General features: G+C 35.1%; 11 protein-coding genes and 3 non-coding genes across 20 annotated transcripts; 7 read left to right on the top strand and 7 right to left on the bottom strand.

The window, feature by feature from the left end:
- Positions 1 to 8,698: 8,698 nt before the first annotated feature.
- On the bottom strand, positions 8,699 to 12,182 carry LOC115955293. The gene is made up of 4 exons (XM_031073383.1): positions 12,165 to 12,182; positions 10,084 to 10,260; positions 9,608 to 10,005; positions 8,699 to 9,539 (listed from the first exon to the last, which is right to left on the bottom strand). Exons 3-4 carry the CDS (start codon positions 10,001 to 10,003, stop codon positions 8,964 to 8,966), a joined length of 972 nt encoding a protein of 323 aa, XP_030929243.1. The 5' UTR covers positions 10,004 to 10,005; positions 10,084 to 10,260; positions 12,165 to 12,182; the 3' UTR covers positions 8,699 to 8,963.
- A 13,502-nt stretch (positions 12,183 to 25,684) lies between these two features.
- Positions 25,685 to 26,828, bottom strand: LOC115955180. The gene is made up of 3 exons (XM_031073236.1): positions 26,681 to 26,828; positions 26,516 to 26,577; positions 25,685 to 26,082 (listed from the first exon to the last, which is right to left on the bottom strand). Exons 1-3 carry the CDS (start codon positions 26,736 to 26,738, stop codon positions 25,957 to 25,959), a joined length of 246 nt encoding a protein of 81 aa, XP_030929096.1. The 5' UTR covers positions 26,739 to 26,828; the 3' UTR covers positions 25,685 to 25,956.
- A 68-nt stretch (positions 26,829 to 26,896) lies between these two features.
- Positions 26,897 to 26,968, top strand: TRNAP-UGG. The gene has a single exon. It is a non-coding gene; the product is annotated as a tRNA-Pro (tRNA).
- Positions 26,969 to 31,913: 4,945 nt separating this feature from the next.
- On the top strand, positions 31,914 to 38,248 carry LOC115955179 (serine/threonine-protein kinase BSK3-like). The gene is made up of 11 exons (XM_031073235.1): positions 31,914 to 32,573; positions 33,035 to 33,350; positions 33,442 to 33,662; positions 34,077 to 34,212; positions 34,419 to 34,552; positions 34,642 to 34,747; positions 35,147 to 35,232; positions 35,397 to 35,585; positions 36,642 to 36,794; positions 37,104 to 37,217; positions 37,575 to 38,248. Exons 2-11 carry the CDS (start codon positions 33,269 to 33,271, stop codon positions 37,827 to 37,829), a joined length of 1,476 nt encoding a protein of 491 aa, XP_030929095.1. The 5' UTR covers positions 31,914 to 32,573; positions 33,035 to 33,268; the 3' UTR covers positions 37,830 to 38,248.
- A 1,385-nt stretch (positions 38,249 to 39,633) lies between these two features.
- On the top strand, positions 39,634 to 43,313 carry LOC115955178 (UV excision repair protein RAD23 homolog). The gene is made up of 3 exons (XM_031073234.1): positions 39,634 to 40,140; positions 41,973 to 42,027; positions 42,631 to 43,313. Exons 1-3 carry the CDS (start codon positions 39,742 to 39,744, stop codon positions 42,960 to 42,962), a joined length of 786 nt encoding a protein of 261 aa, XP_030929094.1. The 5' UTR covers positions 39,634 to 39,741; the 3' UTR covers positions 42,963 to 43,313.
- Positions 43,314 to 44,792: 1,479 nt separating this feature from the next.
- On the top strand, positions 44,793 to 44,864 carry TRNAC-GCA. The gene has a single exon. It is a non-coding gene; the product is annotated as a tRNA-Cys (tRNA).
- Positions 44,865 to 44,939: 75 nt separating this feature from the next.
- Positions 44,940 to 48,212, top strand: LOC115954481. The gene is made up of 2 exons (XM_031072341.1): positions 44,940 to 45,218; positions 47,907 to 48,212. Exons 1-2 carry the CDS (start codon positions 45,102 to 45,104, stop codon positions 47,970 to 47,972), a joined length of 183 nt encoding a protein of 60 aa, XP_030928201.1. The 5' UTR covers positions 44,940 to 45,101; the 3' UTR covers positions 47,973 to 48,212.
- A 1,397-nt stretch (positions 48,213 to 49,609) lies between these two features.
- LOC115958000 (UPF0187 protein At3g61320, chloroplastic) lies at positions 49,610 to 52,925 on the top strand. Its single transcript, XM_031076362.1, has 4 exons — positions 49,610 to 50,456; positions 50,806 to 50,973; positions 51,365 to 51,571; positions 52,494 to 52,925. The coding sequence occupies exons 1-4, from the start codon at positions 49,746 to 49,748 to the stop codon at positions 52,668 to 52,670; spliced, it is 1,263 nt and encodes a 420-aa protein (XP_030932222.1). The 5' UTR covers positions 49,610 to 49,745; the 3' UTR covers positions 52,671 to 52,925.
- A 1,693-nt stretch (positions 52,926 to 54,618) lies between these two features.
- On the bottom strand, positions 54,619 to 58,033 carry LOC115957768 (riboflavin biosynthesis protein PYRD, chloroplastic). Its single transcript, XM_031076090.1, has 3 exons — positions 57,190 to 58,033; positions 55,622 to 55,920; positions 54,619 to 55,380 (listed from the first exon to the last, which is right to left on the bottom strand). The coding sequence occupies exons 1-3, from the start codon at positions 57,577 to 57,579 to the stop codon at positions 54,765 to 54,767; spliced, it is 1,305 nt and encodes a 434-aa protein (XP_030931950.1). The 5' UTR covers positions 57,580 to 58,033; the 3' UTR covers positions 54,619 to 54,764.
- Positions 58,034 to 58,322: 289 nt separating this feature from the next.
- Positions 58,323 to 58,396, bottom strand: TRNAV-CAC. The gene has a single exon. It is a non-coding gene; the product is annotated as a tRNA-Val (tRNA).
- Positions 58,397 to 62,489: 4,093 nt separating this feature from the next.
- Positions 62,490 to 65,709, top strand: LOC115954522. Its single transcript, XM_031072393.1, has 2 exons — positions 62,490 to 62,838; positions 64,985 to 65,709. Exons 1-2 carry the CDS (start codon positions 62,631 to 62,633, stop codon positions 65,203 to 65,205), a joined length of 429 nt encoding a protein of 142 aa, XP_030928253.1. The 5' UTR covers positions 62,490 to 62,630; the 3' UTR covers positions 65,206 to 65,709.
- A 1,221-nt stretch (positions 65,710 to 66,930) lies between these two features.
- LOC115958481 (F-box/kelch-repeat protein SKIP4) lies at positions 66,931 to 70,113 on the bottom strand. Of its 3 annotated transcripts, none has more exons than XM_031076893.1 (3): positions 69,853 to 70,113; positions 68,447 to 68,955; positions 66,931 to 67,719 (listed from the first exon to the last, which is right to left on the bottom strand). In XM_031076893.1, the coding sequence occupies exons 2-3, from the start codon at positions 68,920 to 68,922 to the stop codon at positions 67,122 to 67,124; spliced, it is 1,074 nt and encodes a 357-aa protein (XP_030932753.1). In that variant the 5' UTR covers positions 68,923 to 68,955; positions 69,853 to 70,113; the 3' UTR covers positions 66,931 to 67,121. The 3 variants fall into 3 exon arrangements, with proteins under 3 accessions (XP_030932753.1, XP_030932752.1, XP_030932754.1); XM_031076892.1 differs by having other exon boundaries at positions 69,999 to 70,113; XM_031076894.1 differs by lacking the exon at positions 69,853 to 70,113 and adding an exon at positions 69,060 to 69,168.
- Positions 70,114 to 76,545: 6,432 nt separating this feature from the next.
- LOC115955962 (acyl-CoA thioesterase 2-like) lies at positions 76,546 to 95,598 on the bottom strand. Of its 3 annotated transcripts, XM_031074386.1 has the most exons (17): positions 95,450 to 95,597; positions 95,263 to 95,355; positions 94,600 to 94,667; positions 94,367 to 94,448; positions 93,878 to 93,924; positions 85,226 to 85,351; positions 84,409 to 84,486; positions 82,612 to 82,699; positions 80,964 to 81,076; positions 80,688 to 80,750; positions 80,553 to 80,608; positions 78,549 to 78,653; positions 78,341 to 78,397; positions 77,758 to 77,859; positions 77,205 to 77,253; positions 77,047 to 77,115; positions 76,546 to 76,886 (listed from the first exon to the last, which is right to left on the bottom strand). In XM_031074386.1, exons 1-17 carry the CDS (start codon positions 95,472 to 95,474, stop codon positions 76,809 to 76,811), a joined length of 1,299 nt encoding a protein of 432 aa, XP_030930246.1. In that variant the 5' UTR covers positions 95,475 to 95,597; the 3' UTR covers positions 76,546 to 76,808. The 3 variants fall into 3 exon arrangements, with proteins under 3 accessions (XP_030930246.1, XP_030930247.1, XP_030930248.1); XM_031074387.1 differs by lacking the exon at positions 77,047 to 77,115 and having other exon boundaries at positions 95,450 to 95,598; XM_031074388.1 differs by lacking the exon at positions 85,226 to 85,351 and having other exon boundaries at positions 95,450 to 95,598.
- Positions 95,599 to 99,688: 4,090 nt separating this feature from the next.
- LOC115957962 (acyl-CoA thioesterase 2-like) lies at positions 99,689 to 120,865 on the bottom strand. Of its 3 annotated transcripts, XM_031076319.1 has the most exons (17): positions 120,722 to 120,865; positions 120,531 to 120,623; positions 119,865 to 119,932; positions 119,627 to 119,708; positions 119,140 to 119,186; positions 118,848 to 118,973; positions 118,022 to 118,099; positions 115,079 to 115,166; positions 105,595 to 105,707; positions 105,319 to 105,381; positions 105,184 to 105,239; positions 101,639 to 101,743; positions 101,432 to 101,488; positions 100,849 to 100,950; positions 100,296 to 100,344; positions 100,138 to 100,206; positions 99,689 to 99,975 (listed from the first exon to the last, which is right to left on the bottom strand). In XM_031076319.1, exons 1-17 carry the CDS (start codon positions 120,744 to 120,746, stop codon positions 99,898 to 99,900), a joined length of 1,299 nt encoding a protein of 432 aa, XP_030932179.1. In that variant the 5' UTR covers positions 120,747 to 120,865; the 3' UTR covers positions 99,689 to 99,897. The 3 variants fall into 3 exon arrangements, with proteins under 3 accessions (XP_030932179.1, XP_030932180.1, XP_030932181.1); XM_031076320.1 differs by lacking the exons at positions 120,531 to 120,623; positions 120,722 to 120,865 and having other exon boundaries at positions 119,865 to 119,948; XM_031076321.1 differs by lacking the exons at positions 119,140 to 119,186; positions 120,531 to 120,623; positions 120,722 to 120,865.
- Positions 120,866 to 127,081: the final 6,216 nt, after the last annotated feature.

Here is a 127,081-nt window from a genome sequence, read left to right as displayed (position 1 = left end):
GTTTATGTGAATAAACTCACCACTATAAGACTTGATTAAACTAAATATAATATTAGGGGTGAATAACCTTTGATCCACTCCTTTCATTTTTTGTTTCTCCCCACTCAACCTCATATCTACAACATCACCAGAGATCCAGAAGTAAAGTCTTGATAGACAGCGTTGTTGGAGATCAAGACCTTCTCATGCTCTCTCACCTTTGCAGATTAGCACGGTAAAATCTTTAGATCTCTCTCGTTTGAGATCTCAATATGAGATCGATTTACTTTCTCTCTATCTTATTTGAGATCTTAAATCTTTTTTCACCCTCTTTCTCTCCATGGTTGAGTTGTGTTACTATGTAAAATTTTTGTTCTCTTTTTCTTGCCGATGATTGGAGAAAACAACCATTATACTAAGGAAAACCACCATTGATGTCATTAGAATTTCGATCCAATGGTGCATCGACAGTTCACATTTTAAGGATTCTAATCACTTTAGTGTGGCTCAAAAACCTCCCCCAACTCCGGACCAAACCGTGTTCAACCTTATATGTTTTTATTGCGTTTATAGATACAAATATTTAAAATAACAAGATTTAATTACAAAATTGATTGTAGTCTAAGGTTATAAATTTACTTAAGAAAATAAATATTACTACATATTTTGAAAATCTAACCATTAAATTACATATTCTATACACTCTTAATATATATATATGTCAAATTTTGTATCAATCAGATATTATTTAATATATGATTTATAAGCTTATATTTTATGCTTAATTTTAAACTATAAAAACTTGTAATTTAAAAAATTTATTGATGACATTTCTATAGATCTTTAATTTTCTATAAATTTTGTAAATATAGAGAATATATGAAGAATATGTAATCCAATGGTGAATTTATCAAAATTCAGGCTACAACTAATTTTGTAACTAAATTTTGTCCTAATTAAAATATACTTAAATAGATTTGAGGTTGGATTGTGCGAGTTATAAATAATTTTCCTAAAATTGACTTATGATTTACCAAATAAGTTCATTTTATCTAGCTAACTTAAAAAATATAATTTTAACTATATTTAGTTATTAATTATTAAAATATATTTGTAAAGAGATAAAAAAGTTTAGTCATTGTATTTATTGTATATAAAATGCTGAAAGAATAAGATTTTTATCGAGTGTTTTTCATTGCGAAATTTGAATTTGGGACCTTCAATCCCCAAACCACTCAAGCGATAGGTTCCATGACGACTAACAAGTCAAGATACTCAATATAAGTCATAAAATCGGCTTGACTTGTGTTGTAAAGTCTAAATTTGACTTCAACTTTTTTTTTTTTTTGGCCTCAACATAGTAGCCCCACAAATAATTAAATTAAGCATTTATAGACACGTGGTCTAACGGGATGTATCAATCTTTTGATTATTTTCTAAACATCTGATTTTAAGTTAATAAGGCCTGTGATACATGTTTCAATCCTGATCTTCTCTGTCTGGCCTTTAAAAAAAAAAAAAAATTAATACTTTTGTACAAGCTCTGGTCATTTAAAATGACAAACCCTACTAGTGAACATACATAAATCTAAGATAGTGAACTTATATCTTAATTAATAATTCAACTCAACATTAAGAACAATATAATTTACAATATCCCTCCCAAAACATCCTCAAAAAAATGTCTAGATATGAATGGGGTAATACTATATTAATGCTTCGAGGTCATGACCTCCAAAACTTTCTTTTTTTTTAAGAGAAGGTTTTAATTTATAGCGTCCGCTCTTAATTATAGCTCTTTATCATCAGACTAAGACACCCATCGATTTTTAGTGTAGGCAATGATTGAACCTCAAATCTCTTATTCAACCATCAAGATCTAGCCTCCAAAACTTTCTAAAACTTTAAGTTTTGTCATTATATTTCAAATTAATTTCACACTAAAAATTATTGTGTCTCCTTCCCATAATTCACTTATTCCTTTATTATAATCTCTAAAGTTTGGTTACTTTTCATTTAATCTTGAAATTATACTTCTACTTATTATAAGCGTGAACCATACATTCTTTAAACATCCCTCCCAAAACATCCTCAAAAAAATGTCTAGATATGAATGGGGCATGATGAGGATAAAAGGAGAGCTTAAACCACACGGACATAAAGCCGACGGTTTAATACTTTTTCTTTGGGCGTAGCAGACGGTGCTTATGCTGACGGTCATAGTATCAGCTGACTCCGTGGTTGACGACTCAAATGCTGACGGTATAACAAAGGTGACGGAGGAAAATTGAGGCTGACGGACCGGGCACAAGTTTACTTGCTTTCCACGCTAGATAATATTTAAAGGATCCCCATAAGGAAAAGATCCCGTAAAATACGCTCAAAAGGACTCCTATAAGGAAAGGACTTCTACTCCAAGGTAAAGAGGTCAACCTTCTACTAGTATAAAAGCCCGAGCATCCTCACAAACTAAGGTACGCATAATTTACCCTCTCTAGCACTCTAGAGCAGTGAGAATAGTTCTAACTTGACCTTCGGAGGGTGTTTGGCCGGTACCACACCGGTACTCTCTGCTAGGTTCTTCCTTTTCGTTGTGCAGGTGCCGTTTGATCGTACGAGGAACGTGTGACTCACTGGTGATACTATTTTCGGCATCATCAGTTGGCGCCGTCTGTGGGAAGCGTAGCACGTTCTCGCTTCCTAGACAAAAGAGTTACATGGTACTCACTCGCTCAATGGCGACTACCAACGACGCTCAAGAAGAAGAAGCCCCTACGACTGCTCTTGAAAGACAGGTGAGGACACTCGCCGCTGCCGTAGAGCGCCTCACCAAACAAAATCACGACCTAGAAGAGCAACTGAGACAGAAGAATGCAGCCCCCAACAACCAAGGAGCAGATCAAGAGGGAACTAGCGCCGACAGGAGAAATCAGGAAGGCCCCCAGGCCAGCAACGCCCCGAGCAAACCAGAACGGCAGAACACGAGCATCCCCTCCCTCGCAGAGATTGCTCCGCCACTTGTTATCGCGGAGATGCAGGCCATGAAGGAACAAATGGAGGTTATGATGAATGCTCTCAAGGGACGAGTATCAAGCGACCTGGACGACCTTGTCAACCGAACTGACTCGCCGTTCACCGCCACCGTCAACTCCTACCCTTTACCAAGCAAATTCCGCATGCCACAGATAGACAGTTATGACGGGGTCAAGGACCCGCTGGACCACCTGGAGACCTTCAAGACCCTAATGCACCTTCAAGGAGTAGCGGACGCCATCATGTGTAGGGCCTTCCCTACAACACTGAAGGGCGCAGCGAGAATTTGGTTCAGCCGACTGGCACCAAACTCCATCGGCACCTTCAAAGAGCTCAGCGCTCAGTTTACCGCACACTTCATTGGAGGCCATCGATACAAGAAGTCTACAGCGTGCTTGATGAGCATGAAACAGCGAGAAGATGAAACTTTAAGGGCTTACATCTCCCGCTTCAACAAAGAGGCACTCTCAGTCGACGAAGCCGACGATAAGATCCTTGTTGCGGCATTCACGAATGGCTTGAAGAAGGGAAAATTTTTGTTTTCCCTATACAAAAACGACCCTAAGACCATGTCGGAAGTGCTTTACCGCGCCACGAAGTATATGAACGCTGAAGATGCCCTATTAGCTCGGGAAGAAAAGCCCAGGAAAAGAGAACGACAAGAAGACAATCGGCAAGACCAAGGCCGCAAGAAGACAAGAACAGGAGACCGGAGGGAAGAAAGACGCCCTAGACCAATGGGGGGAAGGTTCACAAGCTTCACTCCGCTAACAGCCCCGGTGGATCAAGTCCTTATGCAAATCAAGGACGAAGAGGCTCTGACGTTCCCAGGAAAACTGAAAAGCGACCCCAACAAACGTTCCAGGGATAAGTATTGCCGTTTCCACCGCGACCACGGCCACGACACGGCTGATTGCTATGACCTCAAGCAGCAGATTGAGGCCCTTATCAGACAAGGAAAGCTGCAGAGATTCGTTAGCAAGGAGAGAGCGGATCCCCCCGCACAAGACCAGCACCCCCGACGGGACAATGAGCGACCGAGGCCTCCGATCGGGGATATCAGGATGATCGTAGGAGGAACGGCTGCCGCCGGGTCATCCAAGAAAGCCCGCAAGACCTATCTTCGGATGGTACAAAATGTTCAGCTGACGGGAGTCGTGCCGAAGATAGCACGGAGAGAAGGTCCCATAATCGGATTCTCAGAGGAAGACGCGCGACGCCTTCACCATCCACATGACGATGCGCTCGTCGTCAGCCTGCGTGTGGGGGACTACAACATGCACCGGGTGCTGGTCGACAATGGCAGTTCAGCGGATATTCTATACTATACAGCGTTCCAGCAGATGAGGATCGACAGAGAGCGGTTGATCCCAACCAACGCCCCGCTTGTTGGCTTCGGCGGGAGCCGGGTATTCCCATTAGGCGCAGTCACATTATCCGTCATTGTAGGCGACTACCCTCGACAAATAGCCAGGGACGTGACATTCTTGGTGGTCGATTGCTCATCAGCCTACAACGCTATCCTCGGGCGACCCACGCTCAACTCATGGAAAGCAGTAACCTCCACCTATCACCTAATGATCAAGTTCCCGACTGATTACGGAGTAGGCGAACTGCGCGGGAGTCAGATGGCCGCACGCGAATGCTACATAGCCATGATGGAAATGGAGGATCAGGTTCAGGCTTTAAGCATAGAAGAGCGCCGGACGGTAACAGAGCCGGTCGAGAAGTTGGAAGAGATACCCCTTGACAATTCCGATCCTAGTCGAACGACCAAAATTGGAACGCTCGCTAACACCACGATCCGTCAGGAGCTCGTAACCTTCCTCAGACGCAATCAGGGACGTATTCGCGTGGGATCATGAAGATATGCCGGGAATAGATCCTTCAGTCATGGTGCATAGGTTGAACGTATCGCCCGCCTTTCCACCTATCAGACAGAAGAAAAGAGTGTTTGCCCCCGAGCGAGACCGAGCCATAGCAGAAGAAGTCAGAAAGTTACGGGAAGCAAGTTTTATTAGAGAAGTATACTATCCCGACTGGTTAGCAAATGTGGTGATGGTCAAGAAGGCGAGCGGGAAATGGCGGATGTGCGTGGACTTCACCGATCTCAATAAGGCCTGCCCCAAGGATAGCTACCCCCTCCCGAGGATCGATATCCTAGTAGACTCCACGGCTCGACACCAGCTGCTGAGCTTTATGGACGCCTTCTCGGGGTACAACCAAATCCGAATGCATGAAGCCGACCAAGAGAAAACGTCGTTCGTAACCAGCCAAGGCCTCTTCTGTTACAAGGTGATGCCCTTCGGCCTAAAAAACGCAGGCGCAACGTACCAGAGACTCATGAACAAAATGTTCGCGCAGCAGATTGGGAGGAATGTCCAAGTCTATGTGGACGACATGTTGGTGAAAAGCCGAAAGGAGGAAGATCATCTAGGAGATCTCAAAGAAACATTCGACACACTTCGCTCCTACAATATGAAGCTCAATCCAGGAAAGTGTGCCTTTGGAGTAACGGCAGGAAAATTCTTAGGATTCATGGTGTCTCAGAGGGGCATCGAAGCAAATCCGGACAAGATCCAGGCCATCCTGGATATGGCACCACCAAGAAATGTGAAGGAGGTACAAAGCCTCAACGGAAAGATAGCGGCACTAAACAGGTTCGTGTCAAGGGCTACGGACAAGTGTTTACCCTTCTTCCGAACATTGAAGAAGTCCTTCGAGTGGACTGACGAATGCCAGCAAGCGTTCGAAGAACTGAAGGTTTACCTTTCCTCCCCACCATTACTAAGCCCGTCGCAGCCAGGAGAAGAGCTTTTTCTCTATCTAGCCGTCTCCCCCGCGGCAGTTAGCGCGGCCCTGATCAGAGAAGAGGAGAAAGTACAAAAGCCCGTGTACTACGCAAGCCGAGCGCTTCATGGGGCCGAAGAAAGATACCCGCCCATGGAAAAACTTGCCCTGGCATTGATCACGGCAGCCCGCAAGCTCAAACCGTACTTCCAAGCCCACACGGTGAACGTTTTGACCGATAAGCCTTTAAGGCGAGCAATGAGCAGTCCCGAGGCCGCGGGACGATTGGCATTATGGGCTATAGAACTGAGCGAATTTGATATTCAGTACCGCCCGCGGACTGCCATCAAGGGACAGGTCGTCGCCGACTTTATAGCTGAGTTCACTCATGATGAAGACAAGGAAGCAGCAGAGTCCCCTCAATGGAGTATATATACGGACGGGTCATCCAACAGGCAAGCCGCAGGGGCCGGCATTGTGCTATTATCGCCCGAAGGGGACACCATCGAATGTATGGTCCGTCTCGACTTCCCTGCCACCAACAATGAATCAGAGTATGAGGCTCTGATAGCAGGGCTCGACCTCGCCAAAGCAGCAGGAGCCGCGAGGGTAGTCATCTACTGCGATTCACAGGTCGTCACTAACCAAATCAATGGAGACTATGAGTGCAAGGGCGAAAAGATGAAGAAGTACCTTGGTGAAGTAAAAGCGAGAGTGGCTGACCTAGAAGCTAAAGTTGTCCAAATCCCTAGAGAAGAAAACGAGCGGGCCGATCGCCTAGCGAAAGCCGCCTCAGCAGAACAAATGGTCATCCCTGGTAATGTACTCTCCTTCATACAGCTTTCTCCGCTAATAGACCTCAGCAACATGCAGGAAATATGCTCCGACAAAAGCTGGACGACGCCGTTAGTTTCATACTTGAGGGACGGGGTCTTACCAGACGAAAAGGAAGCCGCAAGAAGACTTAAGGTCCAGGCAGCGAGGTTCGTCTTGATAAAAGATGTCCTTTACAAAAGAGGTTTCTCCCGACCATATCTAAGATGCTTGGGTGTGGAAGAGGCAGACTATGTCATGAGAGAGGTGCATGAAGGAATCTGCGGAAACCACTCAGGGACCAAATCGTTGGTACACAAGCTTGTGCGAGCAGGATACTATTGGCCCACTATGCAGAAGGACGCCGAAGCCTATGTCAGGGCCTGCGACAAGTGCCAAAGGTTCAGCAACATTATTAGGCAACCAACCGAAGAGCTGACCCCAATGACGGCCCCATGGCCGTTCGCACAGTGGGGCTTAGATATCATGGGACCCTTCCCTACAGCAGCACGACAGCTAAAGTTCCTGGTGGTAGGCATCGACTATTTCACAAAATGGGTGGAAGCTGAAGCATTGGCCACAATCACGGAGAAAAACGTACGAAGCTTTGTTTGGAGATGTATCATATGCAGGTTTGGCATTCCTAGAGTCTTCGTCTCGGACAACGGACGGCAATTCGACAACGACCCCTTTCGAGATTTCTGCTCACAACTAGGAATAAAGAACCACTATTCCTCCCCCGCCCACCCTCAGGCTAATGGCCAAGTCGAAGTAACGAACCGATCCTTGCTCAAAATTATCAAGACCCGGCTCGAGGGGGCAAAGGGTATATGGCCCGATGAATTGCCAAGCATATTATGGGCTTACAGGACGACAGCAAGGACACCCACAGGAGAAACACCATTCCGACTGACATATGGAAATGAAGCGGTCATTCCAGCAGAAGTTGGGCTCACAAGCTACAGGGTGCACAACCACGACGAAAACAAAAATGATGAGGCCATGCGACTACAGCTGGACCTAATAGACGAAATCAGGGCAATAGCAGAACAAAGGCTCGCTCGATACCAGGACCGTATGGCTAAACACTACAACTCTCGGGTTCGACACAGGGACTTCCAGGTTGGAGACCTTGTTCTTAGAAAGGTCATGGGCGCCGCTAGGGACCCTACCCAAGGGAAACTCGGCCCCAATTGGGAAGGACCCTACAGAGTTACGTCGTGGCTAAGGAAAGGCACATACCATCTAGAGACATTGGAAGGAAAGAAACTGCCGCACCCGTGGAACACCGAGCACCTACGAAGATACTACCAGTAGGAGCGACAGCACAAAGTTCAATTTTTTATTTTACATTCCAGCAAGACTTTAGTCTCACTCCTCATAACTATCATTTACTTTAATCTTTTGCAACAATTCTTCTTTTTAGCCCAAGGGGCAGGATTTGGTTTTAATTACTTTCATTTGAATGCATGACAATAAGAGGAGTTTTTCAGAAATTACTGAAGTGTATTTCTTCTACGGTCTACTAGGTTCGCGGCCAAAACCGCTAAGTCCATAACATACGGACCAAAAAGACGTCAAAGACATCAAGGCTAAGGCCGACGGTCCAAAAGATGAAACAATCATCGTATGGACGAAGTCCTAAAAAACTAAGGACTAATGAAGGTGTTAAATACACCAAAGCTTAAAAAGCTGACGAACCAAAAAAGATGTCAGAGACATCAAGGCTAAGGCCAACGGTCCGGGAAATCTAAAAAACCGACGGTCCAAAAGATGAAACAATCATCAAATGGACGAAGTCCTAAAAAACTAAGGACTAATGAAGGTGTTAAATACACCAAAGCTTAAAAAGCTGACGGGCCAAAAAAGATGTCAGAGAAATCAAGTCTAAGGCCAACGGTCCGGGAAATCTAATAAGCCGACGGTCCAAAAGATGAAGCGATCATCAAATGGACGAAGTCCTAAAAAACTAAGGACTAATGAAGGTGTTAGATACACCAGGCTTAAAAAGCTGACGGTCTAGTGGATGAAAATATCATCATATGGACCAGGTCCTAAAACTAACGGAGTCCAATAGATGACGGTCTAACGAAAAAGTAAGACCCTACTTACAAACGTGGTTCTCAAACCAACAAGCCCGTAGAAATGATAAAAAGGGGCTAAAAAATCAAAAAAATAACGATCTCATCAAATAAATGGGGCCATAAGAAATTAGAATCAGTATACATGTTCAAAGCGACGAATTCCAAGTGCCATAAAAAGGGGCAAATAGAGTTACAGGTAAAAAGCCCAATAAACAAAAGGACATTTAAAAACATTGTTCAAAAATTACAATAGAAAAGCTATGGTTAAATGGCAGGAACATCCTTGGAGACCCCGTCAGCTTTATCCTTGGCAATTTGTGCCGCATCTGAAGACTCGGCAGGAATAGTGACGGCTGGCTGAGCCAAAATAACTCCGGCATCATTAAGCAAAGAGTCCAAACTAATAGGTCCGTCACCTTTGTCAGCAACAGTTTCACGAGCAGGAGTCATCGGCACGGAGGCGTCCATGGTAATTCCGGATAGATCCAACTCTGGATAAGCTGACGCTACCTGCCTCAGACAATCGTCGAAACCTGTGCCGTAATAATCAGCGCAGGAGTCAATAAATGACTGGGTTGTCTTGAATTTTTGGACCGCATCAGTCCCAGCCGTCTCTACTTGTGCACGTAAGGATGAAACCTCCTCCTCAAGCTTCTTCTGCTGACCCTCAGCCTCTCCCAACTTCTCCTTTACATCCTTCAGCTCTGAGTTTAAGAGACGGACGGCCTCCTTATATTGCGCTTGCTGATCCATCAGATTGGCGTTATGCCTCCTAACCCGAGAAACGACGCCTTCTTTGGCCACGCACCGGTCTTGAAGTGCTTTTACACGAACCAAGGCCTGAAGGAAGTACAACCGTCAGCCATAAAGCAAGGCAAACATTAAATTAATCAAAGTAAAAAGCATACCCGTGCTATGTCAAAGAAAGCTGACGCCCCCAGGTCTTCCGTCCCTAGCTGAGCACAAGGGTCAAGATCCGTCTGTTTTATGAGGGATTCTACCCCCTCAACAGCATAATCCTTGTGGGTCAGCAAGCAACGGGGTCCCTCAATGACGGGACCAGAAGAGGTCATCACTCCTTTCCCAGCACCGTGACCAGACTTGGGAGGCGACTTCGTGGAAGGCACATCCCCTGCACTGACAGCTACCTTCTTAGAAGGAGGATCGTCCTTTCCGTCAGCCTTCCTCTTAACTGAACTCTTCAAAGAGGAATGAGGGGTTGACGCTCCTTCTTTTCCCTTAGCTTTCTCCTCCTCCTTCTTACGGGCAGCAGCGGCCCTCACCCTTTGCTTCGCAGCTTCCATCTCTACACAAAATAAATTGACGGATCAGTAATAGCCGACGAAAGAAATAAACCGACGGGTCATGTAAGGCTTCGACTTACGTTTACGAGAAAATTCTTCCAACTTCCGAGCTTCAACCGTCGGCTCTGGACCCCCACAATACAAATGGAGGGTGTCTAGGGTGATCAAGTCCCTACACTTCCGTTGCTCAAGCGATATGCCAAGTATCCGACGGATAAATTCCCTTTGTTCGTCAGATATCTCCGGGCGAGCACTAGCTGAAATAAAAGGGAATAGACGGTGTTAAAGGAGACGGACTCAAGAAAACTCCCTGATAAATGAAAAGAGACGGTAAGAAGAAAGACAAGGGGGCAACCTGACTCCCTAATATAGGCCCAAGTGTTATCAAAATAACCGCCAGGCAGTGTATCCCACTCACCTGGACGGCACACCCAATCCGTCCCTTTAACAAAGAAAAATCTATTCTTCCAATTTCTATTGGAGTCTGGCATATCAAACACTAATCTTAAGCTCTTCTCACGTGGAGCAAAATGGTAAGTCCCCTTGGCAGATACTTTATGCTGGGGTCTGTAGCAATAAAAGAACTCGTCTAGCGAAAGCTGACGGTTCCCCCCACTCAAGCGACCCCAAAGGATCTCAGCACCAATAAAAATCCTCCAGGCATTCGGAGCAATTTGGCTGACGGACAATCCCAAGAAATCCGCTAGACGGTGTAAAGCCGTCAGTGGTAATCTAAGGCCAGCAGCGAACATGGCATCGTACATCCCCACATCAGCAGTCCTCCCTGTATAACACTTCTCATTTTTTCTAGGGAGACGGATAGGAATGTGGTCTGGGATTTGGAAACGGGTACGCAACTCGTTAAAAACTCTGTTGCTCATCTTTGGAAGGAATTTATTGACGGCCCACTCCTCCGGGAGGATGAAGGGACGGTTACCTCCAGAACTCCCTGAAGTTCCATCACAGGACTCGTCGTCACCTTCATCCTCATTTCCGTCACTACTAACCTCGTTACCCTCGTCCCTACTCCCGTCACTATCCGACTCCTCGTCGCCTTCATCCCCGTTCCCGTCAACACAAATTTCCTCGTCTCTCCTCTTGACCTCAACCTCACTTAACACTTTATCCCTAACTTCCTCAACTTGGCCTTCTACATCAATACTAAGGGACTGGGCTGACGTTTCCTTTCCTGACGATTCAGAAAAGCCGTCGGACTCTTGACCTGAGCCAAAGAATTCGTCGTAGCCCGCTCCATCGCGGACTAACGACTGATCACTCGACGCGTCACTCGACATCTGACTACCTACAAGTGACGGATATGCTCTAAGTTCCTAGACTGACTTTGTTTTTTCAGGAAAAAATAAAAAAGGGAGAAAAAAGCGAAGAGAAGGAAAGAAGAACTTACAGGTGAAGCAGATCTTGAATGGATGGAACGACCTTGAAAGTGACGGTGTTGATAACAGCTGACGGATCAAATTGGAAGTAAGGGTGACGGATTCTCTCTTGAAAAACCAGCGAGGTTGAAATGATGAAATGAGTGAAGGGGCGTGGTATTTATACAAGAGAGAAAACGCACGGAAGACGAGGCGACGCCCGCGCCCAGAAACGAGGCCAACGAATGAATGCCACGTGACCTTGCATTTAATAGCTCGAAGATCGAGGAGTCGTTCATATTTGATTTTTCCCTAGTCATCTTCTAACTCCACATGCTGACGGTCTTATTCGTCGAACATGTAGAGTAGGGGGCAACTGATGAGGATAAAAGGAGAGCTTAAACCACACGGACATAAAGCCGACGGTTTAATACTTTTTCTTTGGGCGTAGCAGACGGTGCTTATGCTGACGGTCATAGTATCAGCTGACTCCGTGGTTGACGACTCAAATGCTGACGGTATAACAAAGGTGACGGAGGAAAATTGAGGCTGACGGACCGGGCACAAGTTTACTTGCTTTCCACGCTAGATAATATTTAAAGGATCCCCATAAGGAAAAGATCCCGTAAAATACGCTCAAAAGGACTCCTATAAGGAAAGGACTTCTACTCCAAGGTAAAGAGGTCAACCTTCTACTAGTATAAAAGCCCAAGCATCCTCACAAACTAAGGTACGCATAATTTACCCTCTCTAGCACTCTAGAGCAGTGAGAATAGTTCTAACTTGACCTTCGGAGGGTGTTTGGCCGGTACCACACCGGTACTCTCTGCTAGGTTCTTCCTTTTCGTTGTGCAGGTGCCGTTTGATCGTACGAGGAACGTGTGACTCACTGGTGATACTATTTTCGGCATCATCAGGGCAATACTACATTAATGCTTCAAGGCCATAGCCTTCAAAACTTTCTTTTTTTTAAAGGGAGTTTCAACCTACAGCGTTCGCTTCTGATGATAATTTTTTATCATCAAACCAAAATACTAATCGATTTTTGGTGTTGGCAGAGATTGAACCTCAAATCTCTTATTCAACCATCAAGATCTAGCCTCCAAAACTTTCTAAAACTTTAAGTTTTGTCATTATATTTCAAATTAATTTCACACTAAAAATTATTGTGTCTCCTCCCCATAATTCACTTATTCCTTTATTATAATCTCTAAAGTTTGGTTACTTTTCATTTAATCTTGAAATTATACTTCTACTTATTATAAGTGTGAACCATACATTCTTTAAACATCCCTCCCAAAACATCCTCAAAAAAATGTCTAGATATGAATGGGGCAATACTACATTAATGCTTCAAGGCCATAGCCTTCAAAACTTTCTTTTTTTTTAAAGGGAGTTTCAACCTACAGCGTCCGCTTCTGATGATAATTTTTTATCATCAAACCAAGATACTAATCGATTTTTGGTGTTGGCAGGGATTGAATCTCAAATCTCTTATTGAACCATCAAGATCTGACCTTCAAAACTTTCTAAAACTTTACACTTTTTCATTATATTTCATATTAATTTCACACTAAAAATTATTGTGTCTCCTCCCCATAATTCACTTATTCCTTTATTATAATCTCTAAAGTTTGGTTACTTTTCATTTAATCTTGAAATGATAGTTCCACTTATTATAAGTGTTAACCATGCATTCTTTGAAAAATAATGCCTTTGATCTTTTCATTATTTATCAAACATTTCAAAGATGATGTCCCCTCACTCATTTGTTACCCATGTAGAGAGGGTATCCTACGGAATAAATAGTGAGCCCTCCCCACGCACACGCCTAGCTGGCGTGGGAAACATGAAAGACTTTGACAAGTTGTCATTTAAGGGTGACCTCACCAACAACGGGTTTGGGCCATTCCTCAAAGGGTAGTGACTTTGTTTGCATGTGACTTATCTCTGGTTACCACTTTCCATGCCCCATTGCTATGGCCCATCAGCCTATAAAATATCTCCATAGAGCTTTGCTAACATGACCCTCCTTGCACGAAAAAAATAATTATTCGCTCTTTCGGCAAAAACTTTATTTATTCTCACAATAAATGTGAGTCCCATTATAGGACTTATGATAGGGTTCACGCCTTCTACAAGAGAAATGAAGTCTCATTTCAAGAAATTATTCACTTTTATGGAAAGAATTATTCATCCTCTCATAAAATATGTGAACTCTAGTATAAGACTTGCGGAAGAGCCCACGCCTTCTATGAGAGGAATGAAAACTCCTCTTGAGATATTGTTTACTCCTAAAGGAAAAATCATCTTTCCTCTCACAAAAGATGTGAGCTCCAATGTAAGACTCATGATAGAGTCCATACATTTAATTTTTTTTTTTTTAGAGGAATGACCACATTTTCTATAAAGCTCCTCTCGTAAGAGTGAAGAATTTTTCCTTCTACGCTAGCTAGCTTCTAAAGTTAATTTTTATTTATATTCATTAAATCCAACTAAGTGTCTAACTACAACTACAAGTACATTTGTTTGATCAAGTTTTGTACTTTAGTTTTTTGTTTTATGGTAAATGAGTTTGTTGGTACAGTACCTAGTGTTATGCATGAGAATGTTCTTCTGTTCTTTTGTATAAGTAAGCTTTTATTTAAAATGGGATAATTTCAAAAGATAAGCTTTCAAACGTTAGTGGTACTGCCAACAAATAGTAGATAGGGACCACTAATTGGTCAAATTTTTAAAATTCGGCAACTTCCTTGAATTATTATTATTATTATGTGGGGCGATGAAAATTGATATGGTCTATATTTCGAATATTCTAAACAAGATGAGAATTGATGAAAATAAATAAATAAATAAATTTAGGTGAAAATGCACTTTTGGTCCCTACATTTTGGGCCTTGTTACAATTTGGTCCCTAAATTGATTTAGCTCCTAGGTCAGTCCCTGATTTTTAAAAATCGTTTTTAAAATAATCCCTACCGTCAATCCAGTGATAGAAAATGCTGAGGTGCCAAACGGAAGTATCAGGTGGCATGTTAGATCTGACGTGGCTAATAAAATAACATTAATAAATACCACATCAACATCCATGTCAGCATTTTAATGACAAGTCAGCATTTTAATTAATAAAAAAATAAAAAATATTAAACTGAAAAAATTCAAAATCAAAAACAAAAAAAAGAAAAACTTTTTCAGAAGAGCATTGTTCTTCTTCTTCCCTAGGACATGAACTTTATATGCTTCATGTTCTTCCCCAAATCAAACCCAATAAAACCAAAAAATCAAACCCATAAACATCCAGTAAATCAAACCCATGGCTTATAATTTCTCTTCTCCACACATAACCTCTCTTTCTCTTCGACCCTCACTCTCTCTCTCTAGCTCTCATGCACTCCGACTCTTCTTTCTCTCTCTACCCTTCTATTTCCCTTCTCTCACTCCCGTGACTTGCGATTGTTCTTGGTGGTTTCGTGGTTATGCTCCAGCGATTCGTGGGTCTGATTTTGTGGTTGTGCTTTGGCGGGTTGTGGGTCTGATTTCGTGGGTTTTCGTTGGCTATGATATGGGTTTGAACTTTGTGGTGGTCAGATTCGTGGGTGAGGACGTGCTCGATGGTGTTGCTATTGGTTTGGCCGCAGGTTGTGGGTGACTGTGCTTTGATGGTTCCGATTGGTTCGTGGGTCCGACTAGTTCATGGTTCGTGGGTTTTTTTTTTTTTTTTTTTTTTGTGCCATGGATCGTGGCTGATTTGGCCATGGGTCGTGGCTGATTTGGTTCATGGGTTTTTTTTGGCTGTGGGTTGTGGTTCGGTTCGTGGGTTTTTTTTTGTTTGGTTGTGGTTGGTGGTTGCAGATTGAGAAGTGGTGGAAGAGGAAGGTTGTTGGGTTGTGGCTGCTGTGGTTTGTGGTTGTGGCTAGTGGGGCAACGGTGGAGGTGATTCCGTTGAAGCAAGATGACCCAAACAAAATGCCAACATCGATGGAGCTTCAGTCAATCACGGATCCAAACGAAACCCAGATTTAAACTGAAAAAACTATGGAGATTTGGGCATGGGTCTTTGTTGAATTTTTTGGGTTTTTTTTTTTTGTGTTTGTTTCCCAATAAAATTCTAGGTTTGGGTTTATTGGAGATTAGTTTGTTTTTTTTTTTTTTTTTTTTTTTTGAGTTTATGGGTTTGATTTGCTGTAGAATTTGGTGTTGATTGTGTTGGAATTTGTTGAGTTTGATTGTGTTAGTTATGTTAGGGAAGAACATGTTCTTATGTTCTTCCAAAAAAACAATGAAAAGCAATTAAAAAAAATACAAATTTAATTATTTAATTTAATGAGATTTAAGGTTTTGTTTTTTTATTTTATTTTATTTTTAAATTTTCTAACATGGATTTTTTATTATTAAAATGCTGATGTGTTATTTTTTAAAAGCCAAATAAAATTTTTTTTTATTATTTTAATAACCACATCAGATCTAACATGCCACTTGGTACTTCCGTTTGCCACCTCAGCATTTTCTATCACTGGATTGACGGTAAGGACTATTTTAAAAACAATTTTTGAAAATCAGGGACTAACCTAGGAACTAAATCAATTTAGAGACCAAATTGTAACAAGGTCCAAAATATAAGGATTAAAAGTACATTTTCGCCATAAATTTATACAGTTAGCTTCCAATAATACCATTTACAGATTTACTTTATTTGAGATGTAGACATCACTTTTTATAATAGTTGGGTTAACATAGGAAAACGAAGATATCACATGAGTGCTTCGCTTTTCGGTGTTGTTATTTTATATGCGCCATTATCTGTTGCTTTTGCAACCTCATTGATGAGAACAAATGGTCAAAATATCATTACGTTGCATTACTAAAAACGTGCCGACATTACTATACACTCTTCTTCTTCTTCTTCTTTTGGATTGGGCAATTGTTATTAGGCAATTTTAGAAAAGTTTTAATACTATTTTTATGAAAAAAATTTTAAAAATTAGTTGTTAATTTTTTTATAAAAGTTTTCTAAAAATATTTTCTAAATACCTTTAATGCATATATTAACATTTTTTTTATAAGCACCGACCTTAGCAGCTAGAACCCACTCCTCTTACTCTCCTAAGCACTTTTCCACGTAGAGAGATACCAACTCACCCAAATTAAGCCAAAATTAAAATAAACCGACAAACTCAATTTACAAAATCAAAATGCATTCAAACCCAAATCAGCAAATTAAACTAAATAGTAGTCTCTGATAAAGCAAAACTATAGAACTTTCCAACTAGCCTTTATTCCGGGATGTAAAGAACATTGGGCACTGAATTATCTATCTAATACTGCAAGTGCAAGATTCGATGGCTATCAAATCTCATTTTTGTACCTGAAGATATTTAATACCAAATTTAAGGCCAAAGGCAAAGGCACAACTCTGATTGGGAGAGTTTGGCAGGTAAAGAGCATGAAGTTAGATTTGGCTTTGCTAAGGATGAACCTATTGGATCAGAACATTCCTGGTGGCAATGGGCGGTGGTTCGAGTTGATCATGCAATCGATGTGGTACAGGGTTTAGCCTTAAGGAACATCATAGTTGGAGGAAGATTGAGCTACAAGGATAGGGTTAGCATTATGAGAGTTGTTTGGATAGAGGATGTTTAAACTTTATATATCATTAAATGTACACTAGGAAATTCAACCAAAATACAAGCCATTATGTTTGATTGTCAAATGGGAACATGTTAAACATTATGATCATTATATTCAAAAGTTGATCTAATAAGAAATCTGAAATAAATATCTCTAATTTTGAGAAGAGTTTGGCTATTGACACGAAATTTTTTCAAAAAAGCATTATCATACTTTCTCACAAACTCGCCTCACTGGACCCACCACAATACAAAAATACACAATTTTCGTGGAAAGGTCAGTGACAATTTCAATATCACCAAACTTTTCCTTTTAATAATGGAAAATTTTTGTCTATAAATTTGGTTGTAGTTTAAAATTATAATTCCCACTAAAAAAATTAATATGGCTACATATTTTGAAAATCTAACCGTTGGATTGCATATTTTTTATGCTCTTAATACAAATGTCAAATTTTGTATCAAACAGATATTATTTACAATTCGATTTTTAAACTTATTTTTTATACATAATTTTATAGTAAAAAAAAAACTTGAAATTTAAACATTTTATTGATGACATAGCTATTAATCTTTGATTTTTTGAAAATTTTGCAAGTGTGAAGAAAAAAAATGTAATCTAATAGTGAATTTGTCAAAATTTACATCCAATAAAAAAAATATTGAATGAAATTGTAGATTTATGTTATAATCAAGTTTATTGTCAAACTTTGTCAATTTAATAATACATTCAGATGTACTATTGAGAAGGCAAGGGAAGGTAGACCCCACTACTTGCTCCTTGGATGAGTTTTGAAACCACTATGTTCTCTCTCAATCAATGTTCCAAAAATAAAAACTCCTAGGAATTCAAAGGAATTGTCATTTTCATGCATAATTTGATAGAATATATAAGGCTTGATTATCGGTTTGCTCTCTAACATTTGTCCCATATTTTAAAATAATCTCTAAGATTTTAATTGTATTAGTTTAGCCTCTAACCTTTTGATATTGCGTTAAAATAGTTAGGTAAATAAAAAAACTTAATGTGACTAACGGTATTATTAAAATAATAATTTTGATGCCACATGCCAGCTGGTCTTAATCTTAAAAAATAAAAATAAAAGATAAAGTAAGAGCTTAGTGAGAGTCCAACACTATTGGAAAATTATTTGATCATACTCATTGTCTAAAGTCAATTTATTAAACAATAGAGTTTGAAAACAAAAAACCTAGGAGAATCCAACCAAAATTTTTCTCAACTAATTGAGACTTTTGAGAGAGAGAGAGAGAGAGTCCAAAATTCTTGATCAGTGCCTCATCAATCTCATTGCCAACATGTGTCTCAACCTCAACAAGTGTTTGATCAAGCATTTTGATCTGTCACAGGTCCTCCACCACTTTCACCCTTCTTTTCTCTTGGTCATTATTTTGGGATTTCAGATCCTAAATGAATCCCTTGAATGTAAGCATGTGAGGGTATATGGGCTAAAGTTTTTTTTCCCTCTCAAATTAAGGCCACCGGTAGACTGACATCCCAATTTGCATCGAAATTAATATTTTAATATCACTTTTAGCCACCACCAGTTTTTTCATCCACTTCATAATGGTAGTAACTATTTTTTGACACAATACCAAAAAATTAAGGACTAAATTAACACATTTAAAACATCAAAACTATTTTGAACACAAGACAAATGTTAGGAATTGAATAATAATTAAACCAATACATAAATAAAAGGTGGAAATACATAATTTCTAACAACAAAATTATATATTTCTTTTATTTTCCATACATTTATTTATAAATTTTCAAGCACGCTAAAGATGCTAAAGGTAATATTTCAAAAGCATTAAAAAAAACAAAAAGTCAATTATTGTGTGTCAAATTGATAATAGCTGTTACTGATTGATAAAATAATAATTTTAGTGGTGGATCCAGATTAGAACCAATAACAACTTACCATTCAAAATTTGTTGTGAAAATATAGTGGATGAAGCATTATTTTCTATTCAATTCTATTCTCTTTTAATTATCATTTCATTTTCATTAAATTTTATAATAAATTTCTTATCACAAAAAAATTATGTAAATCTTCAAACATATTTTTACATCAACAAAGATATGAGGATTCAAAATCTCCCCCCTCAACCTCAACCCCACCAATACAAGCCCCACAATAATGGAGGCAAATTAATGGAGGCAATGAGCAGAGCACCAAGCCATAAAGACAAAGGCAATTTCCAAACATTGCGTTGGCATTATCTCTGTTAAATTGTACAGCATCTCTCATCTAAAGCTGGAATTTACGCTCCTTCCAAAGTCATGGGGTCAAGGTCCACTTTTATTGCAAGAAATATGCAACTTTTTTACTTGGTCAAGGGGATTACGTTTCCATCTTCTTCTTTCCTTCTTTATTTCATTCCTTTTCTTCTCTCCTCTCTTTTTTTGGGGGGAGGGGGGTAAGTATGTTTTGGTTTCTAAATTAAAATATTGTCACGTAGAATGTTGGAAAAAGAGAATTGATGTATAAACTAATAATATGTGGGGTTGTCTTTTATAGGATGGTTGCATGGAATAATAGTGACATGGGGATCATCCTAAACTCCAAAAATGGAAGTACATTGAGTTTCCACTTCAGTTGTGATGAACTTTTCCAAATTTCGTATCATTATATTTTATTTGTTCCAAGAGTATTGTCTGCGACCAAACTATGAAAAACAAAAAATAGTATATATATTATTTACTATATTTTAATAATATCACTATATTTTAATGCTTATATATTTACTATGAAAAACAAAAAATAATATATATATTTGTGAAGCAGAACCATATGATTGGGAAGGTAATAGCGTAAAGTGGGTAAGACCATAAAACATTCAAAGAGATTAATAATACAATTGTTACTATCAAAGTGCGTAGAGTGATGTTGATTGCTTTTGACAACCAAACACAAATAAGAAACCCATTAATCTTGAATTGACCATGATGAATGGAGGGGACCAAAATAAAAACATAGACTAAAGCCCATTAAGATTGTTTATTTACTTTTTGACATTAAATTCTTGGAATTTTGAAACCAAAATCCCAAGTTGAATGTGTATCAGTTCCAAGGGTTCGTAGAACGCCATGAACCATTTTATGGAAATCAAACATAAAAGTTGTTCTAAATCTGGACATATAGAAGGGAAAAAGGACCACATCTGTTTGGAGTTGAGTATTCTAGTCATTCGCTTATTTTTAATACTATTATCATTGTGTTTTTCCTTTTCAAACAACTATCAAACTAATGGAAAGAGAAGAGAATATTAATATTATCAGAGTGAAGGAAGAATATTATTGTAGCATGCCAATGACAAAGCCATGAATTTATCTTCGAAGGAGCCAAGTTAAAGTACAACGATTAATTATTTACATATATTATACTCTATGTTATGTTATATACAGTAGCATAAAACAATTACAAGCCTTTGATTTAGTGATTCCCAAGGCCTTATAAAGATCTATAAAATGTGAGTTCAAAACTCCTAACCATTATTATTTTATTTTAATTAGTTGGACAGTTAAGATCGTTGAAATAAGATTGTGAGCTATGGACCATTATAAAAGAAAATTTAAAGAGATATTTTGAGAGACTTGATTCCAAATACTAACTACTATTATCTTTACACGTACACATATATTTACATATTTTGAAAGGGCCATGTAAATATATATTAAAAAATTTTATCATATACATATTTTATTTAAAATAAAATAAAAAATTATGGGCTTTGGGGGGCATGGTCCCCCTAGCTCCTTTAGTGGCTCCGCCACTGCAGCAAGCTGTAAGTGTTGGTCCTAAGTTCTAACCCGTAAGTCAATTTCAAAAGTACTCAATTGGCAAGTATATTAAGATTCCCTTAAAATATAAATATATATATATATATATATATTTATAATTAATAGGTAGAACAATGATGAATAAGGGAGATTTGAACCTGAACATTTATGTTGGAAATACTAACAAATATTAACTGAACTGTAAGATTCTTGACAAGTATATTTTGTATTTATAAATATGCATTCTTACTCCATCATAAGGTTCTTTTTAGCTAAATAGATCAAGGAGATGAATGAATGAGGTTTGTAGATGTTAATCACATTGTGTAAATAGCAGACAATTGTAATCTAGAAATGCATGAAACTCTAAACCATACCCCTTCCCCAAAAAAAAAAAAATCGAATGACAAGAGAATATGATGCACTAGAAAGGTAAATGGAAAACACAATTATTAATATGAACTACTAAATTATGGTCCAATTATATGTTCAAGCCCCTTTTTCCCAACATACTGGATATGCCTATACTGGATATGCCTAAAGGGGGAAAGGAACATGAGAAGAGAAAATGACCTAGGAGTAGAAAAGCAAGGATTATGTTGGTTGGTGGAACGACCCTCAACCTATATTTGTTGAGGAATTACTTACAGCTTTTAGGTAAAAATGAACTGTGTTTGAATGTAATCAATCCTTATTTTGACTAAGAATACCTTGTTGCTATATGATGGAAACTTCATCCATAGTGCTGTTCTAACTTGGAGTTGGAGGCTCCCACTTAGCACCCAATTAAAAAAACACATTAGGTAAAAGTTTAGATTAGATTTCTTTAATCAGATAAATCAAACTCACTAAGATAGAATATCATGATCTCTAATCCCTTAATTCTTACATAATTTTATGAAGTTAACATTAAAAAGAATAGTGTTCCGAATATCATATACAATAAAAAAATTTCATTTTTTTCTTAAAATTTGAACATTTCTTTTTTGTCCACCTAGGCTCATTAAACATTTGAACACTTTTACTGTTGTTTTCTTAAAAATTCTCATTTTGAGTGAACTAGCAATACCAATGTAAAATTTTCATTTGTTTGTAGGGAAGGCAATATCTCTGTCCATCTTTTTAGGTCTAACAGACAACTCTTGTGAACTGGACTGGGCCGGTTCCCATCTCAAATCTATCTTCTTCTATTTTACAGGCTTTAGATAAATATGAAATTTGGTCTAGTTCTTTTGTTTCTCCTATATTTAGGGTTGAGAAAAAAAGTATTTATTTAGGGGGAAAAAAACTGTCGTTTACATATCTCCGGCATCTGCCAATTGAACAGAGAAAGACAATTCAGAGATGGGAATAAGAGTATAATAAGAGCCATTTTACTATAATTGAAAGTCCACTAGGCTGATTGGTGGGAAACGACCCCTTCCAACAACAAAGACAAATAAGTGTAATAATCGAAACTTTATTAATGCATGCCCCAATTGACTTAATAAAAAAGTGACATAATAATCTCAAACATTTCTTTAAAATAAATTATGAAGATTTTCAAAATTCTGTAACATAGAATATCTAGAAATTTTTTGCAATTTCGTTAACATTCCTGAATCCTTGAACCTTAATTCTTACCTCCTATATCAACAACTTACAAATACTTATATTTGTAAAATGACTATTATGCATGGATGTGAGAAAAAGTATTAAAAGAAGGGGGAAAAGAATATGCCGGATTTCATTAAGTCAAGTTTCCTAGGAGTGTGTCTAGCAAGAACTTTTTTTTTTTTTTTTTTTTTTGAGAAAATGTCTAGCAAGAACTTAAGCGTTGGGCCTCTATGATAATGTAAAAATGATACAAATAAATAGTGGTGACCCTATTGGGAGTTCAGGACTAATAGTGATGCCATGATGATGATGATGATGATGATGGTCCTGTAGTTACAGAATCAGCATATTGCAAAAACGCATACCCAACCACCTCTTGGCATAAAAGCTTATTATTACATCTGGATCTATTTTCACAACCAGTCAAAAAATAAATAAAATTGTTCATAGCTGCACAGTAAAGTAGATTTTGTCAAATAAAATTTCAAGGTTGGTCAGAAAGTTGTGTCAGGCCTTGGATCTAGTCTCTCAAGAAATAGACATTACTCTGGACAACATAGGCCCACTCAAAACCTGAGGAAAAGCTGAATATATTTTCACCACCCAGTGGATTTTGCATTTTTTCTTTTGATGCAGACAGGATTTGATTCTAGACTTTATTAATTGAACTAATTTGAACTTGTAACATTGATTGAGTATAGATGGTGATTCAGGTAGAGGATTGAGGATTACAATAGATACTTCCAATCTACCTTAAAATAATTATAACATAAGACCAAAAAAAAAAAACAATTGTACATCGGTTGGAAAATATAGTAAAAAGATCAAACCCTAACTGCAGCTTCTCTAATAATTTTTTGGTACATGTTCAGATGATACATGCTTTCACAGCTTTGGTATTTGGAAAGGGGAATAGGATACAATTCTTGTTGACCAGGGAAAAAAAAAGGGTCATCCACACCTCAGAAACTCGTATAAATTTCACATAGTTTGCTCTTTGCTGCATATCATTCCAAATTATTTGCCGTATTAAATAATATGTGGAACCATACATATTTGTGTCCCACCACCAGTGTTTCTCTTTTGCCCCAATAATACAAAGCTTCTAGACCTAAACGAGGAGGTTTGAGTCTCCATTCTATAGTAGCCTGAAACAAAAGCCCAATTGGAGGCACCTAACTGATAAAGATCCTCTTTGGGTTCAAACCCTCTTTGCCAAATATGTACACTTAAATTGAAGTGATCTTGCTAAGCCTCTAAACAGGACCAAATCTAAAACCTGGGTGGGTTACTATTACGAACAGTTGATCCGTTTTTGTTAGTCTTAAAATGGGTTCCTTTTTAGCGACCCAACCTCAATATTTACTGCCCTTCTGTCTGGAATGGGTCCAGAGCAAGAGCATAATTTTTTGTGATTTTTGATCAACTACACGATGTCATTTTGAAATCTATTTTGATGTTTCTGACTGTTCTTCAGACCGTGTTGTTTTCGTTTAATGCAATCCGTATCTTACCAAAACCAGATTACGGTGTACGGTATTGAAATTCCCTTCTTTCAGGGTATGGAAAGCATTTTTTTTTAAGAGGGGTCAAGATAACATGTTTTAAGTTAGGCCATAAAGTAAAGCAAATGGTTTGCTGCCAAACAATTTGCTTTTACTTTATGGCCTAACTTCAGTTTACATTAATTTAGTCTATGACATCCTGAACTTAGGACATAAAGTAAAGCAGGTAGTTTAGCAGTAACAGTGCACGAACCACCAACTCAAAAGTCAAAACCTTGTTCATTGATCGAGAGATTTGCGAAAATTCTAAAGGTGCTTTTGAAGAACAATTACTAGTATAAATTAGTTTAAATAAATTTCAACAACAGTCAATAGATTTATCTTTGACAAATCTTTGACAATTTAGGTCCAACAAACGCCCTAATATTATGAATTTAAAATAAAATCTTACATCTAACCATTATAAATTCACAGGTTAATAATGCTTCGGTCCCATCCATGAATTTCATCAATAAAGGGAAAAAATTTTAATTTTATACTTTATTCAGTCATTTAAACTAGACACTGATTCAAACCCTTTTCTTCAATTACTTCCTTCCAAATGAACCATTGGGTTTTTTATTCAACTCCAATCAGATCATTCCTAGTTCTTTAACAATGTGTCTCCATACCATCTTCTGCCTGCACTCATTTTACCAATATATATTTTCATCACAGCTCAAAGTTCACGCCCAACAGCATCTGAATTGTCTTTCATAATCATAGAATTCTCAACCAAGTAAATGAAACCTGAGGGCTATAGTTTATCCTAGCCACAAAAGAGATACAACTTTCCCAATTTTATTTAGGCTCAACCTTCAAATAATGAGCTTAATTTACAAGTGGAGTAAATACAGCTTCCCTAATATTTGTTAACACTGCTACACTAAGCATCCATATGACTTTATCAAATTCAAATAGCAGCAAATATCTTATGAAAAGAATTTTTAATGAATGACTGCAAATAGTAGCTTGCACAAAGTGCCAAGCACCTGCAACCAATTTCCCTGTTTTCACACCATTGCTTACCCAAATTAATGAATGGCTTTATGAGGACTTTCTTAAAGAGAGGGGGCTGGGGATATGACACATAAAAGACAAAGATCTTCTGCATATATGGCCTAAACTGCATGTAAAATTGAAGTCACAATGGCAGTATCAAGTATAACAACATCATCAAATCCTCATTGCAACCTCAACGTCCTGGGAAAAAAAAATTATAGGTATAGTGGGGGGAAGGTTAAGTGAGTTCGAACCACAAACATGAAGCACCACAAAAGGTGCCCATTACCACTGGGCTATCACTTGAACTAAACCCCCTCACATCTAGGAAACAAGATTTTATTATTATTATTTAACTTGCCTCAGCCTTTTAAAACCAAAGATGCCAAAAATTAGTACCAGCCAATACCAATCAAAAGAAAATTTCCCCCTTTCCCTCCCCCTTGAAAGCATTGACTTAACCTCCACTTATTTGCTTCAACTTTTTTTTTTTTTTTAATCAGTAAATAATTTGCTCCAAAGTTCAAACCCTCTCTACAACTGAAAGTTAGTATTGCCAAACACTTTTTCACATGTAAAAAAAAAAAAAAAATCTCTCTGTCATATGTTAGATGCCAGGGGCCTTATTCTTTCCTGCAAGACAAGCATTCAAAGCCTTCTTTATATTCTGTACTCTGGACTTGTACTTTGATCAAAGCAAGAAGAGTATGATCCCAAGCTGTTAAAACACAAACTTTCAAATCAAAAGATCTTAACTTCCTTAAAACTAAATTAAATAATTCCACATCCATACTCTAGTTACTTAGACACTACAGACCGGATACATAGTTGGCATAGAACATGATATTACAACGGTATCCAAATCTTCCAGCAAGTAATAAAATTTATAGAACATAATAATTTTCATAAGAAAATCGGATTAAAAAACAAATAAGCAATAAAACATAATTTTCAAAACGTAATTGTTAGCTTCTCCACATACACATAAAACTATCCAAATAGAACCTCATTTGTCAAGCTCCATTGCCTGTGCAGCTTTAGCTTTTGCCAATGCTGTCAATTTAGTCTTCACTTTTCTCTTTCCCACTTGAAACCCACTTCCGCCCTTCTTTTTCTTGTCGCTACGATCAACCTAATCACATAATCAGCCAAAGACAAACATTATAATTCAAATGGGATAACATTCATAACCACAGCATGCCATTTCAAATTAACTCATCCAGCATTTTACTACAAATCTCATCATACGCCAAACTTTATCTATCAAATTCAAACGGACTAACATTCATCAAAAATTTAGAAGAAACACCAATTGTTTTATAATTTTGTAATGGGTTGCTCAGAAAACCCATAAAACAATAAAAATTACACAATTTGAATAATGGGTTTTCCCAATAAACAGAAAAAAATTCGTTTTAACTGAGCTAATGACAGAAATCACCAACTCTGAACTAAAATTTTCACTTTTAAGTATTCCAAAAATAAAAAATAAAACAATAATAATATTGAAATTAATACCAAAAAAATTAAAAAGGAAATAGACAGAGAGAGAGAAAGAGGGTTACTTTCATCTTGTTCTTCTTGGCTTGAAGCTTCTTGGCCAGCTTTTCCTTTTCTTCTTTCTCTCCTGATTTACAAAAAGCAAAAATCCAATTAGCAACATAATACAAAATATATAAAAATTTGGAGGAAATTGAAAGAGAGAGAGAGAGATTTGGAGGTGTGATTACTTTTGAGATCGAATGCATACTGATTTTTTCTACGGGTGAGATTGTTCTTCTTCGACATTTTTGTCACACTGTGTCTGTGTATGTGTTCGCAAGTTCTTTAGGTTAATTCGGACCAAATGCTTTAAACCCTAACCCTAGGAAATTTTAATAGGAATAGTTTTTTATAAGTTGCGATTTAGAGTGAGTAGTAATTAGTTCTCTTTATTTGTCAAGCAAGGGCATTTGGTCTAGTGGTATGATTCTCGCTTTGGGTGCGAGAGGTCCCGAGTTCGATTCTCGGAATGCCCCCCCCAACCTGCTTTTATTCTTGTTTTTTTAATTTTTTATTGCTTCCGCTGTTTTTTTTTTTGAAAGCTTGCTTCCGCTGTTTTGAAATTAGAGTTACCCATAAAGTTGTACGGAGTATATACTCTTAAAAAAATTAAAAAAGTATATTGTATTCTTCTAGAAGAAAAGTTGTATTGTTATCTTTGCTAAATTGCTATTTAGCTATTTTTAGCATCACTAAAATTTAAAATGTATTATGTAATGGTGGAGTCAAAGTAATATTTTTTTGACTCAACAGCTACAATGCACAGCTGTTTTTGGCTGTGGACTGTAGCTGAAACGTAAAAATATATGTATATATATATATATATATATTTTTTTTTTTTACGTCCACACTACTTTTTTTTTTTCTTTTTTCTTTTTTATTTCTTCTGCATTTCATTTTTCTCTCTTCATGTCTCTCTCCTCACTACCTCTCCATTTGCTTCTTTCTTCCTCCACAGACCCATTGCCAATCTGTACAAGCCCAACCGCCACAAACCCATTGCCACCAACCCATGCTGACCTATCTTGGTCTCTCTTCTCTGTTTTCAGCATTTATGCTTGTGTTTCGACGTGGACTTTGGGCTAAGTTTCGGGCTATGCGTATGTTTTAGGTTTGTGTTTCAGTCTAATTTTTCTACTTTCTTTTTTTTGTTCTTCTTCACTGGTTTTGATGGGCACTGGTTATAGTGGCGGGGTTGTGACTGTGTAGTGATTTTCTATGGCTTTGATGGTGGTTGTGATTGTATTTTGGTGGTTGAATGAAATATTATTTTATTATAGTGTTTATATTATTTTATTGTGTTAAAAGTTAAAATAAAACCACTGTTATTGGATGTGAGAATGTAAAATAGATAAAGTAATTTTTTGTGGTACTAAAAAGCTAAAAATTTAGCTCCACTGCTATAGATACTCTTACCGATAGAAGACCAAGGCACAAAAAGCTACATAGCTAGGTTAGTAGGTTACCATCAGAAGACCAACACAAATTGCAACCGGCTAAAAATGGCTAAATAGTCTTAATTTTTAAACTACATAACTAAATAGCTCATTTTTCAAACTATGTAGCAATGTGTTATTGTTTTTGAAACTCAACATTATTAATGTTGAGTTCCAAGTAAAGTTGAGTTATGTGCGTATTTTGGCACTTAATTTTTTTATAAAAAAAAAATTGTGCAGAATTCGACATTATTAAGTGGAAGTAATGCCGAGTTCCAATCAAAATTTGACATCACAATGTCGAGTTCTAAAAGAGTGTTATTTTGCTAGATAGTTTTTTTTTAAAATTATTGTTTGTCTACCTAGTTTAAAAAATAAGGCTATTTAGTAATTTTCTCCTTGCAGCTGGGGGATGAAATGCCATAAAAAGATATGATAAGACATGGATGCAAATGCTATGGAGAATAATACAAGACAACCAACTTATCACAATTCTCAATCAATTAAGCCATTGTTGAGAATATTCTTTGGATAGATCTATTGTTGAAGACACTTGTTCAATCAATCAAACATCAATTAAAGGAAATCAAAATCATCAAGTTTTGTCTGTTTTTTGTTGCATTTTGAACTTGTAATTTAGAATTTTGATAAACACATTACAGACAAAATTAATACTCCATTGTCAGGAATTTTCCAATTTAAAATTTAATAGTTAATAGTTACTCTAATCCACCATTGCTCATTGTGAATTTGTGATTAGGCTGGGCTTTCAATATTGAGAAATTTTTCCCCTATATCAAGTGGGACAACAATCTTTTTTCCTCTCCCGGTCCCATATAACAAGGGGAAAAAGGGATTTTGAATATAAGTCGTCCATGATAGAGACCAAGTAATCTTACTCAGCCACAAGACTTTGGACATATCAATTCAAAACTTATTTGGTCAACAATTGGCTACAAGTTTGTGATAATAGTCCGTCTTGCTTTCCACATTACAATTTAATGCCTACTGAAACTTTTGAATTTTTCCCCCTGTAGTTCTTCTTATCCTCCAAGCCATGAGATACTCTTCATTAATTATTATATAATTTACTTTAAATACAAACAATTTGCACACAAAATATACCATATTTTAACAATTAAATTTAAAATTAAACTTATGGGAGTTTTAATTAGTTCAATTGGTAAAATCTTTTATTATTAATAATTCTACAAAATTTCATTTATTGTTGCGTGTTAATTTATTTGCAATAGTGTTAAATGTTTTTGATTTACACAAACCACAATAAACATATATATATATTTATATTGTATATCTATGTTTATTTTATATATAAAATTGGAATATAACATGTTTTGTGTCCACTTCTGTAACTTCCCAAAATGTTCAATAAATTGTTAAAAGCAAAATTGTAGAAAAGTACATAAAATAAAAAATAAAAACTAAAATAGTCAAAGACACATCATATGGCAAAAGCTTGACTCTTTTGCCTCAATCGCACTTAATTTCTTTCGTTAACTTTATGGGAGAATAGAAAATGCTGAAATGATAAAAAATGTGTATTTTTCACCATGTGTATTTGACAAAGGAGATAGAAAAGTGGAATGATAAAAATAAAATTACCATAGTACCCTTATAATTAAAAATAGAAGAATGAAAAACTGGTATTAATTTTGTAAATTTTCTTTTAAATACCATTTCCTCTTATCTTTTCCCCCTAATTTGGAGAGAGAGAAAAAAAAGGGTGGGCTCAAGTGGAAAACTCTACCTATCCCATTTTATTTTCTCTCTATTTTCGCCCAAGCAAACAATAAAAAATCTCATTTTTTTCTCTCATTTTTCCTTTACCCATTTTCCATGAGCTTTTCAGTTTTCACCCTAAACCAAACATAGTGTTAACTGTAACAATTTTTAATAGTTTTTTTTAAAAAAAAAAATCACCAAAACTAAAATTATTTACAATTATTTTTATCAACAAATATTCAAATTCTTAATTTTTAAAATCGAGTAAAGCCCTTTGAATATACGCAAAGCAGCATGTAAGGATGCTAGCTTGAGAAGAACAAAGCAGACAACTAAAACCTTGACCTTAAGGCATTTATTTCGTCACATTAAAAGGATTGTGATCCACTCAATTTAAAAAAAAAAAAATAAAGCAACAGCGTGAGTCAATGTGGTGAAGTTTTTTGTTTTTATTTATTTATTTATTTTTGAGAAACAAACACATACATACAAGGGAGAAGAAAAATAGATTCTAACACAAAGATACACCACAAACTCCATTCAAAAGTCATGTTAACTTTTAAGGGAGGGTGGTCCATGCGGTGAAGTTAACTCTTTTTTTTTTTTTTTTGGGGGGGGGGGGGCGTGTAACTTATTAAATACAAAAATTTTCACAATAATTGAGTTGATAGTTTTTTTTAAAGATTCTCATTTGAGCCAATTACTGATGTCATTTTTTACCTATTAATATTAAATTGTCATCTCAACAATTGTGAAATTATTTGTATCTATAAACTTATTAAAATTTTATTCCACCAAATAATGAAATAACTTTTATCATAAGGATGAAACATCTTATGCATGTGTAAATTTATAATATATTACATTCTTCACCTTGAATAGAACCTAACTTGTACCAAAGGCAAGTGAAGCAGGTCATTATAAAGTACTAAATTATTGGATTTTTTTAAAGAGTAATGTTATGAAATCCAATGAGTTAGTCTAGCGGTTCAAAAAGTCTAATGAGCTTCATGAGGTATTAGGTTAAAAACTCATAGCCAACATCTTAGGGTCCTTCAAGTGATTCCTCCTTGTCATTATCTTGTATGTGTGGAATGAAAGGACTACACGTACACATACCTAGAAGAATAATTAGGAACTCGAAAAAGTTTGGATGCTATGTTAGTAAAAAGATCAGTGCAAAGTTCACAACTTGTTAAGATAACAAGTTGTGATTGAAATAATATCACTTTTTTATAGTTGTTATAAGTTACAACATGTGAAAAAAGAGGAGGTGGGGGGGGATTTGAACTCAAATTTTCTCTATACATGACTCCAAATAATGTCACCAAGTTACATGGCTATTGGTTGGTGAAACCACTTTTTTTATGCACCAAATCAAACATCTCATATCAACAATTGTGAAAATGGTCTAACTAATGGGTGTCCTAGGGCATTCGATAAGGAATCATTTACGGCAACATGTTGTAGTTACTTTTCTATGCTTTTATGACACATGTGCAACATGTTGTAGTTACTTTTCTATGCTTTTATGACATGTGTACACTTGTCACTCTTTTTTCTTGATCTTATAAAAAAAAAGACATTTTAGTATATTTGATGCAACATTCAAAAAAAAGTAACAGAGACTAAAGTGGCTTAACAATATGTTTTCAGTTTTCAGTTTTCATACATTTTTTCACTCACATGTATTTCAAAAAAATATAAACAACGTTATTAGAATAACGTTATCAAACGGCCCATGATCTTCGAAAGAAGAAAAAAAAAAGAGAGTTATAAGTAACTAATCTTGACCAATTTGTTGTAAATTAACAACAGATTCTAAAAATTTTAAAACTAAAATTTTGGTTGTTGTTATTATCAAGTGTCTAGGAGCAGCCATTATCAAATACATTATGAAAAAAAGTTAGGAAAATTCTAGTGTGCTCTACATAGACTACATGATGATTATGGCAAATGAAACTCGAGCAGACGAGCGCGCCGTGTAGTGAAGTTCCTTTTTTGGTTGAAAAGGTCACAAAAATGGAAATGATTACGGCGGGAGTAATGGGAGCACGAGGAAAGACCGAATGATTAAAGACCTCCCTACTTTTCCTTGCCCGTTGGCCCCCCCAAAACCCCACATAAAAATCCAAATCAATTGGCGGTGCTTTTTTTTCAAAATAATAATAACTAAATTTTTATTAACAGCATTAAAAAAAACAAAAAACAAAACAAATGTAACAAGAAACAGACAGAGTCACAAACATCTTCATGTGATTACTATTTATATTTTTATTCCAACAATTTTTTTTTGAATAAAATAATGACCAGATTCCAGAACTTTGAATAATCATCATCGTGACATGTCGGTAATAATTAAGTTTGTCAAAAAAAGAAAAAGAAAGACCAAATCAAACAGCTATAGAAGAAAACTCCAACACTAGCTGCTGCTTCTTATTATTCATAGATCTTTTCAACCTCCTCGTTTTTGGGTTTTGCTATTTGTTAATTTGTTTGAATTCTTTTTGTGGGTTTTAAGTTTTAGATCGAGAAGTTGAGGAATTATTGGGTTTTGAAAACTCTGTGAGATTTTTTTTTTGGTTCTTGTTTTGAAAATTTTTAGTGGATCGAGAAGTGGTTGGTTTAACTACTTTGATAACGAGGTTTTGAAGGGAAAATGTGGATCTTGTAAAGCTGTTGATTTGATCGGGGAAAAAAAGGTTGTGGTTTCAGTTTTTTTAATCGGATAGAACTGAAACTCAATCAGGGTTTTTCTTTGCAATTGGAGAAAGAAGCTGTTTTGGGGCCAATTGGGAAGCTGAGGTTTACTGGGTTTTAGGTTTTGGAATCTGGGTCATCAAGTTTTTTTGAGTTCGGTCTCAACTAGATTGACTCAGTAAGGAAAGTAAAGCTTTCAAAGGTATTTTCTTTTTGGTGTGTTTTTTTTTTTTTTTTTTTTTTTTTTTTTTTTTTTTTTTTTAGTAGTTGGGTTATTTATGATTCTAGTAAAGAGTACGAACTGCAGTTACTGACTTAGTTAGCAATTAATTCTTGGCAGAAAAAGGAAAGAAAAAGAAAAAGAAAAAAGGCTGATAACTAAACAAAGAAATGGAATGTTTTTACTTTAACTACTGCATTGTGTTTATGGTTGCCAATGCAACCAGAAAACTTTATGGCAAATTTGCATATTGATTCAAACAGATTCACTTGGATTTTTTTTTTTTTTTTAATTTATATATTAGTTTCTCATTATCTGATCATTTACTTAAAACCATTTGTGAATACTCAGAAGAATCTAATTGATAATGTGTTTGATCTGAGAGCAATTTGCATTGTTTGGTGCTTATCTCACTAATACAGAACTGTTAAATTTATTTCCAGGGCATTGTGGTTCTGAGGAATTTGAGTAGAGAATTGCCATTTCAACCCGTTTTAGTGTGCTTTTCAACCATTCAAGATCGGGAAACCATAGTTTGGTAGAAGCTAGCTATTGTTGCAATAAGGTTGAATTAGTGCATGTGAATCTGGGTTGCTTGGATGTGCAGCACTCAGTTTAATTACACAGATAGGTGTATCACTGAAAGGTTTTAGCCAAATAAGCTTCGATTTTGGAAGATGGGTTGTCAGTCCTCTAAACTCATGCCATGTTGCTCAAATTCACAAGTGAAGGCATCGGTTCTTGAAACTCCTGATGTTGGTGAGTGCAAGTGGTTTACAGTGTGGTTTGTGTTTTTTTGTGGAGAATTGAGTAGATGGTTGATGGACGCTGATTATTGTGTTTATTGCAGAGAATGAGGAGAAGAGTGAGCTCAACCAGTTGCCTGCATTCCGTGAGTTTACATTTGATCAACTTAAAAATGCTACATCTGGGTTTGCAGTGGAAAATATTGTATCAGAGCATGGAGAGAAAGCTCCGAATGTTGTTTATAAAGGGAAGCTGGAAAATCAGGCAAGAATTGTTGTCAAACGCTTTAACAGGATGGCTTGGCCTGACGCCCGGCAATTTATGGTAGATTATTATTTACCTCTAACTGGACATTTGTTGTTATTTTGTGTTATAAGGCTCTTCACCTTATGCTTCCCATCCAAATCATGATTTTTCCTGCATTAAATGAACACTTAGTGATGGGTCTGTTCTATATTGTCTTCAACACCAATGTTAAATTACAACTTCATTCCCCTGTTGCCACAAGCTTTTATCAGTTCCCTTGGGGGTAATTAGCCATTTTCTATTTCTTCTTTGTTTATGGCTATATCATTTTGCAGCTATGAAACATGCCTTGTATATTCGGTGATCAAAGGCAATATCTATCTACATGTTTTCATAGAGCTGAATATGATAGCAGGAACAGTTTCATTATCTTTAGCTAAGTTGGTCCTTATAGACTTGTACTAACTCTGAAATTTTTTTTCATAACTGTAGGAGGAAGCAAGATCTGTTGGTCAGCTCCGCAACCAAAGATTGGCAAATCTACTTGGTTGCTGTTGTGAAAGTGATGAGCGATTGCTTGTGGCAGAATATATGCCTAATGAAACTCTTGCAAAGCACCTTTTTCATTGTAAGTCTTTTGTATTGATGCGTTGTGTACTCAAAGGTTTTATATATTAATCACTTTAATTTTTAAAAGTGCATTGTTTGCCACCATATAGCCAACTCCTATGAAAGGAGCAATGTGATAAGGGTTGTTTAGTTAAAATTGCTGGCTCCACCACCAATTTTCCAAATTATTGTGATGTGAAATGATATGGTGCTATCTTCTATCAGGGGAAACACAACCTATGAAATGGGCAATGCGACTAAGGGTTGTTCTTCATCTTGCACAAGCTCTAGAATACTGTACAAGCAAAGGGCGAGCCCTTTATCATGACCTTAATGCTTACAGAATTTTATTTGATGAGGTAATTATTTTATCATTCCTCTTATTTAAAACCATAATTCTAGTTAGATTTGATATGCAGTCCTCCATTTATCTATTAGAATTTTGCAGGATGGTAATTCTAGACTCTCAACCTTTGGCCTGATGAAAAATAGTAGGGATGGAAAAAGTTATAGCACAAATCTAGCATTCACTCCTCCTGAGTATTTAAGAACCGGTATGTACCTTTTGCAAAAAATTATAATTTTTTGTTATATTATGTAGGGAAAAGTTAAAGGATGGCCTAAGGGCATTGGTTTAAGAATTAAACTTTTTATGGGAAAAGAAAAATAACTAACTTTTTTATAGCTTTTTATATTTCCCATGAAAGTGGTACTAAATTTTTTCTAAAATGGTATATTAACAAATGCTCTAAGGGCGCTCGTTAATAGGACCCTATTATGTAATATCATTTAATGGTGTTGGTTTTGAGTACTTGTCGCCATTTCTATTTGTGCTCTTCTATGATGCAAAATCTATACTATAATCTATATTGTGTTTTGACACATTACAAAATACTATGACTTGGAAGATTTGATATTTGAAGACTAAATTTCATGGGCCTTGTGTATTGTAGGGAGAGTAACACCAGAAAGTGTAATATACAGCTTTGGTACTCTTTTGCTTGACCTTATCAGTGGAAAGCATATTCCCCCCAGCCATGTAAGTGCTTGTAAGTAATTTTTTTAAGAAAAATAAATGAAATTTTCATTAAAGTTGCGTCTACCCTTAATAATACTTGGAATAAAAATGTTATTAGTCTTGCACTTGACATTTTCTCTGATGTATTTAAAAACAATGACTAATTCTTTAGTGATTCGTTCCAGGCCCTTGACCTGATTCGGGACAGGAATCTTCAGATGCTGACTGATTCTTGCTTGGAAGGACAGTTTTCTGATGATGATGGGACTGAGTTGGTAAGGTTGGCCTCCCGATGTTTACAGTATGAACCTCGAGAACGGCCTAATCCAAAGTCGTTAGTGGCTGCTTTGACTCCACTTCAGAAGGAAACAGAGGTCAGTTTCTCAAGTAGTAAGGCGTTTTATTCTCAACCTCAAAATTGGAATATCAGTTGGCTGCTCTGGATGTTTTAATAAAAGTTTCTAAATAGGCTCTAGATCTATAACTTGGAATGTTGTAGAGAATGGGATAAGCTAGCTCTTGGAATATGTCTATGTGAAGTGAGCTGTCAACTAAAGATGAATATGACTGATAGGGTTACTGATGAGTTTTGAAACCTAGTGATGAAGATTATGACCTATGTAGTATTGAAGTCTTTGAGGTTACCACGTATAGGTATCCCATTATTTTGTCATTCCACTCTTTCTTGATTATATTGTTCAGAAACCTGAGATTTTAGTCAAAGGGCCCAACCATTGAACTTAAGATCCTCCTTATCCTACTGAAAGCTTCACCCCCCCCCCCCCCCCAACTCCCCTCTCCTTCTAGCAGTTGAGTGCCACCTTCAAATCTCCAATGTGAAGTCGTTTGTAAAACATGCAGACATGCTAACAAACTTGATTGAAGAACAGGCTTAAATAGACTGTGGGCCTTGCACTTGCTAAGAAAAGACAAGATACATGGAAGCCAAGACTTAGAATTAAAAATCTTCTGGTCAAACAGGGCTCTGGTACTATGTTATGAAACCAGTTCTCCCAAAAGCTTAATCTATTAAAATACGAGCCCAGTAATGTGTAATAAAAGCTTAAACTGATACATATTTTCATCATCATGGGGTCATGTCAGGTTACAGTTCTGTTAAACTCAATAACTTCAATGTGGTTAGTCAGGTAAGTCTTAGTTTTAGTGCCTTGATACACCACGAAGTACATTAAAATCAAGTGTGACACAGGCATTTCATTTGGACACATAAAAGAGTAATTTAGCTGAATTAAATTGTAAATTTCTGGTTGACGCGTTTCCTGTAGCTGATTTTTGTTCAGAAACACTCCCCATTTGGTTGTATCAGTTCATAGAACTCCCTTTTGTATCATTGTGCTCTTTTTTTATTTAATTTTATTATTATGATTATCTTTGCTATTATATTTAATAAAAATTACTTTCCTATACAGGTACCTTCTCATGTCTTGATGGGTATTCCTCACAGTGCTTCATTCTCTCCTCTGTCCCCACTTGGTGAGGCATGCTCAAGAAGGGACTTGACTGCCATCCATGAGGTCTTGGAAAATGTTGGATATAAAGATGATGAAGGAGTGGCAAATGAGGTTCTGTATATGTTTCAAATGATAATGATTCATTCACTAGGGTCTTTTTTTTTCTTTTTTCCTTTTGCGTGTTTAGCTTTGTCTAAATTTAGTTTCTACTTTCTACAGTCATTCTTGGGCATAGCAGGCATTGGAGAAGTTCTAAAGATGCTTGCATGGAGTTATTACTGACAATTTTCATTCTTTAAAACATTTCTGCCGTTTTAACTGTACCTGCTTATGTATCTGTACTCCTGTTGTCTCGGTCTAACATGCAAAGAACCTCATACATATTGATGATTAAAATTCTTATCTTATGTTGCACCACAGCTCTCTTTTCAAATGTGGACCGACCAAATGCAGGAAACATTGAATTCAAAGAAAAAGGGTGATGCTGCTTTTCGTCAGAAAGATTTTAGAGCTGCAATAGAGAATTATACACAGGTGATTTTCTTCTCCCCCCCCCCCCCCCTTTTTTTTAAGTGAGTTTTGGCTGAAGGGGAGAAATGAGAGATTCGAACGACTTCCCTTTCATGAGGCATGGTCTCCAGCCAATTGTGCTATCCCTTGGGCTTATACAGGCGATCTTGTTATGGGTGAATCTTCTAGAATATTATTTCTGTTTGGCCGGAGATTTTCTGGAACCTCATCACCTAAGTAGCAGTTGTTTCCAGCGTGATGCCAGTTGGGTGTCTCCTTAGGGTCTATCCTGTTCATAACTGTAGATGGATTATTCTTCTTGCTACTTAAGATGCATGTACTGGTTATAAATGTGCTGATGGTTTGTTGTTTAACTTGCAGTTTGTTGATGGTGGAACCATGGTTTCCCCAACAGTTTATGCACGCCGTAGTTTGTCTTATCTCATGAGTGACATGCGTCAGGAAGCACTCAATGATGCAATGCAAGCTCAAGTTGTTTCCCCTGTGTGGCACATTGCTTCTTATCTCCAGTCTGCTGCCCTATCTGCACTTGAGATGGAGAATGAAGCACAGGCAGCACTTAAGGAGGGTACAATTCTTGAAGCCAAGAGGAATGCTACTGCTGGACAGAAGTGAAATTTGAAGTGAAGATTGTCATTCTCACTCTCCCCATTGTGGCAGTTCGCAGATGAAGATTGATTACCACTGTTGTTGATTGCATGGTTTTCACTTCCAGACAAGGCACTCATTCCATAGGGCAGTCATGTTCTAAAGATATATGCTCTTGAGGGTGTCATTGGATTGAAACTTAGGACAAACAATATTTGGATAGGTTTGGGTTTTGGCTTCTTTTTTTTTTTTTTTTGGTGGGCTGGGAATTTTTTGTTATTCTGTTTACTATTTCTTCAATTGTGCATTTTGCCTCTCCCTCCATGAAAATGGAAAAAGAAAATGTGAAAAATCAGTGGGAAGAGATTTTACACAAGTTTGTAATTTGTGTATAGATTGAATGCCTGTTTTCTTCTTGCTTATGTAAAATCGTTGGTTTTTTGGATTGTTTTATTCTTTTAACTATTGTGGATGATATGAGAATCAAGATATTACCAAAAGTATTTGATTGATGGCTATTAAAAGCACCTGTGAAAGACATTCTATGTATTTTTTTCCCCTTCTTTTTTCAATCGGAAATTTGATTTTATCTAATAGACAAGCTGATGTAATTTTATGGAAAAGTCAGGCTGGACTAACATAAATCAAGAAAGGGCTAATGAATGTTGTTGAATTTTTTTACTATCATTAGTATTTCGATAAATATTGATTAACATTATTTTAGTATTTATTTTAACTATTAATATTGTACCAAATTCCAACCTATACAAATACAATGCACAACGATAAATTATTTCAAATTGGTAGACGATTTGGAGGAGAAAATTCCTTATTGGAAAAACTTAAGTACGTGCTTACAATAACCCTAGTTTACAATTACAAAGGTTAGACCTTTTTGTAGTTGAATTCTGGTTATATAATGTATTATAAACCCAGTTTAAAATACTATTATTATTATTTTCGTGTCTGTTCTAATAAATATTACTGTTTACTTGAAAAAAAAGAGAGTAAAGTACATAATTAGGATAAAATCTAGGTACAATACTCTAAATGCAATATATTAAGTTCCTTAATTGAATTTTAATAGTAGTTATTTATTTATTTATTAAAATTGAATTTAAACAGTTGGTTGTATAAACCAATAAAATTCAAATAGTTTTAAATTCAAAATACCCCCAAAAAAAGGGAAATATAAGTTCAAAACAACAACACAGATAGTATTATCTTTTCATGGAAAATTTTAATTAAAAAAATAAAATACATTGTAACTTAAGTGAACACATGTTCTGAAGACTTACAAATGATGTATATCAAAAAATGTTTAACTCTTGGTTCTACAATAACAACTTTTAAATACACACAAACACTTTTCTCATCTCAATAGGGAACAAGGGTTTTTTTTTTTTTTAATTTTTATTTATATATATATAGCTTTTTTCATCGGGGAAGGAGGAAAAAAAATTATATTCTAAGCTTTATAATTTAGGAAATACAAAGCAAACTTTTTATTTCAAAAGGTAATAACTTAAATTTTGAATTTTCAAAATAAGACAATTTAGCCCTAATTTCAAAAAAAAAAAAAAAAAGAACTTTTAAGATTTACGAATTAAACACTCAAACTATATTAATTCTTAAACACAAACATAATGCTGTTGCACTTTTTCTTTTTTCTTTTTTGAATGAGCTGAATTTAATTTATAACTGTTTTTAAAAAAACTCAATATTTTTAATTGTTTACTTTTTAAAAATCTTTAAAGGAATTCTTCCCCAAAAATAAAATAAATAAATCTTTAAAAAATTGAAGTAACGTCCGTTACAAACTTACAAAGAAATAAAGTGTGTGAGCAACACCCCTGTCCTGTATTTGGCCTTAGGGATCGACTTCGACAGTTGAACTCAACCCAGAACTCAGAACTCAAACAAGAACAAGACATCAACAATGGAAGAAGCTGCGGCATCTCAGACCACACCAACACCAACTCCAACACCAACTCAAGCACCAGCACCAACATCAACACCAACACCAACTCCAACTCCAACTCCCACACCAACTCCAACATCAACACCGACTCCAACACCAACATCAACGCCAACACCAACACCATCAACAACGCCAACTCCAACACCAACACCAACACCAACACCAACAACAACTCCAACTCCGACTCCGACTCAAGTCCCAAACACAGCCCAGTGTCCCCCTCCAAATCCTCCCCCTTCTCTACCTCCCAAGTCCAAGAAGAGACCACTAGACACTACTACTAGTGTTCATTTCCAGAACTCCAACTACTTTAAGATGCGCTCTATTCTTAGGGATCTTCGTCCTCATTTTCTCGAGGTGAAATTCTTCATACCCACTTGCTCAAAGCTACAAATTTACTTAGAATTACTGTTAGTTCTTAAGATATTGTGTGATTTCATATCTTGCTTTCTTGTCTCATGCATGTTTGTGTTTCTTTTTTTCCTTTTTCTCTTTTAAGTACATATTGGCACTAATTGGGTACAGGATTTGTGATTGTATTGAAGTTTTCTAGTAATTTCGTTTCTGGGTTTCTTTTCTTGATGTATAATGATGTGATCTTGTTCTTCCTTTTTTGTAATGTTTTGTGTCTTTTTAGTGCTTATGAGTAAGAGGTGGGATTGTGGGAATTGGTACAAAATTTAACATTTCCTATGTTAAAATTATGTGCTTTTGAAAAAGGTAATCCGGGCACTGTTATTTGTTATATTAAATTTTATTTTTTTGGTGAATGGCTTAGAGTTGCTTGACATGGGATTTGAGGTTAGGAATGACATGGGAAAGTATTGTTATAATCACAGTAAGGTGTCTTTCCTAATCGTGTGCAGAACCTTAAGTTGGTAAATTTTGATGAATTAAAAAACTGCTGAAAGTTGGTAAAATTCTCAGAAAATTTTGAACTTTTTTTTTGGGTTGCTGTGAACTTATAATCTAAACTAGCAATAGACATGCTCTGGTGATATATATGAAACGTGAAGGAAAAAGATCTATTTTTAGTGACTGAGAGATTCTGCTTATAATGTTTTACCTGGAACACTATGAGGATTGAGGAAGTAGAGTTTATTTTCCTTCTTTTGTTGTTGTTTGGCTTGTGTTGTGTGTATGGTATAATATTCATTGGCATAAATTTTGTTATTACCTTCTGATGCGGCCTTCAGGAAAATGAAATGATTTATGGTATAGTACCCTAGAGTATGCTTAATTATTGATTTAAGGCCTATTTGGAAACAGCAAAAAGATTGGTAATTTGATCTCAAATTTTAAACCACATATGACATATGTATATTATTTTGATGAGTAATCAGAGGTTCTATTGATAAGAGGAAATTGCTCAAGTACACAGTACACAGTGTGTATAAAAGTTCTCCCAATGCTTACGAGTAATCAGAGTTCTATTGATTAGAGGAAATTGCTTAAAGTACACAGTGTGTATAAAAGTTCTCCCAAGGCTTATGAGTAATCAGAGTTCTATTGATAAGAGGAAATTGCTTAAGTACACACTGTGTATAAAAGTTCTCCCAAGGCTTACAAGGGATCTATCAGTTTATATTGTACATTGACCTTGAAATGCAGTCTATATGCTTTTTGGTTATGCATTATAAGAGAATCCCCATCGTGTATACGGTATAAAAGTTAATTTCTCTAACCAGTAGGGTGGATAACTTTGATGTTTTGTAAAGTATCTTGGTTTTAGGCATTGCTCTTGAATAAAAAGCTTTAATCTTTGTATATATTCTCTTTTTTTTCCCTATATTTTGTAATTAATCATCATCATTTCCTGTAATTGCTTACATGGCTGCATTGACTAATGGTTGTGTAATTGTAGTGTTGTTAACTATTTCCATTTCCCCCATCACAGTGCTCTGAAGTGACCTGTGTATCATTTCTTTTGTATTTTTCTCACATTCATTACAATAGATTGTGCATGGATGAATTGAGCCGTCAAGTGCTCCTGAGATTTTTCTCCCCCTTCCTTTCTTTCATTGTGGGATAACAAATACATGATCAAAGGAATTTAAGGTTCCTGACATTTCATCTGATATATAGCCACTGTTGGCGACATGAGAGTGCTTTGGAACTGCTTCATTTGTGTGATAGATTTTATCAATCATGATAGGCCTGATTTTTATTTTTTGATTATCATATTGAAGGCTCTCCGGACCCCTGACTTTCGGAAATGCAAGGCAGCTGATGAAATACGAGAACGTAAGCTTATCAAAACACTCTCTATGTTATTCACACAGGTGAACAGAATCATCCCTGTGTTTGTGCAATTTGGTTACCTAAACATTAACTCCATGTAAAAAGGTTAATAAAGGCATCTTCCATTTTGTGTGCCAGTCTCAATCTTTTAGGCATCACATTTTTATCTTTTTTCTGTAATTATAGTACTTTATCTTCTCTTATTCCAAATTAGTATCATCAAATTATTCTTTTAAATTATCTTTGCACAATAGATATGTAAATGAAAAGGTTTATTCATTTTGGCTTGGCTGAAGATCTTGAAATCTAAGCTGGTTTGTCACCCTGAATTAATGTTGTTAGCGTAATGAGATGGATTTGCATCCATACTAAAGAGCCATTGGTCTTATTCATGACTTAGAGTTACTGATCATAGAGAATGAATATTCTGTCCTGAGTTTCTTAGGCAGCACCCTTTCTTGTGCCCATTCACTTCCAGCAATTATAGAATCTAAGATTCCTGATGACAGAACCAAGTCCTTGAGATGTTGCCTGTCGCTATTTATTAAGGTGGACAAGAAGAATGTAATTTATGTTGATTCATGAGATTTGCTTTGCAATTTGCAGAGATGAAGCTTCTGGTGGAACTACACAAGGAGTTCACAGCAGAAACAGCTTCCTTGGGTAAGAATAAGAATGTGCCAGAAGGCCAAAACCAGGATGGTCAAAAACCACAAGAGCAGCCCAAGGATGTTAAACCAACAACAGAGCAGCCTCAACCAGATAGGGTATTCTCAAAACCATCTGAGAAGCAGCGGGCTGAAGATGGTCGAAGTCAAGGGATACACATTGTTGGAGGATCAGCTTTTGGCTGGAACTTTGTCACTTATTCAGCCAAGGAACCGGCCTATTATGGAGAAACGAAAGAAACATTTCGATTGAGGAATCCAATAAAGTAATTCCCTTCACACTATAGCTGGCTTAAGGAAAATAATGGGAGTCTATGTGCGTGTGCGCGCTCGTGCGTGTGTACACTAATTTATTCAACATTGACAGCTGAAACTTTGCAGAACCTAACCCAATGGATGTAATAATTTTATTGTTGCATATTTTAGGATCAACTAAGTTGTCATGGGGATCGGCAGAAGTGATAGCTTAGTATTTCTTGTTGTCTGTCTGTTTCTGTAATATTCTTTCTAGGCACCCCTATTTCTTTCGTTGGTGTTCCTTAAGCGGCTTTGATGCATGGGCTTTTCTTTTAATGTTTTGTTTTATGCATATATTTGATAATTGGGGGATGAGATTTGAACCCTAAACGTTTTTTTTTTTTTTTTTAAACATCAAGAAGTATCAATTGAGTTATAAAGTTCTCAGTGATGAAATTAGATATTATTTATATCTTTTCGACTTCTTTCGAGATAATGACCATTACAAGCCACCAAGATTCATACCAGTGGTGTATGGCAAAACTTTGGGAAGACAAGATTGCTCGAGTTTTAAAAGTAGATGTGAAATCCTTAAAAAGATTGATTGCTTAGAGTTTTAAAAGTAGAAATGAAATCTTTAAAAAGTTTTAAAACAATCCAATTTAGGATCTTTCTTTAATTTACAATTTGATCTTTAGAGTTCCATAAGTTTGTAAAATGATTATATTTTTCCTTTCTTTTTTTTTGGGGTGGGGGGAAAACAAAAATCATACTATCAAGACCGAGACACTTAACACTGTTTTTGCATCCCCCACCAAAAAAAGGAAAAAAAATTGTGGTCTCTCTTTTTTTTTTTTTTTTTAGAAAAGAAAAAAAAATTGGGGTCTTAAATTAACTAATTTGTGTATTTTGGAGCTTCAATATTAGGGAACTTAATGTATTTATTTGTTCCCTTATTTATTTATCTGTATTATGTTTAATATAAAATCAATTATTGCATCATAGCAATCCAACCTCCATATTATCTCGTTTCAAGAACCTTTTTCATTTTATGGTTTTTTAAACAATCCAATTTTAGAACATTAGTTAAGAGCAAAAAGCTTTGTATCTTAATGACATTGCTTGGTGTGGGATAAAATGCCCTTCCATTTAAATCATTTAATTTCTTCGAATTTTTAGTATGATATAAGGCACGTGGCATTTATTTGATTTTATGTGATTTACACAAATTTATTAAAACTATTTGTCTATTTTAAATGTCTTGTGTCTTACATTTTAAAATTGAAGGATTTAAATAGGAGGAAATCTTTTAAATGTGTGATGTTTCCAACAATGAAAAATGTATCTTGAATTAAAATAATATTAATAAGAAGAAGAAGAAGAAGAAGAAGGCTAAATTGCAAAATATACCCCCTAAAATTTGGAAGTGTTTGAGTTTTACATCCTAAAAAGTTCTAGAATTTAAATTTTACCTCATAAAGTTCAATTCTTTTTACATCAGCAGCTTATCTGTCCATATTTTTAATTAAGTGCCACATAAGTTTGCTACTTGTATTCAGTTTATTCAATAAAATGATGTGATGTCATTTTTAATGCTACAAAAATGATGTGGCATGATTTTATTGGATAAACTAAACACACGTGATAATTTTATATGACACTTAACAAAATATATGGATAAAGGAGCTGCTAATGCAAAAGAAATAAAAATTTAAGGGATAAAATCTAAATTTTGAAATTTCAGGATGTAAAATTTAAACAATTCTAAATTTTAGAGATGTAGTTCGTAATTTAGATTTGGTATGAGGTAATTAGCTATAAGCTTATTTATAAAATAAAATGGAAGATGATAGTCACAATCAAGGGTCCATAGCTCAGTGGTAGAGCATTTGACTGCAGATCAAGAGGTCACCGGTTCGAACCCGGTTGGGCCCTTTATTTATTTATTTTTTAAGTTTAACTGCTGTGCAATTTTTTAAAGTTTCAAACCAGTCTCTCACAGTCACAGAGAGACCAATGATATATTGACACACATCGAGGTCGTTTCTGATATTAAAACCCAGCTTCTTCCAAAATCTTCTTCTTATCTAAAACCCTCTCTCTCTCTCTCTCTCTCTCTCTCTCTCTCTTTCTTTTACAGTCTTTAATGTGCAAAGTTGAAGTAGAAAAAGCATGGTGAACCCACAGACAGACAAGCTTGTGAGAAGGACAACCATGGTGGCCACTCTGACTGCTTCCTATTTTCTTTTGACTGCTGACTATGGCTCCGAACCCAATGTTCTCGACCCTGTATGTGTGTTTCTCTCCTTAAATCATTTATCTTATTTCCTTATTGTTTTTAGTCTGAGGGTCTAGTTGGTTGTGAAGAATCTATAGGAAAAAAGAGATGGAAACTTTATGGGAGACTTTACAACAAAAAAAAAAAAGTTTGGGTTTTTTGGGTTGTTGGACGTATGCTATTCTAGAATATGTTAGCATACAAATGGAGCAAATGCTTTTGGATGGTTAAAGTTTGAAGCTTGTGATGTGGGTTTTCTTTAATTTCCTTTATCTTGTTATATCTTGAATGCTTTCTTATCTGATATCATATTCATTTCTTAATTTCCTTTACTTAATTACAAATGTTTTTGCTTTTAATTTTTCTTTGATTGTTTGTTGCAAAATCTGGTATATATTGGCTGAGTAAGATATCTTCCCTTTGCTCAATTTAGTCAATAAAAAGATAATATTGATTTCTATCATAATTTGTCTATTGTTAAGTTATACACGCACCTGATGGATCTTGAACCCTCTGATCTCACCCTCTACCTTGCCCATGCAAGGGAATGAGGTGCTATTTTATCTAGACTTCATTGGCATCTTGATTCTCGTCATAATGTGAATACTTTGATTGCAATACGCTTACATTGGGGGTTCTGCACCTGGCCTTTATAGAATACTTGACTGCAGTGCTTCAATTATTGTTAGCCATGCCTTGTGGTATAGAATCTTAGGTTTTTCAGAAAAAGAGAAAGTAAGTGCTAAGGTGAACAAGTGGCAAAGACAGTTTGTGTGGAGTTAGAATTGATGCGTCCATATAAGGGGTAAGGTAGTAGGAGGTTATTCTAATGATTTGGCTATGTTCAACGAAGACCCAGGTGAGGGGAGGATCATACAAGGTAAATGTAGAAAGAAGCATGGTGATCTATAGAGTATTGGTGTTCTGCCTAAACATCTAAGCTCAAAGCTCAAATCCCAAAGGTCCAAGCATTTTACTTGGCCTTGGCCGAACTAAAGCTCCTTTATTGAAGCATGCCTTGGGTGTGCTTTTCTGATGCTATTTGAAGAATAACAAAGCACGCTTTCTGGTGCTTACTAAAGAATTACAAATTTTGGATATGCACTTCTTTCTTTCTATTTATATTTTTTTAATCTTGTTTTGGCTAAAAAAATATAAATTATTTAAATTAACCACTTGACCTTAAATGGATCACGTGGATATTTGATTTTTTATACCAACACAACTTCTAAGGTGTTGTACTACACAATTTTTTGCTTACATATCAAAGGACTCAAACGAGGATTATGTACTTTTCTTGTTCTGGTCTTTGCCTTTTAGATTTATTTTTATCATAGCTATCACAGCTATGTATTTTTATGTAGTACATGAGAATTGTATTAAATGTTATGATTAAACTTATATGACTAGATAAGTCATATAGTCCATTGATAATTGTTTCAAATTACCATATAAAAAATTTAAGAAATTGAAGTACCTTGTGTAGAATTTGAACTAACAAACTTTGTGCATTTGCACTAGCCATTTGAGCCTGCAGAAAAAATATATTACTATATCGAGTTCATTAATTTTTTTTATTATTTTTTATGGATCTTTCTATTAGAGGTTATTACTTGTTATACATCATATCTGAAAAATGTGTGCTTTACTTCATTAAGCACTCTTGTTGTGCCTAGGTTCGAAGAAGCTTGTGTGCTTAAGTGTGATTGATGCTATTACCAATCCTGCATAGGATGAAAGATATGACCTGTTCTTAGTAGGTAAAACATAGTCTTGGAGTAGAGGACACAGTCTCTCTCTCTCTCTCTCTCTATGAACTTTTAATGTCTTCAAGGTTAAAACTTTTAGAATTTAACGTTAAAACATCTTTTCTGGGATAAGATTTAGCAGTTTCTGTTCTATGAAGACACAAATCAGTGGAAGGATTTACATTTAAAGAGAAAACCAGGGAATAGGCAAAATGGTTATTGTGTGTAGCATGTTTGTCTAAAGAAATTTTTTTGTAAAGAAACTATTTGCATATGAAAAAGAAGCATGGTACTTAAACCCCCCCCCTCCCTTCCAAAAAAAAAGAAGAAGCAGAATTGCCCCCCAGCCCTCCTCTTTTTTTCTTCTTCCTTGTATGCAGTGGAGAATGCATTGCAAAGTTTCATCCTGGCAGATAAGAAATGTTACTCAGCTGGAAAAAAAAAAAAAAAATTATCCTCAATTTGACCAGAATAATAAGTATGTGTGCGTGCATGCACATTCTTGCACAAATACAAACACCCAATCTTCTAGGTTATACACTTTTAATTTTTCTGGACTCTTTGTAAGGTGATTTTTTTTTAGCCTCCTGTAAAATTACTTTTGACTACTGCATTAGGGGTAAGAAGTAAGACAAATATGGATTACTTTTGGATTTTTATTTGTCAAGTTGAAAAATTTAGATCAATGCGTAATCTATATTTATGAAATAGTAAGTAGAGCATGTACAACAGTGTAGACCAGAAAGTTAACCCTGTGTTCCATATTGTAGAGTAATAGCCATATTGCTGAGGCAATCCTTCAGCTAATAAAAGATAATATATGTGCTTGCTTTTATTGTTGACAAGAAATTGATTTATCTATTTAATTGTAGCATGGTTAACTCATACTCATGCTATGATAAAGATTGGTATTCTTCTGGAGTTTGTGATGACACAAATTTGCAATGGCAGATTAAGAAGGTGATAGTGTCAGCAGAAAACACTGTGAAAGAGTTTATATTTGGAACAAAGAAGTAACTTCAAGAGAACCAAATGGTGAAGCTGGGATCCAACAGTGCAATGGAAAATTCTTAATTGATGGGCAGTTCACTTTGTATAGGAATATCATGGACTTGAGTAAGGATTTTACAACCTGTGTTGAATTTTTGAAAGTTGTAATGTGGGACCTAGTTGTTTTAACACATGTTTTATTGTTTTGGAAATTTCATATTGTTGGGCCTCTTGCTGCAATCAAATACTTTGCATGATGGATGGTTATATACTTGTATTATTGATTATATAAAAAAAAAAAAAAATGATGTTCTCCAAGCTAGCTTGGATGGAACCTGGAAATAGCTCACGCTCAATCTAAGAAAAGCATGTGAAGATCTTGAGCCCTGCCAAAATCTGATATGTTTTTAGTGCTTGTGGTTGTGGGTTGCAACTTCAAAAAAATAAGAAGTCCCTGATATGCCACCAGGAGATGACCCATTTGCATGGTCCTCACAAGTTGATTCCACAAAATTTTCTGTGTCTGTGTTGTGGTACTGAGGGGTTTCAAAGCTCTTCTTACTGATCCTGTTGTGGCAAGAACTACTACTTTGATCTAGTTAATTTCTTCTAATATCTCTTTGTGACCTTGTTTTGTGGAGATTTCATCCCCAATGTGACATTTTTTTCACTAGTTTATTGAAGGGATATAAAAGGTCATGCCCAATGCAAGCTCTCGCTTTTGTGGGGGTTTACAGTTAATTGTGTGAGAGTCCTAACAATAAATTTGTTCAATGGATATTGTATTTGGTATCTAATTTTTTGTCCTTGTTAAGGGATCGGTTGACATTGCAAACAATAAATAATTAGCCTCTTAACTAACAAGGCAGAATTTATCCCAAATTAAACACACTTGTATTGAATCTAACGACACGCATAAAGAAATTGAGAATTCAATCAATTGAGGGTGTTATATATATATATATATATATATATATAATCTTTGAATGAAATCGATCGAAATATTATTGTTAAGAAAACATTTACTAGTATGAATAGTATAATCTAGAAAACATGAAGAGGTGACCAACACAACCAAAACCCTATGATAAAGAACTCTTCTTCATTTACAGTGAAAAGAACATAAGATTTCCAAACAAAAACTCGTTGCTATCAATAAGATACAAAAAAGACTACGCAAATAACCTACTTTCCAAGCTAAATATCTGGAAGGCACGACCACTCACAAAAGTATAGAGGAAAACTTCCACAAAGAGCAACGAGAGACCCATGCAACATATTCCAAATCGCTATGGATACCACAATTGATCACCATTAATAGAGATTAATTGTTTTAAATCACTTCAGGTTGGTAGGACTTTCAAACATTTGGAATACATTGGAGTTGTAAATGACATTACGTTCTTCACTAAAAATAACGACTCCTTTGCAATGGCGGCTGCACAGAGAGAGAGAGAGAGAGAGAGAGAGAGAGAGCTCTTTACCTCCCTGTGACACACTTGTAGTTCACTAGTTTTTCTTGCTTGTTTGCTTTTTATTTTTTATTTTTAATAAATTTCAAGAGACGAAAACGACAGTCGTTTTCTGCCTATGTTGACTACATATTTTTATCCAAAAATATATATATATATATATTTGAACATGTGTAAAAACCTCCATCACAAAATAACCGTTTCCAACTAACCCATCTACTCCCTTCTCTTCCCTCTCACTCACTCACTCAATCTGTCTTTTTTAAGTCTCTCTGAAACCCTAACATGCTCTCTCTTTGCCTCTCCTTCAAAGCCCTAACTCCCACAAATGACTCAAACCACCACAAACCCTATCAAACCCATCTCCAATCTCTCTCTCTCTTCCAACTTCACCCCCAAAACTTTCCTCAAACCACACCCAACAACAACTACCCTTCCCTCCATTTTCAACTCCAAACCCAAAACCCTCTCTTTCAAAATCCACTCCTCTTCAAACTCCCCACTTCCTCCTCCTTCCTCCTCTGACACTGAGTTCCTTATCTCAATCCTCCACGCAATACCCGACTGGGCCGACCACGTAAAAGAGCGAGGAATGCGAAAGAAACGAACTCTTTACAACCACGAGAACTGGATTCAACATAGGAGCTCGCTTCGCCATTGGCGCCACGTCTCGTCGAGCCTCTCCTCCCGTGTGATCCTATCTTTGGTCCCTCCGGTGATCGTCTTCACTTCCTTTGCGGCCATAATTGCAGCCTACAATTCTGCTGTGTCGCTGCACTGGTTGCCGGGTTTTTTCCCAGTGTTGAGGGCCTCAACGTTGCCGTACCAGTTGACAGCACCGGCGCTGGCGCTGTTGTTGGTGTTCAGGACGGAGGCTTCGTACTCGAGGTTCGAGGAGGGGAGGAAGGCGTGGATGAAGGTGATTGCCGGGACGAATGATTTGGCGAGGCAAGTGATTTCTGGGGTTGAGAATTCAGTCAATGCGCCGCTCAAGAAGGCGCTTTTGCAGTACATTATGGCATTTCCGGTTGCGCTTAAGGTTAGTGATAGACAGTCTCCTGTTTAATTTGCTATTTTTGGTATGGTATTTTGCTTCTGTTTTTAGCTTAGTGAGGGAAAGAAGTAATTGTATTTGAATTTTTACTTAATTAGAAGGTCTATTAAATTGAATTTTGAAGCAAGTAATGTACTGGTGCAACAAAATGGAGAATGAGAGTTTTGTGATGAGTGATGACTTCTTCTTCTTCTTCTTTTTTCCTGAGTAATATGATGTGCTGGGAAAAGGTTCAATGTTTTTTTTTTTTTTTTTTTCTGTAATTTGGAGAATGTGATTTGGTCAGGTTTAGCTTGGTGACACAAACTTACTGATGTGAACAGTTTAAGTGCAGTGTCATTTGGTTTATGGCCTAGATGTTAGGCAAGAGCTCCAGAATGTGCTTGAAGTAGATGATCTGGCAATAGTACTCAATTCAAAGCATCGGCCACGTTGCATCATTGAGTTCATCTCTCAAAGCCTCCAGATGCTAACGTTGGAGGAATCAAGGAGAAATGCACTGGTAATTCCCTTCTTGGGCTATCTTAAGAGTTTCCAAAAGTGATCCCAGGGTTTTTCCTGTTTTGTTTCTTTTTTTGTTTTGGTTATTTTATTCCATTCCAAGAAGTTGGAAAATGGTTACACAGTAGTGTAAATTAAATTAAAAAAAGTTATAGACAATCAGGTGTAAAATTGGCAGATTTTTTATTCTTACAATGCTGAATATGAAGAATCAAAAGTCACCGGTATCAAGTAGAAACATTTATGCAGTTAGTACATTCTTGAAGCTTTCCAGAAACATTTACATTAAAACTATAATGTTTCTATATGCCAATACATGCTCAAAACTACCAAAATTATGTGCATTGTGTAATTTTTTTTATTCAGGTTGTAGTTTTCCAAATGTAATGCAGGAGTCAAAGATCTCTGGTTTCCATGAAGGAATTGGTATTTGTGAACAACTTTTGGGTATCCCAATCCCCCTGTCCTACACTCGCTTGACCTCAAGGTTTCTAGTCCTCTGGCATCTCACTCTTCCTATCATACTCTGGGATGATTGCCATTGGATCGTGATTCCCGCTACTTTCATGAGTGCTGCTTCTTTGTTCTGCATAGAAGAAGTATGTATTGCTTCTGTCTGCCTTATTATGCATGTGATTGTATTTGTATATGTGTGCTAGTAAAGCAATAGGAAATACTACTTTGAATCATAGAATTTTAAGGAAATATACAATTAACAAACATGTTTCAAATTTGAAAATGACCCAGAAGAAATGGTTTTGTCCTTATTCAGTTATTCTCATGTGATATTCACTTTCCAATATTTTGAACATAAAGACCAAATCTGGATTTTTTGACCAGTTTTTCTACTCACTAAAAAAGCTTGTTCCCAGTTTATCTAGTCTCATTATTATAGAAAATTCCATTGTTTTATGACTGAATCGTTCATCCCTGACATGACTGATGTGGCAAGGGCACTTAAGAAAATAAACCCATTAATGAATTTCAATTTTGGTATAAAATGAAAAAGAGAAGTGAAGGCTCATGTTAGTCAGGATTGGGAGTCATGGATGAGAAACAAATTATCGCGAGTCTTATGTTTTATCCATTGGCTTCCCCCACCCCCCCCCCCCCCTTTTTTTTTTTTTTTTAAATTCAGTCTTCCTAGTTATGAAGTTAGAAATAATGGATGCTAAGGATTCCCATATATGACTATTAATAAGACAAATGGAAAAAAGTGGGAGTCTACATCAAGGCACATGTTTTTTTTATTTAATCTTTAGCAATTGGTCTTCAATCATGCAAGTCTTCTTTCTTCTTCTTTTTTTTTTGGTGGGGGTGGGGGGGTTGAAAATTTGTTAACTTGAAGTTGTATAGTGTTCAGCAACACGCTCTCTCTTTCTCTCTCTCAAATGAATTAACAATGTTGAAACTGTCACATGTATTTACCTTGTGTCACCAAGTGGCTACACAAGCGGTTGAATATTTTGCAAACAAAATACAGTTTCCATATTCTGATATGATGATAATTGATTTCTGTAGGTTGGTGTTCTTATTGAAGAGCCATTTCCAATGCTGGCACTGGATGAGCTTTGCAAGCTGGTTCACAATAATATTCAGGAAGCAATCGCAACCGACAAAATAATTCAAGCTCAGTTGACTGCAAAAATGAGGAGCCACTCTAAGGAGCACTCACCAAATGGTCGTCCTACTTCTTAGGTTGATGGGAAGCTCATTTTTATTTTCACAATTTAGGCTACTAGGCATGGTACCCATATATTTCCCTGTTTGCGGAGCTGGTGGCTAATTACACGCATCATCTGTCATATAAATCGCACATTATAGTTGAGCTTTAGCATCAAAGTATGTAGATATGAAATTATTTACTCCCATGAAATTTGTTTTCTTATTTCATATGTATATAATAGACTTGTTTTGATGATAAAATTAATCACCAATTTGGGCTGCTCTGCATTTCTATGTTGAATGATTCTTTAGATGACTCAGATAGTGTCAAAGTACATATACTAAGAGTGCTTACCAAAATAAGTTTTTGTTTTCTTTTCTATTTCTTATCTTGATGAAGGACAAAATGTTGATGTAAGAGGGCTAAATCACCCTATTCTTCCTAACCAAAAGAATGAGATATGACAGCTCAATCACCTCATCTTCAAGAGATTTCCACTAGACCAATTGAAAACAAGTTGGGAGAATATACATTTGCATCCTACCATTGCAATCACTCTCATTAAAGAAAAGTATAATGCTATGACAAAGGCTCTTGGCTATAAGATATTCGCTTGTAGTCCTTTTCATAACTTCAATGCTGCCAATTTCCCACCAGCATATTCCTCCTAAAGCTTCTACAACAGTCCTATGATCCTTTCGTTGACACTTCAAAAAGCTTCTATAAATTGACAAAACCTCTCTAACTCGTCAAACCACTGTACCATTCATCGCACTTGCAATTAAATTCATTTGAACCAAAATCGCCATCCAAATCCCTTTCTAGTCAATTAAATTTCTCTTTGTATTTTGATGATGGTTATATATACAAGTTGAATTTGTCATTTTGTGTCCTAATACGGAGACAATTTCTAATCATGTTTGCAATGTGTGAACTAGGGAGGCAAGCCTCAAACCAAGCATTCTTAGTCAGGTAAAGTTTGTCAACACAATTAACTATTACTACTGTCTATTGGGATTAAATTCCTTCTTCTTTTTTGTTAAGTGTCTATTAGGATTAAATTCAATTGCGGTTGTGGTGCACAATTTATGTTCGTACGAAAATAATTAGTTCATATTTCTGTGCTATCATTTTACAGAACTTTGCATACAAATGCAAAGAAAGACAACATGTAAAGCTAGCCGGGCAACATTTTGAGGTTAGAGGACTGTGATACCTTTTTTTTTTAAATTAAAAAAAATGGATAAATAAAGAAAGAGTGAGCTGTTAAAGCCAGATAAGCTGTAGTAAAATGGAATCTCAGGTAAAATTTCCACGACAGCCAAAAAAAAAAAAAAAAAAAAAAAAAAAACAAAAAAAAACAAAACCTAAACAATTTGAGATTTTACTGTTATAGTAGTCAATGTCTTGAATTCTAAGTTAGGGACCGTTTTGATTTAGAGTAATAATAGTCACATACTCCTTATTATACAATTACCTACACACTGTCACAAACAATTTTAGTTAAAAATATGAAATTGTGTGCCTTAACTAAAATCGTGTTTTGCAACCTCAAAAACACTATTTTAAAATGGAACATGCAATAGCAAGTATATAATAAAATTTTCCATTTGATTCAACTACTAAAATCAAATACTTGGATATCAGTCTATACCGATATATATCAATAATTTTATTAGAAATCCATAGTCAAGCCATCTCATTGACCAACATAAATTCATAAAAAGATTTAAAACATTTAAAGACATAGCACAAAAGTTCATAAAATATTAAAAACTCATAAATAACATGTTTGGTAAGAGCATTGATTTTTTTTTTTTTTTTCAAACAGTGTAAATAGTTTCCAAAAATTGGATTGGAAAACTATTTTTAGGGAACTTAATATAATGCAAAAAATGTGTGTTTGACACCATTTTCTAGAACAGTTTTTTAGAAACCTAAACACAAGATATGTTGTTTACGACAGAATGTGTGGTCCAATTTTTCAAAATATTTACAAACATGCCATTGAAATATGTTTCTAAAGTTCACATAGTTGTGCCGGAACAAAATGGCCATTATTCAAAATTTTGGTTGTTGCACTTATGTTGTGTCTGCAACGAGTTCCAATCACAGAATCACTTACATTAAAGATAACCCTCTAGCACTATTTTCTTATCAGAGATTATGGGTTGTAAATTCTTCACTTTTAGTCCTCTATCCAGACTCTTAATTGCCACTTGCAAATTCTCATTATCACTATCACTTCCACCCCAAATTGGCAAAATTTCCATCACAATTTTTTGCAACAAATTTTGTTCAATACTCTCTTTTAGAAGCTCTTCAAGATCTCCAAAGCTCCCCCTCAAATCCAGCAAAACACTACAAAAACCTTGGCGCTTACAATATTCCAGAATTGCATTCAGATTTATCTGATCCAAAACCACTGTTTCAATTCCCTGTTGAGCTGTTATGTCCCCTACATCCATCTCTTTGTCAGTGAAGATAATCACATTAGCAGTTTCTTCAGTGGAGAGAGCTAGGATTCTGGTCAGAGGACTAGGATTTCTTGCTATTGTAATCAAAAGGGGTTGCTTGGCTCCAGGTTCTTGGGATGCCGGAATGGAGAGCTTATCAATTAATAGTGTGGGAGACAGTATAACTGCATCATGCTCCTGTAACAATTGTGAGTAGTATCCACCAGCCTCTGTCACTCCTTCACCAAGCTGATCTAAAACATTGCCATTAACTGAGAGAGAGTATCTGCAGGTCACAGAGAGTTCTTTAAATGGAATACATTTTTGTTTATATTTACTTAGAATAGAAGCTAGAACAGCAAGTTTTCAAGAAAATTCAAAATATAATAACACCCAAGCAACATTTTTTAACAAAGAAAATTAAAGGTTTTACAAAAAAACCAAGATAAAATAGTATGACTATAAATAGATATAAAACCATTTAATGATCAATGGTTTCTATTATATAAAAAATGTGGTAACTTTACCTGAGTGTTAAAAAAGGTTTTCCAGTCAGCATTTGATGGATATAGGCCTCATTGAGCCTCTTGCACAATTCTTCTTCCACGCCCACTGTCACATTGATTCCTGCATCTCTCAGTTTATCCAGTCCCTTTGAAGCCACTATTGGGTTTGGATCAACCATCCCGACCACTACCTTTTTTACTTTGGCTTTAATCATTGCTTCAGTGCAGGGAGGAGTTCTCCCATAGTGGTTACATGGTTCCAAGCTCACATATGCTGTTGCATTCTCAGCCAAATCCCCAGCATCTCTCAGAGCAAAGACCTGCAAATTTCACCACTTGACTTCATACATTCAGCAAAGGCTATACATAAACAAGATATTATAATTATCTCTCTAATTTCCAACTCTATCATTTTTCAGAGAATAACATTGAATTTCTAGATATACATGAATGGTAAATTACATTTTGCAATACTAAACTATTTCTCCAAACCAATTTACTACCTTAAACTACAAATCTGAAGAAATAAGCCCATAAACTATATTGCTTATTTTTTTCACTGTTAGTAACCCATAAACCAAGTGGCCCTTAACTGAATTGATGAAACATACCTGGTGCTTGTAATGTAAGTTATATTTCTCCTTATCAAGGAACCTTTCTATGCAACTTACAAGATGACAACATTTTCCTGGTCACAAATGTTCTCTCTCTCTCTCTCTCTCTATATATATATATATATCCCCCTCTTTAGAGTGAACATTGATTTTTTGCAATGACAGCTATGGCATCCTACAACTAGTTAACTAGTCTTGCAATGGAGAGAAAAATTCTAATCTTTTAAGTTGCAATCATTGTTTCATAAGGTCACTTCAGGTTAAGGCTAACTGACAAATGGATTAATACTGCTAAAAGAATAGATTTAAGGCTCATTTATTTGATTTGTCTTTTATATATATATATATGTAAGTGATAGAAATTTTATTTTATTTGTAGCTCATGGTAGTAAATGTTTTTGCAAAATAGTCCAGTGTAGTAATCTTTTGATTAGTAAGTTTCACAAGCATCTAATGGTTTTTGAATTCATGACTTACCACCTCCATCCAATGTTGTGATAGGAGGAACGGACTTTGGAGCCAGAGTTCATTGACATAGTTTAGGTCCTTTAGTATAGTAGCATGTAATAACCCAACACAAATACCATAAGAACATAACTGTTTATAAACTACTCATTCCAAAATACAATAATGCAGAACCATTTTTATGTTAGCACATTCGAAATCTCTTACCGTCAAAACAAATCATAAGTTCAGAATCAGTTTATCAAAAAGGTAGAGAATTACCCAAACTGCCAAACATGCTTATCAAACAGTCTTCTTTATCACCACTTTCAAAGTGCCAAAACAATATTTCCACAAAGTTTCCACAAAACTTAAGTACCTACTTAATGCTCAAAAAATAAACGCACAAATCTGAAGAAAGAAAAGGGGAAAAGAAAAAATACACACCACAGTACCACACACACACACACACACAAAACTATCTTTCATTCTTATTGCACATGAGAAAAAAGAGAGGAAAGTGGGTTTTACCTCACCATGAGGCTGTCCAGCTTTAGGGTGAAAGCCTTCACCAACAATTTTTCCATCCTTGACAATAACACAACCCACCATGGGATTGGGACTGGTACGCCCAATTGCCTTCCTGGCAAGCTCCACACACCTCCTCATGTAAAACCCATCATCATCATTCTCATTATTTTGTGCCATTCCACCACATCTGACCTTAACCAAACCACCAAGATTCTTCAAACAAGTTGGTGATTTGGACACCCTTTTGAGTGAATTGCAAAACCCAGATTTGAACACAAGTTTGGTGGAGTGGTGGGTGGAATATGGGGGAGGGAAAGAAGGGAATATAATATGAGGAGCCGGCGTGAGAGTGTGATTGGGAAATGAAAGCCTTTGAATTTGAATATTCATTGGAAAATGAAAACCCAGGTGGGGAGTGAGAATATGTTATGTAGCAACAGCCTCTCTAACTCTAAAATTTTTTTTTAGAGTTGCCACAGTAGTTTTCTTGAAGAAGAGAACACTGTAGCAATTACCATTAAAATAATCCCCGGTTGAAAAAAAGATTATTATTTTTCCTCTTTCTTTCTTCAGTCAGGAAACAAAGGGGAAGCAACTCTCTCTCTCTCTCACAAAATCAACCCAACTTTCTCTCATAAAAACGATCTGGAAAAACCTAAGCTCCAAAACAATCTAAATGATTTTAGCAATTGGCAGATAGGAGAATTTTTACAACCAACACAAGAGTATACGCTTGGCTGAAGAAAGAAGAAGAATCTGCTGGAGAAGAAAGGCAAAGGGAAGGAGATATTCTTTCACTGCGAAAAAAGAATGCTGGAGGCTTTACTAGTACTAAGAAACCTTTTTTTTTTTTTTTTGAGAAAGTAGTACTGAGAAACGTGATTTGGCCTTTAAATTAAGTTTTTATTTTAAAAAAAATTTAATTATAAGCTTCTACTAAAGAATCTGATAAGAGTACATTTTTAAGGAAAAATAATTACTCCAATTTAAGAATAATAATCACTTATCCTTAGATTAAGATTAGATAGTTTTTTTAATGAAAAATTAATGAATATTAAAAATTAAAAAGTAGAAACTTTATTTTTCTCAAAAAAAAAAAATAGAAACTTTACGGAAAGTAATGTATAAAATATTGTCTGAGCCCGGGTTCGAACCGGGGACCTCTAGTGTGTGAGACTAGCGTGATAACCAACTACACCACCCAGACAGGGGCATGATTTATTGCTGTTATTATAATAACTATAGCTGTTATTATAAATAACTAGGGGTTTTTTTTTTTTTTTTTTTTTTTTTTTTTTTTTTTTTCAGTGCCAAGAATATATTCAAAAGGCAAAAATGCAAAACTGACCCTCTAATTTTTAGTTTTTTATCATTACAGTTCTCTAACTTTCAGTTTTGTCATTTCAGTCCTTTATCTTTCAATTGTTATTAATTTGGTACTCCGTTAAACTCCAATTATGTCATACTATTAATTGAGTCAAAACGATGTCATTTTGTCTCTTTTAAAAAATAATAATAAATTTCGAAATTTAAAGAAAATTAAAAAAAATTGATATTAAAAAAAAAAGAAAAAGAAAACATTTAAGGGAACGACGATGGCCTCGTTCCCCTTACCTGAAATCAAAACCCATGCAACAAGAGAGAAGCGTTTGTGGGGTTGTTTGTGGCGCAAAGAATGCAAGTCACCGCCGGAGCAAAACTCCATGACAATGCAAGAGAAATGGGAGGCTTCGAACTCGACGTGAAGCGTAGACAAAAAAGGATGGTCCAGCATCTTCAGAGTCTTCCTCTCCTTCTCAGCTCTCTGCACCTTCTTCTTCTTCGCTAAGGCCTCTTTGTCCACCGCCTTCATTGATTGATTTGATTTAAGTTAGCCACGTGCGTGTGCGTGTGGTAGTTCGTTGCGTGGGTTTTGATTTCAGGTAAGGGAAACGACGACATCGTCGTTCCCCTAAACGTTTTCTCTTCTTCTTTTTTCCTTTTCTTTTTTTTTTTTAATTTTCTTTAAATTCCGAAATTTATTTAAAAAACAAAAAGTCAAAACGACGTCGTTTTGGCTTAATTAATGGTAGTACATAACTGGAGTTTAACGGGGTACTAAATTGACAACAATTGAAAGTTAGAGGATTGAAATGAAAAAACTGAAAGTTAGAGGACTGAAATGAAAAAGACTGAAAGTTAGATGGTCAGTTTTGTATTTTTGCCCATTCAAAACTAAAGAACCACAAGTCTGTTACAAATATGGCTGGCTTAATCACTAGCCAACAGGTCTTCCACCAAGTGGTGGGTTATATAAAATAAAGTGGTTTGATTGAAGATCAGCCCCCATCCTAACTAGTTTATTAGTACATTTATTAGCTTCCCTGTACACATGCCCCACAATGTAGTTAGGAAACATCTTCATCAGGTTCTTGTAGTTAGATAACAATGGTTCTAGGATAAGATTTTCTACAGATAAATTAGATAATAAACAAGAAATTCAGCATCCATTTCTACACAAATATTTTCTAGATTGAATTGTTTAGCTAGGTTCAGTCCGTCCCTGAGAGCTTCACCCAGTCATAAAAGAAAAACAAATTATATTATAACATATATTTAAATAATAAGTAATTACAAGAATCTTATTTCTCCAGTTGAAACCCATAAAATAATTAAAATAGTACATAAAAAAAGTTGTATATTAAAAAAAAAAAAGAAGACATATTGAGCTTTCCTATAGTCAATATTGCAATGAAAGTGACATTACAAAGAAGATAAAACCAGGATTTTCAGACCCGGACCGTTCATTGAACCGTAAAAGGGAGAGGTTCAAGGTTTTTGAGGTCGAATCTAGGTTGAACCGGAGTCGAACTGTGATGACGTCATAATTAATTTAATAATTAATTAAAGTCTATATATAGATATTAAATTTATAAAACTAGCAAAATTGACAATATATTTATATATGTGAGGGAAATTTAATGATTTTCAAGCATATATTTAATAATTAAATAAGAAATTTAATAAAATAAAAATCATGAAAACATTAAAATTTATAATTAATTTTTGAAGTAAAGTTTAATATTTTTGAAGGATTTTAATTGTGGGGCCCAAATGATTTATGGGCCAGGCCCATCTACCCGGGGAGAATCCAAAGGCCAAGCCGAGGAAGGCTATGGCCCAAGCTCTACAAAATAGCCTATGTATACCGTCGAGGGCAGTTCAGTCCTCGGCAGACCCAAAGTCCCCCCCAGAAAGAGGGGTAAAAACGGTATAGGACTGAAACTTGGAAGAAAGATCTAAAATATCCAGGGAAAGCTGCCCTTACTGCCATTCAATGCTCTGAACCTGACAGAGCCGCATTCTTTGGCTTTTACAACCACCCCCAACGACTTTGAATATGGGCTGATGGGACAAGTATCAATCTTGGAAAGGTTGACCCTATACGTGGACGAAGGACAATGAACGCAGGCAAAATATAAAAGGAAAGATAAGTAACCTAAAGAAGAGGCTGGGAAAAATGGCCAAAAACCAGAGCCTCCCAGCCCACCTCTAGGAGAAAGACTCCATGGGTGAAGATAACTTAGACACGCACGAATATCACGAAAAACCCACCGCTTGGTGACTAAGGCCTAGCCTTCTAAACCCACGCTCTACAAATGATATTGTTTTGGGCCTTTTTACGTGCGAACCCCACACCGCTACGGTTCGTTACGAATCGTGTCCTTACATTAATTATATATATTTTTTATTCCTTGTAAGAGATGGATAATTTAACTTAGTAGAATAAAATTGTGTTAAGTTGTTTTTATTAAAAAAAAAAAAAAATGCTAAGGGGTTCACGATTCTTGTCACCGGTTCGTGCGGTCCAACCCCGGTTTTAGGGGTTCACAGAATTAACAAAAAATCTGGTTCTTTATGCTTAAAAAACCGGTTTTTATCCTAGTTCCTGGTTTTCACGGTCCGAACTCCTGGTCCAGTCCGGGTTTGAAAACCTTGAATAAAACCTGGGAAGTTTTGCAATGCTAATTCAGGCTCCAATACTAATATTCATCAATAAACATGCCTCTTTCCTTGAGACGGATTTTTCAAACTTTACTGGAGTTAATTGCAAGGTGTACGTAACCAAAGGAATCCTAATGATATTAAGCAAATTTCGAGTGCATACTTAAGTTTATCAAATCTACATATTCGTATAGGTTAATTATAAGAAGAATTAACTGAGATGACAATAAGTTTATTGCAAATTGTAGGCGCTTTTTAATTTGTTAATAGAGTTTTTGATCATGCATATCATAGGTGAATGTCATATATGCATACCAAGATAAGAAAGGACTTTTAAAATAAATTTGAACATATAGATAGGCATATTAAGTGAATTGTAATAATTTATTATAAAAAGAATTTAAGTAATTAGTCCATTTTTTTACAAGGTATGAAATATGCAAAAATAACCCACCAATCTAATCCAACCCAACCTATCCTAACAAGGTAAAATTGGAATTTAAAAGACACTTAAACCCAATCTATTCACACCCTTACTTGAAAGGGTATTTGGCCATTGAAAAATATAATGTGAGTAAAATACAAAAACAAACCTTGAGTCTTTAGCTAATATCGTATATGAGAAATTCAAATTCCAAACAGTGAAAGAAATTAAAACATACCACCAATCATTGTTGTTCAAGTGTTTTATAGAGAAAAAAAAAAACCAAATATAAAATAATGAATTGGAAAAGACTCTTAATAGGATGAGTATTTATCTATCAATCTTACTATTAAACAAATAAAAATAAAATTGAATATATAAAAATTAAATGATTGGATAAAAACTATATGGACCACATTAAGTCTCCCAATGGGAAAAAAAATCTTACACTAGATAAAAAATATACATATATTAAATTTGCACCAAACTACGCTTAACATCTTTTGAAAATTCCTTACTTCTCGAATCCATTCAACAACACATCTTGATTGCATAGGTCTTATAGTGTCTAATTAATAGATGTTCTTAGAATATTTGTCAATTGACCATTTAAAGATAGTTTTAAGTTTTATGAGAAATATAAAAAATAGTTTAAAAAATCAATTTTAATATCATTTTTTTTTTCTTTTTCCATAAAATTTGTATAAAAATACTTCTTAAACCAATCTCTTTAGCACTTAATGGCATCGGTTAACTTTTCTAATGTTAATAATAGTCGGTATTAATACAAATCTAAGCCATAAAATAAAATAAATGAAATAAAAGAAATTGTTCCTTTTGGCCGTTGTGTAAGTTGTGTATAGCTGAGGAAAGGTGTGTGCTGTAAGCCTCTCTCTCCATCAGATTCACTTTACATTACATTACATTACAGTCTCCACTACTGCATACGCGCGCTACGCTCCCAAAATTAAATCCCCAACTGTTACTTTTTTTCAAAATTTGAAAAACCCTAACCTCCCAACAACACAGAGAGATGAAGAGAAGGGTGGGAAGCTCGGAAGAAGAAGAAGAAGAAAATGAAGAGTTGGAGAGAGATGTGAAGCAAATGGCTGAGAAACTTCTACAATACAGAACCACTCTACCCGACCACCTCAGGTCCACTTTCACTTCCGTCCTCACCGCTCAGAGACCCGTTTTACCTCCTCCATCCGAATCCACTCCCTCTGGAGCTCCGATTCCAGGTACCATTTCCCACTTCTAGGTATCTAAGAGAGAAGAATTTTGGGTTAATTTTCTCAAAGCAAAAATATGAGGGGGTTTCTCGAATTTGAGCTCTTTTTTTTCTTCTGTATAATTTTTTTTTTTTTAAATATTTGAAAATTTCATCTCTAGGTTTAATATGTCTATAGCTCAGGAATTCAGTGGCTTTATTTATCTATTTGATAGAATTTTAGGGTTTTGAATGATGAAATTTTGTTTCAAATTTTTTAGAATGTGGGTATTTTTTATTTTTAACCTGTTTGTCAGTATGGTGTAAGGATGATACATTGTTTAGGTTGGTTGATTACTGCACTTTCTTGGCAACAAAGAGGCTCGGTTAGTCATTTGTCTGTCAAAAATTGAATTTTTTAGATTTGTTTATCTAAAAGACGAGAAGGAATTATAGAATTCTTGCTAGGGAAATGACAAAAGATGGATTGTATGTTTACATGATATAAGCAACGCGTTAGTGTTGATTAGTTGTATTTTTTGTTATGCACTTGGGAATAACGATGAAGTCTGTTATTAGATTCGTATATATAAAGAGTAGTTTACCCTCAAATGATGAAAGATTATGGAATCTGTAGTGAGTTCGAGAGGATTACCAAATTGTGAGTGATGAGTGGGACCAAAGATGAAATCATCATTCTTGGGTTAATACTACTTCCAAATGAAGAGTTGACTTACAAGAAAAAAGTCATGTCCTGTATCCTAGCCCCATGTAGGGGGTGTTCATGGGTCAGCTGGGCTCGGGTTTAGAGTCAGCCTATCACTTGAATCAAGCATTTTGGGTTTGAAACTTTTCCAACCATTGCCAATTGGAAAAGTTGGTCAAAGCCAACTGCAATACATTCTCCGGTGAGTGGTTGGTTTTCAGTTGGCAATTGGTGGCACAGCCATGAGCAACAAAGGGAAGTGATGATGGCGGCACTCAAGGTTCAACAGAAAAACCTGGATTTACTCCCATCCCCTTTAAAGCTGGACCCTCTCACTAGACTGCCCACTCGATCAAACCCATAAGGTCTGACCATGTTGTTTGGGTGGGTTTGTTTGGCTAGGTTTTTTTATCACCCCTAGTCTTATGCAAATAATTGTTTGTTGAAGGTGATGATTCATTTTAGTAGCCTCTTAAATCCACCTTGGTTACCCTGTATCCCTTTCTTATACATGCACATACAAAATTACAATGCAAATGGGTTGTAGATTGCACAGACACCCTCCTTATCATTTCCATATGGAGTTACTCTCCTAACAGGAAACAATGTTATGATTGGATTACAGGCCATTGGTTGACATTGCATGAATATGTCAGATAAACACGAGTTGGGGACTTGGGGTCATGGCGAAGATGAGATTAAAGCTTGTGATGAGCTTGAGATGATATAAATTTAAAGGTGAATTTGAAAGCTAATTACTCTGATTTGGACACATGCATCGCAAATTATTTCCAAAGTCATATGCACTCTGTTCCTTATAAGGGAGCACTTTTTCTCTGTCTTTAGCCTTGAAGTGTAGTACTTACAAACAGAATTGCTAACACTATACTTGGAAGTTTACCGGAAAAGAAGGAATGGATAAATTAAGATGAATGGAATAGAAAGGATTGAGGTGTTCACCTGTCTTTTTTTTCCTTTTCTTTTGCTAATGAGGTGTTTTTTTGTCAGTATGTTTGTAAGTTTATAAATTAAGGAAAAAAATGAAATTAATATATAATTTTACTTTTAAACCCTTTACCTTTTTATTTATGCCTTTTATCAAGTTTTGGTCATAAATGGTAGTTTGCTTGAATTCATTGAAGGCATCAGCATTCTTCCCATTTTTGGGTGGTATGTTGATAGAGAAATCATTGTTCATTTCCATTAACAGTATGTCCAAGTGTACTGTAAATACCTTTTTTTCCCTTCTTAGTTTGTTGATGGTCCATAACCGACCCAAAATTTTTGGATTAAGGCTTGATTGTTGTTGTTGCTGGTGTTGCTTGCTTGCTTTATTTCCACACTAAAAATGGTTCTATTTAATCTTTCTTCTATCTTTTGAAACTTGTGAACCACTTCAGTAGCCTCTATTGTTTGTAGTTCAGTATATCCATCTGTTGTTTGAGGCAGTGATCTTGTATCCACTATACAGATGCAGGAGGACAGGTCAAATCTATTGAGGGGCTACAAGATTCAGAACAGGATCAAGAGATTGCTGAGAAATTACAATTACTTAAAGATAAAATTTCTAGTAATGTCTCTGCTATGCCTATTGTTTTGAAGAGGATGAAAGAGTGCATTTCTAAGATTGACAAATTGGATTCTTACAACGGAATCATACATCCTGCATTTAAGAGGAAAAAGACTAGTTGACCAAATCTCAGCATTCTCACGTTATTTTTTGTATCAGTTGATTATTTGAAGATTAATGACAAGGGATTCTCCCAATGGTTGATCAACTTTATTGCTCAATGAAGACATGCTTACATTTGGAAGGAAAGGGATCTAATGGCAAGAGTTGTCGCCTAGAATGGATTTGGAATTTCACATGTACCTGTAATTATTTCAAAGGGCATCGCTTATGATATGTACCGTAATGTGTTGTTAATATTCACAAAGCACCACTTGCAACCATCGAAGCATTACAAGAGAGGATGCTGCATTCTCAAATGTTTATATATTTTTTGAACTTTCCTTTTTATTTTATTTTTTCCTCTTCCCCTTTCAATTTTTTGGGTTGCTTGCTTCTGAAATATATTAAAAACTAAGAGCAGTCTGTGAACTAGTCAGATCATGTATCTTTCCATTTTACCCAACTTACTATTTCTGTTCGTTTTCCATTTGTCTATGGAACGTAGCATTGGGTTTTCAATTTTACTACAGTTCGTTGGCTAGCAGGTACCTATGAGAATCAGAACCTGGGTTGTGGACTACTGAGTCATTCTGAAGACATGCTCACTAAATATGTAATGATTCTTTTGTAAATGTTTTCTGAAAAATGAGTTGTTTTTTAGCAAAAATTTCCTGAAAATTTGACTGATTTTTTTATTTGGTTGTAACTTGTAACTCTGAAAATGAGCTCAAAAACATTTTTTTGTTATTTGACTGCATAGAAAATCATTTATATTTCTTGTAATTTGAAATGATTATATAAACAAAAACTTTTATTCACGAAAATATACTTGAAATAAGAAATTATCTCCAGTTTTTTAGGTTATTTGAGAGGTCTAAAATGACAACTAGATTTTATATTTGGAATTGATAAAAAATAAAATGGGAAAAAGTGCCCATTTGTTTCAACTTTTTCAACCCAAAAAGCACGTTTTGAAAAAAGTCAGCCCAAAAAGTCCGTTTGATTAGTATAAAACGCAACTTTGGTTGATCATGGTCAATACATGTTGGTTTGTAAAAACAAAGGAAGAATCAATGTTGGTCTGTAAAAACAAAGGAAGGGAGAAATTACCATTGGTTCTATTGGACTTGTTTTTTGTTGATCATGGAAAACATTTTTCGTTGAACTTGCATTTTCTGCATAGTGCAAACTGCAATATCAAACACCAAAGAGTACTAAAAAACGTTTTTCAAAAAATACCTTTTGCTGAAACAAACCGAACAGCTATCAACTTTTGTCTCCCCCCCTTAAATGAAAAAAATGATGTCTGAGCGGGTGATCCCTCCCTAAGAATCAATGAGCATTCCTACAGAGGCTTCTTATAGTTGACGGTCTTGACAGTGTTTGAACCGAAGACTGCAAATTTATACAATATCAGAATGATAAAATTAGGCAACAAACTTGACTGGAGCCAATCTCACATGACATGGACACGTCATCTTCCTATTGCGAGTTTATAGCCAAAGGCTCTAACCATGTTTATAGCCAAACTTTGTCCATGTCAAAATCGTGCTACACAATGTCCCCACACCCACCCCAAAGAAACCAAAAAAACCCCACAGATAGAGAGGACCTGGGGTTCCACAGATACGATGCAACGAAAAAAGAAACCCAAAAAAACTACAGATAGAGAGAGACTGGGGTTCCACAGATATGGTGAAACGAAAAAAGTGTTCACAAGCAATTTTCTAAGTATTACACACCAATTAACACAACATGAACAATGTCCACATGGGACAAAAGTATAAATACAATATAGTCTGAAATCCAATATTCAATCAGATACAGTGTTACATCTTCATTTCTGATGGGCATCCAAATGTGCCCCTAAACGTGTAATTATGTGACACATTCAGAGTCTCACAGCGGTTAGTTTAAGAACAGTTACAACAGAATCTCAAATTGCTAAACATTTACAGCTAATTACATCATCATCAGAAGTAATTTTAGAAATAGTAGAACTCATCATCACCCCTCCCATATTCCCTGCATTACCAACATCAATCACAACAGTGCTAAGCCCCTTTCCTACAACAAAAATGTTTGTCCCAATAGCAACCATCTGGCAGGGTGGTCTTGTACGCAAAGTTGACAACCTCCCAACTGGTAACCATTCCCTAGTCTCTTTTTGCCACATTATCAGCCTGGTTCCTGAACTCTGATCCAATACATATAGGGTCCCATCCACAACAACTGCTGGACCCCGCCATCCAGATACCATGTCAGCATCTGCATGTTGCCACGTGCCGCTTGATGGTTCATAAACTACTGCATACACATGAGAAGTTACAGCAGAAGTGCCACATCGAATATAAATCTTCCCATCCATGACTATAGAATCTTCAATTTCAGGAACAATGTTTGGATCTGAGTGAGACTTCCAATTATCTGTGCAAGGGTCATAAGTGTCCCAAGAATTTGGATTGCTTGAATTTGAGCCTAGCCCACCAATGGCATAGATTTTCTCATCTAGAACTTCACAAGCAAAATAACACCTGAATACATAGAAACTAAAGGATGATTTACTGTATCCCAGTGCGAGGAAAAAGAAAATGATAAATAAGGAAGAACAAAAGTGATGAAAAAACATACACCAGTGTGCATGCATTAATAGGCAAGTAACTTAAAAATGCATAAACACTACATAAAACAAAAATAAACACTAACAGTCTATAACCAGAGTTTTTTGGTCATAGCAATTAAAACTTTTAAAATCTAATCCTCAACTAACCTTGCACAACACCCCACCGTGCCGCCCCCCCTCCCCCCCCACACACACACACACCGGGGTTCTTCTTCTCTTGGTCCCAAACCCTTAAAACAGGACTTTCAAAGGAGAACTTGCCCAATTCATTAATGGATCATTTTGCAGTTCTGACCCCCAAAAATTAAAAAAGAAATACCTACTAGTAATTATATATGGCAAAATACAAAAAGGATGTAACAGGCTGTCCAATATTCTCCCCCACAGATTCAAGAAAATAAAGGTCTTTATTTTGTGAATTTACAATCAAAAGAATGCAAAAATTCAGCATTTCTCAATGTTGACAGAAGTCACAACTCACAAATGGCCAATGCTATTGCCAATGAAGAACAAAATGCATAAGGATTCCATAAATCCATGATAAAGTGTTGTTTCAGAAAGTGAAGATCAAGTGAACCTAGAGAAAACTTCAATTGCCACTGTGCAAAATGACTTTGTACTGCAATAAAGAGTATTACCTTGCAGTTGATAATGGAGCAACATCACTCCAAGTGTTCCTCGAAGTATCATAGCAGTAAACTTCATTGGTAGCATCTTCAGACCATCCACAGCCACCCAACAAGTAGAGTTTCTTACCCAAAACCTCAAAACCAATGCCTTTTCTCTTCAAACTGCGAGGTGGAAGTTCTTGAATGGGCTTCCAACATCTTCTTGATAAATTGGGGTCCAACATATAACAGCAAACCTGCTCAAATTTGTCTCGACACAAAGCATAAATCCAAGTCTCATCAAGTTTATGCTTTTGGCGGTAAGAATGCCACTCTTCACTGCACACTAGGTCTCTCCATCTCTTTGAAACACACCTAAGGAGCATATGGTACTTTCGAGGAACCCTTGCCAGGCAAAAAAGAGCAATGTCATCTGGAAGTCCACATATTAGAGGTGTCAATTCCACTTGACTGACACTGTCTGATCCACTATCAAAATGTTCCATATTCAATCTTCGACACCCTGCCTAAGTGAAACCCTGCAAAATGTAGAAGAGAATCATAAGACTCTCAAACATGCAGTAGCATTACACACAAACTGGATGCAATTACTAAACTAGTATTTGCAATTTGACTGTCATACCTAAACTTGTGCAGATCATTTCATGGCCTATGTATACCCTTGACAATATTCACTGAAGCAAACATTATTTAGATAATAAAAAAAAAAAAAAATTCTAGAATTTGAAGCATACAACTTTCCTGTTTCTTTGATTCTCAAAAAAAAAAAAAAAAAAAAAAAAAAAAAAAAAAAAAAAAAAAAAAAAAACCTTCCCGTTTCTTTCTATAAAGGGAAAATAATTTTTCAGTACCCTACTGAAACCATGATCATCTCTCTTGCTCCCCTAATTTGAGAATCCCAATTTTGAACAAAAGGAATTATACCCATGTAACAAAAACAAATCCTAAGTAAATGGGTATTAAACTATTAATAATATATTAAAAAAAAAAGGATAAAAGAATTAATGGGTTTTTCACATTTCAGCATTTGGACATACCAAGTATAAAAAAATACGATTGTCAACATAAATGAATACTGTCATACCCAAATGCATAAACTCCTTTAAATGCTAAGAAAACCTAAATACAATAACATTCTTAACATGATTTCATATCTTCAGCTCAACACAACAAACTCATTTCATTTTCCACAATTCTAATCAAAAGGACTTAAAAGAAAATTACAGTATTAAACACTACAATCTCCAATATGAGTCAAATTGTTTCAACAAAATTTCCCTTTAAGAAAAACCCAAAAATAAATAAATAAATAAAAATGAAAGTATATGAGTTTCATCCCAATCAAAGACACCACTCTTTATCAGATCCATTGAAATTGTTCAGTAAAGTAAAAATTAAAATTAATCAGAACAAACCTAAGAGATCAAACGAAAATGAATGTGGTAGGTTGATTTCATTTTCAAATCCAGAAACAAACAGCCGAGTTGGAAAGAAATCAAAGGAAAAGATTTTCAAAACCAAAAGAGAGAATTTAGAATGGACAGAGAGAGATTAGTGAGACCTGTGAGTGTCTTCGGGTTCGGGAAATGAATGAGGCTGCCGAAGTGGTAAATAGTATTTGCCGTTTGCCGATGCGTGAAGCTATTAGCTAACACTGTCTTTCCTTTTTTTTGGGATTGAATAACACTGTTTTTTCTGATTACTCTAAATCTAATTCTTTTTATTGTATTTTTTTATTTTTTTTGAGCAACAAAAGTATTTTTTGATTTGTTTAGCAATTTATTTTGATTTTAAGAAACTAAATTAATAATTTAAGCTAAATTTAGTTTTTTTTTTTTTTTTTTGATAAGTAGCTAAATTTAGTTAAATATTGCATTAGCTTGGAGGTCGGTAGGGGCGGTTTAATGTATTTGAGGGCCTATGGTAAAAATTGATTATATGCAAAATTACGTAGAATTTTTTCTCTTTTTAGAAATTTTATAAACAGAAAAAATTTGACAAAATATTTCATACTTGTTGATATGATAGATTGATAATAATAAATAAAAAAATGGTGTTGGTAGTGGACTTCGAGATGAGAACTAGTAAAAGTTTGCTAATTAAACTCTTATTATTATTCTTATTTTTTTTATAAGTACAATGTGGGGCCAGGGAACTTATGATCCGACCCACGCTCTATTAGGGTTCGGGGCCCATGCCAAGGAGGGTATGTGCCGAGGACGAATGGGGAAAGGCCGAAGTGTCGAGGGGAACAGCCAAAGACGACCCTATCCTCGGCACTCCAAGACTTCAAGGGGAAGAGCAACATCTCGATGAAGGACGCCCCCAAAAAGCCCCCTGAAGGAGATGCGAGTAGAATGTGACCCACGTGGGGGTACGGTGCAAAACTGGTTCAGGGTAAATACGTACCCTCCGCATTAAATGCACCCGCCAGCGTCCTGACCATGTTAATGAGAAAAGACGTCTGGATAGGGTGACTTCGATCATCGCAACTAACAGAAAGTAAGGAGAGACAGCTGATGGGATGGGTACAGAAGTAGGGAACTTATGATCCGACCCACGCTCTATTAGGGTTCGGGACCCATGCCGAGGAGGGTATGTGCCGAGGACGAATGGGGAAAGGCCGAAGTGTCGAGGGGAACAGCCAAAGACGACCCTATCCTCGGCACTCCAGGGCTTCAAGGGGAAGAGCAACATCTCGATGAAGGACGCCCCCAAAAAGCCCCCTGAAGGAGATGCGAGTAGAATGTGACCCATGTGGGGGTACGGTGCAAAACTGGTTCAGGGTAAATACGTACCCTCCGCATTAAATGCACCCGCCAGCGTCCTGACCATGTTAATGAGAAAAGACGCCTAGATAGGGTGACTTCGATCATCGCAACTAACAGAAAGTAAGGAGGGACAGCTGATGGGATGGGTACAGAAGTAGGCTCCTGCCTGACTAACAAGTGCAGGGTTAAGATCAATCAAGAAGGGCTATATAATGTGAAGGTTAATGCACCAAGAAGGAGGCTGGGAAAAATGGCCAAAAACCAGAACCTCCCAGCCCGCCTCCAGGAGAAAGACTCCTAGGGCGAACACGATTTAATTATGTATGAACACTACCAAAAAAACCACCGTCTGGTGTCTAAGGCCTAACCTTTCAAACCCATGCTCTACAAATGATATTGTTTGGGCCTTTATTACGTGCGAACCCAATATTATTATGGGTCGTCACAAATTGTGTCCTTACATACAACATTTACAATATTTTTTTACAACAAATTCTAGGTTTTAAGTTTTTTTTTTTTTTTACAATATTATTATTCTTATTTTTTTTCTCTCTTTGAAAATATCACTATAATTATTTTTTTGCCATCAATAACAGGTTGTAACAATCTACTACTTAGCATAATTGTAAAAATGTTGTAAAAAATATTGTGGACATTGCATTTTTCTCTATTTTTTATTTGTTTTTCATCTGGTAAGAAAATATTATTTTATTTATTGATTATAGATAACCTTATTGGTTAAAATTTGGGGCTTTTTTTTTTTTTTACTTGAGACCTTAGGCGACCGCATTTCTTGCTCCACTGTTCGGGCCGGCCCAATCTTCTTTTATTTGTTGCTCCTTTAAACCTCTCTTTCTCTTAGTCAATGCTGTTCTGAAATCAATGTAAATATGTTGATAAGGTCTGAAGTTGCTTTTCCTTTTAACTCATGTTTCGAAGTAAAATACTTTTAATAAAAGATTTTACGTGTTTAGTATGGTAAGTTTAAATTTTCAAGCAAAGCACCAAAATGGCAAAATCAATGGCTCAGCACCGAAGTTGCTAGTGCCAGAGGTCTGGTGACTAGACCACTAGAATTGGTAGCTAGAACGGTGGCTTCAACGACCAGACAATTGGAACTGGTAGTCAAAACAGTGGCTTCGGGGACCAGACTGTCAACGATCACTATTGGAGTGATATCTCGGTGACTAGACCGCCAACACTAGTCAACAAAACAACGTCTTCGGTTATTGGATCTCTAACACCAGTTGCAGCACAACATCTTTGGCCACTGGACCACCGACATTGGACGTCAGTGTGGCATCTCCAACCATCAAATCGCTAGCACAGATCACCAGTGAGGTGTCTCATACCACTTGATTGCCAGTGATACGTCTCTTGCCACCGAATTGATAGCACTGGTCACCGAAAACCAGACTGGTGACCTAGCGACCAAATGGGAGGGGGGAAGCCACTATGTGTTTTTTGAAAATGTTTTACCAAATTTTCAAAGATAAAACATTTTACAAATTTTTATAAAGGTTTTTACTATCAACGGAAAATATTTTATAAGTTTGACTATGATTTACCTGTAAACAAACACTTGAAAATAAAAAAACATTTTCTGAAAAAGATTTCACTTTAAAACATCTTAAAATCAATGAAGTTTGGGACTGCATCAACTGAATTAGATAACATCTCAAAATTAGCATATAACATTTGTTTTGTTGAGGAAAGTATTGGCATATGGCTCAAAATATTTCACTTCAAAACATCTCAAAATCAATTAAGTTTGGGACTGCATCAATTGAATTAGATAACATCTGAAAATCAGCATATAACATTTGTTTTGTTGAGGACACTAATAGTCAGGTTTGTGAGTGGCTCCAACATCAATAGAAAAACAAACCGGAAACTACAAGATTCATACACTCTCAATGTCCACAAGTATGTGTATATATAAATGATATGTATATAATTTAATCTTTTTGTATATAGCTTAGTATCATCTCTAAAATGCTAATATATTCATCTCCTTCATACTTTTAGCATTACCTCTCCTCCTTCTATCTCATTTTTCTTATTTTCATAAGAACCAATACTAACTCATTAGGGATGACAAAATGTTTTCACCCTGTTTTGCTCTTATCCAAAGAAGGGACAAGATGGAGAAAGGATACCCATAACCTAATCCTATCCATGCCCTCCCTATGTGTAATTATATTGACATTCTAGATTTCTCTTCCTTTTTCTTTTTATTTTTCTTTATAAATTTTTTATATAAAAGCCCTCGTGGATTCCAAATCCATCCACTTCTCATAATCTCGTTAAAATTGTTGATAAAAATTGGTCACATGAGAATAATTAGAGACCATAAGGAGTATGATTAGGTGGGAAGGGATGGTCATATAGTGTTATAGATCACTTGCAAGTAGTGAATAATTTCCATTAATGAAGTATAAAAAAAGAAGTGAAACGAAATATTGATTTAAAAAAAAAAAAAAAACCAACTAGATTGAATAGGGAGTATGATTAGAAATTGAAAAATGGTTTAATAGAATTTTAAGAGTAATAATTATCATACACTGGCTAAGTTGCCATTGCACACTCATTACACACTCCTTTCAAATCTTGTTTCTATTAAAATCGTGAAGGCATAGAATGTATACGGAATGTTCATAGAATGTATACGGAAGGTGCAATAAAGAGTGTACCAGAAGCGGCTCTACATGGCAATGAGGGGGCTCAAATGAACTCCACTTATATATAATATTCTTTTACTTGTTTAATTTACTTTTAAAAATATTTTTGCAATTGCACACCTGATCAAATCAGCCTAGTCTAAAGTCAAACAACAATATATATCACAGATCACAGATATCTCTCTCTCTCTCTCTCTCTGAGTAAAGAGCGAGTGTTTATCTATTATGAGTGTGTCTATTTTTATTGTAAATTTATGTCAGGTGTGTGCGTGTCCGATACTAACTGTGTGCATTATTTATTTATTTGTTTTGTTTTTATAATGTTATTTGTGTGAATGTGTGCTTGTATAATATAAATATAATATAACTTTATATAATTTAATAATTAGGAAATACAGAGAGTTTATTACATTTGTGTATGGACAAACTTAGGTACAGTACCTTAGGTGATGTTCTTTAAGTTCTCCTCTTAAGATTCAGTCATGTGTCTACTTAATTAAAAAATACATTTTCATCTCATGAGAAAAAATTCACATGACAGAATTTTAAAAGAGGAGCCTAAGGAATAACACCTAAATACTGTATTTAAGTCTTGCTCTTTGTGTATATTGTTATCATATTATAATAACCTTTTTTTATAAAGTTAGTGATTCAAGACAAGAAAATAGTAAGGCTTGTGATCGTTCAAGCATTTGATTGGCTAAGTAGACACTTAAAGTGCGTTTGTTTCGGCTGAAAATGGATTCACGAAAACAATTTACATCATGCCGTGTGTTTGGTTGCACATGGAAAATTTGGTCAAACGGAAAATCATTTCCGTTAACCGTAAAATACCCACCCCACAAGTGTAAATCATTTTATACTTTCATTTTACCTTCAAACCATTTCCATCCTCAGAAAATTTCTCTCCTCACTCATTCTCACACTCACGCCAAGCCCAAGCCGAAGGACAGAGAGAGCTATCGTCGGTGAAGCCCAGATCCAGTCCTCGACCCACGGCCCCGCCGGTCTGATCGCACCGCTCAAACCCATCGCCGATCTGATCGCACCGCCTCCGCTTCTCCGTCGTGCTCAAACCCATCTCTGATGAACCCAACTAAACCCACCCCGATTTCACCACATCCCAATCCCCAACCCACAGCCTCACCGTCGTGCTTGCAAGCCCCTCTGCCGGTGAAGGTAGTTTCTCATCTACTTCACCTTCGTCCTCTCTCTCACTTTCATCAAACCCATCCTTCTTCCACCCACACCGTCGCTGCCTTAAATATATATATATATATATATATATATTTTTTATTATTGTAAAATAACATTTTTGCTTGGGTTTTGGAGGATTGGTGGTTGGGGTGATTCATGGGTTTCAGTGGTGGTGGGTTGGGGGTGAGTTTAAGTGTTGACAGTGTCGATTGGGGGTGGTTGATTGTTGGCTATGGTGGTTTGTGGGTTTCAATGGTTTTGATATTGATTTATGCCTTAATGGGTTTTAATTTTGATTTTGATTTTGATTTTTATGATGTGGTGGATGATGGCTGGCTGGGTTTGGGAGCTGAGAAAATGTGAAAATTTTGTAGGAAAATAGCATTTTTAGAATGTTACCAAACACCGAAAATCATTTTCTGGACTATTTTTCATTACAGAACCAAACACTTGGATTTCATTTTCCTTACGGGAAAACAATTTCCCCTGAAATCATTTCACGCTCAGAATTGACTTTCCGTTGATGGTCAATAATTAATACAATGCTAGTGAGTTGGTTTTTGTCATTTAGTTTAAAACATTTTTATATGAAAATAGCAACAAATAGATAACGACAACAAAATAAAAATAAAAAAGTTATACAAACTTAACAAAATAAAATGGTCACATCTACCCATATTGACAATAGATAATAACAACTAATAATGAATTAAAATATAACAATTTTAATATATGAAAATTAGTAAAATGAAATTATAAAACTTCATATATTTGCTTGATCTTTCTTTTTCTTTTTTCTTTTTTTTTTTTTTTTTTTTTTAAGTCAATAACTCAATATATTCAACTTCTTTTTTTTATTAAATTTTATTTAACATAAGTTTTTTAATGACCCCTAAAAAAAAAAAATTCTGGAACCCCTGTTGTGTGTAACAAGATTAAGCTAGGGAGTGGAGAGTCGGAGGCCAATCAATGTATTTGAAATTTCAAACTGAGCTTTCTCCCACAAGATCCACGATATTGAGAGGGCGTTTGGATTCCCCGTTTTCCTGCGTCCACGTTTGGTGTTGCGTTTTCTTTGTTTGTTGTTTTTTTTTTTTTTTTTTTTTTTTTTTTTGCTCGCATATGTTGACTTTGGTGGACAAAAATTACTGTTTTGCACTGTAGCAGTACTGTTTATTTACTGTAGCAACACTGTTCACGCATTAAAAAATATTAAAAATGGGTCCCACGGTACTTTTCATACATTTAAAAATTATTTTGCTACAGTATTTTCAGTTTTCAGTTTTCAGTTTTCAGTTTCAGCAACAATAAGCTCAATTCAAACGGACCCTGAAAGTTGTAAATATAGGGGAATACGCCTCGAATAATTACTAGGTTAGCCAATGGCGTAGCTTCAGAGTCTTGATTCATGTAACGGGACCAGCAGACTTATAGTGGGGGCTCTGCTTCTGGTTTATGATGCATGTGAATGTGATTGCCTTTTATCATGATAAAATTTTACAAGAGAAAAAGAAAGAGAGAAAAATCAAATCTTAAATGCTACATAGTTGGAATAATTGATTTTCGCCCTTTTTCATTTTTGTTACAACTGCACAAATCATTATTGAATATTTAATATAAAAGGTAAATATTGGGGAACGGGCAAAATCTTGGCACCTAAACCTGATGGATCACCAAAAGTTTAGCATAATACTCCATTGGCATGGCCTAGCATCAACCAATTCACAGCTTCGACGCCGCAGGTGGAATTGTACTTTTAAGCACCCTAAGTAGGCCCTCTTGAGTTGCCGATGCAACATGCTGCTCATCAAGACATGCATAAATCAGTTCATAACACAGACATCACTTGGATGGAGAGAAAACAGCAAAAAGCAAAGAAAGAGAGAAAGAGTAGGAGGTAATTAAAGAAGAATAAAGAAGATTGTTTCTGCTGTTTATGAACATATAATGAAATCTCTACCTCTCCCTTTCTATTGAAAATTTCACCAGAAACAAAGCCGCGTGCATTGTAGGCAGCAGGACTGTATATCTGGGGGTAAAAATAAACCCAAACAAACTTGCATGCATAAGCATTTAAACAAAACTAAACATGAGAACTAAACACTTTATAGCACGTACCGCAAATAATAGCCAGTCATCAGCTCTGACAGGCCGGTGAAAGTGCATCCTAAGATGGAAATGAAAACAAGCTTATAGTAATGAATTAATGATTGAAAAAAAAGTGGCAAAGGAATGCTCTTAAATCAACTTTGACCGTGAACTTAAATGCACATACAATATATAGTTGACAACATGTATGTCAGGATAATTAAGTTTGCCAACAGAAATACTACCAAGACATGACCAGAAACATCATTTGATAAATGATAGTAGCAGTGCATCTAGTCAACAATACAAAAGGAATTGTCCTTTTTTCTTTTTCTTTTTTAATGCAGTTTGCTACAAGGCAATAGTTAACTGAATTCACTTCATGCTTCTCGTTTAAAATCTAAAACCATGTTAGCAAAATATGATTTGGTCATCTTTTTCAGACATATAACAGCTTAAAGTCCATTATAAAAGCAGGGCCTATTTTCAAACTGATACTAAATATAAAAGTACTCTATAATTTTGACATATTGGCCGCACACTTTGGTGTTTAATTATCTGGTAATATGGGGCAGATACTTACGAGTGGTCCAGACTAACAGCACTTGTCTTCAAATTCTTCCTACGGTGGGGATTCATACTAACTTGAAGAAATATCAGATCTGAAGTATATGCCACTACGCATCTGCAAATGACCAAAAAAGCATATTAAAAAAAAAAAGGAACAAAACTAAAGCCAAGTAAATTGGACCTTTATCCAGATATCATTAATAATATTTGAATTTATATTTGATTAAGAGTACAACAAACATCGCATAGGGGCATTATTTGTGCTGGTAAACTGTCCAAAGAACTCTTTTATATATGCCAAATAAACATTTCTTGGGGCAAGGCCCAACAACAAAAATTTTCATCCTGACCTCTACGAAGGGTCAAAATAACAGTGCGGCTGATTTTTAGTCATGTAAATATAACAGATAGATGATATGGCATGTTAACTTAATTGGAATATCAATAATTACAGTATAAGGCTCCCTCGAAAACTATGCAGAACAATACCAAAGGCCACATTGCTCATTCATTATGAGATACTCATTCTGCTCAGCTTTTATTCAAGCAAAGCAGAACTCACCTTGGATATATATTTATAAAAAGGTTTTGCTTACCTATGCAAGGCCTGATCATCAGAGAGTTTGCCTTTTGCTCTAAACCAATACCTCAAACTGCAATCCAAATAAAATGTACTCAAAAGATGTGGCGTGTAAACATGGATTTGCATGCAAGCAAAAACCATATCCATATTTCTAGAATAAGTGATGTGCATATTTAGCCCATACGAAAAGATGAATATCCAACACAATAATCCAGGCTAACCTTGGAGGAGATTTAGTCTGATTGGTTGAAGTTCTGGGCTCACAAAACCGTATCTCTATGGGCCAAGGGATGAAAGTTTTAGCGGCCACCTTGTTCCGATAAGTCCTGAATCAACCAAATACCAACATTTTAGCTATGTAAGACGAAAAAATTAGAGTCAATAATCTAACCAAACAACAGATTTCATTCAGTTATTAGGCTCATAATCAAAAGATGATCATTAGGTACAATAACAATGAAAATCCATCCGATTTCACAATTACTGCAAAGCACACATCACCCAGGAAAACCAGCAACAGTACTCAAAACAAAACATAAGCAGACAGAACAGAACTACGAAACAATGTCCCATGCTTGTCTCTATCAATTCCTAAAACTAGCAGAAAAATATTAATAGCATTAAATAAAATTCAGTTTAAACAAGTTGACAGGTCACACATATATGGCAGATTTTCTGGTGCCTATCTTCAAGTGAAGCCGAATACAGACATAATTATGGTTCACTTTATTCTTAGGCTCTAACTGGAAGGCTATCCTGATCTACTTTACTGGAGGCTCACAAGCTTATATCAAATAGGATCTGATATAGAGAAAGCACTGTGTCCGTGTAGGTTCGCTTGCATGCATTTGCTGCCAGTGATTATTTTTCTTCTTTCTACCTTGTCTAAATTTTTTATTTTTTTATTTGTTTTTTAAACTTATTATTGACTCTTTGGTGTCTCTCTTGTATACTTCCCATGGGTTGTTCCCCTTTGCACTCTTAATGAAATTTGTTTCCTCATAAAAAAAGAACTGAATTTGTACTCATGAATGTATAATGAACATGTAACATTTTTTTTAATAGCCTGGTAGAGAAGTATACTATCAACCATACCACGTGTATCCTAAGACTCCCATGTACCATAGATAACTATAACTATATAGTGAGTTTGACAATACCAAAAATAGCATCTTATCTTCAAAGCAAGTAAAGGTGGACATTCATCCTTAGCCTTATATCTTTCAACACTTACACAGCCTATGGAATGGTGAATTCCTATATAATATATAACTTACTTTTTTTTTCTTTTTTTTTTTTAATTATATAATATATAACTCACTTTCTTTTAATCCTAAAGATGGTTTTGCTTGCTAAATGAGGTAGCCTTGTACCGAACCTAAAAGTTATGGAACAACAAATAAAGAATTTAGTAATTCTCCTATATTTTGAATTTCTTGATTCATAAACAGATTCTTCAAGTCATTCTTCTTAAACCTACTAACTCTGAAAGATGGGATCACAGTATAAAGCTCTCCAACAAATTTATGAAATTCCAATTTAACAAGAACTATAGTTTTGGACTTTATAAGTTGTCTGAGACACATATAGGTTTGCCTAATAGGATTTTCCTTGTCAAATAACCAAACTAACTTCCATTTTGGATTGGTAGGAAGGGTCATGGGGGGAGGAATGGAATGGCACAATTCAAAAGGATTTTAAAGAATATTCCATCCATTTTCCAGTTCGGAGTTTAGAAGGAAGGAATGGAATGATTAGGATAGAATGCTCATTCCATCCCATTCCCTTCTAAACATTCCTTCCAAAAGTGGGAGGAACACTCAATCATTTAATGAAATGGTGGTAAATTATCGATTTTATCCCTATTTTGAGACAAAAGAAAAAATAAAAAAGGAGTTGGGTATAATAATAAAACTATATATTTCTTTCATTTCTGTTCCTTCTTTTAAAATTTCCAAATACATTATATTCCATTTGGTTCCATTCCATTATGTTCTTTTAAAAACTCCCCAAACTAGTGTTTACTATGATCGTTATAAAGTACATAAAAGCACATCAGCAAGAAAACAAATAAACAAAACAATAACCAAGAACCAATCATTTATAGAATAAAATGCAATACGCGAGGAAAGATGAATCATTTATATCTAACTAGTGGAGATATGGAATGTCCATATGCAAGGGTAGATAGCAATAAACTGTGAATTGCGTAGTACAAATCTTGCCTCGGTAGACGTGGATCCGTGAGACGTCTCTCACGTAGCTCTTCCATTGATGGAAGCTGCAAGTTGGAGACAATAATTAAAACAGCAAGAAATGGGAAATTGTTTAATAAATAATGGAAAACAAATATTAGTTACCATCTCTGGGGCAGGTACAGAAGGCATTGTTGCTTCCTGGTGGTCAAACCCTTCTTCTTCTTTCTGTAAATTCAACTTAATTGAATGTTACATTTGCAACACTAAAATATTTTTAAATATTTTTTTTCATAAGTACGATCTTTAAAATAATTTTAAATATTCACACCTTCAAAACCACATAAAAAATCATGGCAACGAAAATGCATCATGATCAAAAAGTAACCAATGGCCAAACCCAACTCAGGAAAATTTCAATAGCATGCAATTAACTCATACCTGAAATGAAGCAAGTAATGTGAATACAATGTTTCCCTTCTGTATCGCATCTACTCTTCGGGTAGCAAAGCTTTTCCCATCACGTACTCGTTGAACTTGATATATGATTGGCACTACAAAGGCATAGTTACACGCGTACCATTAATACCTCTCTCACTAATTTTAATCCATGAAAGAAATAATGGGTTAGGGTACCAGAAATTTATATCATTGTGCAAAAATTTAAGTTATAGTTCCATAATCATGAAGATATAATATTAGTTCCTGTAGCAGAAATGCAGAACAGTATATACTTCAACATTGCATGAATCCATAACATATTGAATCAACAATTTGACATGAAAACTTCAAGCACAAAACCATTTCAAAGCCATAATTTGTTCGAACTTTTACTTCTTTATGCAGTCACTAAAAATGAAGAATATTTTGGGCTTTCTATGCAGACAACAAGAGGCTTGGAGACAAGCAACTTAAACATAAAAAGAAATATTTTGAAACAGGGCCTAGACTTGTTACACCTCCAAATCCAATCACTTTTTGTAGTCTAATCAAGTCATACTTTAGTATTTCTGTCAAAATGGATGCCACTGTTTAGGGTTACACACACACACAAGAGGCAAGGGCAAAATAAACAGAGGGGAAAAGTACTGTATAGGATGACTCCACCTGATTTTTTTTTTTTTTTTGGTTTTTCTCAAGAATGTAAGGTAGAAAAGTCTTAAGGAAATTGAGAATATAAAGTCTAACATAAAGTTGGTAGGCAACAAATTTGTTTCTCTTATTACTTATTTGTTACTGCAGTTGAGACCAGACAAGTAACAATTATCTTTCAATTAGCTAAGATTAGAGACCAACATACATGCTCCAGAAATAAAAAGTCAAAATGATAATAATAATAATAATATTAACAATCCCTGTATCCCTTTTTGTTTTTCAATCTTCATAAATTGAATGTCTCCAGGAATCTATATATTTTTATATAAAATATTAAAGTTGAAGCTAAGAGAATGTTCAATGTTGAAACCCCAAGGTGAGTCACATTACACCAAGTGACATGACTAATTTTGCGCAAATTTGAGTCCTAGAACTAAAAGACTATCTCAAAAATAAGATAATGGATAATGGATATAACTTAATTACAAATGACACATATCTTTATCAAAAAATAAGTGTAATATATATATATATATATATATATATATAGAAGTAACTACTGAAATTTAAAATCTATGAAATTTAAAAAGCCTTAAAATTAACAATGCTTTTATTGAGATTCTTTTTCACATAGTTAACTATATATTTCAATTTAATTTGTCAATAAAATTAATTATAAAGAAAATCAATTGAATTTGAAGTTTTAAACAAAGTTTTGTGAATTGAGGAAGAAAAAAACCAGAAAATTGCCTAAGCTTTGCTTACTATTTGATGGCAGTTACATGCAATTGATATCTGCATAACTACTGCCTTTATATTTATTATTTTTACTGCATTCCAATTCAAAAACGTAAAGGTAGTATCGGGAAGTCCAATGTATGCACTGTCATGAGACATCCTAAAGAAAGATGGACAAAAAATGGTACAGAGTAATAACATTGGAAAGAAATGCTATCCACAGAAGTTTAACACAAGGTGACAGAAATGTACTTACTGTCAAAATCCCCAACAAGAAGAAAATACGCATGCAAACTATGGACAACCTTTAAAAAATCAACAGTTTTTGACGCCGCAGCCAATGCCTGCACAGCACACATCATCTTAAAGACTGAGTATGTTAAAAGCTCCAGCCATTATTGATTCCAAGATGTATTCACTGTCTGTGTCCGATAAAAAAAACTCAATCTATATTTATAAAATATACTTGTTTGAGTTGCACAAGTTATTTCAAAATGAAATAAACTGTGGAAAAAAAGGATGAGTATTCTTATAGCAACTACAAGAAATTACTAATAAATTTTGATGGTAATAAATATTCAAATTGAACTTAACTTAAATTCATGCACAGAGAAATCCAGATGCTGCGGTATCCCAGGAAAAGAGTATTCTACATACAGCATGATGCAGTTTTTGGTTGAGTATTGTTAAAATTATGATATCAAAGAAAAAGGTTTTGAGTTCGTTCCCAGTTTCCATTTTACCTCCCATTTTAATTGTTCAAAATCCCATGTGTTGGCACCCACTCATTAAGGAGGAGTTTGGGCCCACAAAAAAGGGAGTGTTACAATTATGGTTAAGTGGTTAAATTTCCTACTTTCTAATAACTTAAATTTTTGGGAGAATCGGTAATTCAAAAAGTATATGAAGGCAATATAAAAAATTGTTTAAAGAAGTGTAAGTCACTCTATAATCTATTGACATAAGTGTCTTGAAAGTTCTCAAAAGATAGTCTAGAGATCAAGTGACATATTGACATTGAAAAAAACAGCAAATATTAAACCATTCATTAGCATGTTCAACATTCAACTTTAAAGACTACACTCCAAGAAAGTAATAATTTTTCAACTTCCACAAACACATGATGTAGTGAATTTGCAAGTGATTAGATGTGTATAGATCTTACATGCAGATGAATAAGAGGAAGATAGATAGTGCAACCATAGCATGATTACAGAAACAACATCCTCTTTGGAAGTCGAAGGTTAAGACAAAGCCCAAGACTAAGTGTCCATGGTAGCTAATTAGATTTTATAATTTAATTCTTATTTAGCCATTCTAGAGTCAAGGGTATCTTAGTAATTTTACAATTGTTGGGTATGAGCCATTATTATGGGCCTTGGATTTTCTTCTATTAGTAATTCTTACGTTGTTTATGGGACTTTATGTGTTGGCTTTGGTTCAACTCAATTAGGGTTTAGTTTAGTAGTCAAAGTAACAGTCCTAGTTCTTTTTTTGATTGGTAAAAAGTTGCATTACACTCCTAGTTCTACTAAGAGAAGTTAAAAGTTAGGATCTATATAACTGTACTCAAATAAGTTAGAGTTGATCGATAAAATATTGAGTGTTTTGAGTATTATATTGAGTGTTTTGAGTATTGAAGCACATTGGCCTTAGTATTCTTTTGCCTCCATTTCTCTTCTTTATTTTCTTCTTTTCATTCTTGCAGTACTGTTCACAGTATTATTCACAGGTAATGTTCAAGGCCACTGCTTGCAGATTTGAAAATTTCCTTTCCCTTTTCTTCTTCTCTTTTCAAACATAAAACAAATATTTTCTATTTTGAACCCTAAACCTTCTTCTAAAAGGTTCATAACTATCATTGGTAAATCTTCCCAAACGTTGACCAACCACAAGCACATGCATACAAGTTCTCTAATATGTAATAGTTCAAAGATTCTGCCCTATTACAGGCTATTACAATATGCAATTATCTATTACTTGTTTTTTACTGGAAACTTGTTTTACAAAACATGCCAGTATGAGAAAGAGACAGAAAGCAGCTTAATCTTGCCTGTCCAATAAATTGTCCTCCAAAAACCTTTCCAAACTTTGGTGCATCTGGCAAGGTGATCCCCCGGAATATGTTTACCTTAAAAGGGAAAAACAAAGTTGAATCTTTAGCATAAACCAAAAGTTCAGAGTTTTTCTGTATAAGAATATGGCAAGCATTTCTCATTACAAAAACAAAATGTAGAAGGTGATACATGAGAAACTCAGGGTTAGTCTAATAAACTTTGTACAGAAAATGCTAGATCAAATTATTACGAAAATGAAATTCACTATCCCTAGAATAAAAAGGTCCAAAAGGTGGTAAAGGCAGAGGGATGTACACATTAGCAAAGAATAAAAAGAAAGATGTGGCATTAGCCATGAGGAATGACAAGAAAGGAGTCATGCAGCTGAACGCCCCATGCTTGGAAATGAGGCTCCAAAGCATTTGTCTGCCAGTTGAGATAATTTTTCACTATTTCCAAATTTGCATAATAGGCTTATGAATTTTCTTCTTTTGATCCTCTTAAAACTATACATCCACAATTCTTTGTATGTGATCTGACAAGTATAATATGATTTACATGAAAATGTATGAGCTTTCATAAAATAATTTCATAAGGAAAAATTCATTTGTAATGCTTAGCATGTCAACATAAAAACAAAATAACCAGAAGTAATCAGGAATACAATAACAAGAACAGAATAAGCATAGTTGTACTTGTAGAAAGCTTGAACAAGATATGCTAGCAAGAAAAATCAATATGAAAAAGCTCTATGCAGAAGCATGCACACAAAATCAAAACAGAAGATTCTCAAACAACAGTTTAAAAACACACTTCTATTGGCTCCAAGTGTAATATACTCTCCACAAGTGAGCATGTCTCGAGGGCTTTTTCCGCATTCCAGATTGACTTTGTCTGCAGCAAACTACAATGTTCACGGGGTAGCACCAAGCATGTCAGCTGCCATGACAAACAATTGTTAAGACATATGTATTTCACATGTTAAGAACATATGTCATAATTTTATGTAATTGATTTATCCTTTGACAAAACGCACTTTACTTGTATTTAGGTAGATTTAGGATGTGTTTAAATATTTCAAGAAACCATGTTTCAAGCTCAAGTGTTGAAGCCTTCAAGTCTGTCCAAGAAAACAAGCTGATAGTGCAAATTCATTAAAACTCGACAACTGGCTCGACAGTTGCATCTATCGAGCTTAAGAAAGTTGTTCAAAACCCGGTGTGCTCGACACATTCTTGACAGCTGTTCAACACCTCCTATCTGTCGAGGTTTAAGATTTTCAGAATTCAAATATGATTTTCTTGGGATCCGTGAATATGTCTTTGCGCTTTCTTTTCTCCTAACCCTAGACATATAAAATGATTTTTTTAAGGGCCGTCAAACAATTCACAAATTGCACAAGTTTTGAGCAAACTCTGTTCAAGCAAATTGTGATCGGAGACAAAGTTCTTGCCCTAGTTCATCTCTTTCTCTTGAAGAAGTTGTTGTGTATGTGCACCGTAGGGTTTTGTGACCAAGTATCTTCTTGATCTTCATCGTGTGGATGAACTGAAGAACTTTGCAACCAACAACCTTTTTAGTTGGTGATTGAAGTCGCGTACTGGGATCCGCGCAATTGGTTAGTCACGTACTTGGGAGTCGTGCATCAGAAAGGGGAACTATCACTACAGAACAAGTCCAATTGGGTATTGGGGTAAGGGTTCAACTGTAAGTTGGTAAGGTACTTGGGATTTCTTTACTTGTAACCGCTTGTTGTGATAATAGTGGAGTTTTGAGAATGATGACCTGAAAATCACCCGGTGGGGTTTTTGCCGTTAGGTTTTCCCCATTCGTAAACAAATCACCGTATTATTTATTTTCCGCTGCATAATTAGTTTATTGGTAATTTGTTTGTGCTACCACGTTTTTGCATGATAAATTGATTAATTAATAACTTGGCTAATTAATTAATTAATTTCTATCACAAGGGGTCATTCAGTTTGTGGCCTATCAAGTAGTATCAGAGTAGACACACTCTGATTAGGGTTTAATCTTTGCTGTGTTGATCCATTGACCCCTGTTTGTCATGGATAGAGGACAGTCATTAATCATACCTCATTTATTTGATGGCACTAACTATGCATACTGGAAAGTACGCATGAGAGTTTTCTTGCAGTCTTTACATGAGAAAGTGTGGCAAGCTGTGGAGATAGGCTGGACTAAGCCTACAAAAGCGCCAGCCGACTGGGATGATGCTAAGATTAAGGCGGCAAACTTCAACAGCAGAGCATTGAATGCGTTGTTCAATGCAGTCACCAATGAGGAGTTCAAGAAGATATCCTCAACTGAAACTGCCAAGGAGGCTTGGACCATTCTCTAGACAACTTATGAGGGTACAAAAACTGTAAAAGATTCAAAGTTTCAGAGGCTTACTATAAGTTTTGAAGAGATAAAAATGGAGGAGGAGGAGTTTTTTGATGAGTTCTATGCCAAGCTAAAGGACATAATGAACTCAACCTTCAATTTTGGGGAAACCATTCCTGAACCTAAGATTGTAAGGAAGGTGCTCAGATCTCTACTTGAGAGATTTCATGCCAAGATCACGGTAATAGAGGAATCAAAGGATATTGATAAGATTCCTTTGACTGAGTTGGTTGAAAACTTGCAGACCTACGAGCTAGAATTGACAAGGATTGGCAAGACGAGTAAGGCAAGAGCATGGCACTAAAGGCCAAGAGCAGTGAGACAGATGAGTCTTCTGATGATGAAGAGTCCAAGATGAAGTCCTACATCACCAGGCAGTTCAAGAAGTTTATAAAGAACGCCAATAGAAAGGGTTTCGACAAAGATCGCAGGCAATCCAATTCTTCTCAGTTTAAAGGCCAAGACAAAGGGAAGAAGGATGCTAAGGAAGGTGGTTAGTACACTGTTACTGCAGGACCTAAGTGCTTTGGCTGTCAAGGCTTCGGTCACATGAAAAATGAGTGTCCTACACATCTCAAGAGCATTGGGAAGAGTAAGGCACTTGCTGTTACCCTGAGTGACACCGAGCTTGAGGATGATTCTGACAATGAGGATGACGGAATCTTAAATGCCTTCATGGCCACTGTTGATCCTACTAATGGGATTGTTGAAGAGGAGGAATTGGTGGAATCCAAATTTGAGAAGATGGATGATCAAGATGACATCCATACAGCCTATGAGAAGCTGTACAAGCTTTCTGAGAAGCATGATAAACTATATAGGCTAACCACCAAGAAGCTCAGTGATGTGGAACTTGATCGTGAGGAGCTTTCCACAAAGTTTGATGAAGCTAATCAGACTATTGGAGCACTGAGGTTTGAGAACAATTTTTGAGAAGACCAAGAAACTTGAAGCGGAGCTGTTTCAAGTCAGAGCTCAATTGAAGAGGACTTCAAGTGCAAAGCTTGATGATATGCTTAGCATTCAAAAATCTGCTTTAGATCGAACAGGTTTAGAGTATGATCTTTCTTCCTCTAATACTGCTTCTACTAGTACTACTGTTTTTGTTCCTCTTGCTAGTAATGTTAAAATTGAGAACAATGAGAGTAAAACTGAATCAGCTAGTGAGAACATAGATAAAGGTAAATCTATCTTAGGAGCACCCCCTAAGCTTGAGAAGAAGATGTTAAAAACCCTAGGACTAAGAAGGCTAACTCTCAAAAGCCTAAACAAAAGAAGCAGCATTTCTGTCATCATTATGGAGCTGCCGGTCATATTCGACCAAATTGCTACAAGTAGCTTGCCACTCAACAGAGCAACGACATGATAGCATCTGAGAACCAGAATCAGCTTCAATCCTCTCTTGCTCCCCTTGGAGATCTTCTTAAAGCCCTCATGATCCTTTCAAACTTGAACGGTTTTTCCCCCTCACCGTTGGTTCAAGGGTTTAATCAAAGGAAAGGTTCTTCCAGGGTGTGGAAGGAAAAGGGCTCCAAGTAATTTTGTCACTTTTTTTTCTCTCTTCTTGTTTTTGTGTGTGCATTACTTATGTGTTTTGCTTTCAAGTTGAGTCAATCTAGTTTTTATGCTTTAGTTGTTTAACATGTTTTTGTTTTCTTTTCAGTTTTTACTTTGTTTTGTTTTTTTTATATATATATATATATATATAAAATCAGAAAAATACAAAAACAGTGTGTGTTTTGTGTACATTGGTACTTGTGTATCTTGGATGACCATTGAAACAAAGTCTTCTAAATTTTATATCATTTGTAACTTAGATGAGCATCCCTATGCACAACTAAGCAAGTGAGTTTTGTGACTCTTATTTGTGATGTGTAAGATTAAGTTGTCTCTTGTACTTAACACTTGTATTCAGTGGCGGATGATCAAAGGGACTAGAGGGGGCCTAGGCCCCCCCAAAAATTTTGAAAAATATCATTTTTAATATATGATGTAATTATATTTATAAGTAGCTAATTGGGAAAATACAACTTGGCCCCCTTTATTTATTATTAAATTTCTAAATACTTTTTAGTGTAAGCATAGTCAACAAATAATTAAGTAATAATCTTCTCATAATATATGTCAAGAGTGATGATATATATATATGTGTGTGTGTGTGTGTGTGTGTGTGTATATTAGGTTGTGAGTAGCATTAGTGTTTTTTTTTTTTTTTTGGTGTGTAAAATGTAATAATATCTTTCCAAATGTAATTTTTTTTTTATTCCACGTAATTTTCAATTGTTTTAACTACATATCTATAATTTATAATTGATTTAATTACAATACTTGACTGCCAGCAAATTGTTAAAAAAAACTGTGTTTCATTTAATATTCAGATAACTTATAAATTATAGGGTAAACAAAATACAATGACATAGTATTCTTTTATATCTAAATAAATAAATAGAAACATAAAATATAAAATGAATTCTTCAAAGCATTTTAAATATAATGATAATGATACGAATTTTTTTCTTCTTCTTGAGTTTTTTGTTGTTTAGATATACGGTTTATGTTAATTGTGGCCCCCCCAAATAAAACTTCTTGGCTCCGCCACTGCTTGTATCACTCTTTTTTACGGGAAGGACTAAAAAATCCTAAGAGAAAGGCATTAATAACCATCTCACCACTGTTGCCCGCCAATCATAATATGACACCTGTATACTTCGGCATAGCAAAAGTGCAATGTCAATGACATTTGTGTGTTTAGGAATAGCAAAATTGAAATGTCAAATATCATTGGATATTTCTTTTCTCTCTCTAATATGCCCATGCATGATATGCTTAAAAGAAAAAAATATGCAAAGAAAAATCAAAAGCAAAAAGATCAAAAATGTTTTAAAAATGATTGCAAGCGTGTATTCTAGGATATGTGGGAGTTATAGGATGTACCTCGAAGGTGATAGTCCCCATCAAGCAATTATGATTATGTGTGAGTTAAAGTAATTTTCTCATATCTCAAATCGTCATAACATGTATACACTTATGCAATCTTGCGATGTTTTTCACACACAACACGCAATATTCTTTGCTATTCTTGATACATGTGTAGGTACAATGTGATTTGGCCATTATAAGGTTTTACATGTGTTAATGTATGCTCACTAAACTGTCTTGACTTGTTTTTGAAATATAAAATTGGTTACACTTGTTTAGTGTGTGTGTGTTTCTTTTTGAAGATCTATGTGCTTAAAATTTTTATTGAGAGATGATTTTGAGAGCTTAATATGTTGATTGGATCATTGGTTGAGTTGCTTGTTGGATTACATCCATGTTTGTGTTTTTCACATCTCGAAAAACTGGTTTTAAATCCTGGCTCGACACCTCCTCGATACCTTGCTGTCTGTCGAGCTTCTTCAGCTTTTTCTAATCGCAATCCCAACAGCTGCTCAATACCTGGTGGATCGATCGAGAATGGTTCTGCATCCTCGATAGCTTCTCGACATCTGGTGGATCGATCGAGCTTCTGTTCTTGATTCTGTTGGGTTGTTCCTCGACACCTCCTCGATACCTCAGCTGTCGACGACCTTTTTCTCGATACCTTCCTCGACAGATATCTCGATACCTGCATCTGTCAAGATTTACTGTTGGTACTATTTAAGCTCCCTGTGCGATCCGAAACTCATTTCACTCAATTTCTCTCTCGATACTTCTCTCTTTTCTCTCCCGAACGTTCTCATCTCACTCCAATCTTTGTTCCTCAAGGATTCTTCAAGCTTTTTCAACAATTTCTTCACTTGGTAAGCTTCTAATCCTTTCACAATCATGCATTTCATGTTTTGAAACCTAGGTTTTGGGGTTTTTCAAAATTGATGAGTTATTATTGAAATTTTGAGATGGGTTTTCACTTAAATGAGTTTAAAATCTCATACATTGCACCACATTAGTATTATAATGGTATTGTCATGCATTTAGATGTGTGCTATTTGTTTGTGTGCTGATAGGTTTGGATTGGGCTGAGCTCATGATGCAATTTCTTTTGCATGTCACATTTTCATGCATTTCCCATGCATACGTACTCTTTTTCAATATGCTCGTTATATTTGAAATTGCTTGGGACTTATCTGATAGACTTCTTTTTCTCCCTCTCTTTCTGTTTACGTTAGTCGTGTCTATGGCACCTAAGCGTAAATCCACTCCAGCTGGGAACCCTCTTCGTTCCGGAGCTTCTTCATCATCTGATCCTACACTATTTCATATTCGGTTCCGTGATGATGATGCCTTCAAGGCATTTTCGGAGAACTTTTCTAGACGAGGCATTCATTCGGAACGCCAAGTCATTCTGTCGGACTTTGCCGACACTGACCTTCCCTCCGTCATTCACAGTAGGGGATGAGAGTCACTGTGTGACGTCCCGGTCGCCTGTCCTCTCGTGCTTATCCAGGAGTTTCACTCTAACATGCACGGGATTGATCGGTCAGTACTTCTTTTCTTCACTCGCGTTCGAGGTACGTGCATTCCTATCACACCGCAACTTGTTGCGAATATGCTTCGAGTCCCTAGTATAGAGTTTCCTAACTATCCTAGTTGTGAGCGTCTGAGGACTGTGTCCAGGGATGAGCTCATGTCTGCTTTCTGTGAGTGTCCTTCTGTTTGGGGTGAGCGTCTGTTTACACCATGAACATGGTGATGACTTTTGTTTTGCATCCACTCTTTTACTATAACTCCATTACAAAGTCTCGTACTTGATTTTTGCTATCTCTTCTTAAGCATCTTACTATAGATTTCCCTTCTCATTTCATTTTGTCTATTATAGATATTCATCTAGATTCGGCGTCTCGTGATAAACTCATCTTTCCTTCCGCTATCACGAGAATTTTACGCCATTTTTCCTTTCCTTTTCCCTCTTCCGACCATTTCACCGTCATGTGTGCCATAGATTACGCTACCGTTAAACGTAGTGAGGCCCAGCTTCGGTCGTGGTAGTCGGATTTAGCAGCTCCTCCCTCCCGTTCAGCTCCATCCCGTTCTGCTCCATCCACATCCGCTCTTCCCTCTTCTTCGGGCGATGTGACTTTAGGAGACATCATGACACAGTTGCAGCGCATGGATGCTCGCCTAGATACACTCTCTACGGAGTTGTATCAGGTGAACGTTCGTGTCGGTCGTATTGCACGGCGACAAGCGTCCATGGGTGGTTTTGCTCCTAAGGCTACTCCTTCACCACCTTCTTCCGTGGCTTCTGATTCTAAGGATGAGGATGATGATGATGGTGATGACGATGATGCTGATGGAGATGCTAGCTCTACCGATGAGATGTCTACTTGACACTCTTACCCTTTGTCACTCGTGACAAAAATGGAGAGTAGTTTTGATATGAGAGTAGTCATTCTTAAGGGGAGAATTAGTATAGGACCATTTTGTTAGAGGGAGTGTTGATATGTTTTGAGGGATGTAGTGAGGATATTATGTATCTTTTCTTTTCTTTCTTTTTAGATACATTATTCTTGTACATGAGGTCTTGTGACCATTTATAGACATACTTTGTACTTATCTCCTTATTTATGTTGATGTATGTCTTTCTTTCACCTACCTCTTCATGTGTTGTTTCTTTTCTTCCTTAATACACATGTTTCTTATGCTTGTATGCAATCTATTATATCTGTTTCACACAAAGATGTCTTGATGAGTTTTGTTTAAAGTGTTTCAGAAATACAAGTTGTCAAAGTCTACTTGCCATAAACTCTCTTCTTGCAAAAATTTTCAAGAGTTTGTGTTAGGATAGATTTTATTGTATTCAACAAGTAAATATGAGTTGAGTGATTTATGAATTTTCTCATATGTTCATTTGTTTGTTGTGGTTTTGTCACGGATTGCCAAAATGGGAGATTGTTAGGACATGTGTTTCACATGTTAAGAACATATGTCATGATTTTATGTAATTGGCTTATCCTTTGACAAAACGCACTTTACTTGTATTTGGGTAGATTTAGGATATGTTTAAATACTTCAAGAAACCATGTTTCAAGATCAAGTGTTGAAGCCTTCAAGTTTGTCCAAGAAAACAAGTTGATAGTGCAAATTCATTAAAGCTCGACAACTGCATCTATCGAGCTTAAGAAAGCTGTTCAAAACCCGGTGTGCTCGACACCTTCTCGACAGCTGCTCGACACCTCCTATCTGTCGAGGTTTAAGATTTTCAGAATTTAAATCTGATTTTCTTGGGATCCGTGAATATGTCTTTGGGTTTTCTTTTCTCCTAACCCTAGACATATAAAATGATTGTTTTAAGGGCCGTCAAACAGTTCACAAGTTGCACAAACTTTGAGCAAACTTTGTTTGAGCAAACTTTGTTCAAGCAAATTGTGACCGAAGATGAAATTCTTGCCCTAGTTCATCTCTTTCTCTTGAAGAAGTTGCTGTGTATGTGCACCGTAGGGTTTTGTGACCAAGCATCTTCTTGATCTTCATCGTGTGGATGAACTGAAGAACTTTGCAACCAACAACCTTCTTAGTTGGTGATTGAAGTCGCGTATTGGGATCCGCGCAATTGGTTAGTCACGTACTTGGGAGTCATGCATCAGAAAGGGGAACTGTCACTACAGAACAAGTCCAATTGGGTATTAGGGTAAGGGTTCAACTGTAGGTTGGTAAGGTATTTGGGATTCCTTTACTTGTAACCGCTTGTTGTGATAATAGTGGAGTTTCGGGAGTGGTGACCAGAAAATCATCCGGTGGGGTTTTTGCCGTTAGGTTTTTCCCATTCATAAACAAATCACCGTGTTATTTATTTTCCGCTACATAATTAGTTTATTGGTGATTTGTTTATGCTACCACGTTTTTGCATGATAAATTGATTAATTAATAACTTGACTAATTAATTAATTAATTTCTATCACAAGGGATTATTCAGTTTGTGGTCTATCACAAAACATTAGAAACTCACTACAGTCATACACAAAAATAGCTTCTGGAGATAAATCTCAATAAGCTTGAGCAGTCTGCATGAGGTATATGTTATGGGAAAGCAAAAGACAAAGATATATGATATACATGTGAGTGTATTTATTTTGTAGCTACCTTAGTCAAAGCAATTACATTTGCCTCATTAACAAGTGTAGACATGCCTGCAACAAAAAGTTCGCATTATTCCCATAATTTTTTGGCAAAATTTTAGGTATATATACAGAGATGCAAATAACACAAGAAGCAACATAGAGTTAAGGCCACTTTTTTTTTATAAACTAGAGTAAAGGCCACTTTGACCATCATTGCCACCAATTTGTCATAAATAAGGTACCGATATAGCAAATAACAAACAACTTTATGCACCCTTTTGTGAGAAACATGTCATATATAGAGATACTTTCCAAAATATTAACACCCTCCATTGCACCAAAACCCATTTATAATATATAAAATCTTCAAAAATGAACCGGTCAACATAACTCCGTAGATGATAACAAGAATAAACTAAATTACCAACAATTTCATATTTGGCTGAAAGAGGCTGAAAGACAACAATAAATAGCTTACAAATTAAAACAAAAACAGAATACAGTTTCTCACCATAACCAAAATAATCATATCGCTTCAATTGGAACTCTGTACGACTTTCTTCATCAGCAGCAACAGATCCGACAGCCTCAGCCTGTAAACCAGGAGATTAAACATTCAGCCTTTCAAATTTATCATCCTTCCAAGGATTTTTTTTTTTTTTTTTTTTTTTGTGGGGGGGTGGGGTGGTGATAAAAAAACAATATTCATCACTCTAAGAAAGAGATTATCTCAGGTAAGCTTACCTCTCCATCCCATATAAAGTAAACTTCATCGCCACTTTCACCCTCACGAACAACATGCTCTCCAGGATCTACAACCCAACACATTAAACAAACAAACAAACAATTGTTGCTAACCCTGCTCAGTCAAGAAAATTCCAAAAAGGGCATGGGTGGAACTAGGTGCAGGGATTACAGGTTGCCACTCCGCCCAAATTGTATTAAAATTTATTAATCTTTTTTATAAATATTCAAAACCCACCAATAAAATTCAAATATTCATGAAATTGGAACTTTCAAAACTCTGTCATAAAATGCGAATAAAGGTATAAGTTTATCACTGAGACAACACATTATACAAACTTTCAATATTGTATAAGAATTCTTCATTAATCCTTATACAATCTCATATGAAAAATAATATCTAACTACAAAAACTTAACATGTTAAAAATTCCAAAAGAGAAATTGAATCAAGAACCTTCATTTCTAATCCCTTGTTAGAAAGCATGAAAATTTTCATAAATTGGCACTGAAATGAACAAACTCTTGAGTGTTTTTACCGTTTAGTAGCTAAGAAAACTTACTAATTCATTATAAATAGATAAACAAATGTTTCAATTTATAACTACAATTACGTACTAATAGTAATGGTAATAATGAGAAATGGAATAGTAATATACCATACCATAGCGTTTGACGAAGACAACTTCAGCGATTTTCTTGAGAGACAAGCCTGGTAGCCTCTGTAGCAACGGGACACAGCTCAAGAACTCCATCACTGCCAAACCAATTCAAATTCAAAATTCAATGCAATTATTCAAACCAAGACATAGTTTTTTTTTTTTGGGTATTAAAATTTGAAATTCTCTGACCTGATTCGGTGTCGACTGCGTCCATCGGAAATTGATTGAGCAACGGAAAATTGTGAAAGTGAGAGAGAGAGAGAAAGAGAGAGACGTTAAAATAAGAAAGCGGTAAACACTTTAACAGGGGTTCCGTTCCGGCTTTTTATAAGAAGCAGAGAAATCATATACCATGTAGGGAGAAAAGGTTAGGGATTTGGTGTTTCGCGGTGTAGGATAACAGTTTGCACTGCCTGATGTGATCTAGCCAATGGAGGTGGATGAATTCTTCGATTGTGTGGGCCCCTCTATGTGAGAGAGTTTTTTTATTTCATTTTATTTGAAAATGACTTATCACTTATGTGAGAGAGTTGAAGAGAAATCAATCATTGGTGATATTTTTAGTGCTACAAACTTTTCAACAACTTTGTCACAATTTTGATACATGGCAATTTGGGAGTAGTGAAATTATGAATTCATGTGGACTCACTATTTTATTTTCATCACTTACAAAAAATATTGCAATAGCTTGGGGGCCGGCCCAATCTTCTTTTATTTGTTGCTCCTTTGAACCTTTCTCTCTCAATCAGCGCCGTTCTGAACTCAATGTAAATACGTTGGTCTGAAATCAATGTAAATATGTTGATGAGGCCTGAGGTTGCTTTTCCTTTTTAACTCATGTTTCAAAGTAAAATAGTTTTAATAAAAGATTTTAAGTGTTTAGTATGACAAGTAAAATTTTTCAAGCAAATTTCCAAAATCAATGGCTCAACACCAAAGTCGTTGGTACCAGAGGTTTGGTGACTAAACCACTAGAACCGATAGCTAGAATGGGGGCTTTAACGATTGGACCATTGGAACTAATAGTCAAAACGGTTGCTCCGAGGACCAGACTATCAACGATCACCATCAGAGCGATATCTCAGTGATTGGACCGCCAACACCGGTCAACAAAACATCGTCTTCGATTACCGAACCTCTGACACTAGTTGCGGCACAACATGTCTGGCCACTGGACCACCAATATTAGACATCGGTCTGGCGTCTCTGGCCATTGAATCGCTAGCACAAATCACCAGTGAGGCATATCCTACCACTTGATTGCCGGTGAGACGTCTCTTGCCACTGGATTGACAACACTGGTCGCCGAAAACCAGACTGATGACCTAGCAACCAAATGGGAGAGGGGAAGCCACTGTGTGTTTTTTGAAAATGTTTTACCAAATTTTCAAAGGTAAAACAATTTACAAATTTTTATAAAGGTTTTTACTATCAACAGAAAATATTTTATAAGTTTGACTATATTTTACCAGTAAACAAATACCTGAAAATAGAAAAACATTTTTTGAAAAATATTTCTCTTCAAAACATCTCAAAATCAATCAAGTTTGGGACTACATCAACTAAAGTAGATAACATCTCAAAATCAGCATATAACATTTGTTTTGTTGAGGACACTATTGACATATGGCTCAAAATATTTCACTTCAAAACATCTCAAAATCAATGAAGTTTGGGACTATATCAACTGAATTTAATAACATCTCAAAATCAGCATATAACATTGTGAGAGTGCTTTTTCTTTAGCACACAGGCCCAAGGATCCTGGGCCAAATGATTATAGTTTGGTGGATTGGGCTTTGATTCACTGCAGCTAAAGGGCTGTTTAAGAACCAAACGGTGCACAGGGCATACTTCCTACAATACACATAAACTAGCAAACGAGAATATTTGTATTGAACAACAATCAAAACAGCAAAAGTAATGCAAAACAAACAGTAAATGTACAAAGTTATGGTTAGGGATCCTCAAATTAATAAGAAATATTTCATTAAATTTTCTCTATTATGATTACAGTGTGCTCACCAAGACGTGATACAAGATTCAAGTAAGCTCAAAAATTACAGACTTAGATGGCTATTCAAGCCTCTAAGACTTGCAAAATTTGAATCTTTTTGAATCCGAGTATATGCTACAGTGGCTTTTTCTGGGATACCGGGAGATGATTTACTAATTTCTCTGTGTTTTTCTCAATAGAGCTTTCTCAAATGATTCTTGTTCTGATTTCTGTTGCCTTCTTCACGATCCTTCCCCCCTATTTATAGTGTTATTTTTAGGGTCCCGAGGAATCATTGATTCCCCTGTTTTGCCCCCTGGATACCAGATCCCATTTTGTGCCCATCGCCCAGAAGGTTGAGTTTTCCCTGTTTCTCATTTTTTCTTCCTTTTGGTGTTGTTTCCTCGAAAGCCCATGGCTGACTATCTATTTCGGAGTGCACTGGTTTCTAATATCACGTTCCTCATGGTTCAGTTTTTGGTCATCCTTCCTCTTTATCTTTTTTCTCAAATGGGCGGAATCCCACTCTACCGGTTCGAAAGTCCTTTGCTGCTACTCCCCTTTTTATACCCCTTCATTCTGATTCCCCGAGGTACCGTCCACTTACGCTGTGAGAGATTACTCCAGGTTTTCTTCTTTTTCTTGCTAGATCTCTGGTACCTAAGAAGGACGTATCCATCCTCTGTTTCTTGTGTTCTTTTGGCTTTTCCTTTGAACTGTCTTAATCCTCTCTTGGCTGTGCTACACGCCTCGGGGATCCTGAGCCTTTGGCAGCCTCTGAGGATCCCGACTCAGCTTTCTTTTTACGCTGGTAATTTTCCAATCTTCTGATTTGGGCTTCTTTTCTTTTTCTTCTTTCTTTTCTTATAAGCTTCCGGGCTTGTCTTTTTCTTTATATTTTTGGGCTTCAAGCCTTTTGGGCTTACCATCTCTTTTCATTTTCCATGGCCCCTTGTGTTTATTTCTTTGGGCTTGAGTGCTGTGATTTTTTGGACCTCAACAAACATTTGTTCTGTTGAGGACACTAATAGTCAGGTTTGTGAGTGGCTCCAACATCATTAGAAAAACAAACCGGAAACTACAAGATTCATACACCCTCAATGTCCACCCTATGTATAATTATATTGACATTCTAGATTTCTCTTCTTCTTTCTTTATATAAAAGCCCCATGGATTCCAAATCCATCCACTTCTCATTAAAATTGTTGATAAAAATTGGTCACATGAGAATAATTAGAGACCATAGGGAGTATGATTAGGTGGGAGGGGATGGTCATATAGTGTTATAGATCACTTGCAAGTCGTGAGTAATTTCCATTAATGAAGTAAAAAAAGAAGTGAAACAAAATATTGATATTAAAAAAAAAAAAAAAAACCAACTAGATTGAACAGGGAGTATGATTAGAAATTGAAAAACGGTTTAATAGAATTTTAAGAGTAATAATACATCTATCACAGATCACAAATCTCTCTCTCTCTCTCTCTCTCTCTCTCTCTCTCTCTCTCTCTCTCTCTCTCTCTGAGAGTAAAGAGCGAGTGTTTATCCGTTATGAGTGTGTCCATCTTTATTATAAATTTATGTCTTATGTGTATACATGTCTGATACTAATTGTGTGCATTATGTATTTATTTAATATTTTTATAATGTTATTTGCGTGAATGTGTACTTGTATAGTATAAATATAATATAACTTTATATAATTTAATAAGTAGAAAATACAGAGAGTTTGTTACATTTGTACATATTGTTATCATATTATAATAACCTTTTGTTATAAAGTAAGAGATTCAAGACAAGAAAATAGTAAGCTTGTGATTGTTCAAGCATTTGATTGGCTAAATGGACACTTAGTATAACAACAAATAGATAATGACAATAGAATAAAAATAAAAATGTTATACAAACTTAACAAAATAAAATGGTCACATCTACCCATATTGACAATAGATAATAACAATTGATAATGAACCAACATATAACAATTTCAAAATATGAAAATTAGTAAAAGGAAATTATAACACTTCATATATTTGAGTGGGTAATTTTTTTTAAAAAAAAAGTTGATAACTCAATATATTCAACTTCTCTTTTTTATTAAATTTTTTTTAATGTCCCCCTAAAAAAAATTTTTGGAACCCCCGTTGTGTGTAACAAGACTAAGCTAGGGAGTGGAGACCATTCAATGTATTCGAAATTTCAAACTAAGCTTTCCCCCACAAGATCCACGATATTGAAAGTCTTGTAAATATAGGGGGATATGCCTCGAATAATTACTAGGTTAGCAAATGGCGTGTAGCTTATGAGTCTTGACTCATGTAAATGGACCAGCAGACTACCGTTTGCCTTGACTTATTATGAGGGCTATGCCTCTGGTTTATAATGCATGTGATTGCTTTTTATCATGAAATAATTTTTCAAGAGAAAAAGAAAGAGACAGAAAAATCAAATCTTGAATGCTACATAGTTGCAATAATTGACTTTCGCCCTTTTTCATTTTTGTTACAACTGCACAAATCATTATTGAATATTTAATATAAAAGGTAAATATTGGGGGAACGGGCAAAATCTTGGCACCTAAACCTGATGGATCACCAAAAGTTTAGCATAATACTCCATTGGCACGGCCTAGCATCAACCAGTTCACAGCTTCGATGCTGCAGGTGGAATTGTACTTCTAAGCACCCTAAGAAGGCCCTCTTGAGTTGCCGATGCAACGTGCTGCTCATCAAGACATGCATAAATCAGTTCATGACACAGACATCACTTGGATGGAGAGAAAACAGCAAAAAGCAAAGAAAGAGAGAAAAAGAGTAGGAGGTAATTAAAGAAGAATAAAGAAGATTGTTTCTGCTGTTTATGAACATATAATGAAATCTTTACCTCTCCCTTTCTATTGAAAATTTCGCCAGAAACAAAGCCGCGTGCATTGTAGGCAGCAGGACTGTATATCTGTGGGTAAAAATAAACCCAAACAAACTTGCATGCATAAGTATCTAAACAAAACTAAACATAAGAGCTAAACACTTTATGGCACGTACTGCAAATAATAGCCAGTCATCAGCTCTGACAGGCCGGTGAAAGTGCATCCTGAGATGGAAATGAAAACAAGCTTATAGTAATGAATTAATGATTGAAAAAAAAGTGGCAAAGGAATGCTCTTAAATCAACTTTGACCGTGAACGTAACTGCACATACAATATATAGTTGACAACATGCATGTCAGGATAATTAAGTCTGCCAACAGAAATACTACCAAGACATGACCAGAAACATCATTTGATAATTGATAGTAGCAGTGCATCTAGTCAACAATACAAAAGGAATTGTCCTTTTTTTTTTTTTTTTTCCGATGCAGTTTGCTACAAGGCAATAGTTACCTGAATTCACTTCATGCTTCTCGTTTAAAATCTAAAACCATGTTAGCAAAATATGATTTGGTCATCTTTTTCAGACATATAACAGCTTAAAGTCCATTATAAAAGCAGGGCCTATTGTCAAACTGATACTGAATATAAAAGTACTCTCTAATTTTGACATATTGGCCACACACTTTGGTGTTTAATTATCTGGTAATATGGCGCAGATACTTACGAGTGGTCCAGACTAACAGCACTTGTCTTCAAATTCTTCCTACGGTGGGGATTCATACTAACTTGAAAAAATATCAGATCTGAAGTATATGCCACTACGCATCTGCAAATGACCAAAAAAGCATATTAAAAAAAAAAAGGAACAAAACTAAAGCCAAGTAAATTGGACCTTTATCCAGATATCATTAATAATATTTGAATTTATATTTGATTAAGAATACAACAAACATCGCATAGGGGCATTATTTGTGCTGGTAAACTGTCCAAAGAACTCTTTTATATATGCCAACTAAACCTTTCTTGGGGTAAGGCCCACCAACAAAAATTTTCATCCTGACCTCTACGAAGGGTCAAAATAACAGTGAGGCAGATTTTTAGACATGTGAATATAACAGATAGATGATATGGCATGTTAACTTAATTGGAATATCAAAAATTACAGTATAAGGCTCCCTCAAAAACTACGCAGAACAACACAAAAGGCCACATTGCTCATTCATTATGAGATACTCATTCTGCTCAGCTTTTATTCAAGCAAAGCAGAACCCACCTTGGATATATATTTATAAAAAGGTTTTGCTTACCTATGCAAGGCCTGATCATCAGAGAGTTTGCCCTTTGCTCTAAACCAATACCTCAAACTGCAATACAAATAAAATGTACTCAAAAGATGTGGTGTGTAAACATGGATTTGCATGCAAGCAAAAACCATATCCATATTTCTAGAATAAGTGATCTGCATATTTAGCCCATAGGAAAAGATGAATATCCACACAATAATCCAGGCTAACCTTGGAGGAGATTTAGTCTGAATGGTTGAAGTTCTGGGCTCACAAAACCGTATCTCTATGGGCCAAGGGATGAAATTTTTAGCAGCCACATTGTTCCGATAACTCCTGAATCAACCAAATACCAACATTTTAGCTATGTAAGACGAAAAAATTAGAGTCAATAATCTAACCAAACAATAGATTTCATTCAGTTATTAGGCTCATAATCAAAAGATGATCTTTAGGTACAATAACAATGAAAATCTATCCAATTTCACAATTACTGCAAAGCACACATTACCCAGGAAAACCAGCAACAGTACTCAAAACAAAACATAAGCAGACAGAACAGAACTACGAAACAATGTCCCATGCTTGTCTCTATCAATTCCTAAAACTAGCAGAAAAATATTAATAGCATTAAATTAAATTCAGTTTAAACAAGTTGACAGGTCACACATATATGGCAGATTTTCTGGTGCCTATCTTCAAGTGAAGCCGAATACAGACATAATTATGGTTCACTTTATTCTTAGGCTCTAACTGGAAGGCTATCCTGGTCTACTTTACTCGAGGCTCACAAGCTCATATCAAATAGGATCTGATATAGAGAAAGCACTGTGTCTGTGTAGGTTCGCGTCTGTGTAGGTTCGCTTGCATGCATTTGCTGCCAGTGATTATTTTTCTTCTTTCTACCTTGTCTAAATTTTTTATTTTTTATTTTTTATTTTTTATTTGTTTTTTAAACTTATTATTGACTCTTTGGTGTATCTCTTGTATAATTACCATGGGTTGTTCCCCTTTGCACTCTTAATGAAATTTGTTTCCTCATAAAAAAAAAAAAACTGAATTTGTACTCATGAATGTATAAAAAAACATGTAACATTTTTTTTAATAGCCTGGTAGAGAAGTATACTATCAACCATACCACGTGTATCCTAAGACTCCCACGTACCATAGATAACTATATGGTGAGTTTGACAATGCCAAAAATAGCATCTTATCTTCAAAGCAAGTACAGGTGGACATTCATCCTTAGCCTTATATCTTTAAACACTTACACAGCCTATGAAATGGTGAATTCCTATATAATATATAACTTACTTTTTTTTTTTTAATAAGTAATATATAACTCACTTTTTTTTTTGATAAGTAAGAAGAAATATTATTGATAAAAGAATAGCAAGAGAAACACAAAGAGTTCACGGTAGTGAACAAAGGAAAAGAAGAAACAAAAAGACAGAAGCAACCCCTAATCTATTCTAATAGATTAAAGAAAATCCAAAAGGGTGGAACTATCCGAATAACCCCAACATCGAGACCAATCAAAGAGGGTCCGCTATCAAAACTCTAATAACTGAACCACAGTTTTTCCCTCATCCTCAAAAGACCGCCTATTCCATTCAGTCCAAATAGTCCACATTAAACAACCTAGAACCAAATCCCAAATATCCGAGCTATACTTCCCAAGCCAATGATACTAGCAAAATAATAAGTCCACAACTGAACCTGGCATGACCCATTCAATCCCAAACAACCGAATCATATACATCCATAAAGAATGAGCTATCGGATAGAAAAGTAACAAGTGATCTACAGATTCCGCATTGTTACAGCACAAACAATAACAATTCGCCAAAGGGTGACCACGAAGCATAAGGTTATCCAAAGTTAGAATCTGACCATGGGCTGCTATCCACATAAAAAAAAGCCACCATTTTAGGAACCTTAACTCTCCAAATTCCCTTCCAAGGGAAAGTGGAAGGAGCTGCATTTCGAATCTTATGATAAAAGGACCGAGTATCAAACTTCCCACTGCCATTAAGATCCCAACAAAGTCTGTCACACCGTCCACCCCTTGGAATTCGGGTTTGGATGAAATGAAGAAAGGAGTAGGAAGCCGCAAACTCCCAATCATTGAATTCCCTATGAAACCTTAAACTCCACACTCTATCATTATCACCCACTGGAGGGCTTAACACCTTTGAAATGCAAGCTTCCTTATTAGCTGAACACAAAAATAACTAAGGATACAAAATTTTGAGAGGAACATCACCAATCCACTTATTATGCCAAAAAAGAATACGAGAATTGTCCCCCACCGCAAAAGAGAAATGCTAAGCGAAAGTTTCCCACCCTTCACTAATACTCCGCCATAACCCACAACCATCAACCATGAGCCCTACTACAAGCTCTAGTGCACCAACCCCCTTTTCCTTCCCCATATTTCATGGCAATGACCCTACGCCACAAATGTGAGGTTTCATGGCCATACCTCCAAAGCCATTTCCCTAATAAGGCCTAATTAAAAGGCACCAACTTCCGAACTCCCAAACCACCCAACTCACGTGGCAAGCAAACCTTTTCCCAAGCCACCAATGGAAATTTGAAGCACTCAACCGTTGAACCCCACAGGAAGTTCCTTTGAATGCGTTCCAATCTAGTCGCTACAGCTTTAGGGATAGTAAAAAGGGAAAGGTAATAAGTTAGAAGGCTTGAAAGGGTACTCTTCAGCAAGGTGAGTCTACCACCCTTTGACAAATAAAGCCGCTTTCTGCCTGAAAGCTTCTTATCCATCCTCTCAAGGATCGGATTCCAAATAGAGGGTGTTTTGTGCAAAGTACCCAAAGGCATACCCAAGTAGATCATAGGCAAACTTCCCATCTTTATACTCTAGTCCACCATAACTCACTTTCTTTTAAACCCTAAAGATGGTTTTGCTTGCTAAATGAGGCAGCCTTGTACCGAACCTAAAAGTTATGGAACAACAAATAAAGAATTTAGTAATTCTCCTATATTTTGAATTTTTGGATTCATAAACAGATTCTTCAAGTCATTCTTCTTAAACCTAATAACTCTGAAAGATGGGATCACAGTATAAAGCTCTCCAACAAATTTATGAAATTCCAATTTGACAAGAACTATAGTTTTGGACTTTATAAGTTGTCTGAGACACATATAGGTTTGCCTAATAGGATTTTCCTTGTCAAATAACCAAACTAACTTCCATTTTGGAGTGGGGGAAGGGCCATGGGGAGAGGAATGGAATGGCACAATTCAAAGGGATTTTAAAGAATATTCCATCCATTTTCCAGTTGGGAGTTTAGAAGGAAGGAATGGAATGATTAGGATAGAATGCTCATTCCTTCCAAAAGTGGGAGGAACACTCAATCCTTTAATGGTGGTAAATTATCGATTTTATCCCTATTTTGAGACAAAATAAAAAATAAAAAGGAGTTGGGTATAATAATAAAACTATATATTTCTTTCATTTCTGTTCCTTCTTTTAAAATTTCCAAATACATTATATTCCATTTGGTTCCATTCCATTATGTTCTTTTAAAAACTCCCAAAACTAGTGTTTACTATGATCATTATAAAGTACATAAAAGCACATCAGCAAGAAAACAAATAAACAAAACAATAACCAAGAACCAATCATTTATAGAATAAAATGCAATACGTGAGGAAAGATGAATCATTTATATCTAACTAGTGGAGATATGGAATGTACATATGCAAGGGCAGATAGCAATAAACTGTGAATTGCGTCGTACAAATCTTACCTTGGTAGACGTGGATCCATGAGACGTCTCTCACGTAGCTCTTCCATTGATGGAAGCTGCAAGTTGGAGACAATAATTAAAACAGCAAGATATGGGAAATTGTTTAACAAAAAATGGAAAACAAATATTAGTTACCATCTCTGGAGCAGGTACAGAAGGCATTGTTGCTTCCTGGCGGTCAAACCCTTCTTCTTCTTTCTGTAAATTCAACTTAATCAAATGTTACATTTGCAACACTAAAATAATTTTAAATATTTTTTTTCATAAGTACGATCTTTAAAATAATTTTAAATATTCACACCTTCAAAACCACATAAAAAGTCATGGCAACGAAAATGCATTATGATCAAAAAGTAACCACTGGCCAAACCCAACTCAGGAAAATTTCAATAGCATGCAATTAACTCATACCTGAAATGAAGCAAGTAATGTGAATACAATGTTTCCCTTCTGTATCGCATCTACTCTTCGGGTAGCAAAGCTTTTCCCATCACGTACTCGTTGAACTTGATATATGATTGGCACTACAAAGGCATAGTTACATGCGTACCATTAATATCTTTCTCACTAATTTTAATCCATGAATGGCATAATGGGTTAGGGTACCAGAAATTTATATCATTGTGCAAAAATTTAAGTTATAGTTCCATAATCATGAAGATATAATATTAGTTCCTGTAGCAGAAATGCAGAACAGTATATACTTCAACATTGCATGAATCCATAACATATTGAATCAACAATTTGACATGAAAACTTCAAGCACAAAACCATTTCAAAGCCATAATTTGTTTGAAAGTTTTACTTCTTTATGCAGTCACTAAAAATGAAGAATATTTTGGGCTTTTTACGCAGACAACAAGAGGCCTGGAGACAAGCAACTTAAACATAAAAAGAAATATTTTGAAACAGGACCTAGACTTGTTACACCTCCAAATCCAATCACTTTTTTTAGTCTAATCAAGTCATACTTTAGTATTTCTGTCAAAATGGATGTCACTGTTTAGGGTTACACACACACAAGAGGCAAGGACAAAATAAACAGAGGGGAAAAGTACTGTATAGGATGACTCCACCTGATTTTTTTTTTTTTTTTTTTGGCTTTTCTCAAGAATGTAAGGTAGAAAAGTCTTAAGGAAATTGAGAATATAAAGTCTAACATAAAGTTGGTAGGGAACAAATTTGTTTCTCTTATTACTTATTTGTTTCTGCAGTTGAGACCGAAGTAACAATTATCTTTCAATTAGCTAGATTAGAGACCAACATACTGTTAGAATTATGTGCCCTCAAAAACAATACTATGCATTTTTATTTGATGATAAAATTCTATTTTCACATTCATAATTTTTATAGGTATATTTCATTGTTTAAATGTGGCATGTGATGTCACCTCTGTAGGAAAAATCATGTTAATGGTTAAGGAACCAAAGACAGGGAGTAATGATTTTTCATATATTATTAAATTGTTCTAGGCTGTGGATATTAATTGAATATTACCATTGAAGCCTACACTTGTTGTGCTGCTATATGATAGGATGATTTACTCCATCATTGAAGTAGTAACTTTAAGCAAACAAGTGGGTGTAATGTAACAAGTACATACACTGAATTGGATCTGATCAAGAACACCTTATGGAGTGATCATTGTTATTTAAAAGGTTGTTCTATCACAATTTTTCTATTGTCCTCAAACATGAGGGGTTTGTGTATATTTATTTATTATGCACATAACTTTGACAATGTCAACTGGTGATGCCAATTTTAAAGGCTATATACAGACACGTTGGGTTATGTATGTAATGAGTAAAATATATAAATGCTCAACAATGAATCCACCAGTCTCTAAAGAAGATAGTATATTCAGTTGATTTTCATATTGAAGTTGGACTCAAAACAAAACCGGCCGGTGACATTTTTTCAAAAATGTGTTTTCATATATATATAATATTGTATATATATATATATATATATATATTTAAAGAGTTTTTATAAATATTTTGGAGTCCAATAGAAATTATGAAATCAAGAAATTAAGGGTCACATAAGCTAGGGACATAACAATGATATTTATCCAGTCCTAGTGGCTTGTGGGAATATAGTATGGTGGAAGGACATAGATATAAAATTGTATGAAATGGGACCTCATTTGTAAATCTCTAATCTTCAGGGGTCAATTGCAATGTGTTGATGGACATTATTGCAATATGTAGAAGTTCAGATATTTTCTTGATATGATTGAGAAAATTAAGAAATAATTTTGGAAAGAGTTTCAAGATAAGTCAATAACGTTCAAAAAGTTATTGATAAAATCCTACGGCTGAAGATTAGGATCCCTAAGGATCCCACGTCCAATCTCTCTCTAGGGTTTTTAAAAGTCTACTATAAAATAAGATTTTATAATATCATATTTAGTGGTTGGCCATCAGAACTACTGTGTGATACTGCAGTCTTCTGAAAACTCAAAAGAAATAGAGAGAGAGACGTGAATACCTTGGGAGGCAACACGCTTGGGTTGCTAAGAGAGGTACGCAATTTTATTCTATTTAGAATCCATGGTTGTGTGGTACAACGATCTTTAAATGAAAATATGATTTTGTTTTATATTGTTTCCGCAAAAGCTTTCAGTGGTATCAGAGCAAACCACAATTAATCATGGATTTTAAATTATTATTTGATATCAATATGTTTGCCGAGATATGTTTCCTACATGCCGTGATTGAAATACATATGTGATATGTTAAATGTTTTCATTCGGAAAAGTGGAGAACATCAATTAAAATATCTTGGCTTTGTGCGCCGCAGTAGTGTTGTAAGCCTCCAAATACTTTATAGATTAGGTTTCATAAATAGTCTCTTATGCCTTATAGATTGTATATTGCTTTTGTGCGCCGTAGCCTATACATGCTTTACAGATGGTCTTTTATGGTTTCATAGATTGTCTTTATGCTTTCTAGATTGTCTTTGATAGATTGTCTATTATGAACCTACATGCATGTATATGTGCTTATCTGTGTAACCTATATTGATATATATTGGTTCATTGACTCACCCTTTTATATTGATAAAATCTTGAGTATTGCCGAATTAAGGTATTGAATCTCAATTGGTGGGAGTTGTGTTAGACACATAAAGAATGATATTTAGTGCATTGACTCACTTTACAGTTACATCCCAGTGTTGATATATGCTAAGTGCTAAATAGGATAATTTTATAGAATAATTCCTATGGCCCTCCATTGTCGGTGAATAAAGGTTCTTTTAAATTAAAATTTTGTTGAAGCCAAAAGGATAGACTTGATTTTGGTTTAGTAGTTCCTCTTGTTTACTTCTTGGGAAGACAGGTGTGTGTATGACTGGTGGGAGTGTGGCTAAAATAGCAACATAATCATACTAGTACATATATCACACTTAGATAATGGTTTGCACTTATCCAAATAAACATGACCACTAAAATAGTGTAAAACATGTTTGATTTGGAGGCCAAAAGTAAATCGGGAGTCATAGATAAATTAAATAAAATTAGAAACATGAGATGAAATTATGATGAATAGTATCTATTTGCCTTTATATGGTGTGCACAGTATATTTCAAAAGAAATTATTGGAGCATGCAAGGTAAGGGTTCCCGATGCCCACTTCGAACTATTTATGAATATAATTGTTATATTCTGTTCTGGGAATCTATGATATTTTGTTCTTGTGGGAGGTACCATTAGTTATTCAAAAACCTGAATATGATGGATATATGTATGTGAAAATATTATTTTGTATTATTTTGCAGATTCATTATGACCAATTTTAATCCCTTAGCTAAGATTTTGGATGAAAATCGATTGTCTGGACCAAACTATGTAGATTGGAAAAGGAACCTAATCATTGTTCTCACTGCTGATAAGATAGCTCATGTCCTTAATACTGAGGCACCAGAACTTGCTTTAGCTGATGCCACTGAGGCGCAAAGAGATGCATTTAATAAGTGGCATGAGGCTGATGAAATGGCTAAATGCTACATAATGGCCTCTATGACCAATGTGTTGCAAAAACAATGCCAAGGCCTAGTTACAGCACAAGATATGATGCTGCACCTCAAAGAGATGTTTGGAGAACAAAGCAGAAGTGCACGGCAAACTGCTATGAAAAATCTCATGTCCACCAAAATGGTGGAAGGAACTCCAGTTCGGGAACATGTCCTGAAGATGATTTCTTTCATCAATGAACTGGATATGCTTGGTGCAGAAATTGATAGTGAGACCCAAGTTGATGTGATCCTAGCATTTTTACCTGATTCTTTTAATCAGTTTATCATGAACTATAACATGAATAAGATGGTAGTGACATTGTCAGAGCTGCTCAATATGTTGAAAGCAGCTGAGGATCTCATCAAGAAAGAAAAGCCTACTGTAATGTTGGCTGAAAAATCTGATTCTTCTTTTAAGTTTAAGCCTAAGGGTAAGAACTTTAAGAGAAAAGGGTCTCAGTCATTCAATAAGGCTCAAGGTGACAAAGTGAATAAGGACACTGAGAAAAAGAAAGCAAAAGGAAATTGTTTCCATTGTGGTAAGCCTGGTCATTGGAAGAGAAACTGTCGCCATTATTTGGCTTCTCTGAAGAATGACAAACCTGCAGAAGGTATGCCTAATTTGCTCGTTTTTGAAACAAATTTAATGGATGGTCCATTTGATTCTTGGTGTGTAGATTCTGGTACAATCTCACACATTTGCAATGTGTTGCAGGGGTTCAAGGAGACCCGAAGGCTAAATGAAGGGGAGGTGATCCTAAAGATGGGGACTGGTGCAACTGTTGCAGCCACTGCCATTGGAACCTTTTATTTAGAATTATCTTCTAGTAGAACTCTTGTTTTAGAAGATTGCTTATATGTGCCAGAAGTGCGAAGAAATTTAGTTTCAGTTTCAAAACTTGGTTGTTCAGGATATTCATTTCTTTTTACTTCTAAACTTGTTGTTAAGTTTAATAATAAATTTGTAACTTCTGGCATTTTACAAGATGGTCTTTATTTTTTGAGTTCTATTGATAATTCTATTAATTGTGTTGAGAATGATATTGCTACCAGTGTGTTATCTCTTAAAAGAAAAAGAGATGTTAATCCTACCTATTTGTGGCACTTAAGGCTTGGTCATATCAATATTGACCGAATCAATAGATTGGTAAGGGATGGGCCATTGAATCTTTTGAAGGTAGAGCCTTATCCAATTTGTGAGCCTTGCTTACAAGGGAAAATGACCAAAAGTCCCTTTACAGGAAAGGGAGCTAGAGCCACTGATGTATTAGGATTAATACACACTGATGTTTGTGGTCCTATGAATCACATGGCAAGAGGTGGTTTCTATTACTTCATTACTTTCATTGATGATTATTCTAGGTATGGCTATTTGTACCTAATGAAACATAAATCTGAATCCTTTGAAAAGTTCAAAGAATTTCGTAATGAGGTTGAGAAACAAGCTGGAAAATGCATAAAAGTTCTTCGCTCTGATAGAGGAGGAGAATACCTCTTGGATCAATTTAAGCAATATCTAAAGGAAAATGGGATTATTTCTCAATTGACTCCCCCTGCCACACCTCAACATAATGGTGTAGCTGAAAGAAGAAATAGAACCTTATTAGATATGGTTCGTTCTATGATGAGCATGTCAGAGTTGCCAATTTCATTTTGGGGTTATGCTTTGGAGACTGCTGTTTATTTATTAAATAGAGTCCAAACCAAATCAGTTCCTAATACCCCATATGAGTTATGGACTGGTAAGAAACTAAGTCTAAATCACTTAAAGATATGGGGTTGTCCAGCACATGTTAGAAAGTCTAATATGGATAAGCTAGGACTTAGGAGTGATAGATGTTTATTTGTTGGCTATCCCAAGATGTCTACTGGTTTCTATTTTTACAATCCTAGTGAGCAAAAGGTGTTTGTGAGCAGGAATGCTATTTTTCTTGAGGAAGATTATAGCTTAAATGAAAGTAGAGCAAAAGTTTCTCTTGATGAACAAATTGATAACCCAATGGCTGAGTTGAATGAGAATAATGAAGAGCAAGTAATAGTGCCTACTGAACCAAGCAAAATACAAGAAACTCGACGTAGTAAAAGGACTATCAGGCCTCCAGTTAGACTCACTTTGTTAAATGAGATTTATCTAATGGAGTCAGAGGAGCATGATAATGACCCTTTTACTTATCAAGAAGCAATGACTGATAAGGACGTTGAGAATTGGAAAAGGGCCATGGAATCAGAGATGGACTCAATGTATACCAACCAGGTCTGGACCTTAGTAGACAAACCAGAAGGTATTAAGCCTATTGGTTGTAAATGGGTCTACAAAAGGAAGATAGGACCTAATGGTAAGGTGGAGACCTATAAAGCTAGGCTAGTGGCAAAAGGGTATAATCAAAAGGCTGGAATTGATTATGAGGAAACTTTTTCGCCAGTAGCCATGCTAAAGTCCATAAGGATTCTATTGTCAATTGCTGCACATTATGATTATGAGATATGGCAAATGGATGTTAAAACAGCTTTCTTGAATGGACACATTCGAGAAGAAATTTTTATGGACCAGCCAGAAGGTTTCATATCTCATGGTCAAGAATCAAAAGTGTGCAAGTTGATGAGATCTATATACGGCCTAAAGCAAGCATCACGCAGTTGGAACATCCGTTTTGATGAGGCAATCAAATCGTTTGGTTTCTCACAAAATATGGATGAACCCTGTGTTTACAAAAAGGTTAGTGGGAGCACTATTACATTTTTAGTTCTTTATGTAGATGACATACTACTCATTGGCAATGATGTAGGAGCAATGTCATCTATAAAAATATGGTTATCTAGTCACTTTGCAATGAAAGATCTTGGTGAAGCGTCCTATATACTCGGAATCAAATTGTTTAGAGACCGAAAGAAAAGGTTATTGGGACTTTCACAAGTCAATTATATTGACAAGATATTGGCTAGGTTTAGCATGCAAGATTCCAAGAAAGGGTTTTCACCTTTTAGACATGGAATTCATCTCTCTAATCAAATGTGTCCTAAAACACAAGAAGAGAGAGAGAAAATGAGAAACTGTCCTTATGCTTCGGCTGTAGGAAGTCTCATGTACGCAATGCTTTGCACTAGGCCAGACATTTGTTATGCAGTGAGCATTGTGAGTAGATATCAATCCAATCCAGGTTCTGAGCATTGGACAGCAGTGAAATATATCCTCAAATATTTAAATAGGACCAAACATTATTTCTTGGTGTTTGGTGGTGAGGATTTGACTGTCCAAGGGTATACAGATTCTGATTTTCAATCTGATATTGATGATAGAAAATCAATTTCTGGATTTGTGTTCACTCTTGGCAAGGGAGCAATAAGTTGGAGAAGTTGCAAGCAAGATACTACTGCAGACTCTACTACAGAAGCAGAGTATATAGCTGCAAGTGAAGCTGCAAAGGAAGCTGTGTGGATTCGCAAGTTCATTCAAGAACTTGAAGTTGTTCCTTCTATTGAGTCACCCATTACTATCTATTGTGACAATAATGGGGCTATTGCAAATGCAGTAGAACCAAGGGCTCATCAAAGGACAAAACATATTGCACGTAAATATCACTTGATACGTGATATTATACAAAGAGGTGATGTAGCAATAACAAAGATTGCCTCTGCCAATAATGTTGCAGATCCACTCACAAAGGCATTGTCTCAAAAAGTGTTTGAGAAACATTTGGAAGCAATGGGTATTAAATACATGTATGATTGGTTTTGAGTGCAAGTGGGAGATTGTTAGAATTATGTGCCCTCAAAAACAATACTGTGCATTTTTATTTGATGATAAAATTCTATTTTCACATTCATAATTTTTATAGGTATATTTCATTGTTTAAATGTTGCATGTGATGTCACCTCTGTAGGAAAAATCATGTTAATGGTTAAGGAACCAAAGACAGGGAGTAATGATTTTTCATATATTATTAAATTGTTCTAGGCTGTGGATATTAATTGAATATTACCATTGAAGCCTACACTTGTTGTGCTGCTATATGATAGGATGATTTACTCCATCATTGAAGTAGTGACTTTAAGCAAACAAGTGGGTGTAATGTAACAAGTACATACACTGAATTGGATCTGATCAAGAACACCTTATGGAGTGATCATTGTTATTTAAAAGGTTGTTCTATCACAATTTTTCTATTGTCCTCAAACATGAGGGGTTTGTGTATATTTATTTATTATGCACATAACTTTGACAATGTCAACTGGTGATGCCAATTTTAAAGGCTATATACAGACACGTTGGGTTATGTATGTAATGAGTAAAATATATAAATGCTCAACAATGAATCCACCAGTCTCTAAAGAAGATAGTATATTCAGTTGATTTTCATATTGAAGTTGGACTCAAAACAAAACCGGCCGGTGACATTTTTTCAAAAATGTGTTTTCATATATATATAATATTGTATATATATATATATATATATATATTTAAAGAGTTTTTATAAATATTTTGGAGTCCAATAGAAATTATGAAATCAAGAAATTAAGGGTCACATAAGCTAGGGACATAACAATGATATTTATCCAGTCCTAGTGGCTTGTGGGAATATAGTATGGTGGAAGGACATAGATATAAAATTGTATGAAATGGGACCTCATTTGTAAATCTCTAATCTTCAGGGGTCAATTGCAATGTGTTGATGGACATTATTGCAATATGTAGAAGTTCAGATATTTTCTTGATATGATTGAGAAAATTAAGAAATAATTTTGGAAAGAGTTTCAAGATAAGTCAATAACGTTCAAAAAGTTATTGATAAAATCCTACGGCTGAAGATTAGGATCCCTAAGGATCCCACGTCCAATCTCTCTCTAGGGTTTTTAAAAGTCTACTATAAAATAAGATTTTATAATATCATATTTAGTGGTTGGCCATCAGAACTACTGTGTGATACTGCAGTCTTCTGAAAACTCAAAAGAAATAGAGAGAGAGACGTGAATACCTTGGGAGGCAACACGCTTGGGTTGCTAAGAGAGGTACGCAATTTTATTCTATTTAGAATCCATGGTTGTGTGGTACAACGATCTTTAAATGAAAATATGATTTTGTTTTATATTGTTTCCGCAAAAGCTTTCACATACATGCTCCAGAAATAAAAAGTCAAAATGATGATAATAATATTAACAATCCCTCTATCCCTTTTTGTTTGTCAATCTTCATAAATTGAATGTCTCAAGGAATCTATATATTTTTATATAAAATATTAAAGTTGAAGCTAAAAGAATGTTCAATGTTGAAACCCCAAGGTGACTCACATTACACCAAGTGACATAACTAATTTTGCACAAATTTGAGTCCTAGAACTAAAAGACTATCTCAAAAATAAGATAATGGATAATGGATATAACTTAATTACAGATGACACATATCCTTATAAAAAAATAAGTGCTATTTATATATATATATATATATGGAAGTAACTACTGAAATTTAAAATCTATGAAATCTAAAAATTAACAATTCTTTTATTGAGATTCTTTTTCACAATGTTAACTATATATTTCAATTTAAGTTGTCAATAAAATTAATTATAAAGAAAATCAATTGAATTTAAAGTTTTAACCAAAGTTTTGTGAATTGAGGAAGAAAAAAACCAGAAAATTGCCTAAGCTTTGTTTACTATTTGATGGCAGTTACATGCAATTGATATCTGCATAACTACTGCCTTTATATTTATTATTTTTACTGCATTCCAATTCAAAAATGTAAAGGTAGTATCGGGAAGTCCAATGTATGCACTGTTATGAGACATCCTAAAGAAAGATGGACAAAAAATGGTAGAGTAATAACATTGGAAAGAAATGCTATCCACAGAAGTTTAACACAAGGTGACAGAAATGTACTTACTGTCAAAATCCCCAACAAGAAGAAAATACGCATGCAAACTATGGACAACCTTTAAAAAATCAACAGTTTTTGATGCCGCAGCCAATGCCTGCACAGCACACATCATCTTAAAGACTATGAGTATGTTAAAAGCTCCAGCCATTGTTGATTCCAAGTTGTATTCACTGTCTGTGTCCAATAAAAAAAACTCAATCTATATTTATAAAATATACTTGTTTGAGCTGCACGAGTTATCCCAAAATGTAATAAACTGTGGAAAAAAAGGATGAGTATTCATATAGCAACTACAAAAACTTACTAATAAATTTTGACGGTAACAAATATTCAAATTGATATTAACTTAAATTCATGCACAGAGAAATCTAGATTCTGCGGTATCCCATGAAAAGAGTATTCTACATACAGCATGACGCAGTTTTTAGTTGAGTATTGTTAAAATTAAGGTTAAGTGATTAAATTCATCATTTCCTAAAAACTTAAGTTTTTACGAGAATCAGTAATTTAACATGATATCAGAGCAAGAGGTTTTGAGTTCGTTCCTAGTCTCCATTTTACCTCCCATTTTAATTGTTCAAAATTCCATGTGTTGGAACCCACTCATTAAGGAGGAGTTTAGGCCCACAAAAGGAGTGTTACAATTATGGTTAAGTGGTTAAATTTCCCACTTCCTAATAGCTTAAATTTTTGGGAGAATCGGTAATTCAAAAAGTATATGAAGGCAATATAGAAAATTGTTTAAAGAAGTGTAAGTCACTCTATAATCTATTGACATAAGTGTCTTGAAAGTTCTCAAAAGATAGTCTAGAGATCAAGTGACATATTGACATTGAAAAAAACAGCAAACATTAAACCATACATTGGCATATTCAACATTCAACTTTAAAGACTACACTCCAAGAAAGTAATATAGGGATGACAGGCCCAATAGTGCATATTGGGCCGTGGGCCCTGTCCGAGGACACCTAGTAGCCTGAAGATGGATAAACGTCATCGCGGAAGTGCACATTAGTGAATGAGGAAAGGGGTCTGGTCATGAGGGTTCAGGAAGAAGATGCAAGGACAAATGACACCTCGGCTTGTCAGAGCAAAGGTCAGAAGGGTGGACCTGCCATCAAGAGCAGCGTTGTGGGCAGTTCTACTAGTAAGAATAATCATCGGGAAGGGATAAGGTAATGGGAAAGTAAGAAATATCTAAGAGAAAACTGCTGCCACCGCATTAAATGCTTTGTAGCTAACTCTCTGGCCACATTAATGTGGAGGTGATACCTGAACGGTAATATTCAGCCTTACAGCTACCTCTAAAAACTTTAAGAAGGTGCTGATGGGACAAGCATAAGGGCTAGCCATCTAATCAACACGTGAGTGGCTGAGATGAAGCAAAGAAGGGCAATATAAAGAAGGAAAATCTCATTGCAGAGGGGCATTTGAAAACTGGTAAAGAAAACACTGTAGTATTGAGAACTAAAATTGTACTCAAGTCTAAGAATAATATAATCCAGGACTACTCTTCTCGGACGTTGCCGAGGAGGAATTTCTCTGCAAAAGACTTTTTTTTCTTTGTCTTTCCCTTGCTTTCTTTCTATTTTTAGTCCATAGTGAGCATTGTGCAATTCATTGAAGCCTAGTTATTAGCCCACTTTCTACAAATTCATTATATTGGGCTCTTTGGGCCTAAATCCTTTTATCTTTTGGGCTTAGGATCCAAAACTTGCCCTTACAGTAATCATTTTTCAACTTCCACAAACACATGATGTAGTGAATTTGCAAGTGATTAGATGTGTATAGATCATACATGTGGATGAATAAGAGGAAGATAGATAGTGCAACCATAGCATGATTACAGAAACAATATCCTCTTTGGAAGTCGAAGGTTAAGACAAAGCCCAAGAGTAAGTGTCCATGGTAGCTAATTAGATTTTATAATTTAATTCTTATTTAGCCATTCTAGAGTCAAGGGTATCTTAGTAATTTTACAATTGTTAGGTATGAGCCATTATTATGGGCCTTGGGTTTTCTTCTATTAGTAATTCTTACGTTGTTTATGGGACTTTACGTGTTGGCTTTGGTTCAACTCAATTAGGGTTTAGTTTAGTAGTCAAATTAACAGTCCTAGTTCTTTTTTTGATAGGTAAAAAAGTTGCATTACAGTCCTAGTTCTACTAAGAGAAGTCAAAAGTTAGGATCTATATAACTGTACTCAAAGAAGTTAGAGTTAATCGATAAAATAGAGTGTTTTGAGTATTGCAGCACATTGGCCTTAGTATTCTTTTGCCTCCATTTCTCTTCTTTATTTTCTTCTTTTCATTCTTGCAGTACTGTTCACAATATTATTCACAGGTAATGTTCATGGCCACTGCTTGTAGATTTGAAAATTTCCTTTTCCTTTTCTTCTTCTCTTTTCAAACTAATAGACTTATGGTTAAGTGATTAAATTTACCATTTCCTAATAGCTTGAGCTTTTGGGACAATTGGTAATTTAACATGGTATCAGAGTAGGAGATCCTGAGTTCGATCCCTAACTTTACTCTACCTCCCATTTAAAATGTTAAATTCCCACTTGTTGGGCCCTCACTTATTAAGGGAAAGTTTAGGCCCACAAGTGAGGGGGAGTGATAAAATTATGGTTAAGTGATTAAATTCACCATTTCCTAATAGCTTAAGCTTTTGGGACAATCAGTAATTTAACACAAACATAAAAGAAATATTTTCATTTTGAACCCTAAACCTTCTTCTAAAAGGTTCATAACTGTCATTGGCAAATCTTCCCAAACGTTGACCCACCACAAGCACATGTATACAAGTTCTCTAATATGTAATAGTTCAAAGATTCTGCCCTAGTACAGGCTATTACAATATGCAATTATCTATTACTTGTTTTTACTGGAAACTTGTTTTACAAAACATGCCAATAGGAGAAAGAGACAGAGAGCAGCTTAATCTTGCCTGTCCAATAAATTGTCCTCCAAAAACCTTTCCAAACTTTGGTGCATCTGGTAAGGTGATCCCCCGGAATATGTTTACCTTAAAAGGGAAAAACAAAGTTAAATCTTTAGCATAAACCAAAAGTTCAGAGTTTTTCTGTATAAGAATATGGCAAGCATTTCTCAAAAAAAAAAAAAAAAAAAAAAGTAGAAGGTGATACATGAGAAACTCAGGGTTAGTCTAATAAACTTTGTACAGAAAATGCTAGATCAAATTATTACGAAAATGAAATTCACTATCCCTAGAATAAAAAGAAGGTCCAAAAGGTGGTAAAGGCAGAGGGATATACACATTAGCAAAGAATAAAAAGAAGGATGTGGCATTAGCCATGAGGAATGACAAGAAAGGAGTCATGCAGCTGAACCCCCCATGCTTGGAAATGAGGCTCCAAAGCATTTGTCTGCCAGTTGAGATAATTTTTCACTATTTCCAAATTTCCACAATAGGCTTATGAATTTTCTTCTTTTGATCCTCTTAAAACTATACATCCACAATTCTTTGTATTTGATCTGACAAGTATAATATGATTTACATGAAAATGTATGAGCTTTCATAAAATAATTTCATAAGGAAAAATTCATTTGTAATGCTTAGCATGTCAACATAAAAACAAAATAACCAGAAGTAATCAGGAATACAATAACAAGAACACAATAAGCATAGTTGTACTTGTAGAAAGCTTGAACAAGATATGCTAGCAAGAAAAATCAATATGAAAAAGCTCTATGCAGAAGCATGCACACAAAATCAAAACAGAAGATTCTCAAACAACAGTTTAAAAACACACATCTATTGGCTCCAAGTGTAATATACTCTCCACAAGTGAGCATGTCTCGAGGGCTTTTTCCGCATTCCAGATTGACTTTGTCTGCAGCAAACTACAATGTTCACGGGGTAGCACCAAGCATGTCAGCTGCCATGACAAACAAAACATTAGAAACTCACTACAGTCATACACAAAAATAGCTTCTGGAGATAAATCTCAATAAGCTTGAGCAGTCTGCATGACGTATATGTTATGGGAAAGCAAAAGACAAAGATATATGATATACATGTGAGTGTATTTATTTTGCAGCTACCTTAGTCAAAGCAATTACATTTGCCTCATTAACAAGTGTAGACATGCCTGCAACAAAAAGTTTGAATTATTCCCATAATTTTTTGGCAAAATTTTAGGCATATATACAGAGATGCAAATAACACAAGAAGCAACATAGAGTTAAGGCCGCTTTTTTTTATAAACTAGAGTAAAGGCCACTTTGACCATCATTGCCACCAATTTGTCATAAATAAGGTACCGAAATAGCAAATAACAAACAACTTTATGCACCCTTTTGTGAGAAACATGTCATATATAGAGATACTTTGGAAATATTAACACCCTCCATTGCACCAAAACCCTTTTATAATATATAAAATCTTCAAAAATGAACCGGTCAACATAACTCTGTAGATGATAACAAGAATAAACTAAATTACCAACAATTTCATATTTGGCTGAAAGAGGCTGAAAGACAACAATAAATAGCTTACAAATTAAAACAAAAACAGAATACAGTTTCTCACCATAACCAAAATAATCATATCGCTTCAATTGGAACTCTGTAGGACTTTCTTCATCAGCAGCAACAGATCCGACAGCCCCAGCCTGTAAACCAGGAGATTAAACATTCAGCCTTTCAAATTTATCATCCTTCCAAGGAATTTTTTTTTTTTTTTTTTTTGGGGGGGGGGGGGGGGTGTGTGGGGGATAAAAAAACTATATTCATCACTCTAAGAAAGAGATTATCTCAGGTAAGCTTACCTCTCCATCCCATATAAAGTAAACTTCATCGCCACTTTCACCCTCACGAACAACATGCTCTCCAGGATCTACAACCCAACACATTAAACAAACAATTGTTGCTAACCCTGCTCAGTCAAGAAAATTCCAAAAAGGGCATGGGTGGAACTAGGTGCAGGGATTACAGGTTGCCACTCCGCCCAAATTGTATTAAAATTTATTAATCTTTTTTATAAATATTCAAAACCCACCAATAAAATTCAAATATTCATGAAATTGGAACTTTCAAAACTCTGTCATAAAATGCGAATAAAGGTATAAGTTTATCACTGAGACAACACATTATACAAACTTTCAATATTGTATAAGAATTCTTCATTAATCCTTATACAATCTCATATGAAAAATAATATCTAACTACAAAAACTTAACATGTTAAAAATTCCAAAAGAGAAATTGAATCAAGAACCTTCATTGTGGTATTAGTTTAATAATCCCTTGTTAGAAAGCATTAAAAATTTCATAAATTGGCACTGAAATGAACAAACTCTGAGTGTCTTTACTGATTAGTAGCTAAGAAAACTTACTAATTCATTATAAATGGATAAACAATCGTTTCAATTTATAACTACAATTACGTGCTAATAGTAATAGTAATAATGAGAAATGGAATAGTAATACTCATACCATAGCGTTTGACAAAGACAACTTCAGCGATTTTCTTGAGAGACAAGCCTGGTAGCCTCTGTAGCAATGGGACACAGCTCAAGAACTCCATCACTGCCAAACCAATTCAAATTCAAAATTCAATTCCATTATTCAAACCAAGACATTGTTTTTTTTTTTTTTTTGGATATTAAAATTTGAAATTCTCTGACCTGATTCGGTGTCGACTGCGGCCATCGGAAATTGATTGAGCAACGGAAAATTGTGAAAGTGAGAGAGAAAGAGACGTTAAAATAAGAAAGCGGTAAACACTTAACAGTGGTTCCGTTCCGAGCATAAAAATAATGTTATTTTTTCTTATATGAGTTTAGTCATTAAATTTGTGGTAAAATTTTTTATAAATATGAAATGCTCTAGGAATATCTAAGAATATTCCTAATTTAGGAGGAGAGAAAGTTATGGAAGGGATAATTTTAGATTTTTTTTCTTTATTTGAGAGATTTATTAGAAAGAATGAAATTAGGAGTGAACGCCCATTAGTCATCCCTCTTTATTTCCTTATAATCTCAAATTTTCATTCCTTCATAATTTGGAGAAATTTGAAGAAATTAAATTAAAGTTAATGAATTTTTACTAAAAGTCCTGAAATACTCCTATTTAGTATTATTCCTATGCGATGCACAATTTAATGAAGATTCATATGTTGGCTCAAAAAGTTTAAAATAATTAAAATAAATTATTAAATAAATAGTAATATTAAATTATAAAATAAGTAAATAATTTTAATAAAAAATTTATTTTAAGTTTTGATTGTTTAGAATTTAGACTTTATAAGTATTTATCTATTTTCATATTTTAAAATTCTCTTTATACTTTGTGTTAATTTCTTAATATGAGATATGGAATGAGTTTGCTCATTCTTATTTAGGTAATATTTAATCTATGCCCTAACAAGCACAAAATAGTTTCTTAACACTAATTTTCTCCTAGTGATAGTCTAATTGAAAAAATCAACATACTCACAAATTAAATACAATAACCAAAACCAAAAATCAAAACATATACAAAAGAGTTCAAAAATTGAGAATATAAAAAAATAAATAAAAATTTACTTAAGAGAACTAAGAACTTAAATAGGTGTCTATTGTTTTACTTCTTTATAGTAAACCTCCTTTGGCATAATATCTGGCACTCAAATTTAGAAGTAAAGAACAATAAGTAAGATGAATTTTTTAGATTAAAACATAAGTGTAAGTTGCTTTTTGAAAAAAAAAAAAAATACAACAACGTGGGGTGTATTGTGTGGGATTTAATTATAGGGATGATTTATTGGTTAAGAGGGATTATATTGAAAAATCATGACTGAATATATATAAGTTCTAAAAATGATAATAGATTTTTAGTTGGAGTAGAATTTAAATTTTTAAAACTTAAATGATAAGGCTTTATTTAAATTAAATTATTGTTAAATCTTATCTCTTAGTCAAAATTTGTGTAGCTTAATATCCTAATAAAATATTAATTTAATAAGATGCAACTTGAGAAAAAAAACAAAAATGTAGGTTGTGTGGGATTTAAGTTTATAAATTTTATAATAAACTTTTAGTTTGAATAGAATTTAAATTTGTTTTAAATTATTGTTAAATCATGTAACTTGGGGAAAAAGAACAAAAACAAAAACAAAAAGCATGGGTTGTGTGGGATTTAAATTTAGAAATTTTTGATAATAGACTTTTAGTTTGAATAGAATTTAAATTTTTTTTAAATTATTTTTAAATCTTGACCCTTAATCAAAATGTGGGGTTTTTTAGTTTTTAGAAAGAAAAAGTGGGTTGTTGTGTAGGATTTAAGTTTAGTTTTTTTTTTTTAATATTTTTTATATATAATAAACTATTAATTTGAATAGAATTTAAATTTTATGAAATTTAAATGATAAAGTTTAACTTAAATTAAACAATTGTTAAATATTATCCCTTAGAGGAAATATATCCTAACAAAAAATATGTAATTAATTTACTAATTAGTGAGAGTAGCCACTTGGTGCAACCATAGCTCCTAAACCCTACTTTTATTATATATCCCAATAATTAATCAAAATTAATTTAATAATGAATGAGAATAGTTGTTTATTTGGAAAAAAAATTGTTCCACAAAGAGAGAGAGAGAGAGAGAGAGTATCATATAAATTTATCAACTCCTATGAATCTATATAACATGTATATCATTCTAATACAAATACATATGCATAAGTTACAACTCAAAAAAAACAAAACAAAACAAAACAAAAACATCGCCTAGGGAAGCACATGAGAATGTGTTTATAAGGAATGACCTCCCTTCAATGTGTAGAGGCCTTTTTCCCAGCGCAATCTTAGGAAGAACAAAACCATGAGGAGTATGGGCTCCAAAGTGGACAATATCTACACAGTTGGGGCGGGGTCGTTACAGATGGTATCAGAGTCATGCCCTAGCCGGAAGTGTGGGCCCCACACGCGAGGACGCGTGTGCCTGTAAGGGGGGGTGGATTGTAGTGACCCAAAAAGGGGGGTCTTGCATTCCATGGAATCCCACATCGCCTAGGGAAGCACATGGGAATGTGTTTATAAGGAATGACCTCCCTTCAATGTGTAGAGGCCTTTTCCCCAGCGCAACCTGGGGAAGAACAAAACCATGAGGAGTATGGGCTCCAAAGTGGACAATATCTACACAGTTGGGGCGGGGTCGTTACAGAAAAAACAAAACAAAAATGTGGGGTACAAGCGAGATTCTATGGAAAGACCATTGGTGAATATATATAAGTTTTGAAATTTTGATAATAGATTTTTAGTTGGAGTAGAATTTAAATTTCTGAAATTTAGATGCATGTTGCATGTATTGTTAAAACACTTATTATTACTTTATTTTAAAAAATTTGATAAAAACAAATAAGTTGTTGTCTCTATCAACTGAAACTTAGATGTATGTTGCATGTTTTGTTAAACACTTATTGTTATTTTATCTAAAATGCAAGTTGCATGTTTTATTAAAACACTTATTGTTACTTTATTTAAAGAAATTGATAAGAACAATAACTTAGATGCATGTTGCACATTTTGTTAAAATACTTATTGTTATTTTAACTAAATAAATTAATAAAAATAAATAAGTAGTTTTCTCCATCTAAAAAATTGTTTCTATCCAAAATATCGTTATAATTTAGTGAAGCCACTTGACGCAACCATGGTTTTTAAGCCCAACTTTTATTATATAGTAAATGATATTTAGCTTTTTATTCTAAAACAAAAATATAATAGTAATATTATCATAAAATAATTTCATTAGTTTCTCTCTACATTACTCCCAAATAATATTACATATCTTTCATTCCCCTTTCATTTATTAATTTTAAAATGCCCAAACAATATTACTTAATTCGATTCCATTTTTTTCTTTTCCTTAATTACATTAAATTTCATTTCATTCTTTTATGAACTCTAAGGCCTCGTTTGGGGGGAGGGAATAGAATAGAATGGAAAGAAATGAAAATAATAATTTTAGAATATTCTTCAATTCCCTTATTTGGAAGTTTTAATAGAAGGAATGGAAAGTTCATTCCCTTATTTGGGAGTTTAAGTGGGAGGGAATGGAATGGGTAGGAGGGAACGCTCATTCCTCTCTATTCCCTTAAAATCTCAAATTTTATTCCCCACAAAATTGGGAGGAATGAGAGGGAATGAAATTAGATTTAATGATTTTTTTTACTAAAACTCCCAAAATACCCCTATATGTTCAACCCTTTATTTTAAAATAGGGGTCTAATAGTAAAATTGTCATAAAATGATTCCATTCCATTCCTTCCATGTTACTCTCAAACAAGATTACTTACATTTCATTCATTTCTATTCCTTAATTTTAAAACATTCAATCAAGGTTATTTAATTCCATTCCATTCCATTCATTTTCCTTACTTAAATACATTCCATTCCATTCATTTACATTCCCTTATGATCATTCCATTACATTCTATTCCTTATGAACTCCCAAATGAAGCCTAAAACGAAGGCTTAGGAGCATAGACACCATGAGTTGTACAACTTATAATTTTGTGGTTTTTATTTATTTATTTATTAAAAAAAAAGGCTCTTGTTAATAAACAAAGTTTGTGAGTTATACATTTATTCCCAAAAGGTGTTAAGCTCTTGTATCTAAATAATTGAATTAATTAACTTTTTTAATGATTTAACATTCGGGGAGGGAGGAATTAAAATTTTAATCCCAAATGTCTTTATTGGAAATATACAAGGAAATCATTTCAAACACACCCAAATACACAATCTTTGACATAAAATTTGCATGGACCATGGTGAAATAATTGTTTCGGATCTTTTCCTTTTCTTTTATTTTTAAACGTCACCCTTGTCATTATGCAAATGGAGTATCAAGTATGTAGCTTTTTTTTAAAAAAAATTTTTATACAAGATAGAAAATCTACTTTAGCCTAATTTAAGTATATATGTGTGTGAAGCTCCGTCCTAGATATTTGAATCTTGGCCATTGCCCCCCATACCTCACAAGTACTTATACTTGTAGAGTGATCTTCGCACCAAGGGTGTGTGTGGTGAGTATGTAGCTTTTGTGTGGTAACTAAATGTAATAGTCCATTGATTGCATAAGTTCTAAGTTTTATTAGGAACTCAAAAAAAAAAAAATTTTATCAAAATTTGAAACACAAAAACTTGATTGAAATCAATAATACGATATGGATGATAATGGAATAGGAATTGTATTCTTTTTTTTTCTTTTTTTTTTGAGAGAGAGAGAGAGAGTTTCACAACCTATGGCATTCGCTTCTGATGATAGCTCTTTATCATCAAACAAAGACACCAATTGGTTTTTAGTATAGGCAGAGATTGAACCTCAGATTTCTTATTTAACCATCAGAGACTATACCAGTTGAAATAACTGAAACCTATAGAATTGTATTCTATTTTGAACCATGAATAAGGCTTGCATTTAATTGTTTATACCTTTTTTAATATATAAGTTAATTGTTTATACCTTATCAAATACTCATGACCGTGACTTGTATCTAAGCAAGAATCTTAGTTGTAATAGCTTAAGGCTGTGTAAACCTAAAAAATTAGACCCCGACTTATTAGCCTAACTTGAACCCGAGAGTTTTTTTACACAAAGTAAAAATGGTTTGACCTAACCCAACCGAAAAAACGTTTAGGTATGGGTCAACTTGCCTTTACTTTGAGTAAAAAAATTTCGAGTTTTAGTCGAGTCAATATGTCTAATTTTGCTAGGTCAAAGGCTGTGTTGATATGATGCATTATATATATACATGTATATAAAAGTCATACTACAGTTTACAGTCATAAATTATTTTACAATATTTTTACAAAATATTGATGTGACCAACCTCTTATTGGTTTTCATTTAGGCTCACCATTAATATCATTTTTTCATTTACCAATAATCACTCATCACATCAACCGTTTGTAAATTTTTTATATAAAATAGTTTGTATCTCTCTCTCTCTCTCTCTCTCTCTCTCTCTCTCTCTATATATATATATATATATATGTATATATATTAATGAGACTTGCATTTATGTCAAAAATATTAATTTATTGACATGTAATAATGACACAAATTGCATTTATTGTCTATAGGTTGTAGGCTTCCAACTTAATATATATAGTACTTATACCACCACACACTCTTAGGGTATGTTTGGTACACTGAATGTAGATTACATTAGGAATAGTAATTTTTATTACTGGAAATAGAAGACATTGTAATAGAATAACTATTACTATTTATAAGTTTGGTTGTTACATATGGAAAGCTTGTAAAAGATGATATATAAGGAAACTTTATATTTTTAGAAATATATTAATTTTAAAACCTATTATATGTACTAAGGAATAGTTATTACATTCATTTTAAAGAGGAATAGCTATTCTTCAATTTAAAGAATAATTATTCCAATGTAACAACTAATCTATATAATAAAGATGCAACCAAATGACTGAATTGATATTATACATGAATAACTATTCCATTACAGGAGCTATTACAGTGTACCAAACGTACCCTTAGTGTAATGATCACTCTACAAGTATAAAGTTTTTGTGGGGTATTGGAGGGGGAGTAAGGGTCAAGGTTCAAGTTTCCAGGATGAAGATTTACACACATATACACTTGAATTAGACTAGAGTATAATTTTTATATTGTATAAAAAATATATATATATATAATATTTATTAATGAGATTATTGTATTTATGTCAAAATATTAATTTATTGACATGTAATAATGACACAAATTCATATATTTTCATGTATTTATTAGGCTAAAATGCAAATTGTGCCATCTAAATTTGAATGAAATTCATTTAAGTCCTCTAATTTTACTTTCGTTCAATTAAGTCCTCTAAATTTTTAAATTTATTCAATTCAAGTTTTTTGTCAAATTCGATTAAAAATTTGCCATTAAGTATACAATTGACTAATATTAAAAAAAATGAAAAAAAAAAAATTCTCTCATAAAAAATCTATAAAAATACTTTCATTAATATTATAGTA

This window comes from Quercus lobata, chromosome 8 (assembly GCF_001633185.2).
Source record: "Quercus lobata isolate SW786 chromosome 8, ValleyOak3.0 Primary Assembly, whole genome shotgun sequence".
Lineage (NCBI taxonomy): Eukaryota > Viridiplantae > Streptophyta > Magnoliopsida > Fagales > Fagaceae > Quercus > Quercus lobata.
The sequence above is the reverse complement of the archived record's forward strand: the minus strand, read 5'-3'. Positions and strand labels throughout refer to the sequence as shown.

Excerpts from the sequence above, each read along its gene's own strand:
- LOC115955962 (XM_031074386.1), bottom strand. The coding sequence starts at position 95,474 with ATGGACGCAGTCGACACCGAATCAG. Across the intron at positions 84,487-85,225 it reads TACACTTGGAGCCAATAGAA|GTAAACATATTCCGGGGGAT; the intron begins GTGTGTTTTTAA and ends TTCCCTTTTAAG. Across the intron at positions 77,116-77,204 it reads ATGACTGGCTATTATTTGCG|ATATACAGTCCTGCTGCCTA; the intron begins GTACGTGCTATA and ends TTTTACCCCCAG.
- LOC115954522 (XM_031072393.1), top strand. The coding sequence starts at position 62,631 with ATGAAGAGAAGGGTGGGAAGCTCGGAAGAAGAAGAAGAAGAAAATGAA. Across the intron at positions 62,839-64,984 it reads CTCTGGAGCTCCGATTCCAG|ATGCAGGAGGACAGGTCAAA; the intron begins GTACCATTTCCC and ends TCCACTATACAG.
- LOC115958481 (XM_031076893.1), bottom strand. The coding sequence starts at position 68,922 with ATGGAACATTTTGATAGTGGATCAGACAGTGTCAGTCAAGTGGAATTG. Across the intron at positions 67,720-68,446 it reads GCTCCATTATCAACTGCAAG|GTGTTATTTTGCTTGTGAAG; the intron begins GTAATACTCTTT and ends CTATGTATTCAG.
- LOC115954481 (XM_031072341.1), top strand. The coding sequence starts at position 45,102 with ATGGTGAACCCACAGACAGACAAGCTTGTGAGAAGGACAACCATGGTG. Across the intron at positions 45,219-47,906 it reads AACCCAATGTTCTCGACCCT|ATTAAGAAGGTGATAGTGTC; the intron begins GTATGTGTGTTT and ends TTGCAATGGCAG.
- LOC115957768 (XM_031076090.1), bottom strand. The coding sequence starts at position 57,579 with ATGAATATTCAAATTCAAAGGCTTTCATTTCCCAATCACACTCTCACG. Across the intron at positions 55,921-57,189 it reads CTGGACAGCCTCATGGTGAG|GTCTTTGCTCTGAGAGATGC; the intron begins GTAAAACCCACT and ends TGAAATTTGCAG. Across the intron at positions 55,381-55,621 it reads AAACCTTTTTTAACACTCAG|ATACTCTCTCTCAGTTAATG; the intron begins GTAAAGTTACCA and ends TGTGACCTGCAG.
- LOC115955179 (XM_031073235.1), top strand. The coding sequence starts at position 33,269 with ATGGGTTGTCAGTCCTCTAAACTCATGCCATGTTGCTCAAATTCACAA. Across the intron at positions 34,213-34,418 it reads TGCAAAGCACCTTTTTCATT|GGGAAACACAACCTATGAAA; the intron begins GTAAGTCTTTTG and ends ATCTTCTATCAG. Across the intron at positions 35,233-35,396 it reads AGCATATTCCCCCCAGCCAT|GCCCTTGACCTGATTCGGGA; the intron begins GTAAGTGCTTGT and ends GATTCGTTCCAG.
- LOC115955180 (XM_031073236.1), bottom strand. The coding sequence starts at position 26,738 with ATGTCGAAGAAGAACAATCTCACCCGTAGAAAAAATCAGTATGCATTC. Across the intron at positions 26,578-26,680 it reads GTATGCATTCGATCTCAAAA|GAGAGAAAGAAGAAAAGGAA; the intron begins GTAATCACACCT and ends TTTGTAAATCAG. Across the intron at positions 26,083-26,515 it reads CCAAGAAGAACAAGATGAAA|GTTGATCGTAGCGACAAGAA; the intron begins GTAACCCTCTTT and ends TTATGTGATTAG.
- LOC115958000 (XM_031076362.1), top strand. The coding sequence starts at position 49,746 with ATGACTCAAACCACCACAAACCCTATCAAACCCATCTCCAATCTCTCT. Across the intron at positions 50,974-51,364 it reads AATCAAGGAGAAATGCACTG|GAGTCAAAGATCTCTGGTTT; the intron begins GTAATTCCCTTC and ends AATGTAATGCAG. Across the intron at positions 51,572-52,493 it reads CTTTGTTCTGCATAGAAGAA|GTTGGTGTTCTTATTGAAGA; the intron begins GTATGTATTGCT and ends TGATTTCTGTAG.
- LOC115957962 (XM_031076319.1), bottom strand. The coding sequence starts at position 120,746 with ATGGCCGCAGTCGACACCGAATCAG. Across the intron at positions 120,624-120,721 it reads CGCAGTCGACACCGAATCAG|TGATGGAGTTCTTGAGCTGT; the intron begins GTCAGAGAATTT and ends TTGGTTTGGCAG. Across the intron at positions 105,240-105,318 it reads CTGTACCTGCTCCAGAGATG|CTTCCATCAATGGAAGAGCT; the intron begins GTAACTAATATT and ends TCCAACTTGCAG.
- LOC115955178 (XM_031073234.1), top strand. The coding sequence starts at position 39,742 with ATGGAAGAAGCTGCGGCATCTCAGACCACACCAACACCAACTCCAACA. Across the intron at positions 40,141-41,972 it reads TTCGTCCTCATTTTCTCGAG|GCTCTCCGGACCCCTGACTT; the intron begins GTGAAATTCTTC and ends ATCATATTGAAG. Across the intron at positions 42,028-42,630 it reads AGCTGATGAAATACGAGAAC|AGATGAAGCTTCTGGTGGAA; the intron begins GTAAGCTTATCA and ends TGCAATTTGCAG.
- LOC115955293 (XM_031073383.1), bottom strand. The coding sequence starts at position 10,003 with ATGGAAGCTGCGAAGCAAAGGGTGAGGGCCGCTGCTGCCCGTAAGAAG. Across the intron at positions 9,540-9,607 it reads CTTTCTTTGACATAGCACGG|GCCTTGGTTCGTGTAAAAGC; the intron begins GTATGCTTTTTA and ends TACTTCCTTCAG.